The following is a 144,179-nucleotide window of genomic DNA, read 5'->3' on the forward strand; positions in this document are numbered from 1 at the left end:
AATGCCGGAGACGGAATATTCTTTTTTCTCAGTTGTTTAGCCATACCGTTCCACTTTGACACCAGTGTAATAAAAGACTCGGACGCTTCTCTCTGTCCTGTGTCCTTTATTTGGGTTCGATCTCTTTTCCTCACGGTACTCCCCTATAAACTCTCCACTCTGCAGCCCCAGGCTGCTGTCGCTCACGTAGCCCCCACTCTGCAGCCCCAGGCTGCTGTCGCTCACGTAGCCCAAACTTCCTCCTAGCAGCCCCGCCGCTGTCACGTCGTGCAGACCCCTGCTGCCGACTCCTCCCTTGCAGACCCACTGCTCTCTGCAGCCTCCTCGCTGCTCCTCCTGCCCCGGGGTCGGTCACCGTTGGCCGACGGTGCCGATCCTCGTGGCTCGGGTGTGTGGCGACCTCGCCACTCTCTCTCACCCTTTGCCCTGCGTGGCCTCTCACCTTTCCCAGTCCCCGATCACTCCCGACCGCTTCCGGTTACCCCCCTTATAGACCCTTACCCTCTCCCCCACGTGACGTAACTCCTCCCCCCATGACGTCACTTCCGGGAGGTCGTTTACACCCACATTACACCTTTATTAAATTAATATTAAGAATTATTCTGCCAACATATATATTTTTTTTTAATAGACACGGGGCAACTTGGGAACAAACAGAGACGAGCGGAAAACCCGTTCCCCCACTTCCACAGATGCGTGCACACCTCGATTCAAAGGCCAGAAGGCAGGAGAGAGATAGCCATCAAATGTCATAAATTCCACACAAAAGAAAAGGGGAGGGGGGAGTCGCAAGAAGGTGTTAAAGTAACACCCACGCTTCAGAAAGCCCCCCTCACGACACAGCGACAGGCGCCACGGAGAAATATATAATTATATTCTTACTAAAAAAATTGCATTGACAACAAGAAAGCACAGACGGGGTTTGAACCATGTTAGTTAAACAAAGTTATCAACTTAGCCATGAAGATTAAGCAAACATTATCTATCCTCGCTCCAATTGGAAACCAGAGTACAGTCTGCACCAGGGTCGCGATTCATCATTTGTTAATTAAATACTGACATTATTTACCTTTAATAATTTCTACGCGGCATGACCGAAGCATCAAAGAATAATTATGGCAGTCAGGGTCGCTCCTAAGCCAAACACAAACAAATTCCCTAGCCGGGATATCAGATAAAATAATAACCAGCTAAGTCAAATAATAAGTACGAAATTAGAGTGGATCTCCTAGGAGAATTAAGGGCTGAGAAATCTATCATAATTAACCAACAGGCAACACTCCAGGGAAAGCGAGCATCTCACAGCCGTCTTTGTCTTCCCGAGAGGAGCGGCCACGGAGCACACACACAAAGCCAGGAAATGACCCTCATAAAAGTTCGGGGCGAGCGAGCGACGGCTCGAGAAAGGGAATTAACAGTGCCTCTAAAAATAAATAAATAATCTCACGCGCAGGGTGCTCCAATGACGGAGCACAGCCGTCTTTGTCTCCCCGCAGCACGGACAGCAAGATTTGCGCATGCGAGCAAATAACATTTCCCCATAGGGAGATCAAACCACGATGAAATACCGTGAACACGGCTACGACATGCATTGAGTCACTTACCATCAAATCACAATACTACTAAACAGCAAAAGTTAGTCATTTTAACTTCCAAACCAAACGAAGTAATAAGAGACAAAGGATAAACGCCCAGAGCGAGGGAAAGGATTATAAGACTGGCTTAACGTGTAGGCTTTCGCGACCAATATTATTCATAATAACAAAAAAAACGTGATTATGATTTTTGTAACCTCGGTACGAACGCGAAGCGTCGGTCTGGTTTATTTTGATGACTCATGTGACGCCGGTTCGCGAGGAAGCCCCCACCTCTCCTTCCAGAATTATTGAGTGCAGCTGTGGCTTTTGAAAAACCTTTCCTCCAATAAAACACAATAAAACACACACACACACGGACGAAACGCACACGAACAAAGGGAAAAGTTATATGACCCGGCCTTTGAACAACTCGGAAAAACTGAGTGGATTTTCTCAATATAAGCTGAGGCAAAATCCATTCAACACAGATCTCCAGGGCTCCGGCCCCCACCTCACCAGGGCTCCGGCCCCCACCACAGATCACCAGGGCTCAGGGCCCCCATCTCGTCTCCGGGGCTCCGGCCCCCAACTCGTCTCGACGCCGACTACGAAGTAGCTCTTCCGGCATCCAGAATGACGATGTTCGCGGGGTAGCGACGTGCATCGACAAGCCGAGGTCTGCACCACCTAAGAAGAATCGCCACACTGAGTCGCCGAGCTGCGAGTGAAGCTGACGGAGATTCCAGCTATCACTCTCGAGCCAACAAAGACACCCAACGTCCACCCAGCAACGAACGAAGCATCGTTCATCGCCAGAGTGACGACCAGCGAACAACCTGTAGGAAGGGCGGAGATCGCCAAGCGTCGACCAAGCGAGCAAAGCAGAGAGCACGAAGCAGTGGAGAAAGCCTGATCGAACGGCTGCGAGGAAGAGGACAGCGCCAACGCATGCGCCGTGTGTTCAATACGCACACACAGATCAACCAGCACCAACGAGAACCGACTCGTCATCCCGCAGTGGAGAAAGAGAGTCAACGCCTTCCGAACGAGCGCCGCCGTCAGAGCTGCAGAGAACGTGCCACCGCGCCGTCAGCTACCGAGAGCGCGCCACCGCGCCGTCAGCTACCGAGGGCCGCCAAGCGCCGCCAAGCGCCGCCGCTCACCTCCCTGCGGAGAAAGTCGCGGCTGCAACCCGCATGGGCGAGAGGAAATCTGCGAACCAGGGTCGTATCACCTCCCCCACTCACAGACTCAAGGAAGCACATACACACACACACACCTACTTCCCGCGAGGCATGCAAGAATTTATCCCAGAGACAATCCACCCCTCTCACAATGGGACCAACCCTAGACAATCATCAGAAGACTAATTATAAAGTTTGAACACCAGCTGGCCATAAGGAATCGTGGCCCTCTGAGTAATTAAGAATCCGTCGGGTATAAGAGTGTGAATTTTTTCTTGCCTTTATATTTTCGTTTCTCTTATCGCATAAACGACCAATAGATTCATCGATGCAAAATAAAACTCTCGAAATCTTCATTGCGAATCGATACGTTACAGAGAGTGAATATCGTGTCAAACCTGTTTCTTTGCCATAGAGTCTCGCCGAATAATTAATTAAAACAGAGCCAGATTCGCTCTCCCACCAACACACGCCCTCACCCACCATTGTCTCAAACATTCCGTTAAAAGATATAATCTTTCCAACAAATCTTATGACTTATGCTTCGCCTTCGGGGTACAATAAGTGATTTTATTGCCGTCATATGAATATCGTCGCATGCTTGTTTTAAAACTCGGCCAGTCGCCGATTGTGCTCGATACATGAGGGAACTAATGAGATGTCTGGTGGAAAAGTAGAGGTTACGGTTGTTAGAAGAGTGTCAGCCTTCAGTTTAGTTAATTGCATAATCTCGCCAATGAATCTATGGACGTATGCTTTTGCCTGTGCATGTTAGAATATCACAGGTTTGTTTAGAATAAAATTGTTAACACAGAAGTATCTCGAGTGTTTCTTTACAAATCCATGCAAAACTGTCTTATTCATAAGAACTGTATCCTGCGATGAGATATGAAATTGGAGACCTAACATAACATAAACACACTAAGATAATCAGTAAATGTTTAATCAATGATAATCGTGTTATCCTGATTGATACAACTCTGGATAAACGAAACTAAGCTTAATTATCATAACTGCACACATTAACATAATCGCAAGCATTCGCATAAATTACTACGATTATCTCCGTGATTATCATAATTTAAGCATATAATTACACACATTATCATAATTTATGCGATTTGTGCATTTTTCGAAATTTCATTAATTTTATTATTTTTTATCAAAATTTCATAATACAACATATACAACACTGCCCGACTTGTTTGAGAGTCATACTCATGTTAAACAGCAGTGTCATGGTTGTAGAGGGAGAGTCGTGCCAGACAGTGCAGGTATAGAATCCAAATAATCGCTTGTTCTTGCATGGTGGTCTTCCAAGGCATGTGTTCAGGTAACTGTCAGTATTGTAATAAACTTGGTTAAATTGAGCAAATTGTGTGGTCTCGGTGGGTGAATATGTGTTTGACCCATGTAGGTAGATTAAGGGCACCGCGTCGGTGGTCGGCGAGTTTAGTGTAAGCAGCCACATTAGGGGAGTAAAACTCTGGGGCGAAGTATGGGTTAAGGTTAGCGGCGTGCACTGAGTTGACTTCATGGCACGAGCTCCCTTACGTCATGCCGCAGTGTATTTAGTGAACCTCATTGTAGCAGCCCTTCCGAGCCGCTCCCCCCAATGTAACGGTGTGGGTGAGCGCTGTGGTGCCGGGGTAAGCCGAGGTGACTGAGGTTACATGAGGGGGGTGAGTGGTTATGGGGGAGAATCCCCCCAAAACCCCCACATTCGGGATGCAACGGCGCCACTCAGTGTGGCCTAATTTAGGGGGGGGGGGGGACACAAATTGGTCAGGACAGATCAGGTGGCGTGGGGTGAGGGGGCAGTCGACGGGTCTATGCGTGATTGGTGGCAGGTTTCGGCAACGCAAAATCTAGTTTAATATAATATAATAATATGAGGATGCCGCACGTGCCAAGTTGATTGAAAAAAGTTGACAGGCGAAAGACAAATGTCTGCCATTCAGCAACAGGCAGTGAATTGGCTGCTAGGGAGGGAGTGAGAACGAAGCTATGAGGGCGGGACTAAATTTATGGATTTAAGTGAGCGTTGCGCGTGTGCGAGCAGTGGTGTGATCGGTGTTTATCGGGGGTGGTTGGTCAGAGGTTGTGGTCGGCGTACATCCGGGGGCGCGGTGTGTTTGGCATTGGCTGGGGCAGTCCGCGTTCACCCAGGGAAGGACGGATGATCGATGCTCGCTACGACCAGGGGGACTCTTGAAGAGTACCTGCTGCTACTACAGGGCTGGTGGTGCAGTGACCAAGTCTGCAGCTGCGTTATGTTGGTCGGGGCACTGGTGAAGATGTCACCCAACTCCCAAGACTATCGCCGTGTGGAGTCACTGCGTTGAGTTGTTCAACGTGCGGTTGGAGGCACCAGCTAAGTCCCGAAACTGTCGCCACGTGGAGCCTCTTAAGAGCACTATCAAGAACACGAGCTCCGAGACCAAGACTGCAGCCATGTTGAGTTGTCCAAAGCGCTCTTGATAGCGCCAACCAAGTCCCGAGACTGCAACTGCGTTGAGTTGCTCAGGGTGCTGTTGAAAACACCAGGCAAGTCGTCAGACTGCAGTTATGTACTCTATGCCTCTGCTGCGTAGTTTCGTCACCCAAGAGTGAATCATGCGGACGGGTTGGTATGAACAGTCGTCGCATGCTTTCTGTATGTTGTGTTACCACAGTGCTCTGTTTTTGTCAACACACGGGGGTGCTGGGTAGCTGTATGTTGTTTAACTTTAGAGAAGTTTCGAGGAGTCCGTGGTGCTCGGTGTTCCGTATTTGTTGAGAGGGGGCGCTGTGCAGATGTGTGCTGTGAATGTTGCCGAGCATTTTGAGAGGTGTTTGTTCTCCGTGGTTTATCTTTGTCGATGCGCGGGGGCACTATGCAGATGTGTATAATTTTAAAGAGTTGGTCCTACTTGGTTGTTGAGAAATTATTATACACCACATTTGGTTCCTGTCCTTGTGCATAGAGCGTCAATAGTTCATAACGAACCAAGGCATAGCTAATACTTTCCAAATCTTGTTATGATTATCTGTATTCCGGATTTAGTTATTTGTCCATCTTTCTGTCACCGTTGAAGCACGTTTAAAGTTCCACATTGGTGCACTTTGATAGTGAGGAAATTGCACGGGAGAAGAAAATGGAGCTAAACTTGTCTCTCTTCCATTTGAAAAAAAAAAACAACCCTCACACCCACTCCTCATTCCGCCCCTCCCTCGGCTGGGGGCTGTATGTTGGGGGAGGTGTTTCATGAGCAGAACGGGGAGATGGACAGGGGTGGAGAAGCCCAACTGAGAGTGACAAAAGGGAGGAGGAGCCGAGAATAGGGAAAGAGACACGGGCGCATGGAGTAGGATTGCTAGGCAGCGCGGGTGGACGCGCAAGGTCGCCTCATTTAATGTTGAGAGGGTGGAACGTGAGGCACATGTCCTCTGCCCTCTCAACCCGTCCTGCTGGTGCCTCGGGGCGACACGGTGCGCTCGGACGACGCTGAGCTGCGGGAGGGCAACAGAGGTACGCACAGGACATGCCGCCTGACGCAACATGGTAGCCCGACCTCGCCGCGACAAAGCGCGGTAGAAAACCTCTTCTGCTGTGTTGCAGGGAGAAATATCCCGGATCTACACAAGTCTGCTGAGCCCGGAGTTGGCGATAAGTGATGGTCGCGAGTATAGTAATGATAGTTTTAGATAGAAGGGAATAACGTGGTCAAATATTTTGGAGTCGGAGAAAAAAAGAGACAAGGTTTAAAGTATCTTTATTATACAGGTGGGCACACATGAGCCATATTTCGGGCCATAGTCATTAGGTTTACAAATATTTTCGAGTTTAGGGCCGAGATATATTACTTTAACGATATTTCAGCCTTCAGGTAAATTGGTTAACTGATCAGGGTGTTTTCTAAATTTCAACAAGTGTGCCTCAGTAAAGTGCATAATACAGGTTTTTTGGGTTAGTAAGGGCTGTCACGTAAATAAAACATGTCAATTCGTTACTAGTACAGCACACCGATGTGTTGGAGGGCAAAGCCACAATATTTTCAATCTGATTACGATGTTTCACCAGCAATTACAACGAGCTGCCAAAAGGAGTAAGGGGGAGAGACAACAAGAAGGGTGAGGTGGGATAGGCGAGTACAATGATGGATGTCCGGTGAGGATGAAAAAAAGGAGGAAGAGTAGAGTAATACGGAGGGGGGATGGTGAGGAGGGGGTGGGCAGGGCAGGGGAGAGGAACATATCATACAGTCAATGGGAACGGTGGCGTCGTGGAATATATAAAAAAGGGAGTGTGTAATTGCGGAGAATTTAGGGGTCGCGATTAACAATCTGCTGCAAGGAGGGTGGGGAGTGGTCATCACACCATCCCCCCCCTCCCCCCCAGGATTGAGCCCATAGAACATTTTTTAGTTGTGTTACGTGGGTTGTCCTTTCCCTGATTTTCCCCTATGCAGCAACAAATTATCACCACGTGTACCTCCATCTCGCCTGGTCTGCACTCAATAATAAGTATAACCAGTAAAAACAAAGTTTTTCACTATAATCCTTTATATGCGTGGCAGCTAGAGTCCTCTCGTCCTCTAGCTTGAGATGGCTGCCACCTATGGGTCAGATGATTGCATTGCACCATTAAGCAATTGGTAATTAAATATAATATTTTTGTCCTAAAAAGTGTAAAATTTTGGAAACAAATTTTCACAAACATTAATTGTCACGCACAACGAGTCTGTGTGGAATATGTCAGCTCGATTGGATCACGGGAAGTGGGTTAAAAACGACCGAAAGATTTGCACGGTCCTAAGCAAGTGTAGTGAGTTCCAGGGAGACTGACGACGGAGTTGAGGCACACTCTTTTATTAACTCAAGGACAGACACAATAGTTGAAGGGGTAACGGCCCCTTCACCCGTACTAACCACCCCTAGTACTAAGTCCCCTGTCCTGTTCCCAGTCCTCCTCTAATAGGCTACGGGAGGCTGTCTGATCTGGCCCTGGTTAAGCACAGATCCCGGCACCCAGCTAAGCCGGCGTTGCCCTTACAAGAGCAGAGGTCCGGAAGCTCTTGGGCCGCGCCGCTGGCTTACCCAGCTCGGCCCTGACAAGGGCAGCGAGGCAGGGGAGTCCCAGGGCCTACTCTGCCGGTCTTCAGACTTCACTGGTAAGCTTCTTCTTGTAACTCGCCTCGAGCTCTCTGGCTCCCCGCCTTTTATAGGGATCCCCTCGGAGGGGCGTGGCTATGGGGGATCACAGAGTCCCCATCGCCCCCCAGTGGTTAACGTATGCGGACGTCGGTGCAGACACCCGTGTGTGGGTGCGGACACCCCTGTGTTTCCCGTCCGCCTTTTCTCCCATAATAACCCCTACATCACCCCCCCCCCTGTACAGCTCGCAGCCGTCCCGGCTGCAACAATCCCTCAAAACCCAAGAATAAAGATTTAACACAGTCAACACGCGTGTGCCTCGTAACAACAATAACAAGAACAAGTGTAACAACAACCGACGGTCCCCTATAAATAACCACCACCCCCGAATGAAACATATGTACAGACCGTGGTTCCCCATCCCCACACACAAAAATTTTTTAAAAAAAGGTGAGCGAGCCCTCCAGCAGCGGAACACGTGCGGAAAGCAACTCACAACAACCGGCGCGTCTTGGCGTGTGTCCGTGCAGCGGGCCCGTCACAAAGGCCCGACCCGGTAGGGTCAGCGGCAGGTGTTAAATTTGCAGGTGCACGACCCTCCGGCTTCCTGGACGAGCCAGTGCCGACCCCCTCGGGGGAGGCTGGCGGCCGAGAGGGCGTCAGTCCTTGGGCCCCTGAAGATGGAACAGTTGGCAGCGGATCAGAGGCTGGCGGTGACCCCGCCCTCCAGGAGTCGGTGGACCCCCCACATGTTTGGCCATAGTCATGAGAGGAAGCATGTGGAGCAAAGAACAGCTTCAACCATGAAGGGTGCACGAACCACCGACGCTTCCCCCATTTAATGCGAACACATTGAGGCCGCATAACCTGCACAATTTCCACGGGGCCCCTCCACGGTCGCAACAATTTAGACGAGGTGGCCAATGGCACCTGGGGGCAGTGCAGCCACGCTCTGTCGCCCGGGTGCCATTCGTGCGTGTGTGACCGGCGCGATCGCAACCTTTGATTCTGCTTCTGGTGAGAGTCAGAGTTTTGCATGGCCGCCTCCCGTGCCTCAGCCAACCGGAGGATGTTAAACTTAACATGGTCCGCCAACTTGGTGGTGTGGCAATTGTCAGCTGAGTCGCGACAGGCGGGTCGACTTTGCGGCCATACATTAAAAAAAACGGCGAGAATCCGGTCGCCGCGTGAGGAGCCATCCTGTATGCTGCCAGGACTCCCGGGATCTGAAGGTCCCAATCGGTTTGGGACTCAGATACGTGGTGGGACAGCATGGACGTAAGAGTCCTATGCAGGCGTTCTACCATCCGTTTGTGGGTGGTAAGGCAAAGTACGAATTTTCTTCGTACCCAGCAGCTCACACACCTCGTGTAAAAGGGCACTAGTGAAATTCTTTCCTTGATCGGTCAACAACCGTTCCGGAGCGCCCTTGTCGAGGACATAGCCCTGGACAAAAGCCTCCGTAACGGCTGCTGCTGAGTGGTTGGCGAGGGGCCAAGCCATAGGCCATCGCGTGAAATATTCCACGCCAACCAGCAGGTACTTATTACCCCTCGGCATGGAAGGAAACGGCCCCAAAATATCAAGAGCGACAAGCTCATTAACCCGGGTGACCGAAATAGACTGGAGCGGTGGGCTGGCTCCCCTCGCTGGTGGCTTCCGCTGAGCACACTGGGTACAAGACTGCAACAGATCGTCCACATCCCTTGCCATGCCCAGCCAAAAGAAATTAAGCTGGAGCATGGCAAGGATTTTGGGGGTGCCCAGGTGCAGGAGCCGCTCATGAGCGGCCCATACAGCCCTACCCCTCAATGCGGAAGGCACCACCAGCCTGTGGCGGCGGATCGTTCCATCCCAATGCATGAGGAGGCCCTGGCACAACCCCCAGGAATAAACGCCCAACTTTCCCAGACCGGATCCTTCCGCGCGACGCCGTAGCGCCAGGAGGGAAGTATCCTCCATTTGGAGGCGCCCCCACTCCGCACCTGGCAAGCCCAGTAGGGAATCCTTCCCTCCCATAGCAATAGGGTCAACGTTCGAAGGAGCCTCAACGGCGGCCGCAAGGACCCGATCCTGGCCGTCGCTCGCCGATTTGCAACGCCCCGAGCCCAAGAAACAAGTGCAATCAGAAGCGACCGGCAGGCATGACAGGGCATCGGCAGTGGTGTGGCGAATCCCCTTCCGATACGTTGTTTCGAAATCGAAATCCTGAATGATCTCCAGCCATCGGGACAACTGCCCCGATGGCTGGTGAATACGCAGGGCATACTGCAATGCCGCATGATCTGTACGGTCGGTGAAACGCCGGCCGTACAGATATGGCCGGTACTGTTGAATAAAGAAAACAATAGCCAACAGTTCACGGCAGGTGACGCAGTATCGCTGCTCGGCAGGAGACAATACTCTACTACCATAAGCCACAACGCGCTCCACGCCACCCACAACTTGGGAAAGCACGCCCCCAATCCCCGTCTTGCTCGCGTCCGTGTCGAGCACTAAAGGTAGAGAAAAATCGGGGTAACTCAACGGCGGGGCCCCCACCAGGGCATCCCGAAGAGAGTTAAAGGCGGCCTCCTCCTCCTGCCCCCAATGAAATTTCACCCCCTTGGCCGTTAAGGCATGTAACGGCTTAGCGATGGAAGCGAACTCCGCGACAAACCGGCGGTAATATGAAGCAAAACCGATGAAGCTTCTAACCTCCCCCACCGAGGTGGGAGTCAGCCAGGAGCTGACACAACGCGTTTTGGCGGGATCGGTTGAGATACCTGGCCGGCCGACGATGTGACCCAAATATCTTACAGATTCGCGTAGCAAATGGCACTTTTGTGGTTTGAATTTCAAATTAGCTGCGCGCATTTTGAGAAAGACGGCCCGAAGCCTATCAAGATGTTCCTCGAACGTCTTACTGAATACGATAACGTCGTCTAGGTAAATCAAACACACCTCCCATTGCAAGCCAGCGAGAACCAATTCCATCAGGCGCTGGAACGTTGCGGGAGCGGAGTGGAGCCCCATACGTAACCGATTGAATTGGAAGAGGCCGTGCGGCGTTCGAAAAGCCGTTTTGGGCTTCGATTCGTCGTCCAAGGGAAGTTGCCAAAACCCTGAGAGCCAATCCAAGGTGGAGAAGAATCGTGATCCCGCTAGGGCATCCAGAGATTCGTCCATTCGAGGAAGCGGGTAAGCATCGGCCACCGAGATCTTATTTAACCGCCGGAAATCAATGCAGAACCTTAGGGACCCATCGTGCTTTTTAACCAATACTATGGGTGCACCCCAAGGGCTGGTCGAGGGAGAAATAATGTCAGAAGCCAACATGTCATCTACAGCCGATTTGACATGATCATTTTCGGCGGGACTTAACCGAAAGGGATTTTGGCGGATAGGAGCGTTGTCACCGGTGTCAATATGGTGGCGCAGCAAATTGGTACATCCGATATCGTATTGGTGCTTACTAAAGACGTCGGAAAATTCTCGCAAAAGGGTGCGCAATTTAGCACGTTGTGAGTCGGACAGGTCAGGTGACTCAGCACAAAGCACCTCCAGCCAACCCTCGTCAATGTCTGAGTGCAGTCGCGGCTGAGAATCGGTGGCCACCTGGCCAATGATCAGCGTTTCCGCAGGTACAGGAATCGCATGTGCGAACACGGTTCCCTGTGAAACCACTGCCGTCCATGTCCCGACATTGAGGACCGCGATAAACGGGTCCTCATCCCCTTTAACAATAGTCTGGGCCGTCACCAAATCTGGCCCATTCACCCCGGCCCTGGACGGCCCCAGCATAATGCCCTGGTCTGAGACCCCTTTAGCGAACGGTCAACGCAACCGCAGGGGCATAAGCATCTGCGCCCCCGGGGGTACGTGCACCGTTCGAGCAACGAGCACCTGTACCGTTGCACAGGCAGTACGCAAGGCAGGGGTGGAAGGCAGGAACGTTATACGTCGGCCCGATGGAAGCTCGATGCATCCTTGGTCAATCAAAATTTTGACAGGCAATTTGGCCAAAAAGTCTGTCCCCAACAGGCACTGAATTGCCAGTGAGGAGGAGACCAACACCGGGCCAGATAGTTTAATGTCCCCGATAGAAATTTGCGCTCGAATTTGGCCAATGATACCTAACGAGCCCCCGTTTGCAGCGTAACATGGTATGTCGACGGGGAGCAACGGGCGACTCTGAACGGGCAGGATATTATAAATCAAATCTGAAATGATAGCTCCCGTGTCAATCAGTACCCGTACCTCCACCCCATCAATGTGCCCCGTGACAACGGACGACCCCGCCGACGCAGCCACAACCCGGTGAGCCAACTCGGACCATTGGCCCGGTTGGAGCGCCCTCCCCATCAAGCCGCGACCCGACGCACCAGCACCCGAACCCCGAGAATCGTGTGTCGGGCCATGTGAGAGGGAAGTGGGTGTGCGTGCAGGCCGAACATGTGGGGTGCCATGACTTGCCGGAGGATGTTGTGGAGGCTTTTGAAGAGGCCCGTCCTCAGCCGCAGTTCTTGCTCTGCGCTGTCGAGGAGCCTGGCATCCCGAAGCCACGTGGCCCCGGAGGCCACAGTTGTAGCACACGACGAGCGCTCCAGAAGACTTGGGCTGCTCTCGGTGGCTCAGTACGTCCCGAGCCGGTCGCCCGCCAGACCGCCATCCCGCAGAACGGCCCGCAGCGAAGCCCCCCTCAGATTCGGAGGTGGTCGCCGCCACGGTGTGTCCCGCAGCTGCCTTGTTAGCCTTCCTCTGCTGGGAAATCAGATTTGCATGAATGTGCCTTGCAGCCCGTAATGACGACATGTCCACATCATCCTGTGCCAGGATGACGAAGTTCAAGTCGTCAGCCAGCAGCAAAATTTTCTTGGCCACCATCGCGTCGATCCTTTCCTCGCCCATGCGCGGGAAGGCCGCCTTCGCCAACGACAGCAGGGCCGTGAGGTACGCGAGTGGTGACTCCTTGTCGCCCTTCTGCCGCTCGTAGAAAAGCTGGCGACAATCGGAAGGCGGCCCATAAACCGTGGCCAGCACCTGCAGCGCCGACTGAAGCATGGAGCGTGCCAACTTGGGTGCAGCGGTGAGGGTGCTGAGGGCATCGCCGTCCAGCATCGCCGGAAGAGCACACAGTGCCTCGTTGTCCGTCCACCCAGCCATTTCTTGGTGGGCGAGGAAACGGCGCTGGAACCCACCCCAATCGCCGCCGCTTGATACGAACACCTGCAGGGCCGGCAGGCGTTGCTGAAATGTCAGCTCCGTCTCCGATAATCTCCCAGCACTCGTACCGTGTCCATGGACAGTATGGGAAGCAATGGCGGACCCTAGTGGAGGTCGCGCCGTTGGTGACGCGCTGGTTCCAGCTTGGTCGGTGCTGTCGTCCGCTGGTGATGACCTGGCGACCGCTGATAGGCAGCCACTGCGACCCGCCCCCGCCGATGACGTGGCGCTCGCTGGTTGGGCCCCGCCGCCCGCGTGACGAGTTGGGGCCCCTCCCTCGGCTCCTACTGTACTTGTGGCGGGAAGTTCAAGCCTCCGGCCCATCGCAAAGGCGGGAGTTTCTGGCGGGCGCTGGCCGTCTTCCCGCTGCGCCGCTCCCCCCGGCCCCAGGCGAGTTATCTGCTCCAGCATGGCGGCCGCTGCATATAGGAGCTCCGCCAGTCGGGAGTGGGCTAACGCCAACTCATCAGCCGACGTCCCGACCCTCTCCGACTGTCCCGCAGGTGTTGGAGCCGGCAGCGGTTGGCCAGGTACGTCGGCGGCGATGTCTTGCACCGCCTCTCCCTCATCGTCGTCCTCTCCGGGGTCTTGGGCACGAGTCGTCCGTCTCGTATCCATGCTTTGGACCACTCCTGACGCCAGATGTACTGAGTTCCAGGGAGACTGACGACGGAGTTCAGGCACACTCTTTTATTAACTCAAGGACAGACACAATAGTTGAAGGGGTAACGGCCCCTTCACCCGTACTAACCACCCCTAGTACTAAGTCCCCTGTCCTGTTCCCAGTCCTCCTCTAATAGGCTACGGGAGGCTGTCTGATCTGGCCCTGGTTAAGCACAGATCCCGGCACCCAGCTAAGCCGGCGTTGCCCTTACAAGAGCAGAGGTCCGGAAGCTCTTGGGCCGCGCCGCTGGCTTACCCAGCTCGGCCCTGACAAGGGCAGCGAGGCAGGGGAGTCCCAGGGCCTACTCTGCCGGTCTTCAGACTTCACTGGTAAGCTTCTTCTTGTAACTCGCCTCGAGCTCTCTGGCTCCCCACCTTTTATAGGGATCCCCTCGGAGGGGCGGGGCTATGGGGGATCACAGAGTCCCCATGGCCCCCCAGTGGTTAACGGATGCGGACGTCGGTGCAGACACCCGTGTGTGTGGGTGCGGACACCCCTGTGTTTCCCGTCCGCCTTTTCTCCCGTAATAACCCCTACACAAGCAAGCGAACTTAATATAAAGGATTTAAAAATGGCTGATGCCATGGGCCCAGTACCCCTCTCCCACCCTTGGACAACCATGACTGCTTCCTAGTCGGTGGTCAACTTAAACAATCTCCCTCAATGTTAACGGCCTACATCACCCCATTAAGAGGCAATGCACCCTTTCCTTCCTGAACAAACATAGGGCAGATATCGCTCTCCTACAAAAAACGCACCTCTCACAATCAGAAGCCTCAAAACTTTAAAGGAACTGGGTTGGACATGTTTTTGCATGCTGCATATACTTCTGGTAGTAGAGGCATAGCGATTTTAATTTTGTTTTTGTTAATAACGATGTATCACCAGCAATTACAACGAGCTTCATCAGGTGACTGCCAGATTTGTGAAGAAATCCTCCTTTTCGTTCCTGAAATAGAGTAGAAGATTGATAACATCGCTTCTGAGCCCTTCTTGAGTGAAGTGGGGGGGAGATTAATGAATGCTTATAAATTGAAATGGGAATCCATTGCCGGTTGGGTTATTTATATGGTAATTAATGTACATTATTGATGCGCATTATGCAAGCCCATTGTTCTTGTACCTTCTGTCGATTGTGTGCACGAAAATTGTGTGCACGAAAATAGCAGTTCAACGTTAAACCCCATTAATCCAGCAGTTCTACTGCTGGATTATTTTTTTCTTGCCCGAAGACTTTACCGAAAGAACCAAAGAGTATGGATTCCTGCAGTCACGAAAGCTTCAAATCAAGTTTGCAATGGCATACATTTAAACAATGTATTTTATGATTCGCTTCCAAGGCTATCCAAATGGTTACAATTATTTAAATTTCTCTCAATTTCGATAGATTCTCTAATTAGTCTTGGCCAGTGGTAACTAGTTTTGCACAGAACTTCAACATCAAAATCTATTGCGTGTCCTTGTTGGCACGCGTGTTCTGCCACTGCCGACAGTTGTATTTGGAGTATTTAATATATATTTTTTGTTCTTTTAGTATCGTACTGATTAGTCGTCCTGTTTGCCCAATGCAACATTTGCCACAAGCACAATTAATCAGGTACACATCCTCTGCTGATAGCTTCGGTAATACATATGTAATGAGCAACTTCCACGACACGTCGTGTAGAGGGTACATCTTCTTTATTACTGATACTGGGCACAACATAGGCCAACACTTGTTCTTCCTCATACTGAGTATAACTCTAGGTATTAACACCTCTACTGGCTACACACACAGCCGATTACTCCACTTGGTCCCATCGCCCTCACTCAGCTATGCCACTGGCTTGATCTTTTGTTTTGATTTAGTGGTGCTGATCTTTAAAGGTGCATTTGAAATTTTTTTATACTCCTACTGATGCTCCTGCTGTTGTGGAGTGAATCATGCAGCCAGCTATGGCTACAGGGTTTGGTGGTACATGTTGTTTATGTTGTTTATTGTAAAATTTCGGTCAAAGTTTTTATGATCACTGTTACATTGCTTATGGCTTTATTTTGGTGATTTAGAAAAAGTTTTTTGGTTTGGCCATGTTTGTTGTAATGCGGAGTTAGAATGATGGCTTTGGTCTAAGTTGTCCTTGTGGTTGTTGTTGTTTTTGTTTGACTTGCATCCCATTGGGATTTTTGCACAGCTTTGGTGTACGGTGCTTTTTTTCTGGAAGACTTTGCATTTTTTTTCCTGGATTTTTCTGTTTGCGCATAGACACTTTAAGATGTTTTCTTGTTCACGTTTTTTGTTTTTTGTTTGTTGCGGTTGCACCCGATTCAAGATCCGAATGGCTCACAGGGCTATACCAAATAAATGAAAAACTGAAACTGGCTGGCAGTGTGACGATGACGGCGATGGAAACCATGCAGGAGATATTCCACGTGGTCGGACGATGGAGAGAGATGTCGGCAAGCAGTGATGCAGCCAGGACCCCACACACGAGCCCCGGGTCTGCTCCCCCTTATATTCCCCCAGGCATGGCTAGGCCCCACCTCCGGCCATGCCCTCTTATGGAACCTTAAAGCAGGTTCCCGGAGTATCTCAGCTAACCCCACCTGTTACCTTTGCCCCAGATACACCTCCTTCTCTGATTGGTTGGTGCTTAACCATGCCCTTATTTGTGATTCCCTTTCCGGCCAGCAGGTGTCACCCTGTCATTACACATATTTTATACCAGATATAAATTTCAGTATTTTATGTACCGTGACAAATCTGACTGGATGTTTTCTTTTTCCAAACATCTGGCTAGTTTATCAGTTACTCTCAAAATATACGGTATTTTTATAGTTTTAATTACTTGCTCAGTTTCAACACTCATTATTTGATTTGGTTTTGGCATTAATGGCCCTGTTGATTTGTGCATCATTGTGTAGAGGATATTTGGGACATCCTCGCACACAAACACCACACAACCACGGGTTAAGGGTCACGGGGACACTGCTGTGTACGCCACACAATCCGACTATTGAGTGGAGGACACTGATCGGGTTAGCCCCCAGGAGGATTAGCAGTAGAGGGGTAAGCTCGAGAAGAGAATGACTGTTAAAAAGGGCAGGAGACAGGCTATTTCAGGGAGACGATTTGGAGGGTTCAGGGTTGGTTTTCGATGATGAGTGTAAGTATGGTGTGAGTTGCCTTGAGAATAAAGATCCTGCTTAAACCATCTCAAGTCTCCTCTTCACTTGGTGGCAGTGGTGGGATGTCTCTACTCAGTCGACGCAAACTCCCAGGAGGAGAGACTCAAGCCGAGGAACCTCTCGGCGCCCAGGATGAGTGCTGCCTCGAGGCACTGAAAGTGACTGTGGGGCACGCACAGCCGACAGAAGTTCAGGAAGGAGAAGTGGTGGTGGCCTTGCAACAACCTACGAGGATGCCCGAGGAGGCTGAGAAACAAGGCCAACAATTTGGAGGGTTCGGGGTTGGTTTTTATGAGTGGAAGTACGGTGTGAATTGCCTTGAGAATAATAATCCTGCTTAAACCATCTCAAGTCTCTTCTTCAATTGTAACCGTTCAATTGCAGCGCTACTTTAACATGTTTAATTTTAATTCTCAGACTATCACCATCTGACACTTTTTAGCCCGATGTATGAGCGTCTTGATGGGAGAGGATATCTGTGTGGGATGATGGTGTTACACTGCATTGATAAAGGCGTCGGTGTGCATTTTCTTTTGGTAAATGATGTGTGTTATTTGACCATTTCGACCGCGCCCGAGCAGAATATCCAGAAATATAGTTCTGTCAACTTCCACTTCCATGGTGAACTGGATGGATGGGTTTTGCGAGTTAAGATGATTTTGAAATTCGTTAAGTGTATATTTGCCATGTGGCCAGACCACCAAATGTTTCATCCACTTACCTAACACCCAGCAGAGGGTTTTAGTGGAGCCAACCATGATAATTAGAGGTTCGAGGGAAGGCCGACAAACTAAACAAAAATAGTTCTAAAGAAATGAGTATTCAGCCTAGATTTAAAAGTGCATAGCTCCAGTGGCTTCTGAAAATCGCATTCCAGACGGCCGCAGAAGCGCATCTAAAAGCGTGATGCAGTGACCATCTTTGTTAAATGGTTTACCAAAACCCACACGAGGATGACCGGAGTTTGCGTGATCGTGTATGCTCCTTGACGAAATCAGCAAGGTATTGTGGTGTATTTGTTGCAAGCGCTTTGTGGGTTGACACAAGCAGTGTGTAATTGTTCTTGATGCTGTCTTTCGATGTGTGGTGTGTCGCCACTGACACAGATGGTTCTGTTGAATAACTTAAAATAAACAATAAAATGCGAGCTCTCTATAACATGCCGAAAAATTCCGGTAATGAGGTGCAGAAAATCGACAGTAATCCATTACAGTGCTACGAATTGCACGAAAGGGGAAGGGAAGAAGGGTAATAGGGCACGCTGCCCCATCCAAATGGGGACCTCGCGTTATGGGTAAGATGTAAATGGGGAGGGAAAACGGAGGAGGGAGGGGGGTGGGGGAGGAATAACCAGCATGCAGTATGCTAAGGAAACGCCAGGGATGGGAGGGGAGGGGAAGAATGGGAGAAGGGGGGGCCAAAGAAAACCCTAAGAAACAAATAAACATACAGGCGGCTAGCGAACTTAATATCCGGCCTTCCACCACTCCTAATTCTGCTTCCGCTTGACCACCGAGTGGCTTAGCCCTATTTTCTCCCATCCCTATCTCGCAACATCCTCGTTGGCCTGCTAATTTTAGACTGTAGGAAAGAAGACCGCACAGCTTTCAACTCCCATTCCTCTCCTTTACGCTTGTGGCTTAAGTGCTTCATGCCTGCCTGTGCGAGGAGCATATTATGCCACTTTCCATGAAGGGGGTTCGTTGTCCTTCCAATTGACCATCATAGTCCCTCTTCTCAGACACAGCAAAAGGCGAATTTTTTTTGTGAAAGATGCGTTCACTCTCAGCACAGCTGCAGACTGATGGGCTATACGGTACATATACATCAGGCGATGAGTCTGCGTATGATGTGCGCATGACATGTGCGGACTCAGCGCCATCAGGCGACGAGTCTGTGCATGACATGGGGCAATCGAATCGCATGATATGTGCAGACTCGGCGACAATCTACTTGGCGTCATTACCAGTCGTTAGACGGGCATAGATACGAGTTTTGGTCCTATGAGAAAGGTTGTAAACGCAAAGGGTTGCACTTCGAGCCGTTGTAAGTCGGGGATCACCTGCACACGGCGTGAAATACCTGGCCCACTCACTTCCTTCTAGATGTATTGGCCTCTAGAAGCGCAATATCTACCTTGTGCCCATTTAAAAATGAAAGAGTAGGCTGTATCTTAATAGTGTAACTCAGTGCATCCACGTTCAGAGAAATTACATTTAATTTAACCACCGACAGGGGGTCTGCTGCAGTTGTCTGAGGTCAGGAGAGAGGGATCAGACCCGTGGCATCAAATATTTTCATCAGGAGTGGCCTCAGGGTGTGGAGGGAGCATGACCCGTACAATAATTGCCGCAGGGGGAGGAAGCAGGGAAAAGACAACCAACACAATAAAGACTAGGGGGAACACAACCAAAAAATACATGTGGTATAAAGACCAAGCCAAAACACATAATCAACCATGGACTTCCAATGAGACCACAGTGCAGCAATCGAAAGCGGACCTTATTTATTTTTAACTATTGACCCGCGATATCAAGCAGAACAATATTTGTATTACAATAACGAATATATCCACTTAATGCAACAAACAATTGTTTTGTAACAACCTATTCACAAACAACATAAGGATAATGGGAAAAGAGGGATGGAGTTGACAGAAGAGGATGGGGAGGGCGAAGAGAGGTTAAAGGAGAGGGGAAGAGTAAAGAGAGAAAAGAGGGCAGGAGGAGGAGAGAGCGGGGGCGGTCAAACAAATGCAAGTGCCACACAGACTCATTCACTCCCAATCCGATTCCGTGTCCGACGATGGGGGAAGCTGGCAAAATTCCTTGTGCCCCATTCTACCCTTGTAGGATGCGCGGAGGCATGGGTGGGAGGAGATATTCCACGTTCAAGGGTCTTGCATAGTAGAGCAAATGGGCTCCGCCACTCCGCGACTCTGCACCTGCACAGGTTGTCGGAAGGGGGCATGCGCGGAGCAACTGCCCTCGCGCCAGCACATGAGTGTCTCCCAATCTAAAGACTCTGAACGGCTGATTTTCGAGTGGTCTTGAGACCACGCCGTGTCCGTGTATTCTCCAGCAAAGCGCAGTCAGTGCTCTGGAAGGTCGGAGGAAGGCGGGGTATGTGTAGGAGAAGGGAGGCAGCGTGTAGGAAGGAGGCGTGAGGTCCCGGGTGGATGGGTAATGGGGAGCCTTCTCCTGGGGCAAGGGCCCCCAATAGGAGCACTCGGTGCCTTGAAGCGGGTTCTGCCAAAGGAGTAAGGGGGAGAGAAAACAAGAAAGTGAGGTGGGATAGGCGAGTACAAAATGATGGATGTCCGGTGAGGATGAAAAAAAGGATGAAGAGGAGAGTAATACGGAGGGGGGATGGTGAGGAGGGGGTGGGCAGGGCAAGGGAGGGGAACATATCATACAGTCAATGGGAACGGTGGCGTCGTGGAATATATAAAAAAGGGAGTGTGTAATTGTGGAGAATTTAGGGGTCGCGATTAACAATCTGCTGCAAGGAGGGTGGGGAGTGGTCATCACACCATCCCCCCTCCCCCCCAGGATTGAGCCCATGGAACATGTTTTAGTTATGTTACGTGGGTTGTCCTTTCCCTGATTTCCCCCTATGCAGCAACAAATTATCATCACGTGTACCTCCCTCTCGCCTGGTCTGCACTCAATAAAAATTGCTGATGCCATGGGCCCAGTACCCCTCTCCCACCCTTGGACAACCACGACTGCTTCCTAGTCGGTGGTCAACTTAAACAATCTCCCTCAATGTTAACGGCCTACATCACCCCATTAAGAGGCAATGCACCCTTTCATTCCTGAGCAAACATAGGGCAGATATCGCTCTCCTACAAAAAACGCACCTCTCACGATCAGAAGCCTCAAAACTTTAAAGGAACTGGGTTGGACATGTTTTTCATGCTGCATATACTTCTGGTAGTAGAGGCATAGCGATTTTATTTAGTTTTTATTAATAACGCCCCAGACACTTTCGACCCCCAAAGTAAATACTTTCTTTTCTCGTAGGAAAACGCCAAGGTAGTGAGATCGCACTGTTGAGTGTGTACAATCCACCCCTATTAATTTGAAACAATTCTCCGCTATTGCATCCCTGATCAAGAAAATGATTGAGGAGATCATTGTGGGAGGGGACTAGAATATGTTCCAATACTCCACTGGTGACATATCACATGCGTCCACCTCGAACCAGAATGCCACACAGAGACTCCATTTATCCGAAATAAAGTCACTATACCAGTTGATCATTCCCTGGAGGACCCTAAATCCACCCTTTCTCCTCTGCTCAAATAATTTGGCACATAAAGCATATATCAGGGGCACGCTGATAAAAAAAAGAGAGCCCATAGGCACAGAAATTTTCGGGAAAAGCAACCGCAACTGGAGGAGAGCCTTGTCAGTTTCCATGAGAGTCATGAATAAACTTAGTGCCCGCAGACCCTGAAGAAAATAGACGGCATGAAAGTGGAGCTGGGAAGGTTGTTAAATGACCAAACATGCTTACTCTTCAGAAGAACGAGACTGCCTTTCCACAACCCCTCCTTAACCATTGCCAGACTATTAGCAAGGATGGTCAAATACCGGTGACACCACTCTTACATTGCATCTATCCGAAGTGGGAATGATCCGCCAACAACCAGGTGTGGACAGATAAATACACGTTTTAGGAAATGCTATGAAATCCTGTATACCTCTGAATCCCCATCAGAAGAGGATATTTATACTTTTTTTGCCAAAATGTCCCTTATCAATCTGTTCCCAGACTTAGGCGCAGAGCTGAGTAGGCCAATCACCATCTAGGAATTCCAGGAAGCCATGGCAGTGTCCCCAACTGGAAAGGCGGCAGGTTCTGATGGGATAGAAGGAATAATGGCCAATGGACAAGACAAGAGACGAAAATGCACCGAAGATGACAAATCACCACAAAGATGGTGATATGAGTTACAGTGCCGAGAAAAAGTTTGTGAACCCCAATGAAAGCCTTCTTGAATCAAAACCGGTCTTTTCTTAAATATGCAATGGGGTTTATATGAACCAATCCCATGTCTTTTGAAACAAAACGATGTAAGAATTAAATAAACAATGAGTAAATTTCGATTTAAAGCTTTCGTGACTGCAGGGATTCATCTTCTTGGTTCTTTCGGTAAAGTCACGTAGAAGGGAAGTAATAAAATAAAAAAATTAAATATAATAAAATAATTCTCACGACGTTTCGGCCACAACGCAAGCAGCCGTCCTCAGGTGAAGAATGAAACACCACCAAGCTTGGTGCGTATATTTAAGCTGGGTTGGAGGGGTGGAAGAAGAGCGCCTTGACAAAATAATTTGCATATCAAGCGGAATTTTGCATATTTATGGGAAATGCATAAGAGGAGTTTCAAAGTCATATTATGCCCGTGCATTATACAGGATTAGCAGCATCAAAGGGAGGGGATGGGGGTAGCATTAACAAAGGGAAGGAATGCTAATAGTATGTATCTGCAGTTACTAAAACAACCACGTGTGAAAATCAAAAGCGGGTCACAAACTTTTTCTCGGGACTATAAGTTAATCTGTTTGAGTCAGGTGACATGTGCACGGGATCACACGACCGTGAGTTGTCAGGCATGGGATGGCCGTCATCCAGCAGTAGATAGACAATGTATGATGATGAGCATGAAGAATGACTGACTGGATGACAGACATATATAAATTTGTTAAACAGTTTATATATATCTATATGTTGCTACTAAAATAACAAAGGCAGGTCCGAACATGTTTGTTATAAAATAGCCGTCGCGTTTTAAGGAAGTATTTTCCCAATTCTTGAATATAATCCCACAGCAATTAAAGCTCACCAACCATTGCCTTGTTACTAGCAATTACAGACACGTGTTGCGCGTATTCAGCTGACTTATTAAAAGCCATCAGTTGTATTGTCACGCAACATTGTGTTGTGTTATGTTGCCCTGGTAACGGGTTTCTTGTAAACGTATATAAACAATGGGAATGAATTCGCAGACTGAAAGCAAGAACAGCGAGCGTTACGCCCAGGTACAGTCACTCACAACATGTTTTCCACATTATCTACGCCTTGTTGACTAAGTCCTAAAGTTGTACGTTTTCAGTGGAATGTTACTAGAACTAGAGACCAACTTAGATTACTGCATGTAAATGTATTATAATGTTTCTCATAGGGCACTAAAATATATGCTATATTTACATCATTAAATCCTGTCAAACTGACCGGAAATTTCGTGAATTAGCCGTGTTGAGAGTTGCTATGGCATCAAGAAAATGCGCATATCCATCCTGCAGCCCCATGAATGATCATATCCACAAAATATTTTCTCATTTACTGAAAATATTTATGTTGTGCTATCAGTAATACAATGTTATGATAAATTATATATTCCACTAGAAGCCACTTCGGACATGTCAGCAAATAAGTCTCATGTCATTTATTTTGTTCCAGTGAGAACCCTTGCAGGATAGCACAAACTATAGCCATGATAAGGCTTGACAGAGAAAGCATCACTATAGTCTTGTCTAGATGAAATACATGCATGGGATATTTACTCGGCATCGTGAATTACATAAATTGTCTAATATTGATAATATTTCTTCGATGATAGAAATACACGTTTGTAATATTTGTTCTGTGTGCCTCATAACTTAAAGCAGAGTCAAAGATAACACCCATATTTCTCACTTCAGATATTTTTATTCGAATTAAAGTTACTCAAATCTATATTTTACACATTAAGTTGGTGCTGAGAACCTACTAACAAAACTTAAATATTATCGGAGTTGAATAGCAGGTAATTTTGGGACATCCAGATTTTGTTGTCAATAATGTTTAAAGAAAAGAATATTGGACCAAGAATCGGACTTTGAGGAACACTACAGGTAATATTTGCTAAACCTGACACTGACTCCTACAGCGAAAAAATAAAATCGTCCGTTTCAAAGGTAAGATATAAAATAAATTCATACATTACCAGCCAAACTATCTCATCGTGTCGAGAAGGTCAATTAAAACGAGTGATCTACTATAGCAAAAGCTGCACTATGTTCCAGCAGAACCAAAATGGATAAAGCATTTGAGTGTGCCCTCTGCAATTAAGCATTGGTTAATTTTGCCAGGACAGTTTTTATGCAGTCATTGAAATGAAATTATGATTGATGCTTTTCTAAGATTTAATTAGTATTCAGGAGCCCGATGAGTTTGTTCCACACTGCTTTTTCAAAGACCTTAGCTTGAAAATAAAGATTTGAAATGGGTCCAACGTTACTCAGAACTGAACATTTATATAGACAACTAAAGGCATTCCGCAGAAACCTCGATGGAATGGAATCTATACTAGTTGCAGAATTCATCTGCATTGCAATCATATTTTGATCCTGTGCAGTAATTCAAAAAATTATTAAATCACTGCTTCCCCCAGCCTGTCTAAAATACTCAAATCCAAAACACACACTATAATTAGTTACCTAATAGTAAATGAGATATCTTTCACACTACTTAGGGCAAGCTGCTTCAAGTTTACTAATTGTAGAAAATAAAACATTAACTAATTTATCTATGTATAATTTTAACAAAAAACCCTGAAGTAATTTTTATTTACCTCAATGAGATGTAAGAATTAAGCACGTCTTGCTGATCTAATATCTCACAGCTACATTGTACCTCAAAATCATAGCAGCTATGTGATTTTGTAGTCCTCTTTATATTATACCCTTTGAGAATCTCTTTTTACTTGCCAGATGGTATTGCTAATTCAATTAATATTGTAGACATACGTGTCTCCGATCGCCGCACACGTCTCTGTGATCGCTGATATCATCTCATCGCATGGCATGAAGTTCCATAAATATGCTGACACAATTTTACGCCACAGTGAAGTCAAAGGTAGATATGGATAGCGTCGGTAACCTCGAATATTGCATGCAAACGGTGTACGTGTGGTTTGTACGAAACGAAATTATGCTTAATTCACGAAAATCGCAGGTTCTGCTGTTTGGCAGTCGGACTTTTGTGAGAAGATCAGGCGTGGCAGTCGCAGACTCCAGGATTCAATTTCTATTCATCTAAAGAGTCTCGGCACCATACTGGATCAGAATATGTTGTTTGATCACCACGTTAAAATTTTATTAAGGTCCTGACATTTTCAAATCAGGGCTCGATGACACATTCGACCAATACTGAGTCGCCACATAGCCAATATAGTGACGCGTAGCATAGTATCGACAAGGCTCGATTATTGCAACTCACTAATTTAGGGGACGTCTGGAAAAAAAAACACATTTCCAGGCTGCAGTGTGTACAATATTATTTGGCACGAGTCATTTTGCACAAAAACAACACGTGTTTCTAATCTTAAGCTGAGGTTCAGGAACCGAAGGAGCAGTCAAAACTTTGGTTACCCTTCTTACAGATATTCACTCCTGTTTTTAACTTGGGGGAGAATGAGAGGGAGTAGTCTTGTGTTTCAGTCTCTCAATGGTGACTGAGGGGTATAAGTTCTTGCATCTAGACTGGAAACCGAGGCGTTAGGAACGCTCTCCAACGCAATTGACTTAAAAATACACACCTCACTGATCAAGAGTTAATAAACTATCCTCAAGGAATTGCCAATATTTATCATTGTTCCTTAAAATCGCTACGTTCTCTTCTGCAAAATATATTTTAACCATGAGTTCCTTGATAAAGTAAAAAGTTTCACTTGTAAAGTAAATTGAAAATTCGATGTAGCTAACCACAGTGAATATATTACACGTACTTTTTAGAATGGCTATTGTAGTATTATTATAATCTGGTGATGAATAACAATAGAAATAAAAAATGAAATGAATCAGCAATGTGTATTAACCACAAATAATAGAGGTGAGCAGTGATAGTAGAAGTTGCTGGTCGTCGTTGCTGGTTTTATTGATGTAGTTGTAATCGTAGTTGTTGGTCTTGTTGTTATCGTAGTTGTATAGGTTAACATCATAATTGTATTTTGATTTAAAGCTTTCGTGACTGCAGGAATTCATCTTCTTGGTTCTTTCGGTAAAGTCACGTAGAAGGGAAGTAATAAAATAATAAAAATAAATTTATTTTTATTATGTTTTATTTTTATTTTTATTATGTTTTATTTTTATTATTTTATTACTTCCCTTCTACGTGACTTTACCGAAAGAACCAAGAAGATCATAATTGTAGTAGTAGTAGTAATTGTAGATGAGCCACAATGCCACCATAGTTCTCCCAAGCAGCCATAAATGGGAGCACATCACCATAATTCTTGAATCTCTCCACTGGCTCACAATCTAATCTCAGATTGACTACAAGATCACCAGAACCATCTCTGAGATCCTTCAGGGATCCATCCAATCTTACTTCTCATTATACATGTTTTTTTAATCTTACTTCCCACTTCTCATCTTGCTCTACTGCCCTTGAAATGCAAAGTCCAATCATCCTTTGCAATGGTCTAGAATTCCTCCTATACCCCCCACTATTCTCTGCCGAAGTCCAGGCTTAAAACGTTCATCTTATCCTCTATCTACATTTTATTTTTTATAAGAAATCGAATGCATATGCTCCTTCTTTTGTTCAATGTGTAGTGTCATGAGATGAAGTGGATTTTCAATTATACATGCATATAAATCATATTGTCTTATCAATATGCGTTCTATTAAACTGTACCTGTAGATGACAATATTCTGCTTATATCAATTTGTTAATATATATGCACATATTGTAATATATTAATACATTGATAGAATACATATATATACATATTGTAATAAACAGAATACCGATCTAACTCCACCTCGGAGGTACACAATCCAGAAGATATCTTAGTCAGTTCCAAGCCTGGATAAAATTTACCCGTAAAAACAAGGTTTTTCACTATAAATCCTTTATATGCGTGTTAAATGGGCCACAACATAGCCCACATTGGTCTTTGAAACAGGCGGCTAGAGTCCTCTCGTCCTCTGGCTTGAGATGGCTGCCACCTATGGGTCAGATGATTGCCTGCCACCATTAAGCAATTGGTAATTAAATATAAAAAAAAAATTCTTAAAAAGTGTAAAATTTTGGAAAAAAAATTTCCACGAAAATACATTGTCACGCACAACGAGTCTGTGTGCAAAATGTCAGCTCGATTGGATCACGGGAAGTGTGTTAAAAAACGACTGAAAGATTTGCACGGTCGTAAGCGCGAAAGCAAGCAAGTTAACTTAATATAAAGGATTTAAAAAAGGAGGAGCGTCGGGCGAAAGAGTGCTGATACTTTCGCCGTGAGCAAAAAATAATCAAGTAATCCAATGCACATAACGACCACAGAAGAAGAATACTGGCTCGGATGTCGCCCCGGTCAACAAGGTCCACGTCCCCAATCGAGTAACCGGGATTGAGTCGGAAAATTAGGTACTGAAAAGCAGCAGCAGCTTCGACACTATCAGGAAATAAAGCAGTGAAATGTGGAAACAACAAGATGCTGAGAATAGCGAATGAGGAGATCACAGTCGGGACATGGAATGTGAGAACACTATGGGCAACAGGACTCTTAGTGCTGCTTAGAAAGTAAATGGGATTATACAAGTACGAAATCCTAGGACTTGCAGAAGTTAGATAGACAGGAAAGGGGGTAATAAATGGGTGTGAATTGATCTGGTCAGGAGAACATAAAGTGCACACCAGAGGAGTAGGGTCCTTGTTAAGTGCTGAAGCCAAAGCATCATCATTATTGGGATACAGAGTGGATAGTCCAAGGGTAATTGTAGCGATATTTAATGGGAAACCCCTAAATATGCACCAACATCAGATAGCGCAGAAGAGGATATTGAAGAATTATTTCAAATGCTGGAAATTACGTTAAAGGAACTGCCTAGGAAAAATATTAAGATAATTATAAAAGAGTTGAATGAAAATGTATGGATATGTAGCAAGAAATTAACGAGGTGAGAAACTGGAAAAAATTGCTTCAAACCATGACATGGTCATATGTAATACTAAGTTCAAACAAATAGACCACAGAAAATGAACATGGAGGGCATCGAATGGACAATGTACGAATACGATACATCTGGTAATGACCAACAGACGCTGGAAAACATCAGTTCGACTATGCAAAACATTCCAAGGAGCCAATGTCTCAACAGATCACAGCTTGGTACTATGCAATCTATGACTAAAACTAAAACATATCCAGAACGCAATATGAGGAACATAGAAACACTCAAGAACAAAGAGATGAGGAAATATGAAGAGGAAATATCGAGTAGAATCAGGGGAGCAAAAATAGATCACCTTAGCATAGACAGCAAGGGATGAGCACTGAAGAAGATATTGCAGGAAGCAGTAGAAGCAACAATACCCTTAGTAGTGAAACCCAAAAGAAAATGTATAACTGATAAAACCTTGAAACTAGCACAGGAAAAGAGACAAATCATGCTAAAGATAAAGTAATATGTGACTGCAGGAATTACTCTTTGGTTCTTTCGGTGAAGTCACGTATAAAGATAAAATAATACATTAAATACTAGCATACGACGTTTCGATTGCAACACAAGCAATCATCATCAGGTATAAATGAAATAGAAACACAAATCTAGTATACTTAGAAATGTAATGTAATACAACAGAGAGTCGGATAACATAACAGTCAACACCCTACCTGGTTGATTACGTTCTTCCTGAGAATGATATCTGTCTGCTTATATGTCTGTCTATATGTCTCTGGTTCTGTGTTTTATCTCTCTCTCAAATTTATCATTCTCAGGAAGAACGTAATCAACCAGGTAGGGTGTTGACTGTTATGTTGTCCGACTCTCTATTGTATTACATTACATTTCTAAGTATACTAGATTTGTGTTTCTATTTCATTTATACCTGATGATGATTGCTTGTGGCAATCGAAACGTCGTATGCTTGTATTTAATTTATTATTTTATCTTTATACGTGACTTTACCGAAAGAACCAAAGAATAAAGTAATATAACGAGATGGAAAATAAGTATAAAAAGCTATGCAATGAGGTAAGGACATCGGTAAGAAAGGATAAACCGCGATGGATGGAAAAACAATGAAGCAACATTGAATACTATGCTGGAGAATGCCAGTCAAGAAGACAAATAGAAAGTGGCTACCAAGGGAAACAGTTATAAAAGGCAAGGACGGTAAAATCTTGATGTACAAAGAAGAAACAATGTTGCAGCTATTTGCATAGGGATACGGATCAAGAGAATAAATAGATGCTGGTTGAACTAGAAAATATATTCTGACCACCGAGGGATGATGAAAATTATTACATTTTGTATGAGGAAGCAGAAAAGGCAATTAAACATCTTAAGAAAAACAAAGTCCAGGAGTGGACGGTATAAGTGAAAGATTGATTAAAGCTGGCGGGAAGGAACTTATCTAAGACATCCATCAGCTATGCAAGCAAGTATAGAGAGAAGGAAATACCAGAAGATGTGGAAAAGGTCCATACTTGTGTAATAAACGACTGGACCACGATGTCTGGCTCAGTGTCCTTTATTCGGTTCGTGCTGTACACCCACACGGCTGTCTTTACTCTGTAGCTTCTCCACGGTGCTGACTCCAATGTCGGCCCGATCCACAACAGCAGCTCCGCTGCTGTTTCTCTCACACAGCCCCCCTTGGCTGTACTCGCTGCAACTCCTCTCCCTCCGCAGCTCTGACAGCCTCTTGCTGTCTCTCTCTCTCTCCGCAGCTCCTCCTGGCAGCCACACCGCTGCCTCTAACATGCAGCCCTCTCTCTCTCTCTCTCCGCAGCTCCTCCTGGCAGCCACACCGCTGCCTCTAACACGCAGCCCTTCTGGCTGTCTCCTCTGCAGCTGCACACCACTCCGCAGCTTCCTCTTATCTTTGGGGTTGGCTCCCGATGGCCGTCGGCGCCCCCCCCCTCCACACTCGCCCGCGTGGCCTCACTCTTTTCCGCTCACACCCCGACTGCCTTCCCCTTCCGGTTTACCCGCTTAAGGACCCGAACCTTCCCCCCACGTCACATGACTCCACCCCCCGTGACGTCACATCCGGAAGGTCGCTTACGCCCGCATTACACCACCCTCCCCCGTAGAAAAATCCCAGCCGACCTCGGCTGACCAATAGCAAATCGTAATGCGGCGAACCGAGCTTCCCCCCCTAAAGGACACTAAGCATACAATGTAACAGCAAGAACAACAACAACAACGCAATTAACATCAACGAACGTACAAAAAGCATGCAATAAATACAACTGTAAGAAAAAAATAACAAGACAGCAACAATCAACGAAACGTAAGCGATTTGGAACGTGTGCGGGTCGCCGGCCCGTCCCGGACGGTCGGCGGCCCACTCGCAGAACGGGAACGCGATGAAAGTCGAGGAATGACAGGGGGTAATCCCCCTGTCGCAGCTGGAAGTCCACCGCCGTCCCGTGTCTCTAAAGAGTTAGTCTTGGGCTTGTCCTGTGACCGTGCCCGCAGCTGGGTCGGAAGGGCTGCAGGGCTCGAAGGTCCCGCAGACCTGGCAGGCGTCCTCCGAGCAGGGCCCCTCGTCCCCCGCAATGTCACGGCCGGCCTGTCTGGAACAGGTACGACAGGCTCTCTAGCAAGATCAATGGACGCAGGCAGGGGAGAGTCAGCAGCAACAGACCCCGGCAAGGCAACATTGGGGGATGACGCATCATGTAAGGGAGCAACATATGGTTTCAAGCGCGACGTATGCACAACCCAGCGACGAGACCCAATCTGGACGCGTGCTGACTGTGGGTTGGGAACCGCAATGAGGCGTACGGGACCATGCCAGGGTTTGTGCAATTTCGGCGAGGTCCCCGGACGTACCTGTGGACAATGAAGCCAGGCTAGGCCCCCAACCTTCCAAGGGCACTCCCCCTCAGACCGTCGCGCATATCGCTCGTTCCGGGCCTGGGCTTTGGCCGTAGCCACGCGGGCATTCTCCCGCGCCTCCGTGACTCGGCGAACCGTGTCCTGAATGTATTCAGGAAGTGGTTTACGAGGTCCCTTCACCCCAGTTCCCAATTGCACATCCACCGGCGGCACGTTTTCCCGACCATACATAAGGTAAAACGGCGAATATCCTGTAGCCGCATGAGGCGTCATCCTGTACGCCGAAAGCACCCCGGGGATGTGCAGATCCCAATCTGATTGTTGTTCACTCACGGTATGGCAAAGCATGGCAGACAATGTCCTGTTCAGCCGTTCAACCATACCATCCGTCTGCGGATGGTATGGGGATGTCCGTACCTTCTTAGTCCCAAGGCCCGCGCACACTTCCGCCAATAATTTAGAAGAGAAATTCCTGCCCTGGTCCGTGAGGAGTCTCTCAGGCGCCCCCTTATCCATAATATACCCAAACAAAAAGGCGTCGGTAATGGCCGCGGCCGACTGATCGGGCAACGGCCAGGCCATCGGCCAACGGGAGAGGTACTCAACCCCTACCAGCAAATATTTATTACCCCTCGCCGATGGTGGAAAAGGTCCCAATATGTCCAGTGCCACCAATTCATTGACTCGAGACACCTGAATCGACTGGAGAGGCGGCACGTAAGGATGTTTCGGCGGCTTACGTCGTGCACACGCAGGGCACGCGCGCACGTGCCCTACGACATCTGTCGCCATGCCGTGCCAAAAATAATGACGTTGCAACGTCAACAAGGTCTTCTGCACCCCTAAATGTAAGAGAGTGTCACAATGGAGGGTTCTAATCAACTCGAATCGCAAGGACGTTGGTACCACCAGGCGCCAACGTTCCTGGAACCCCTCCCGCCACATAAGCAGACCATCTCGGAGAGCGGTTTGCGGCCCCACAGCCGTACTCGGACTCCCATTGTCCTTAGCAGACCGCTTCCGCAAGGACACCAATGACTCATCCATCATCTGTTCCCGGATCCAGACAGACCGCGGCAGATTCAAAACCCCGTCAGCCGGTCCCGGTTCCATCGGAGTGTCCGACTTCTCGACGGCCAACGTAAGCGGCTGAGGGGGGTTTGGAATCGGCGAACACCTATGCGTCCCCGACTCACATTTACAAGGGGCGCGCCGCGGTAATCTGGAAAGTGCGTCAGCGTTCGCATGGCGCACTCCCTTCCGATGTTGAATTTGGAAGGAAAATTCCTGTAGCGTGTCCAACCAACGTGCCAACTGTCCGGATGGCTGGTCAATTTTAAGGGCATATTGCAAGGCCGCATGATCCGTACGCACAATAAAAGAACGACCGTAGAGGTATGGTCGAAATTGCCGTAGGAAAAAAACAACCGCCAATAGTTCTCTGCGAGTGACACAGTAGCGGGTTTCCGCAGGAGACAAGACTCGGCTACCATACGCCACGACACGCTCTACACCCCCTTTAGACTGTGATAACACCGCCCCAATACCTGTGTCACTCGCGTCCGTATCAAGAATGAATGGGTGATCGAAATCGGGATAATCCAATGTTGGGGCCGTGGCCAATAGATCACGCACACTCCGAAAGGCCGCCTCCTCCGGCTGTCCCCAAACAAACTTCCGTCCTTTACCCGTAAGGAGATGCAAGGGCCTCGCAATCGTCGCAAAACCCGGCACAAATCTTCGGTAATACGAGGCAAATCCCAAAAACCGCCGAACATCCCCCACGGTGGCCGGAGTCGGCCAATCCCGGACGCACGCCGTCTTTTCCGGATCCGTGGACACTCCCTCAGCACTCACAATGTGCCCCAAATAGCGGACGGACCGTTGCAGTAGGTGACATTTCTTTGGTTTGAATTTCAATTTGGCAGAACGCATCCTCGTGAACACTGTCTCCAGCCGCATCAAATGTTCATCAAATGTGCGGCTGAAGACAATGATATCGTCCAAATATATAAGACATGTCTCCCACTGCAACCCCGTCAAAACGAGCTCCATCAATCTTTGAAATGTAGCAGGGGCCGCATTCAATCCCATCGGGAGACAGTTGAATTGAAATAACCCCTGCGGCGTACGGAATGCGGTTTTCTCCCGTGAGGACTCGTCAAGGGGAAGCTGCCAAAATCCCGAAGAGAGGTCCAGTGTGGAAAAGAACTTAGCCCCCGACAATGCGTCGAGGGAGTCATCCATACGCGGCAGGGGGTACGCATCTGCCACCGATATCTTATTCAATTTGCGGAAATCAACACAAAATCGCAATTTGCCATCCTTCTTCTTAACCAAGACGACTGGAGCGCCCCATGGGCTGTTAGATGGCGATATAATGTCCGCAGCCAACATGTCTTCCACTGCCCCCCGTACGTGTTCTCGCTCCGCAGGACTCATCCGATGCGAATTTAATCGAATAGGGGCAGCATCGCCCGTCTCAATGTGATGGTAAAGCAACGAAGTGCGGCCCAAATCCAAATCATCGGAGCTGAACACATCGGAATATGTCAACAACAATTTACGCAGCGCACCACGTTGTTCCATGGACAGGGAAGAATTTTCGTCACATAAATGAGCAACCCAACGATCATCCGAACTCCTTGGCTCGGAAACCCCAGCAACAACTCCCCGGCTATGTGGACAATCATGGGTCGCAAACGCCGTAGTGGCATGTGCCACAACCGTACCGGCCGGGACACGGACGTTTTCTCCCCCCGCATTAAGCACCTGTAAAAACGGTAATTGATCCGGCCGGACGATGGTCTGTGCCCCCACTAACGCCAACCCGGTTGTTATCGCGGCGGACGGTGACAACAAGACCCCTACTGCTCCTAGCCGATCAGGCAGGGGCTTCCGATACCGCAAGGGTATAAGCATCTGTGTACCAGGTGGGATGTCCACAGATGCGACGGACAGCGCCTGCACTTGTACGGCCGAAGCAGGTCGCCCCTAGGGCGACGGCAGAAACGAGATTTGACGGCCCCCCGGCAGTTCAATACAATTCTCATTGATTTTGATCAAAATGGGCATCTTAGCCAAAAAATCGGTGCCTAACAAACAAGGAACCGCCAAAGATCTCGATATCAACACAACACCCGAGGCCGACACATCCCCAATAGATATCTTAGCATCCACCTGACCCACGATACCCATGCTACCCCCGTTCGCAGCGACGCACGACCCATAAACCGGACGCACAGCCCCCGGCGGGATGCCCAACAGATGAAAAATGACATCCGAAATAATAGTCGCAGACGCGCCGGAGTCGACCAAAATGCGTACGTCCACCCCTTGTATAGACCCCGGTACAGTGGACGAGCCCGTAGCGGCCGCGACGACTCTCCGTGCCAACTTGCGCCATTGCGTGACCGAGCGACAAGGCCCCGTCGAAGGGCATGCTTTAACCACAATGTTAGGATGGCGCAACGACGGTGATGGGTGAGGTGTAAAGCCTTGCCGAGTGTCTGGTGCGTGCCGACATGCCTGTTTCGGAGGATCTTTAGCCGACTTGACCGGTGCCGAGGCCTCCTGCTGCGGCGGAGCCGGGAAGCGGGCCCAGCAGTCTCTGGCGTAGTGGCCCCTACGCCCGCAGCGGAAACATTCGGCCTCGTTGCGCCGAAGCGCAGGCCTCGCCTCCTGACGGCCCCGTTCTGGTAGCGCCGCGCGCGGTCTCGGCCCGCCGCGTCCCGTCCATGGAGCGGAGGCGGCCGTCAGTTGTTGAGGGCCCCGGTCATCCGGAACATAGACAGCCTGCGCAGGGTTCCACCCCAGCGCATCCCCTTCTTTGACGGGCCCCCCCGTCCACGCCGTCACTTGTTTCCAGCGACGGAGGTTGAATTGCGCATCGAGACACTTAGCAGCCGTCCGGGAAGTTAGCTTTTCATGCCCACACACAGGCATGGGGATCCCTAGATCCCGAGACAGCTCCAACATTTTCCCTAATATGAGAGGCTCGAGCAGGTCCTGTGGCGTCTCAGGATAAGCTGCCATGGCCAGCTCCAGCACCGCACCCCTGAACGCCACGGGCGACTCCTCTGGTGCTCGTTGTCGTTGAGCGAATCGCCGATGCGCATCATCTGGTGGCTCATAAGCATCGGCCATTTCTTGAAAAACACCACGTAAAGTTGCCTTCTTATCGGTCGTTATGGAACGGAAGAATCGGACAGATTCGTCGTCCAGGAGAGTCGGCAACACCTCCAAAGCCTCCGCATCGGTCCACCTTGCTGTGCGTACCGCCGCCAAGAAGCGGCAGGCGAACGCGCTCCAGTCCCCACCGACGGAAAATTCTTTAACCGTTGTAAGGTGGCGACTCCGACTCCTCTTCCCGCCGTCTTCCAATGGTGGTGGTTGTGATGGCAAATTCAAAATGGCGTCGGCCCGCGGCGTGGCCAAGATGGCGGTTTGGCGCCACGGAGCGCGCAAAATGGCGGCCTCTTGCCGCGTGGGCAATGGCGGTGGCAGGACAGGCAACGTGGCGGCCCGCGGAGCACCACTTGCATCATCCATCGTCCCTGGCGCGACGAGATGGCATAGATGCGCCAGGACGTCCTTAAGTGCCTCCAGTTGTACCGCCATCGCTTGCCATCGTTGATCCGCGTCTGATGATGTCGACGGACCCGCCACCGCGCCAACATCCTCCACTCCCGTTCCCGTGGTCGCCTCAGCCGGGCTCTCCTCCACCACCCCAACAGGATCCGTGGTTGGAGGGAGTTCGTCGTCGTCGGACGAAGAAGCCGATGCAGGCGCCGGATTAACTTTCTTCCTCACTTGTTTCGACATGCCGTTGCACTTCCGACACCAGTGTAATAAACGACTGGACCACGATGTCTGGCTCAGTGTCCTTTATTCGGTTCGTGCTGTACACCCACACGGCTGTCTTTACTCTGTAGCTTCTCCACGGTGCTGACTCCAATGTCGGCCCGATCCACAACAGCAGCTCCGCTGCTGTTTCTCTCACACAGCCCCCCTTGGCTGTACTCGCTGCAACTCCTCTCCCTCCGCAGCTCTGACAGCCTCTTGCTGTCTCTCTCTCTCTCCGCAGCTCCTCCTGGCAGCCACACCGCTGCCTCTAACATGCAGCCCTCTCTCTCTCTCTCTCCGCAGCTCCTCCTGGCAGCCACACCGCTGCCTCTAACACGCAGCCCTTCTGGCTGTCTCCTCTGCAGCTGCACACCACTCCGCAGCTTCCTCTTATCTTCGGGGTTGGCTCCCGATGGCCGTCGGCGCCCCCCCCCCTCCACACTCGCCCGCGTGGCCTCACTCTTTTCCGCTCACACCCCGACTGCCTTCCCCTTCCGGTTTACCCGCTTAAGGACCCGAACCTTCCCCCCACGTCACATGACTCCACCCCCCGTGACGTCACATCCGGAAGGTCGCTTACGCCCGCATTACACTTGTGACGATTCCCAAGAAAAGAGGTTCAACAAGTTTAACAAATTACAGAAGCACTACACTAATGAGCCACATGGGGAAGGTACTTATTATCGTCATTAAATCAATTAAAAGCGCAGACAAATGATTATTTGGAGGATGTACAGCCAGGGTTTAGGAAATATAGGAACACAATACAGCAAATATTGATGTTAAGGCAGAAAAAACAAATAGAAAGCATGGATTGATTTATATCTGTTTCATAGATTTACATAAAGCATTCGAATCCACTAAGCAAGATATAACCTGGGCAACATTAAGATCATACGGAGTACATATAAAAAAAACTCGTACAGTAAAGTTTGGACAGGAAATAGAAGAATCGTTCCCAACAACAATAGGTATGAGACAGGGAGATCCACTATCAGCAAACAACTTTATCACTTATTTGGAAATATTGATGGATGCCATTCAGGACAACGGCACATGAATATTTGTGCAAGGATAAATAATTAATATCCTGAGATTTGCGGAAGACATAGATCTGATGTAAGAAAACTGCGTAGTATTGCAGGAAAGTGCTCATGCACTGAATATGTCAGAAAAGTATGCCGGACTGAGGATTATCTTGGAAGAGCAAAATTAATACTAGAAAGCAGCAAGATTATGAATGTAATGTAATTTGTATACTTGTGAAATCTACTGACTTGGGACAATGACTGGATGAAAGACATAAGAGCGAGGATCGAAATGGCAAACGGAGAAATGGCAGGATTCAATAACATCTGGAGAAGCAAGCAAATCAACTACAAGACCAAACTGATTATTTTAAGAACATATGTGTTCAGTACAGTTTTATATACCTGCGAGACTTGGATATTAACAAGTAAACCCGTAAAAACAAAGTTTTTCACTATAAATCCTTTATATGCGTGGCGGCTAGAGTCTTCTCGTCCTCTGGCTTGAGATGGCTGCCACCTATGGGTCAGATGATTGTCTGCCAGTATTAAGCAATTGGAAATTAAATATTTAATTTGTTTTCCCTAAACAGTGTAAAATTTTGGGAATTTTTTTTCACGAACATTAATTGTCTCGCACAACGAGTCTGTGTGGAAAATGTCAGCTCGATTGGATCACGGGAAGTGGGTTAAAAAACGACCGAAAGATTTGCACGGTCGTAAGCAAGCAAGCAAGCACGCAAGCAAGCACGCACGCAAGCAAGCAAGCGAACTTAATATAAAGGATTTAAAAAGACTGGCAAAGATAAGATATTTTGTATTAGAAATGTATTGCTATAGAAGAATATTGCATCTAAGTTGGCCCCAAAGAGTGACGAACGTAAACGGAAAAATAAGTTGCACGTTGAAGAAAACTTAATGTAGGTGGTGATGAGAATAAAACTGGCACTATTTAGACACATTTGTAGGATGGACAACAGGAAAATTAAAAGTGTGTTGTTCAGGAAAAAGAAAGGAACCGGAAAGCGAGAAAGACCTAACAGAATGGTGTGATGGCATAATAGATTGGTGTCAGAAAGATGTGCACTAAGCATATTGGTACAAGACAGAGGAAAGCGCAAACAAATGACAAAATGTGCAGTGGACACCTACGGACTATCTGCTCATGGTTTGTGATGATTATGAATACAGATTTTTTTTTATCAAAGTGCGACATAATAACATTGATACACCTTTAATATTGGGCATTTCTTCATCTAAAGTAACGATGGGGTATTTTCTTTGATTAAGGAGTAGCATCTAACAATTTAATGTATGCATATGAAAGCCACGATACGTGCATCAGATCCCATTCCTACTCACGTATTCAAATACGTATATTCGTGAATTAGTACAACAGTATCCTCAATACATCTTTTAATTTGGTGCTATTCTCAATGTCTTTAAGGATGCTGTAACTAAATCACTACTTAAAAAGTAATATGGATCTTAAAGTGTTTAACAATTTAGTTATATTTCTAATCTTCCATTTTTAACAAAACATATATAGAGTGGTAGCTAGCCAATTCCATATATTTATTTAATCTGGCATCTTCCCTAACGCCTCCAAAGCTGCCATCATTCTATCCATTCTTCAAAAACAGTCACTAGATCCTTCCATCCCTGCACACTATCGCCCTATTTTCTTGCGTTCCTACTTTTCTAAACTCCTCGAACACCTAGTTCATCTGTCCTATTTGGCTCGACCTGTCTGCGGCTTTTGACACCCTTGATCACTCAATCCTCTTATCCACTCTGTCTAACCTCGATATTTCTGGAATCCCACTTCATTGGCTCTGCTCTTACCTCACTTCTCGTTCATCCACTGTCTCTTTTAACCATGGTTCTTCCTCCCCCTCCCCCGTCACGGCTGACATCCCCCAGGGTTCTTTACTTGGTCCTCCCTCTACACATCCCCCCTCGAGACCATCCTTTTTTCTTTCAATCTCTCGTATCACCTATTTTCCAACGACACTAAAATCTTCTTTTCCTTTAAAAATGTTACACCTGACCTTCCCGACCACATCTCATCCTGCCTAATGGCCATCCAAACATGGATTACACAAAATGTATTTTCCCTGAACCCTTCTAAAACCACCGTGTTCTGCTTTCCTGCCTTCTGCTCTCCTCCTCTTAACCCCACCATATATTTCCCTCTGCTCAGTCTAACTCCGATTGCTTCCGTCCACATTATTGGCGTCACCTTTTATTCCTAATTTTCCTTCACTTCCCACATTGCCAACACCACTCGCAAATGCCGCTTCCATATTTTCAATATTAGGAAAGTTAGCCCCCTCATCACCATCACTGCTGCCAAACTTCTTGTGCACTCCCTAGTCTTCACTCATCTGGATTATTGCAACTCACTCCTGGTTGGTATCTCTGCAACAAATTCAAAACTCGGCTACACACACCGTCTGTAACCTCCCCATTCACCACTCATTGTTCCCCTCTCCTTCAACAACTTCACTGGCTTCCTATCTATCACCGGTGCCTCTTTACATTACTCACCTTAGTTTGCAAAGCTTTGCATGGACACCACACCCATTACTTATCTTCTCTAATTTTCTTATATGTCCCATCATGCTCACTCTGGTCATAAGCTGCCTATCTTCTTGCTGTCCCTCCTCCACCTTGCGTCAATCTCGCTTTCGCTCCTTCTCTCTGTTTCCCCCCTTACACTGGAACAAACTCCCTCTCCACATCCGAATCTTCCCCTCACTCTCCTCTTTTCGCACTTCCCTCAGGTCCCATCTCTTTTCTCTTGCCTTTTCCCTTTCTCTTCCGCTACCCCTTCTAGCACCACCTAACGCCCTTAAGACCTCCACTGCCACAGCCTCAAACTCGCTTCCTCCACCCTTGTCACCACCCGATCTTCTTCCCTTATCTTGCCATTTTGTACTGTAGTCAGAAAGCATTGTTAAGTGCCTTGGTGAAAGGCACTTTATACATACTAAATAGAATAGAATAAATTAGTATTTTCAATCTGGATTTTGTCCTGCTCACAGCACTGAAAAAGCACTTGCTAAAGGAGGAAAATGACATTTCTTCTGATTTCGGCTTACATTCCATTCCTACATGTCAAAATCCAAATTGATCGCCTGGATAATCTAGTGGGATTTTCATGAAGTGCCCTATCTTTGTTCAGATCTCATCTCTCTAATAGGCTTCAATGAATACTAGAGGCCGACCGAAACTAAATTTCTGGTTTCGGCCGAAACCGAAAGTAAACCGAAAATTAAAAAAATTAGTTTCGGCCGAAACTGAAAGTAAATCGAAAGTTAACCTTTTGGCTTTGGCCGAAACAGAAACTATGCCGAAAGAGGCCATTTTCCAATTTTCGGCGCCGAAACCGAATTTCGGTCGGCCTCTAGACGCGTCACAGACTCGCACGCACACCCAAGCCCCCTCCTGCTGTGTGGAACCCATCTGGAGGAGGAGGTGGGGTGGGATGGGGTGGAGAGTATGGGGTGGAGGGTTGAATTGGAGCATTGGAGGGGTGGGTGGGTTGGTCTGTGTGTGGCTGGTGGGCAGATGAGTGAGTGATTGTGCGCGCGCGCGCGTATGCACACTGTTGGCATTAGCACGCTGCTATAATCTGCTCAGTATGTTGTGCGTGTGCGCGTCTGTGTGCTGTGCGTGCGCCCGTGTGTGTGGTGCGTGCCTCGAGCTGCCTGTGAGAGCCCAGCCTCTGAGCTGCTCAAACAAAAGTGCACCTGGTGGACTGCTGCTGCGAGTGCTGGCGAGGTGTGTGCTGCTTGCTGCAGCTCGCTAGTTTGGTGTTTTTGGGTGGGAAGTTATTTTTTTCTTATTCTTCTCCGTCGTCTGTCTTATCCCCCCCACCATCACCACACCCCTCTCACCCCATCCTTGCTTGAGTGTGCGTGTGTGCGCTGCTTGCGATCGCCGGAAAGAGTGAGGAGCGTCTGCCATCAACCACCGACGCTGCCGCTGCTGCCCGGAGGTGCATGCGCGCGCACGCATGTAGTTTAGATGCCGACCGAAACTGAATTTCTGGTTTCGGTCGAAAACTAAACCAGACCGAAAGTTAAAAATTTACTTTCAGCCGAAACCGAAAGTAAATAGAAAGTTAAACATGTACTTTCGGCCGAAACCAAAAGTATGCCGAAAGAGGCCATTTGCCAACTTTCGGCGCCGAAACCGAAACCGAATTTCGGTCGGCCTCTAATGGATACTGAGACATATTCTCTCCCTGCTCGAAGCTGAAAAAAAAACGAAATATGATTTGTGTGGGGTTGTTTCTCAGGCTTCCATTGTTGGTCCGATGTTTTCTTTATATATGCTATTCTTTGGCCATGTCATTTGCAGACATTAGGCACATTTTCATTGCTATGCTGATGATACTCAGTTTAACATTTTAACCAATTACAAAAATCACTTCTGTATTGGGTAGTTTTCCTTCATATTTCAGGATTAAGATGATACATTTGGGTTTCATTCTTTTTTTTATTTGAGTAGCACATAAGAAATGTAAATGAAAGTATAATGTTTCACCTCATATTTCCAAACTAATACGTATTCTTTCTCTGTTAGGTGTTGAATAACTGATACAAGCTTGTTATGAGATTTAATATTGACCATTGCAATGGTCTATGCTTAGGCACTTCTAATCGTGTTGTATCTCAGTTATATCCTGTAAATGTAGATGAGAAGAAATAAGAAATGTGAACACTTCAATTATTTCCTATCTTCTTGACATTGGCTTCTTGTGCAATTCCCTATTTACTTTAAGGTCGTTATTTTGAAATATAAAAATACCTCAAAATGCACTTTCTCCATTTTATCTCAAGGAGTTGTTAACCAGAAATGTACCTAGTTTCTCACTGGAGGTAATATGGTGCAGGTTTACTTCGTGTTTCACTGGTACAAAGACGAATACAGGTCGCAGAGCATTCAACTCAAGAGCTCTGAAGCTGTGCAATGACCTGCATCCATCTGTGAAGAAGGCACCCTCTCCTGCGGTTTATAAGGTATAGGGTAAAGCTAATGTTTTTACATAAGTTTTCGCACCATAAGAAAATGTACCGTTTTTACACTATGAGATCTCTTTTACCAGTGGCAAAATATAGTAGTAGGTTTTTACCCTTTTAAACTGGTACAAAACTGACACCTTTATTCAAGGCATATTTTTGTTTTTCTTTTTTGACTACTTGTGTTGTGGTTATTGCAAACATGATGCCTTGAATAAAGTTAACTCCTGGCGATGCCCACAGCGTTTGGTTAGCGCTTCAGAAAGTAAATGATCCACAAGCAGCCCAACCTGAAAAACAGCACCTTTATTATAAACGACTTTGAAATATTGTTGTATATATATTGAACGGTTATATTAAATTATAAACGTTTCGAAACGGATCTCCGATTAGCATGCATGGCTACGTGAGGTGCGAAATAAGTTTAACATACATTATCATGTATTTTTTTTATCATTGTTTTTGTCCAGTGCATTGTGACAATTGTATTGCGAAATGTGCGATGTAAAGATAAAAAGTGACAAATTATTAAATGATTACCGAAATCATTACAATCGTCATCAATAACAAACATGATCAATCCGCTGCCAGATAAGACTCTTCCCACGTAATCGGCATCCCGATCTATCTTTAGATGTCATCATCTATTACGCTCCTGCATATAAGATAAAACCATCACCCCTATGTCTACGGTGGTCTTCCTGTTACCTGATTTGGCTGCTATTCCATTATTACTCTTGTCCATCAGCTATAATCTCTTATGGTGACGTGTTTTGCTAAAAAAAACACTTCGATTTCTCAAGTTCAATGATGGCATGCAATTGCCTTTTTTCTCTTAACGACACGATAGCTTATGCCTCTCAGTCTAATTCCAATCACGCATATCCCCATGCGTTTTATTTGAGCTATTAAGTTACTTTTGCATATCCTTTGCGAGTGTCCATAGCAAGCAGTATTAACTGGCTGAAAATTATCCTCTCAAGGCGCATGGAAAATTTGCTTTTTATATTCAAATCCAATTACTGGTCTCGCTTTTTTGGTGATGTCCACAGTTATTCCATCTGATCTGGGGCTTTTGCTTTCTATACAGGGAACAGTGGTGGTTACTTTAGTGTAACATCTACAACTACTTCCTCTTTCTTCTGAGATCCTGATTTTATTATTCTATTACACGTGACATATTCAATACGTTTTGTGTTTTGATACCTTGAATTTTGGTTGTTATTATTTTACCATCAGTTTTGTGTGCTATTTGACTATTTATCCTTATTCATTTCGCCCCTTTATTCAAAATGTGTTTGTGGTTTCAAAAAACGTGTTCTCTATTTACCGTTCATAATTTGCACCCCAATATCACTCTTCACCCGAATGATCATGGAAATGTTAATAATTATTGTATTACTTAAAAGCTAGACATCTGTGAAAAAGAGCTTAATGGCTCATCGGATTCTTCCAGTATAAATACATATTCTGATTATGAAAACTTGCTTATCTACATAGTTTATTTTTTGTAAATTATCTAGTATCCTTTTTGTACATTGTTCATATCTGTGTTGGTTGCTAACTGATATTCCCCTTCATACTCTTTGGTTCTTTCGGTAAAGTCACGTAGGTATAAAATAAAATAAATCACGACGTTTCGATCGCAACACAAGCGGTCGTCCTCAGGCAAAAAAAATATAATCCAGCAGTGAAACTGCTGAACCAGCGAGAGAGCAGTTACAACAAGGTTATATATGTGGCGATGGGCAAGCAAGCAGGGTCTGAGCTGGAAAGGAATTTCATCCACGGACGCAAGCACGTCGGTTGCTGAACAACCTCGTATCAGTACACATTTGTCGTGCCTTGTGTTAAAGTGCGTTTGCTTCATTCATAAGTAAAAACATGTAACAGTATTATATTTCCACTTAAATACAAATATGATTAGTTCCTCGGCCTTTTCGCTTTCTCCATGAATAGTATTAAGCAGCATTTGTAAACTCTGGACCAGCATCGACCTTCTGTTTTTTTCAGCAGATGCAGCATAGTACATAATTTGTACGTCTGCCTCGGCCCATTGATGAAAATGAATGCCAATCCACACTCGTTTGTGTGGGAAAACACTTTACCTATTAGGACATGCTTTACACAATGCGGTATTGTTGTTAAATCTGGCATGTGTTTGTGTTTTCAGCGAGAATGATAACATCCAATACCACTTTGGGTGTCAACATTTCTTACGACAGCCAGCTTCTACTTCTGCCAGAAACCATGGCTGATATTTTTTCTGATATTTTAGTCATAATTACCATGGTACCATCTACATTGTTTGCATTTTTAATGACATTTACATTTTTGTGTGAAATTAAATTAAAAGAAAACTCTAAATACATATTTTTTATAAACTTGGTTATTAGTGACAGCATGTTTTTATTTATTGTTGACGTTTCTTCTATTTTGTTTATATGTGGGACCAGATTTAATGTTGGAGGCTGCTCCTTCTATATAAATTTTTATCGAGGATTATTCAATAATGGAGTCACTTGCATCTCCTTAATGGCCATAGAGAGATTTGTTGCCATATGCCACCCATTGCGTTATCACAACATCTTTAACCAAAAATCTGCTCTCAGATGCCTTGGTATGATTTGGTTTATTTCATTCTTTTTTCCTGTTGTAGAAATTATATTTGTGGTTACAACTGATAACTTGGCATTTCAACGTGTGGCTGGTGCATGTGAAGATGTCAATTATATTTTTGTAAAAGATTACGTCCTTCTTGAATACATTAGGAATTGTGTGTTTGTGTTATTTTTTTCTGTAAGTTTTGTTATCCTCGTAAGCACATATATTTTGGTTGTAAAAGCGGCTAAGCAAGCCGCTTCTCGTGAGTCTGAGGCATCGAAAGCCAAACATACTCTTAGGCTGCATGCAGTCCAGTTAATATTATATATGAGTGCTTTTCTAATCCAACCATTTAAAACTTTAATAGATCTAACTGTGAACGACTCTGACATGAATTATATGTTAAAAACATTTTTGTATTTTTTTATGTTTGTCAGCCCAAGATTTTTTAGTCCATTCATTTACGGACTGAGAGACAAGGAGATTCGCCGGTATCTAAGACGGAGGGTATGTTGTGGTCAAAATGTACTGAAGGTGAACCCTGAGCACACAATTTTCCATAAACACGCGTAATTATGCTCATATTACCAGCATTTTATTCAATTGAATTACTCAGCAAAAACTTGGAAGGATCCTCCTGAATACCATGTCTTGAGATTCCTGGGTCAACAAGATTAATAAAAGTAGCCTATGCAGACGTATGACTCTATATAACATAAGGACAATGATATGTACAGTAAGTCCTCGTTTAGCACGGTAGACGCATTGCTGAAAGTTCCGCGTTCAGAAAAAAATGTGTTCATCAAAAACAATTTCCCCATAAGTAATGTAACGACAAATTTTGGCAAGATATGATGTACGCACACATATTAAGATTGCAAGACAAATAACTGAGGGTACGCCGCCGCGTACTGTATCATATTACTCTGCTGCGCAGCTCAAGCCAGTAATTCGTTGTCGACCGCTCCGAAACTGCGTAATTACGGTGTGAATTTCTGCGTTATAATTGAACACGTTCCGTGTTGTGTGAAAAGTTTTCTTGAATGAAAGAACTGCATTATAGAGAAAACGCGTTGTGTAACTACACGTTCAGCGAGGACTTGCGTTATTGTAAAATATTGTGTTTAATTTCATGTAAATGTTGAGATATTTTTGATGCAGGTTGGAGGACTTTCTACAAAGATACTAATTCCTTTAATGTAATGTGAAAAAAATGTATAATAAAAACGCGTGATGAAATTGTTTAAATATCGGTGTTTGTGCTATTTTATTAACATGCTGCACTGACTGCTTGTTTTTTTTATATCGGTTACCTGATCCGTAATTTATGTTATCTTTTATCAATAATGTTATAAAAGACACTTGTATTTGTATGTGTATATAACTTTAAGGAATATAAAATAGATAGGTGCTGAATACAATGTTTCAACAATAAAGGCTCTTAATAATTTGAAGAACATGTGTCGGTCGTCATTACACTCATATACTCTCATGGGCTCTATTATTTAGCGCAGTAATTCCCTCCAGCCAGAACCAGCTGGAGCTGGTCTTAATGAAAACACGTGCAGATTGACTTGTCAACCAATGAGAGCACTAGCAATTTAAATATGCTTGCAAGATGCTGCCTCATGCCCAATCAGAGCCCAGCAGCATGATTCAGCAAAATAATGCTGGGAGGCTATGGTTGGCGGACTCCAAGTGGGCATAAAATGGGATACTTTAGATATGGTCTTCGCTGCTCGACAGATTCAAGAAAAGTGTCAGGAGCAGCATCAATAACTCTTCTTGGCATTCATCTACCTCACCCCCTCATCCAGGAAGCCCTTTGGAGTATCCTCCAATGCCTTGTTTGTCCTGAGAAGATTTTCACCATCCTGCAGCTCCTGCCCGATAACATGACTGCCACCGTGTTGAGTGAGGGATTTGAAACGGATGCCTTTCAAATCTGAACAGGTGTCAGACAGGGTTGTGCGATCACCACCAACAACAACAACCGCCATTCACCACGAAGTGGCAATGACGTCACCACGGCGCTTGTCCCAGGCTATGTGCACGTTAAGGCCACGTGAAGTGTTGAATGCTTGCTGGAAGGAGGTCATGGAACATACCCATGTGACATGGGTTTACTGAGTTAGATGACTGGCTGATTCACCAGCTGTGCTCCCAACTGTGCCAACTCACTGTGTTTTAGCCGCCCGGCGCTCCGCTCGTTGTGAGCATTGCTCCTTTGCCTTGTGTTGTTTCTGGAGGGCGATTGCCTCCAACTGCCCTGCCCAGTAGCGTCCTTCACGAGCCTCCTCCACAGAGTCCGATCTTGACACTGCTGGTACCAATAATCGGCAAGTCCACTTAGCTCCACATCCTCTTGTACCACATCACTCCATCTCTTCTCGAGCCCGTGCTGCGTCCATTTAGCCTCCTCTATCCAGCCGAACAAAAGCTGTTTAGGCATATGGTGGCTGGGCATGCAGGCTGCATGACCCAGTCAACGCAGCCTTGACTGCCGGAGCAGTTCTGTGATGCCGCCGCCGCGAAGCCGCTCTGCGGGCGCCCCATCTACGACCTCGCCACCACCAAGTGACGGGGCCGACACTGCTTCCCCCTCACCGCCCCCCACATAAACACACCATCACACATCTCCCCCCCCCCCCCACAGAGCTCCGAGGGGAGGTCACCTGGCCGACAGGTTTTCACCCAGAAGCCCTCTCATATGGATAATCTTCACGGTTTCCTGCGGCCAGGGAATTGGATGATCTCCCCCGATGCTAACTCGCACCGCGGCGCTGTGACTTGGGTTGAGGTTACATGGTCACGGCGGGGCTACCCAGCCACCGTGGTTAAAACGCACCCCCACACACGGATCGACAGGCAGGTAGGGGGGCGCAGCCACGAACGGCGGGAAGCCAGGGTGGGCGTCTGATTGGCAGGGCGAATGTGCTTGTGAACGGCCGCCGGCGCAGCAGTCAGCGGCGGGCCCTTTGATATGGAAACCGGGATGTGGGCGGCAATGACGGCGTCGCGTACTACGGCACAAGACGAGCTATATGATTGGCCGAGAAGGCCCTCGAATCAGCGACGGCTTGGCTTTGATGTGGGTAAAGAATAAAAGGGGGACGCAGAAAGGTAAACGGTATCTTGCTCCTAAAGTCAGCCCTCGGGACGGTCTCCAGTTCAGCCACTCGAACGTCCGTGCGACGAGTCGAGGTGTGCAGAGAGGACGAGCCCGCCGGAGCGCCGTACGCATCGAACTGTGAGTAAGAGGGAAAGAGAGTATTGGGATTTAGTCTAAAAACTGAAGCAGCTTAGTGCCCATCAAACTAGATAAATCGGGTACATACCATCGGGAAATAGTGTAGGCCTGCCTTGCCGATTCCTACTGACTCAACAGTGGCTCACAGTCGGCCAGTAATAAATCGTTAATAATTAATCACAGCCTCGTGTGGTTTCGACGAGCGGGTGGAAGCGCGTAGTGCTGTGTGTATGTGTGCTCGTAACGTGGGTGGTCGGTGTTTCCGCGGGTGCACGCTCCGTTCTGTCGCTGTGGAGACTCGTGCTGCGTGAGGGCTCACACCCACCGTAAACACCTGTTCCACGGCCCCTTTAAACGAGCGATATCACCCGCTCACGGCGGCCGTGCGTGTGCGAGCAACGCCACTGCCCTCTGACCTCCGACCCCCAGCTGCCATGCCATTTCTAGAGCGTGCACGGAGTTGAGCAGTAGCGTGCGGGTAAATATTACCAATGTTTGAGGGAAGGCACGCGGAGGGTGTTTGAATGACCAAGGTGGCCAAGGGGTCAGCCGACAGTTATGTCTCACAGAGAGGAATCGGGGGTCAGTAGCCCCCACAGCTCACCCACGGGACCTTGTCCAGATCTTTCAAGGATTTGTCAGCTCCTCATACAATCCCGCCTGGTTAAACTCAGGATGGATCATAGACAGCTCAGCTTAAATGTTTATAACCAGCAAAGGTGTTCCATTAGGGGGATCCAAGTTTCGCAAGCATAGAGAGTGGAGGGTATGACCGTGGCTGAGAAGATCCGAAGCTGCTGTGGAGCGACAAACCAGGTAACTTCCACATAGCGTTATGCAGCTGATGAAATATATAATGTCGCTCGACTGATTCAGAGTGAGACCTCTGCTGTCAAACCAGAGCTGGTCATAAGCACATTGCCCAGGTATGGAAAACTCTCCACTACTATCCCATTACCAATGGGGTGATGAGGGGGGGGGGGAGTGATTGATGCAAGGCCGTAATTATAATATATATTAGGGGGGACACATCCCCCCCAATATTCAAATATGCTAACAATGTCCCCCCCAATATAAGGTAAAAAAGAAAAAACAGAGCAATATAATACAATACACTATTAAACATTATTATAAAACATGTGTTAGTGATTTTTTTTCCCGTATATTTTAGGCAGTAAATGGCAGGAAATTCGTTTTTAAATTTAGATTTTTTTCTGGGGGTGACCCCCAGACCCCTTGGAAGATTTGGTCCCATCAATGTTGACTCTCTGGCTACGGCCTTGGTTTGATGGCACAAAATACCCAGGCAGGTGCTTAGTTTTGGTGGGGCTCATAAAGCCCCACCTCTTCATGGCACGCTCCAGGTTCAGCCATCAATTCCTACTCTGAGTGACCAGCAATCACCAGATAATAAGCATACATAATATCGTTTACCAATAGGGAGCCATCCCTTGACTGTACTCGGACATCGATCATTTTTGTCAACCAAACGACATGTCTCGGACCGCATCCGTGAACATAAAGCAGACTTGAAACACGGTAGGACAAACACCTTAGCCGTGGCAGATCACTGTTACAATTCAGTGGGCTCACTTGATATTGACTTCTCCAAGACAGAGGTTCTCTGCAAGCCATCCGGCTACCATGAGAGATTCGTCCATGAGGCGATCCACATATACAAACACAGAGACAATTTCAACCGAGAAGATGGATTCTGGCTCAGCAATCATTGGAAGGACGTAATAAACCATTTCAGATCTTACCTGATTGTGTTCACGTGTACGGTGACTTTCAGACCGCAGTCCACTCACTGACATTGACTATATATCTTGTATTCTCCGCAGGGAATGGATTCTTTGCTCCGCTACAAGCTTCCGACCACCACTCTCCCATTGACATATTTCGTTGCTTCCTCTTAGTACCTGTCATGCAACGGTCAATGGTATAGTGTATAGAATATTGTATAATAATAAATAGTATTAATGTGTAATGTTTAATACAATGTATAAGGTAATATATAGTATCGTAATTTTATAGTGAATATATAGCAGTGTGGTATACAGTTGGGTGGGTAGAATAATACATAGTGTTTATATTACAATGTATAGTCTATAAGCAAATTAGTTGCTGCGGCGCCATATTATTAACAATCCTTCCCTTTATTAATTCTAACCTTACTCCCTCCCTTTGATACTGCTAATCCTGCATAATGCATGAGCATAATGACTTTAAACCCCTCGCCAAACCTCCGATGCATTTCACAAGTAGTACTAATCACATATCTGCATTTCCCATAAATATGCTAAAATCCTCTTGATATGCAAATTATTTTGTCAAGACGCTCTTCGCCCCTCCATCCCAGCATAAATAGTCGCTCCAAGCCTGGGGCGTGCCATTCAGACTCTGCCTTCTCGACAGACCTGTTCTCCACCTGAAGACGGCTGCTTGCGTTGTGGCCGAAACGTCGTGAGAATTATTTTATTATGTTTAATTTTTATTATTTTATTATTTTCCTTCTACGTGACTTTACCGACAGAACCAAGAAGATGAATCCCTGCAGTCACAAAAGCTTTAAATCGAAACACACAGAAGCTTTTGGGGGGAAAGGGGGGTCGTCCACCTCCCCTACGCAACTCTGCTTCACAGGGTACCCCTCCTCCAGGGGTTTCCCCTCTCCTATGCAACTCTGCTTCGCAGAGTACCCCTCTTCCAGGGTTTCCACCTCCCCTATGCTACTCTGCTTCACAGAGTTCTCGTCCTCAGACAGTGGGAGATGTCCGTGGGCAGCACAAGCAGCCACCCCGGTAACCCGATGGCAACCGACTTCACTCTTGGCTAGTGCCAGGCTGCAGCTCGCTTGCTTCCCTGCTCCTGCCGCTCCTGGCATGCTTTTGTGGTTCCAGACCTCCCACCGGCCCTGTTTCACTCCCCAGGTCGGCCGCTGGAAACAAATAACAATAACAATACTGTAACCTAATGTTTCGCTGTAAGATATCTATTCTGTAGAGTTGGAGACCGCCTTCAACTCCTACTTACAGGAACGATCCCCTGTTCCTCACTCGTGTCACTCCTTGAGGGTGGGAGCTTGCCCAGCCATTCCTACTGACACTGCCGCCACCACCGCTGCTGATGCAGCTTCTGAGTTGCGCCCACACTGCCGATTCGGGCACTCCTTTTATAGGGCTGTACAGCCTGTTGTTCGGTCCCTGTGTAGGACCTGAAATATCACGCGCCACGCGTTCTGTTGCTAGGCAAGCGAGCAGAGTACAGTGGAAGCATCTGAGGACACGGTTGTTGTCGTGGCATTGAGGGGGGTCGTTAAGAGACGCGACAGGTGTTAGGGGTGACTGAGGACGCAGGCCGGTGATTGGTCAGGAGGGTGAGTGGCTAATGACTGGCGCCGGCCAGGCGGCAATAACATGGTCACGTGAGGCTGGGGGCCTGGGGGCGAGTAGCAAAGCAGGGGATGAGATAATTGATTGGGACTGATTGGTGCGGGTATAAAGGCACAGCGTAATGGAGAGACAGAGAATCTTGTGGTCTTGGAGTCTTGGTTGGTGTTGGAGTCGGAGTTGGAGTGGTTGGTGCCCGGGACAGAGACGGAGCAGCAGGGAGCAGGAATAGATACGATAAGGGTAGACAGAGAGAACACAGTTTACAGTAGCAGTAGACAGAGAGAACACAGTGTACGGTAGCAATGGATAGAGAGAACACAGTGTACGGTAGCAGTGGATAGAGAGAATACAGAGTATGGTAGCAGTGGATGGAGTGAGTACCGAGTAGGGTAGCAGCGGAGTAACGGACCTTGGGAGAGAGGGAGAGAGAGCGAGCGAAGTCGCGGAGCGGATCGAGCGAACGGGGAGACATGGAGTATTGTTGATGGCGGGTTGTGCATCGGAGCGAACGGAGAGACACGGAGCGATGATGAGGAGGGTGAACTCTACGCGTGAATAAACGAGACGAGAAAGACAACGAGAGTACGAGTCCTACACCTGGGCCAATCCCATGAGAGGTCTGTCTATAAATAGTTTACATTTCCCTAGACCTGGTTAGCGTATTCTCCACCAAAACCTGTTCCCAAACCGGTCTGACCACACTCTCTCCAGCTCATGGGGTTGGCTTCACGCACTACGCCATAGCGCCAATTGGCAAAAGAGCAGCCGAAGGGTTCACGTACTGCTGCACATGAGTGGGCGCCAGGGGACAGAGCTTGGTTGCACCGTCCACAGGTACTGGTGGGTACGTCGCCCATATTGTTTAAACCCTGGAGGGGGCCGGTTGATGTGATTCGGGTCGTTCGACCACAGTGCGTCCAGATCCACGTGGGGCGGCGGAGTTGGTTTGTACATCCCTCACACCTCAAGCCTTTCATCGCTCTGCATGAATTCGATCCATCTCCACACCGCAGGGGCCGAGTGTCAGATGTGTCCGGCGAGCTGAGGTGTGTTCCCGCTGAGGTTGGTCCTCAGCTGAGTCGTGTGATCCCGTCCTCAGGTGCCGTGCGCCTAATGTCCCCTGAGCCGCCGCCTGCGCCATCGCCTCCGGATTTGGGAGAGGAGAACCTGTCGACTGCTCTTCGTGAGGAGCTGGTTTCGATGGGACATTTGCATATTCCCCCCTGAACCTCCAGGGAGAGCGAGCCCACCTCCCCTGGGGGCCCGTCCACACGGACTCGATCAAAGACTCTTCGGTTTTCATAATCCCTATACACACACGTTCCCACACCATCAGTTGGTTGTCGCACTCGGCAAGCCGTATCGGTTATTGGCTGAATGTAGCCTTTACTGTGCTTGCGGTTGTTGTTACATGGTGAGGGTGAGAGAGGTTGGTGATGGAGGGGGTTCTGAGCGTCCGCGTTTACGGCATTTTTTTCTCCTGTGTTGATGTTCTGCACTCCACCCTTTTTCCTGGTTGTTACTGTACATTTGTAATTCGTGTCTGACGAGGCACACACTGGGGTAGGAGGCACCACACTTTATTCACTTAACAGTAACAGCTACAACAAGGTTATTCTACACCCCAACGAAAGAGAGGGAGGATTCTTCATGCCCGGAGCCTCAACATTTTCGGCTCCCGCTTCCACCGGCGTGACCATGCACCATCCGAGCCCCACACTCACTGACCCACACTGTCCCAAGGCCCCGCCTCTTCCCTTTCCCTGAGCGTGGCCCCACCCTGCCTCTTGCCACGTCACTTCCCCCGACTCTTCCAATGGCACCCGAGCCAACGTGACAGGCCCCTCGAGTCCCCATCGGCAGGCAAGTGCAGGTAAGGGAGCGCATCTCCTCACAATAGTCACACCCCAGGGACGCCATTTATGTCCCTACATCACCCCCCCCCCCTTTATGAAACTCAGCCATCTCAGCTGACCAACCTACATATACAATGCTACACGTGGGCCTCCAACATCAACGCAACAACAATAACAATAATAACAATTAACCCGAACTAAGCGAAATACTTATTTAAACAATATACAGAACACGGCGAACAAGAGAGCATACCGGGGTCAATTGCCCCCCCCCCCCGCCCCAAGGTTATAACTATTTACAAGGCCGACCCATCACCCAGACAACACCCCCCCGCACATGTGGCGCCGCGCCCGAACACACGATGAGCCCGGATCAGCCATTGACCCATGTGGCCGTGGTTGGCACCCATGACTGCCGAGTGCCGGTGCTCCTGGACTTTAAATGATGGTCATTTAAACCACGCAGTCTTTGCCCGAGTCCTCGACGCTAATCCGTCAAGCGAGGGTCCCACAGGTCCCGTGGAGGATCCAGGAATGGCCGGAGGATGACCCGAAGCCCCTGGCATCTCCCGAGGTGGGAACGTGTCAAGCAGCGGGTCAGGTGATGGTGTCCTCGGACTTCCCCGTTCTCCGTGGACCGGAACCTCCTGCGACATCGAGGGCTCTAGGTACGTGGGCCTTGTGGGCGGAATCACACAACTGTCCTGAGGCGAGACATCAGCCGACGCGCGCTCCAGCTCGTCAGGCCGACCCGACACCTGGCCCTCGGAAAGTGGAGATGACGAGTCCACATCAGGTGAAAAAAAAGTTTCAGCCGCGACGGGTACACAAACCAACGGCTACGACCCAATTGAACCCGCAAGCATTGAGGACTTCTGACTTCCACCACTTCCACAGGCCCCTGCCATGGCCTGTGCAATTTGGGGGAGGTGCCCGCTGGGGCCTGGGGGCAGTGGAGCCACGCTTTGTCTCCCGGTGCCCATATTGTCGAGGACAGGCTTGGTTTGAAAAGCCATTCGTTGGCCGCCTGCCTCAGGGCTGAGTTGCCCTTAGCCGCCTCCCGAGCCTCTGCCAACCATTGCAGGGCAAGCCGTATGTGGTCAGCCATTTTAGCACATTGTTGTGTCGGTCTAAGCTGCGCGTCAATTGGTGGGTTGCGCTCCCGCCCATTCAAAAACGGGGAAAACCCGGTAGAGGCGTGCGGAGCGGACCCCTACGCGGGGAGCACCCCTGGAATGTGCAAGTCCCAGTTGGACTGGGATTCGTTGACACATTGACATAACATTGAAGTCAAGGTCCTATGTAACCTCTCCACCATACCAGTTCATTCACCCGTGACACAACATGGACTTCAGAGGCGGGCGATCTGTCCTCGAGGGAAATTTCCAGTGAGCACATTCGGTGCACCCCTGCAAAACGTTATGCACATCATCGGCCATACCTGGCCAAAAAAAATGTTACTTCAGGGTAGCCAACGTCTTACGAACCCCAAGCTGCATCAACCGTTTGTGCTGCAGCCGTATAACCTTCCCCCGTAGGACGTGTGGAACTACCAGTGCATAGCGTTGAAGGTCAACGTCCCATTTCATGAGCACTCCTTCGTCCAGAACCGGTGAACCTCCTTATCTGGCACCCCGACCCTCTACTTTACCGACACGGCTCCGCAGTCTGAGTAGGGAGGCATCCTCCATCTGAAGTTTCCCCCATTCATCATGAGTAAGACCGAGCGTCCAATCCCGCATTTGGACTGTATCAGCCGACAAAACGTCCGCCGATGCCACCATGGCCCGAGCCAACTCGTCTGACAGACTCCTACACCGCTCGAAACCCGTGAGGCATGCGCATGAGGCGCGAGGCGGTAACCTTGAAAGAGCGTCCGCGTTATTATGGCGAACCCCTTTCCTGTATAAGACCGTAAAGGTATAGTCCTGCAGGACTTTCAACCACCTCGATAGTTGCCCGGACGTCACGCAATATCGTTGTTCAGCTGGTGATAACACACGACTCCCATATGCCACCAATCTTTCGATACCATCAACGACCTGGGATAGCACAGCGCAAATCCCGGTGTCGCTCGCGTCCGTGTCGAGGAGAAAGGGTCGTGAGAAATCGGGATAGTGGAGAGGGGGCGCTTTGACCAACCCCTACTGCAAAGCTACAAATGCCGCCTCTTCTTCGACTCCCCAACGAAATTTTTGGCCCTTGGCAGTGAGGACATGGAGCGGTTTGGCTATAGTGGCAAAGCCAGGCACAAATCTGCGGTAATAGGAGGCGAACCCCACAAAACTGCGCACCTCACCCACTGTTTTGGGGGTTGGCCACCTACTCACGCACGCTGTTTTGTCGGGGTCCGTCGCTATTCCCGATTCACTGACCACGTGACCAAGGTATCGCACCGACTTTTGCAGGAAATTGCATTTCTGTGGCTTGAACTTCAAGTCGGCCGCCCTAATTTTAAGAAAAAACGCTCGCAGCCGCTGCAGGTGCTCCTCGAAAGTTCATGCAAAAACAATAACATCATCAAGATAGATGAGACACGAATCCCACTGGAGCCCTGCTAAAACTAATTCCATTAGCTGTTGGAACGTGGCTGGACTGGAATGTAGCCCCATGGGGAGGCGGTTGAACTCAAACAAGCCCTGGGGGGTAGGAAACGCCGTTATTGGCTTGGAACTATCGTCTAACGGCAACTACCAAAAGCCAGAAAGTAAGTCGAGGGTGGAACAGAATCGGGCCCCCGACAAGGCATCCAGGGAGTCATCCATACGTGGTAACGGGTATGCGTCAGCAACCGAGACTTTGTTCAACTTCCTAAAGTCCACGCAGAACCTCAAGGTGCCATCCTGCTTTTTGACAAGGACAATAGGGGCCCCCCACGGACTAGTAGAAGGGGCGATGATGTCTGCAGCTAGCATTTCCTCGACCGCGGTGCGAACGTGCTCCTTCTCAGCAAGGCTTAACCTGTAGGGGTTCTGGCGAATGGGGGCCACATTTCCCGTGTCAATGTGGTGGTGGACCAATGACGTGCGGCCAATGTCGTATTTGTGTTTGCTAAATACGTCCGCAAACTCTAGAAGAAGCGCCCGCAACGCAGACCTTTGCACAGCTGACAAGTCAGGGCTTTCCTCACAGAGCGCATCCAGCCATGCCCCGTCATTATCACCCCCTGTCTCGGCAGCCGCGATAACCCGCGGGGGCTCCGTCCCCCCGACATCGGTTTCCGCGGGCGATGCATGGGCCAGTACTATGCCCGCCTGTATGACAGTGGACTCCAGACCAGTATTTAGAATCTGAATGAATGGCTGCTGGTCATGTCTGAAAATGGTTTGAGCTCCCACTAACGCAAGTCCCCAGCACGCTTTATTGGATGGACTCAACAGGACACCTCCCTTGGTGGCCTCTCTATCGAGGTCCCGCTTGAGACACAAGGGCACAAGCATTTGGGCTCCAGGAGGAATCCGAACCGTATCCTGCACGAGCGCCGGAACCACCGCGTTTACTCTTCCCAGTCGAGTGGGGGAGAGTAAAAAGGTCGACGAGGATTTTTAGGGGAATTTTGTTCAGGAAATCTGTGCCGAGCAAGCAGGGAACGGCCAATGATTTAGAGACCAGCACAGGCCTGGTTAATTGAATATTGCCAATGGCCACGGTAGCCAACACTTGGCCCACAATACCCAAGGAACCGCCATTTGCCGCAAAACACGTGACATCAACTGGACGGAGGTTAGCCGATTTAGCGGGCAAGTATTCAAAAATGGTTTCAGATATAATGGTAGCGGATGCACCCGTGTCAACCAGCATCCACACCTCCATCCCTTGCAATGAGACGAAGCCGCGGCTGCCGCCACAATACATTGGCCCAACTCCGACCACTGAGCAGGTCGTAATGGCCACCCGTCCACCGCCGATTCTCAATGTACGTGCCCCACTGTGCGAGCCGACGGCCCTTCCCCCTGCGAGTGGCGATCAATGTCCGTCATAGATGCGTGATGTGAATGCGAGGGCCGAGTGTGAGGTGCAGCCCGACTCACCTGTGAGCCCTGCGGCCCGGAGGAGGGACACCCCGAAGACGCCGGCGCCCAGGATGTACGCCACAGGTTTGTGCGGCACCCCTTGGAGATGTGGCCCGGATTGCCGCACTTGAAACACACGATGGGGGACGATGCAGGCTTGGATGAGACCCTCGTTCGTTGATCATGATCGTCCCTCCGTCCCGGACGGGGTCTTCCTCCAGCCGCCCTCGTTGAGCGACGCGAAGGCCTGAGAAGGCTCCCCCTCATCGTCCGATTCCTCCTTAGCCGGACCTGCACACGCCACTACCTTCGACCTGCGCTTACGAATGAGGTGGGTCTGAATAGGCCTTGCGACCCGCAGTGACGTCAAGTCATCATCATCATCGGTGGTTGGAAGTGCGACGTCGAGCTCCTCGGCCAACCCTAGCATGCGGTCCAAAACTAAGGCATCCAACCCCTCCTTGTCCATTCTAGGGTAAGCTGCCTGCGCAAGCGTAATAAGAGCGGTGCGGAAAACAAGAGGCATCTCGGAATCTTCACGTCGCCGGGCCGCAAACTTGTGACGCATGCTAGATGGTGGATCGAAAACCCCCGCCATCTGCCGAAGAGCTTGAGCTAACGTCCGACGATCCTCAGCTGGGATGGATTTAAAGGCACCTAGGGCAGTATCAACCAACACTGTAGGAAGTGCCCATAGCGTTTCAGCCTTTGTCCACCCCACCAGCTCGGACGTAGCCTTGAAGCGGCGACTAAAGGCAACCCAATCACCACCGTTCGAGACAAATTCCTTAATGAAGGGAAGGCAACACTTCGGTTCGGGATCCTCCCCGAGAATTTCTTGCGGGACGCGAGAAATGGCTTGAGCGGGCTGCGTCTCCCGCCGTTGGGACGCAGCAACGACTGGGTCCTCACCTCGTGGCCCGACCTCTCCAGCCCGGTCGGCCAGCTCGTCCAGGTCCATCTCTGCCACCAACACTGCAGACAGCAGATCAGCCAAGCGCTGGCCGCGCGCTTGTCTATCTCTCCCCGCCGCCGGCAGAGTGGTGAGGTCTCGAGCGAGGTCCTGCACTATAGGGACCATCCCCTCACGGTCCATCGCTGGGCTCGCCTCTCCCAGAGGTGGCAGGGCAGCGCCTGCCTCTTCATCACCATCAACTGAAGACGATTTTGCAGGCTGTTTGCTTCGTGTATACATCGTAGCCTATGTAGCACCTAGCAAAATATGTTTTACTTCTGACACCAGATGTAATACGTGTCTGACGAGGCACACACTGGGATATGAGACACCACACTTTATTCACTTAACAGTAACAGCTACAACAAGGCTATTCTACACTCCAACGAGAGAGAGGGAGGATTCTTCATACCCGGAGCCTCAACACTCTCGGCTCCCGCTTCCACCGGCGTGACCATGCACCATCCGAGCCCCACACTCACTGACCCACACTGTCCCAAGGCTCCGCCTCTTCCCTTTCCCTTCTCCGAGCGTGGCCCCACCCTGCCTCTTGCCACGTCACTTCCCCTGACTCTCCCGATGGCACCCGAGCCAACGTGACACGCCCCTCGAGTCCCCATCGGCAGGCAAGTGCAGGTAAGGGAGCGCGTCTCCTCACAATAGTCACACCCCAGGGACGCCATTTACGTCCCTACACATTTGTAGATAGTGTATATATTGTATAGTTGAGCTTGGGTATTTATTGGTTAATTGTTATTGTTGAGGCACACATAGGATATGTACTCACTATTTTACTCACTTTTTACTCGCTTTATCGCTTTGTTACTGTGTTCGTTTTTAAGGGGGAGTTGACAGCTGGAACGGCTGAGTGCTACGAAGGAGGGGGTGATATAGTGACATCGCGGATGTCACTGTGTAATGCCGGCTGTAGAGAAGCACGGCGTGCGATGTATTGCCATCGCGGGCACCACGTACGTGTGGGTGCAGTACCGGCCCTAGCAGGATAGGGTGTGAGAGTGACGGCCATGGAAATGGGGTTACTAAGGGCCATGGCACTCTGGTTGACCCCAAAGGACACGTGACCAGTAAAGTCTACACAGGGGCCCCGAGGTGGGGGCAAGGGGTGGTCACGTGTCAGGGTCAAGAACCGGTTAGAGGATTTTAGAAGGTGGTCGTGGCTAAGGGCGGAGCCAGCCCCGCCACAGAGGATATAAGCCATGTCCCCGAGCGGGACCGTTTGCTGTTGTTCATCCTGAAGAAGCTACGTTCTATGTTCTACTGTATGTCCTACTAGAGTTAACAACACGTGAACCGGGACCCAGGCCATGGTCCGGTCCATCGTACCTAACTACAGTGTAATTAGAGCAGTTAGCCTGGTGGTCCACTACCATAGGTTGTTAATGTGTTAAGGGGTAGTACCCCATGTGTTGGTATTAATAAATGCGTTGCCTCCAATAAGTGAGTCTGCGACTCAGTTGAACCAACTACACATGTGTAGTGGTGTTGTTGACGTGCGCCGACTGTGACAGTGATGGATCACGGGGCGGCGCAGGGTGCGGGGTTGGGCACGCGTTGTGGGCGTGGTGTGGACGCGCGCGCCGGGAGTGACGGATGACGGGGCGGCGCGGCGTGGGTGGTGAGGCACGCTGAGATGTGGGAAAACAGGATCGTAGCCAGCGCCCAGTGATTGGTCGAATAGGTGGGTGCTCGCAGCGACGTCCGCAGGTGGGGTATAAAGGGGGACGCGCGAGAGCACTCGGGGAGAGTTACCCAGTTGAAGACCAGAAGACGGAGTTGAAGACCTAGTGCCCCGAGACCCCTAGTCCCGCCGTCCTTGTAGGGACCGGGGCCCTGTGTGGCTCGGAGGCGAGACTGTGGGACCCAGGGTCCGACGCCCACGTGGGTCGGGCTGGGGACCCACAGTCAAGACGGACACCCCGGGCAGGGAGTGTCCCGAGTAGCTCAGTGGGCGTTAGTCGCCGAGTAGCTAAGTGGGTGTTGGTCACCCGAGTAGCTCAGTGGGCGTTAGTCGCCGAGTAGCTAAGTGGGTGTTGGTCACCCGAGTAGCTCAGTGGGCGTTAGTCGCCAGGGTAGCTAAGTGGGTGTTGGTAACCCGAGTAGCTCAGTGGGCGTTAGTCGCCAGGGTAGCTAAGTGGGTGTTTGTCACCCGAGATACTAAGTGGGTGTTTGTCACCCGAGATACTAAGTGGGTGTTTGTCACCCGAGATACTAAGTGGGTGTTTGTCACCCGAGATACTAAGTGGGTGTTTGTCACCCGAGATACTAAGTGGGTGTTAGTCACCTGTGAACGAGTTTGGAAAAATAAAGAGTGTGCTACCCGTGAAGTCGTCTCCCGCCGAGTTACTACATTACAACTGGCGTCAGAAGTAAACCTGTCTTCAAGAAGAATGGACACGAGGAAGACTACCCGTACCCACGAGCGAGGTCGGGACGATGACGGCGTACCGGGGACACCAACCTCGGGAGGAGAGGACGAGGAGTTGCCGCCGATGCAGCACTTCGCGGTGATGGCCGACGCTCCGCTCGCCTCCGACACCAGCCTCCAAGACGCACACTCCCGGTTGGCGGAGTTGCTACTCGCCGCCGCCGCTGTCTTGGCGGACATCTCCATTCCGGCGAGCGAAAAAACGGCTGTGGGGTTGCTGGAGAAAGCGACGTTGGAAGGATCCCGCCAAAAGGCGCTTCGCGCCAAAAGTCTGGAAGTTGCCGCCGTTTTTGAGGGGCCGCCATCGATTGGCGGGAAGCACGGACACCACGTGGCCGGAGACCTCCGCTCAGCGCAGCCCACGTCATCAGCGCGCGCCGGTGCTCTCCATTTTGCGCCTGACGACCGAGCCGACATTTTACACAACTACAGCGGAGCGCGGGAAAATCTCTCCGACGTCGACGACGATCGGGTCCTCCAGCAAAGATTGCCCGCGCTGTCGGCGTTCAAGGCGGATGGGGGCGACTGGGGAGCCTTCCAACGAAGGTTCCTCGCTCATCAGGATATGTCGGGGTGGTCCGACACCACTGCCCTGCGTGCGTTGCCAGCGATGCTCGACGACGACGCGCTTGCAGCCTTCACATCTGCTGCAAGGTCGTCCCGCTCTACGCTCCAGGCCGCACTACACCTGATGGCGAAGGTGTTCGGACCGCCCTCCACCTGTCGCCACCAGTTCTACGATCGGCGGAAGGTGGCTGGAGAAACGACGCTCGCCTATCGCACGGCACTGCTCGCCTTGGCGGACGCAGCTTTTCCCCGCATGGACAAGGAGGGGAAGGACGCCATGGTGACGGAGCAGCTGCTGGCGTTGGCCCACAAGTTGGGGGTCCCCATCAATGTGGCGGACGAAATGGATATCTGCTCCCTGGCGATCGCCACGAGCATTCACGCGTACGAGGTCCTCAAACGCAAGCCGGGGGTCGTCTGCAAATGGGCGGGGAACGGGGCACTGGCCGCCACGATCGCCGAACCTCAGCCAGCTGCGGATCAGGAGCAGGCCTTCGCTGCATCGCGTCCGGGGGAGTGGAGAACGGGAGGTCGTTCGCCCACACGTTCATCCCGCAAGCTGGAGCAACCGAAACCTACGACGTCCCTCGTCGTCTGCTACAACTGCGGCCTTCGGGGTCACGTCGCAGCCGGGTGCCGGGCCCCGCGTCAGCGCGCCACAGGACCACGTCGGGACGACGACCAGGCCCACAAGTCATCCCAACAAAACCCGGCAAGTCGCGGCACCTCACACGCTCGGTCCACAAACACGGCACATTCGGGTCGCCGCTTGGCGGTGGGGGGTTCGCGGCTGGGTGCCGGGGGTTCACTTCGGCGAGGGGGGTCCGCACACGGCCTGCAAGCAGTCGAGTGGTCCGAATTGGCCCACAGGATAGTGGCTGCGTCGGCCGGGTCGTCCGTGGTAACGGGGTTTATTGACGGGGTTGAGGTCCGGGTGCTTGTGGACACGGGTGCGTCGGCCACTATCATCTCGGACCTTATTTATAACATTCTTCCCGTCCAAAGTAGACCCCTTCTGCCAGTGGACGTGCCATTTTATGCGGCGAATGGGGGATCCCTGGGGATCATCGGCCAGATTCGGGCGACTATTTGCATTGGTGACATCAAATTGGCGGGCCCTATTTTTGTATCATCATCGCTGGCCGTTCCCTGTTTGCTAGGTACGGACTTTTTGTCCAAAATGCCCATCAAAATTCTCATAGATCAGGCCTGCATTGAGCTTCCGTCGGGTCGGCGGGTTGTGTTCTTGACGAGCCCTACCAAAATACGCACGGTTTGTGCGACGGTGCAGGCGCTGGCAACTCAGACTGTACGGGTGCCCCCGGGATCGCAAATGTTGGTACCCCTTCGGTTGAGGAAACCACTCGAGGTGGGTGCGGAGGCACAGGGGGTGCTGTTGGGGCCGTCTAACAGGGCCAGAAGGGGCCTCGACTTAGCGGTTGCTCAGACCATGGTGAGAGGGGACAGTGAGCCGTTCGTAATGGTCCTGAATACGGGGTCGCGGCCGGCCGTAATTGCGCAGGGAACGGTGCTGGCTCACGCCGCGCCGCTACCCGTTGAGGAACGGCTCGTGGCTCAAGCAGATTTCACTGTCGAGTCGCATCCTCCAAGTGATGAGGGGACAGAGTGGTTGGACTCGTTGTGTGCCGGTTCTGCTAACTTGTCCAAAGTGCAATTGGGAGCATTGAGGGGTTTTCTACTCGAGTTTGCTGACGTGTTCAGCAAACATAAGTACGATATCGGCTGCACGGACCTGTTGCGCCACCACATAGCTACAGGGGACGCGGCCCCTATTCGTCAGAATCCCTTCCGGCTCAGCCCAGCCGAGAAGGAGCATGTGCAATCGGCGGTTAATGATATGTTGGCGGCCGATATCATTTCGCCCTCTTCTAGTCCGTGGGGTGCTCCTATTGTCCTAGTTAAAAAACAGGACGGGTCCTTGCGGTTTTGTGTCGATTTCCGCCGCTTAAACAAAATCTCGATGGCGGATGCGTATCCGCTCCCCAGGATGGATGAGTCGCTGGATGCCTTGGCGGGAGCACAGTTTTTTTCCACACTCGATCTGCTTTCCGGATTTTGGCAATTGCCACTCGATAACGAGTCTAAACCTAAAACCGCTTTCCGGACACCTGGTGGCCTATTTGAATTCAACCGTTTGCCCATGGGCTTACATTCCGCTCCCGCCACGTTCCAGAGACTCATGGAATTGGTTTTGTCGGGCCTCCAATGGGATACCTGTTTGATTTATCTCGACGATATCATCGTCTTCAGTCGGACTTTTGAGGAGCACCTCCAGCGACTGAGAGCGGTGTTCCTCAGGATGCGTTCCGCTAAGCTTAAATTTAAACCGGCTAAATGTTTTCTGCTTCGGGAATCGGTCAGGTATTTGGGCCATATCGTGAGTCGTTCAGGGATCTCGACGGACCCTGCTAAGACGCACTGCGTCAGCTCATGGCCAACGCCAACCTCGGTCACGGAGGTTCGCAGTTTTATTGGTTTCGCCTCCTATTACCGTCGTTTTGTCAAGCAGTTTGCCACCATAGCCAGGCCCCTGCACGCTTTGACGGCTAAGGGTGTGTGGTTTCACTGGGGGGCGGAAGAGGAGGCTGCGTTCTGCTCCCTTCGTGATGCCTTGGTGCAGGCTCCCCCCTTGTGTTACCCCGATTTCACACAACCGTTTTTGCTTGACACAGATGCCAGCAACACGGGTATCGGGGGGGTGCTCTCACAGGTGGTCGGGGGGGTTGAACGGGTGGTCGCCTACGGTAGTAGAGTTCTTTCCCCCGCCGAACAACGCTATTGCGTGACTCGTCGTGAATTGTTAGCGATTGTGTTTTTTACACAGCAATTCAGGCCGTATCTTTACGGCCGTCATTTTACGGTCCGTACGGACCATGCGGCTCTACAATACGCTATGCGCGTGGCACAGCCATCGGGCCAATTGTCCCGATGGTTGGAGGTCCTTCAGGACTACCAATTCACGACGATTTACCGCAAGGGATTGCGACACTCAAATGCGGACGCCTTGTCACGGTTGCCACCGTGCACGGACTGCACATGTTTGTTGGGATCGGCGCGGTGCAAACCCCCGGTCGCCGACACCCCGGGAGTTGCGCTCGCCGCCACTGACACCCCGGGAGTCGACGCCCCCACGGGGAGGGATTCGCTGTTGTCGTTGCCCCTCATTGAGTGGGGCCGTCTCCAAATGTCCGACAGCTCCCTACTTACGCTACGTCGAAAAGTTGGCGCTCCCGAGGTAGGGGATGCGCGGGTCGGTTCCTGGGTGTGCAAACAGGGCCTTTTGATGAAGTGGGACAACATGTCCCGGCGTCACGTGCTCGTTGTGCCTGTTGCTATGCGGGGTAGGGTCGTTCTGGCAGCTCATGAACGGCTCATGCATCTGGGTTTTCACAAAACGCTCGCCCTAATCCAGCGAGACTATTATTGGCCGGGGATGGGTAACGACGTGGCGAATATTCTTAAGGGATGCGTAGGGTGCGCCAAAAGAAAACCGCCACCATTGGCAGCTAATCCACCGCTGCAATCCATTCAAGTTTCGCGCATAAACGAATTGGTTGCGTTGGACATCTTGGGGCCCTTTCCTGCTACACCAAGGGGAAATAGGTTCCTGATGGTTGGCGTAGAATACTTCACCCGATGGCCCATGGCATGGCCACTCGCCAACTAGTCGGCTGCAGCGGTGGCGGACGCCTTCGTCCAGGGTTATGTTTTGGACAAGGGCGCCCCCGAACGCTTGCTGACGGATCAAGGAAAGAATTTTTCGAGCGTTTTGTTGCGCGAGGTGTGCGACCTGTTGGGTACAAAGAAAGTGCGTACTTCCCCCTACCACCCGCAGACTGACGGGATGGTTGAGCGTCTGAACAGGACGATTACGTCTATGTTGTGCCAACAGGTCTGCGACAATCAGGTTGATTGGGACTTACAGGTGCCGGGGGTACTCGCGGCCTATCGAATGGCCCCTCATGCGGCGACGGGGTTTTCCCCATTTTTTCTTATGTATGTGCGGGAGGCCGATCCGGCCATGGACGTCCAACTGGGGATTTCCCAGCCACGTGCAAAATCAAAATTGGCAGACCACATCAAATTTAATATCGCCAAATTGACTGAAGCGCGGGAGGCGGCGAGGTTGAATTCGCGGTCTCGGCAAATCGCGAACGAGAGATTGCATGGGCGGAGGGTGCATACGCATGATTGGAAACCAGGCGATAAGGCCTGGCTGCATTGTCCACATGCACCGTTGGCTACGTCCCCCAAGTTGTTGAGACCTTGGAGGGGACCGGTGGAAATTGTGCGGGTTGCACGACCCCAGAGTATACAGATTAAATGGGAAAAACGCCGTTGGTACGTGCACCCCTCCCGACTGAAGCCCTATGCGGCACCGTGTGACCCCGTTCTGTGCCGTAACGACCGGGCGTGTGATGTGACCGTCGACTCGGGGAGGGAGGTGTCGCAGGCTGATTCTCACGTGTCTCCACCTGACCCACCCCCAGGTGCCTCGGGCTTGACGGCTGCTGACCGTCGGGAACCTGAACCCCGCGGCACGCACGGGTCCTCGATGCCTGGCCAATGTCTTCCTGAACTGCCGGCACCACCGGACGTTCAACCGCGTCTGGTGCCGTACGACGGACCGGCAAGGCGGACTCGGGCTAGGGCACAACAATTTTCATGAAGACATTTTTTTTCGACACCGAGCTCGCCCGGTGTTCCCCTCTGCCGGGGTAATGTCCCGTTGTATGAACGCTCGGAAAGAATGGGACGCTGCACGAGTCGAAAAAAAAAAAAAAAATTCCATTTATTTTTCTTTCTGCATACACATTGCTATTGTCACTCGCCGGATTGTATATATTGTTCTATTGTCGCGGTGGCATTGGTTGATGGTTGCGGATGGTAGTGTTCGCGTTGTGTTGTGTTGTTACGTTAGTTGTTGTTCTTGTTGTTGTGTTGTGTTACGGGGTACACAGGGGGGTTTGTATATTTTTATAGCAGCCGGGTCGGCTGCGAGCTATGTGGTAGGGGGTGATGTAGTGGTGTTGTTGACGTGCGCCGACTGTGACAGTGATGGATCACGGGGCGGCGCGGGGTGCGGGGTTGGGCACGCGTTGTGGGCGTGGTGTGGACGCGCGCGCCGGGAGTGACGGATGACGGGGCGGCGCGGCGTGGGTGGTGAGGCACGCTGAGATGTGGGAAAACAGGATCGTAGCCAGCGCCCAGTGATTGGTCGAATAGGTGGGTGCTCGCAGCGACGTCCGCAGGTGGGGTATAAAGGGGGACGCGCGAGAGCACTCGGGGAGAGTTACCCAGTTGAAGACCAGAAGACGGAGTTGAAGACCTAGTGCCCCGAGACCCCTAGTCCCGCCGTCCTTGTAGGGACCGGGGCCCTGTGTGGCTCGGAGGCGAGACTGTGGGACCCGGGGTCCGACGCCCACGTGGGTCGGGCTGGGGACCCACAGTCAAGACGGACACCCCGGGCAGGGAGTGTCCCGAGTAGCTCAGTGGGCGTTAGTCGCCGAGTAGCTAAGTGGGTGTTGGTCACCCGAGTAGCTCAGTGGGCGTTAGTCGCCGAGTAGCTAAGTGGGTGTTGGTCACCCGAGTAGCTCAGTGGGCGTTAGTCGCCAGGGTAGCTAAGTGGGTGTTGGTAACCCGAGTAGCTCAGTGGGCGTTAGTCGCCAGGGTAGCTAAGTGGGTGTTTGTCACCCGAGATACTAAGTGGGTGTTTGTCACCCGAGATACTAAGTGGGTGTTTGTCACCCGAGATACTAAGTGGGTGTTTGTCACCCGAGATACTAAGTGGGTGTTTGTCACCCGAGATACTAAGTGGGTGTTTGTCACCCGAGATACTAAGTGGGTGTTAGTCACCTGTGAACGAGTTTGGTAAAATAAAGAGTGTGCTACCCGTGAAGTCGTCTCCCGCCGAGTTACTACATTACACATGCATCAGTTAGCAGCCGTTTCCCAAACTAAAACAATGGCCAAGTAATGTGCTACAGCCCTTAGATAAAAAAAAAAGGTATAGAGAGGCACGAATTGAGAACCAACTATTCTCTAGGGATATCCCCATGTGGAAAGTGTGAGCATGAAGACAGACTGCCATTATACTTAGCTTTAGGCATGTGGCGTCACGCGACATTGTCAGGGAAATGTTGCATGTAGATGGTCTTAAAATTTTCATAATTTAATTGATTCTCGCAAGATCGTGTCGAAGGGTTTTATTACATCAATTATAAGATCTTCTTTAAAAGGGTCACCAGTTTCATAGATCCGTCCAACAGTACAGCCCTTTGTCAAGCAATACGACGCATGAAACAAAAAGAAACCACTCAGTACACTACAAAACTTAGTATGTAATAGATCAAAGCATCAACTGTTGTCATAATCACGTCAATTCTGCATCGTTATTCTTCTACAGTATACATGAAAACACGTGACCGACCAACGCAACAGTACGAACCAATATATGATAAAGAAAAATATGAATGTCTTGGTGTATAATCAACTTATGTATGAGCCCGCTAAAGTGTACTCCTACTTTTTAGTGATGTGATTAATTGTTATAATTGCTAGAGATCTATTACAAGAAAACCGTCAGATGCTCACTCCATGAGCGAGCACCAATACCTCATTCTCACAGGTGAGGTTAAGGCAGCAGACAATCTGCAGCTGGCCACGCCTCTGCATGCACTGTCCCAAGGCTGCCAGCGAAGATGCTGTTCGCTCCTCAGTGTATGCTGAATTAGAGCACCAATCGCTGATGAGGCTCGCAGTCGACCACTGGTCGTGCCCGCGCTGGCGGAGGGCAGTTGCCTGTCACTCCGGCCGGCAAAGCCCTTTGCGTTCTCTCCAGTGTCAGGCGCGAAAGTTTTTAATTCATGAGTCAATGTACATTGTGCACGCGCATTATGTGAGCCCATTGATTTTATCCTTCCTGTCTATTGTGTGTACTAAAATAGCCGTACCAATGGTAATCCCAATTAAAGTATGGTGGCCTGTATAGTGTACGTTGACACATTATTCCCCCCCCCCCACTTTGCGCAAGAAGAGCACACAAGTGTGGTCACCACATCTACGCCTCTATATAAAGAACAATACAGGTGGACTTCACACATCTGGCTGTCGCCTGATGAAGCTAATTGTAATTACTGGCGAAACGTCGTACTCATTGTAAATGTTGTGGCTTGGCTCTCCGACACACCGGTGTGCTGTACTAGTGATTACGTGACAACCCTTACTAGTTGGTTGTGTCGGGTGGTGGCGGGTTTAATGACACATTTACATATTTACTGCGATCTAACTAAATGATATTAGTCTAAGGTATAGGGTAGTGTATAGTACCGCAGTGTATAATTCAATGGTGGGTTTGTCTATGGCAGTGTATAGTACGGGGTATATCCGTGTGATGTAAGAAAAAAAAGTTTAGCTGGAGGCATATTATAATTTTTTTGCGACATAGAAGTGTAATGTATGACTTACTGTTAGTAGCTCAGCTTATTAGAGAGTATATTGAGTATATTGAGTATATTGATTACATTGATGTATTTTATATTTTAGTTTTTTATCGGTTCACTATATGGTAGTCATTATAAAATTAATGTTAATAGCTCAGCTTATTGGAGAGTATATTATGCACATTGATTATGTTGATGTAGTTTATATTTAGTTTTTCACATCGGTTTATTATATGGTAGTTGGGTTGTTGCAGTTCTTTAGCGTCAATATGCTAAATTCCTCTGTTAATATTTAAACTCAGCTTATTGGATAATATATTGAGTATATTCATGATATTGATGTAGTTTATATTTTAGTTTTATATCGGTTCACTATATGGTAGTCATTATATAGTCTAGCTTATACCCAGTTACTTAATGTTAATAGCTCAGCTTATTGGAGAGTATATTGAGCACATTGATTATATTAATGTAGTTTATATTTAGTTTTTTCACATAGGTGTATTATATGGTAGTAGGGTATTTGCAGTTCTTTAGAAACTCCTCCTTTTTTGTTGCTCACATAATGCACGAGCTTGATACGCGGTGGTTTGTCTGCTGCAGCTCCTTACGATTAAAATTTCCCTCCCTTTATTACTGCTAATCCTACTTCCTCCCTTTATCACTGCTAATCCTACATAATACACTAGCATAATATGACTTTGAGACCCCCCCACCACCTCCACATTCCACAAGCAGTGACTAATCCCATATCTGCATTTTCCATCAATAAGCTTAATTCCGCTGTTGATATGTAAACTCCTTTGTCAAGGCGCTCTCCTCCCCCAACCCAGCTTAAATATACGCTGCCAAGCTTGGCAGTGTTCATTGGGACGCTGTCTTTCTGACAGCTCGGTTTCTTCACCTGAGGACGGCTGCTTGTGTTGTGGCCGAAACGTCGTGAGAATTTTTATTTTATATGTTTTATTTTTATTATTTCATTATTTCCCTTCTAGGTGGCTTTACCGAAAGAACCAAGAAGATAAAATCATTCTGAAGTAATTGCATTGAAGATAACTATCCTCAGCAACCAACATCGTTTTGTGCTGCTTCCAGCCACCAAAAAGCCATTGTTCAGAGTCGAAGCTATTCCTGCAGAATTCCATTAATGCTTTACCTGAAGGAGAGATGATTATAGATTATTATGATTATTATCAATGGTGACTTGAACTGGAAATGGGTAAATTCTCTAAATAAAGCTCTTGCCTTCACAGAGCAATTCTCCGTATCTCAGATCAATATATATCTGAAATAAACCACTATGACGACGATCTGGGCTTGTGTCTTCGTCTTTATTATTTCTTTCCACAGCTGGACAGCGCCGCTCTCCCTCTCTCTGACACGGCTGCACTCCGTTCCGCACGGCTGGGTGGTTACTCGCGCCTGCTCCCTCTCAACCTCTCCCGCTCTCGCGCGCCGCTGACAGGCGGTGCGCTGGGAGGAAGCCTCTCGCCCGCCACGTGGCCGCTGGAGTCCCGGAGGCGAGCGACGTGGTCCCGCTCTCTGACTCCACACACTGACCCCAAGCTCTCTTCCGCTTCCCCTTATATCCCCTGGCCTACGTCACCAATCCCCGCCTAGAGCCATGCCCCCTCACGAACCTTCGAGATGGTTACTTCCCCCGAGCCTTTTGAGCTTTGCCCCTAACCTCGGCCCATCCCTCTGATTGGGTGATGGCCCAAGCGGCGGAGCCTATCCACTGATCGGCGCTCGTCGGTGAACTCTCGTATTACATATCAAAAAAAACATTTGTGGCGGGGTTTGTGTGTGGTCACGCGCTTGGCTCTCCAACGGTGGGGTTTTCTGCAAAAAAAAAAAGCCCCGCGGTGAGCAAGCGCTATTTCTTTTTCACATTCATCAACTATTAATTAGTTTAATTAGCGATTTTGTGCGCTTCCATTTGATTTATTTATTTATGACGCCTGCACGACCATACTAACTCACGCACCTTTTGGGAGTGAGGGGGTTATTTTCTTTCGCGTAAAAAATGCTATGAAAATGCACTAAACGCTGACGTAAATTATTCACTGTGTGATGTCCCCCCCACCCCGATGTGTGCAGTTACTCATATATACAGTCACTAGATGCTAGCACTATAGGCAGTATACATTTTATTTATTTATCACGCTCACACAACCATACCAACTCACGCGCCTTTGGTGGGGAGGGCGGCCCATTCCAAGTCGCACGCCTTCGGTGAGAGTGAGGGGGACATTTTTTTTCGCGTTGAAAATGCTATAAACATACACTGAACGCTCAGGTAAATTCTTCACTGTGTGATGCCCCCCCACCCACCCCAATGCGTGCAGTTATTACTACTATACAGTCGCTAGATGCTACCACTATAGGCCGTAGATATTACTGCAGAGCAGCCGGGGAAATCGTGGCTGCGGGGGGAGGGGGGTAGCAGCCTAGCCCCAGCCTGCCAAGGTGCCACCTCAGCCGGCTGGACAATCTAGGCGAGGCCGGAGGCTCTGCATGGGACTAGGCCTCACCACGCCACTCTGTCAGGTGAGTACTTTGTGCTATACAGTCTATAAATACTGCTATAGAGTCAGCATGTACTAGTGTAGTAATAGCAGGTACCACCACAGTCGGTACGCACTGCTGTAATCATAGCAGGTACCACCACAGTCGGTATGCACTGATGTAATCATAGCAGGTTACACCACAGTATGCACTGCTGTATTCATAGCAGGTACCACTACAGTATGCACTGCTGCAGTGAAAGCAGGTACCACCACAGTATGCACTGCTGTAATCATAGCAGGTACCACCACAGTATGCACTGATTTAATCATATCAGGTACTTCCACAGTCAGTACGCACTGCTGTTAGATTTTTAAGAGTAGTTTGAAATATTTTTAAGACCCAGGCAATGCCGGGTACTTCCCGCTAGTTATATATAAATCCTGATCATTCATCATTCCTTGATGTCTTCATGTCAAATTCTCTAAAAAGGTTTGTAAAATGGGGTGTCATGGGAAATCAACTTGGTGGACACTCAATGATATTTGGCACTAGATATACGGAACTGCTTAATTTCCAAGTAACATTTAAATGCTCTTTAAAACTTCTTGGCAATCAGGCCCTCATCCTTGAAATCAGTCATTTGAACCTACCTTTTTTCTGCAAGATTCCAATATGGACATCACTTGGCCTTTCTTCCGAAAGGCCCTTTCTCTATTTGCCAAAAATGATCCCCATTTATAAAAGTTGAGTCAGGGTAAATAAAGCCCCCTGTTTCAACCCAAAAATTGTCGAGTTCATCCACTGCAGAAACTCAAATTGGTTTGGACTTAAACTGGTCTAACTGCAGAGTGTTAAGGAATTGCTACACTAAATTCATAATCAGAATATTTATACTTGAGGAATCCGATGAGCTATAAAGCTATTTTTCACACATTTCCAGTCGGGACAGGATAGAACGTTACAACAACAAATTAGTCCAACAGACTAAATATTGTCACTTTCAGGATACCCTCTTGGTTTCAAAAGATGACCCCAGACTTTTCTGGAAAGCCATAAATACCATTGAAGGTAACATTTTTGAATATGCAATCCTACCAAGGCTTTTGCTCAATGAAAAGTTGTCTTTCTGATCAAACTGCAATTATACACGGGATTAACTCACTCTTTGCACCATGTAACACGACTATTCACCCATCTCTTGACCTGCCCTCCTTAATCCCTCCTAATCAGCAATTTTATTTCATACAAATCTTTGAATTTTAAGTCTTAACTTTGCTCTCCATGCCACAAACGTATTATGTCGATGGTGCAGACAGCCTGCATGCATTTGCCTTTCAACCTGCGACAAACTTAATTGCAAACCCGATAGCTCACATATTCAACCTTTTCATTCCTCTTATCTTTGATAAGATCCTAGAATCACAAATCACACATTTCATCTTTGAATACACCCTATTCCATCCAAAGCAATATGACTTTAAAGGAAAAAAACATAGTGCAGTCTTTGTGGTTCTCAATACTCTCGACTTCATCTTTAACAATTGAGAATCTCATGGTCACTGTGCCATCCTATTCCTAAACTTGTCTTTTCAATACAATCCGTCATTGTTCATCCTCAATAAATCCAATTAAGCTATTTTTTACAGATGTCCAGTAGGGGCGGGTCATAAAGTTACAATGTCACGGGGTGAATGAACACTGTCCGACAGCCGGGTTTATCAAACTTAACACAACTCTAACCATTTCGGGTTCTATAGCTAGGTGTGGCTATACTGTTCACTATGTGCTTGCTAGCTACTGTAGCGAATGGGCCAGTCAGCACACACGCTGTCTGACCCACGAAATCGAGCTACAACTTAACCGACGACCGAGGAGCCAAGAGCGAAGAGACTAAGAGATGGGGAACCCCAGGCTGATCCCCACAACGAACCCCGATCCCTTTCGGGGCTCCCCCTTTATTTCCCTGGCCACAGCCTTGCTACGCCCTCTGCTACGCCCCTTGCTGTATCAAATCAGGAGCTCCCGGCTCCCTGTCACGTGTCCCTCCAGTTCCCAGCGCGCACCAGCACTTCTGAAATTGTGGCTGATGCTAACAATACAGTGACAGTATTTCATGTTACTACACTATCCCCCCCCCCTTCATAAAATCCAGCCGACCCGGCTGCTAAACCCCCGAGAGAGAGGAGAACGTTTTAAAAACTCAACATTTCGCACAGCCATCCCGGCTAAAACATGCCAAGCTGTGAAGGGGGTGGTGGGGGCTGTAAAACCTGGCACTCTACAAGCTGGAAACGTTAGAAGCAAGATTAAGGGTTTGACCAGAACCTGTCCAAAAATTACAATGAGTCGGTCATGGCACAGCAAACCTGCCGAGAATGCACCAAAAATAATTGAGGACTTGGTCCAACATGGATTGAATTTTGATGTACCTGCGCTGGTTAGGCATTGCCTCCACAACACCTATTTTACCTGGAATGGCACCTTCTACAAACAGAATGAGGGTACCCCTATGGGCTCCCCCTTGTCACCAGTGATAGCCAACATGTTCATGGAAAAGTTTGAATCAGACGCCATCCAGACATCCACCCTGCGTCCTTCCCTGTGGAAGAGGTATGTGGATGACACTTTCGTCATTTGGCCACATGGCCTCCCAGCATTGAACCACTTCTTGGACCACATCAATTCCAGACACCCATCCATCAGATTCACCATGGAAGTGGAGAAAGATGGTAAACTACCATTCTTAGATATTCTGTTTGAGAGGAGACCTGACAGATCCTTGGGACATTCGGTCTACAGGAAAGCCACCCACACAGATTCCTACTTGAAACCGGATTCCCACCACCACCCATCTCAAAATAATTATCTCATCAAAACGCTATACCACAGAGCTCATGGCATTTCTGATCAACACCACCTGGCCGGTGAATTAAGACACGTACATCGGGCCCTCAGGATGAACGGATACTCTGACCGCACCATTTGCCAAGCTGTTTCTCCCACCATACAGAAACAGCCACATGAAACTCTGACCAAAACTATCACGTTACCATACATAGCAGGCGTGACCAAAAAGATCTCCAAAATTCTGATTCCAAAGAACACAGGATGAGATGTTACTATCCTTTGTGCAAGCATTTCCAAGAGTTCATGAACAGTGAGCCTGGTGAAATTTGGGGAGCACATCGTCAGTAGTGAACCTTTGGTTCCTAGCGTGTTTCGGCCTTTCATACTATACACCCTCCCCAAAGGCGGCCAGCGACAGGGTGATCAATCCTACGCTTGCGTCCCATTCCCAATTAGTCATAGAAGTTGCCTTGTTGTTGATAGCCAACATCCCATGGGACTATGCATGGCAGGGGTGTCCTCCTCCCTGAGTCAAGCATTGTTGACTGCATACCTCCTGGCCCTCTCACTTTGGAGCCCAGCTGGGGTCTTTCCTCTTCATCCAGAGCCACTGACTGCTGCCTTCTACCGCCTCTGATACAGCTCTGATTGCCGAACGCTGGTTCTGGCCCTTAATTCCCAGGTCTCTAAGCAGTCTGGTTGTAGATGTTGCCACAAAACCTCTGCAGCCCACCTCCACTGGTCGGACTTCTGTGTTCCAGCCATGATGCCGTGCTTCCGCAGCTAGATCGGCATAGCGCAGATGTTTTCGCTCATAAGCCTCATCTACTGAGTCCTCCCAGGGTACTGTGAGCTCAATGATGAAGACCTTCTTGAGCGAACGGGACCAGAACACCATGTCAGGTCTTAGGGTGGTGGTTGCGATCTCCGGAGGAAACACAAGTTGCCGGCCAATGTCAACTAGCATTTTCCAGTCGCGGGCCAAGCGCAGCTGGTCTCGCTCTATTGGTGTAGAGCCGCTCTTCGGTGGTTTAGCCCCTTCGCGGACAAAGGTCGTCCGTAAGGGGTGTGATGCTGCTGGGGGTGGTGGGGAGTTGGTGGCAGCTCGCTTGTCCTCCAGGGCAGACGCAAGGTTTTTAAGGACTTGGTTGTGACGCCAAGTGTAGCGTCCTTGGGTGAGGCTTGTTTTACACCCTGTGAGAATGTGCCTGTGGTTGGCTGGCATGGAACAGAGGGCACAGTCCGGATCTTCACCATACCATTGGTGAAGATTAACTTGTTTTGGAAGGACGTCATATGTTGCTCTGATGGAAAAGCTCAACCGCCTCGCTTCCATGGCCCACAGATCCTTCCAGCTGATCTTCCTCTTCTCCACACTGTCCCATCGAGTCCACTGTCCCTGTTTGGCAAGAGAGACTGCCTTGGCCCACCTTGCAACCTCCTCCTGATGGCGTACTTCCTGCACTACCATCTTCTGCCGCTCTGGTGCAGTGGCCTTACTCCAAGCAGCACGGCTAGTTAGCCCAAGGCCTCCTCTCCCTTGCTGAACATGACCCACAATGTCAGCATGTCTGAGGGCTGCTGTTGCCTCCTGGACTGCTTTTTCTGGCCTCCATTTGCGCCCAGTTGCCAAGGTCGGCGCGTTGTTGCTCACCACTGGTTCTCGAGATTCATTCAGTGTCATCTGGAGCCTGGTTTTTGCACACTTGAATTCCTCGGTTAGACTGGTGAGGGGCAGCTTGAGGACACCATCTCCATAGAGGCCTATGGTGGTAAGGCATCGTGGAACTCCGAGCCACTTCTTTAAGTAGCTCGTGACTCCTCTTTCCATCTTCTCCACTGTTGAGATTGGAACCTCATACACTGCTAGGGGCCACAACACCCGGGGTAGGAGACCAAACTGCAGACACCAGGCCTTTAACTTTCCAGGTAGCTGGGTGTTGTCGATGGACTGTAGGCTACTACTGATGTCTTTGCGCAGCTGTTGCACCTGGTCTTTGTCCTTCAGGCTTGCATCATACCACCTTCCAAGGCTTTTTACCGGCTGCTCAGACACTGTTGGGATTTGGTCATCTCCGATGAAGAATTTCAGGTCACAGAGTACTCCCTTCACAATCGAGATGCTGCGTGACTTGGATGGTTTAATCTTCATACGGGCCCAGCTGATGTTCTCTTCGAGTTTTCTGAGCAGTCTCCTGGTGCATGGGACAGTGGTGGTCAATGTTGTAATGTCGTCCATGTAGGCTCTGAGAGGAGGGAGGCAAAAACCAGAGTCGACTCGCTGTCCACCAGCAACCCATTTTGAGGATCTGATGATAACCTCCATTGCCATTATGAATGCCAATGGAGAAATGGTACATCCCGCCATTATACCTACATTCAGGCATTGCCATGAGGTGGTGAACTCTGAGGTGGTGAAGCAGAACTGCAGATCCTGAAAGTACGACTTCACCAGGGTTGTGATGGTGTCCGGTATGTGGAAAAATCTGAAGGCAGACCACAGGAGTTCATGGGGCACAGAGCCAAATGCATTGGCGAGGTTGAGGAAGACTACATGGAGGTCCCTTTTCTCCACCTTGGCCATTTGGATCTGGTGCCAGATCATGCTGGAATGTTCCAAGCAGCCAGAGAACCCTGATATCCCTGCCTTCTGTACAGATGTATCGACGTACGCATTCCTTTGCAGGTACTCGGCCATCCTCTGGGCAATGACCCTAAATAATATTTTACCCTCGACATTCAGTAAGGAGATTGGGCGGAATTGGCTGATGTTCACTGCATCCTTCTCCTTAGGGATCAGGACCCCGCCTGCCCTACGCCACACTTTGGGTATTATCTTCTTTTGCCAAGCTGTTCTCATGAGCCTCCAGAGGAACCTCAGGACGTCTGGTGCGTTCTTATACACTTTGTACGGGACTCCATTTGGCCCCGGGGCTGATGCTGTTTTTGCCCTTCGAACTGTGTTTTCCACCTCTTTCCATGTCGGAGGGCTGGTCTCAATATGATGTTCCGGGGGTTCAATGGGTGGGATATCTGATGGGATGGCCAGATGTTCATGTCGCTTTGAGTCAAAGTTTGTTGTTCTCAGGTGCTCTTCTAGGTCTTTCTTTGTTGTTTTTAGAACTCCACTTTTTTCCTTCGTGAAGAGACTTTTAAGGAACTTGAAGGGATCTTTATAGAATCGAGTTCTAGTTTGTTCTTTCTTCCTTCTGCACTTCCGTAGGTTCTCTGCTCTACGGAGGGATGCCAACCGGGTTTTGATGTCAGCCTGAAGTGCCTCTATGCCCTCTTTTTCCACTTCCGAGGCTTTCTTCCACTGTTTCTTAAGCTGTCTCCTTTCTTGAACGAGGCGCTTGATTTCTTGTTGCCTCATGGAAACTGGTGGGGTTGGAACCTTTCTCCCGCCTTTTGCCTCTTGCACTCCAAAGCTTTCTGCCCCGTACTCATAGATGATGTCCCCCATCCTCTCCAACTTCTTCTCCACTGTGCCTCGAAGTTTCTCGAGGGTCAAGGTAAGGTCAGTATTCACTGTTTCCCACAACTTCTTGTCACTGGCGCCAGGCCACTTCACATAGGTCTGTGCCCTGGTAGTCTCCTCTCGACTGCAGGTTTGGAAGGCTGGGTGAGTTCCACTCCTGTTGTTGCTTCCACCTCAGTTGTTACTCCGGTGCTTGAGTTTACGTCCTCCATGACAGTGGTACTGATGCACTGCAAACTATGGTTTGCGTCCAGTTGTTGTGCTTCATTCGACTGATTTGATCGCTTTCGCAGAAAAGTAATCAATGCGAGGCCTCTGTCTCTCTTTACCCAAACACCCCTTCTTCCCCTGGTGGATCCTCAACCCATGGTGTGATGTAACTTTCCTCCAACCACAGACACATACCTGCATCTGTTTGTGGCCTGCTGTTGCAGCGGAACTTGTGACAGTTGCTGTGGTGTTCTCTTGTGCTATGCTCTCATTACTCGTAGTCGTTTCCGGTCCAGTCGTTACCATGTTGTCAGTCGATGAGTCATCTTCCGCCCCCGCTCTCGCAGACTCTAGGGGTATTCTCGTATGTTGACTTTCTGTAGCTAAAGATCCAAGTCCGATTCAGTACAGTGCATAAAATCCGTGATCTGATTCCATCTGTGAAGAATGTCGTTCCTGACTTACAGTATCCTGGAGTCTACAAACTGAGTTGCAGTTGTGGTGATTGCTACATTGGAGAAACGAAACGTCATGTCTCTGATCGTGTCCGCGAGCACAAGTCAGATCTGAAACACGGCAGAATTGATTCTTCGGCCGTTGCCGATCATTGCTACAACTCTGTGGGCTCTCATGAAATTGTCTTTTCCGATACCAAGGTGCTCTGCAAACCTCCTGGCTACCATCAAAGGTTTGTACATGAAGCCATACAAATATACAAACACAGACATAATGTCAACCGTGATGATGGTTACAAACTGAGTAATCATTGGAAAGATGTGATTAACCATGCAAAAAAGATTTAACTACACTTATTTGGAGCATCTTATTTGACAGACAACTATTCTTGAGTTACTGTACAGGTTACTGATAGACAACCAGTTTTGTTTTACCAGGTTTAGCTTCCTTTTTTCACTCACTGGTTTCCTGCTATAAGTGTTACCCACCAAACAACATAGCAGGAGGCTGTTTCTTCCTGACCTGCTTTTGTGCTTTTACCATCTACATGGCAGAGGCTCAGTCTCATTTGCAGCATTTTGTTACGTAGGCTAGACGTAGTCACAAACCGCACCTCTCCATAATAAAGGCTCAGTCATTTGTTATGTAATCTAGCCGTAGTCTCAAGCCGCACCTTACCATGATAATAAAAAAGTGGACCGTTCCTAGCCCCCCCCCCTCAACCATTATATATACGGAGTGGTATCTCTTGAAATCTCTCATTTACTTGATACAGCTGTCGTGCTGTGACGGTTCCACCTGAAGACAGAAGCTTGTGTTGCCTCCGAAACGTCGTGATTTTTATTTTTATTTTATTTATTTTACTTTTATTAATTTTAATTTTTACCTACGTGACTTTACCGACAAAACCTAATAATATGAATCCTTGCAGTCACGAAAGCTTCAAATCTAGAATCAGCACAAGGATATTGAGCGGTATCTTTCCCAGAAAATCTGTCCCTAGCAGGCAGGGTACGACTATGGATTTGGAAACAAGAATTGGGCCCGTCAATCGCCAATACATATTGTAGCCGCTAACTGGCCAATAATTACAAAGGACTGCCCATTAGTGACAAAGCACGGGATGAAAACGGGTGAAATTGCGCGCGATTTTGGTGGCAAGCAATCAAAAATCCTTTCCGAAATGATTGTAGCCGACGCACCCGTATCAACAAGAATGCGCACCTCCACCCCCTTGATGGTCCCAATAATTGCCAACGATTTCGCGGCCGCAGCGAAAATGTGGCATGCCAGGGCCGTAAATTTCATGGGACGCCGCGGCCAACCGTCCCGCAGGACCCTATCGGCACACGACAGACCCCGACAAAAATCCGATGCGTGAGGTGCAACAAAGAGCTATGTGTGAGGTGCGCCGCGACTCGCCTGAGGACCCAGCGGAGTGAAGGAGCGACGATCCGCAGATGGCGTCGACGTGAAGGGTCCTCTCCGATGAGCGCGGCACCCCATGGATACGTGTCTTGGCAGCCCGCACTTGAAACACACGATCAGGCTGTCCCACTGGTGAGGGAAAGCCCCCCTCGGCCATTCTCGCCCACCCTGGTGGTCTTCCTCGGCCCTCCTCCACTTTGCAGCGGGACGGGCAACACCGGCTTGCAGGTCATGTTCGCCCACGGGTGCTCCCTCCTCCATGGATGGTCCAGTGCTCGCCACCATGCCGGCATGCCGACGAATGTTAAAATGGGCCTCGAGGCAACGCGCGACCTTGAAGGATGTCAGGTCATCGTCCTCCGTGGCTGGCAAGACAACTTGGAGCTCCTGGGCCAGCAGCAGCATTTTATCCAGTATAAAAGAATCCCGCCCCACCTGGTCCATCCCAGGGAACGCCGACTTTGCCAGCACCAGAAGTGCGATGCCATAGGCGAGGGGCGTCTCGGCCTCCCCCCGCCTATTCGTGGCAAACTTGTGGTGTTTTGGAGTAAAGAAGCTCGCAAGAATGCAGCAGCAACAGCCGGGGTCCAGGTTCCCTGAGAAGTGCAATGTGGTGATCATTAGGGGGAAAGTGAAGGTGATCGTCTTTGGTGGACGTGACCGTGCAGAGACCAGGGCGAGGCTTCAGGCCGGTGAACACCATTGCTGCGATGTACTGGGTGACGTGATGGCAGCCAAGCATTGGTGTCCACCACAGTCCAGTGGGGCTGCAGCCAGGTGGAACCGGAAGCTAGTTTGCGGGTCCAGTTTGTGCTGCCCGAACGAGTCTGCCGATACTGTATGTGTGAGCTGGTGGAACTGGACTGGAAGCACGGATGAGCCCAGTTGCGTTCATCAGCCAGTCACGGTGTGGTGATGTAAACATGCGGAGTGCTACCACCTGGTATGCCACACTGGGTGGTGGAGTTGGTTCGTGCAGGAAGATTACTGAGGGCGCATCGCGTCGGGTCTAAGGACCTAACGACTATTGAAGGGGTTCGACTCTTCACGTCGGTGAATCATCGCTCCGGGATATACTGCATGTGCCGTTTTGGGTTGCTACTACAAGGTGGAGTCCTGGAGTTGGAAGGGCTCCATCGGGTGTACATCCAAGGCGTGGACTTAAAAGCACACTCATTGTGCAGGGCGCGAGAGGAGAGGTCTGCGTGCTAAGTCACACAGGGTGTGACGGGTCGTGCCAGCACTCTGCCTAAATGTGAGTAAAACCATTTGAATTGCGTTCAAGTAAAAGTGATCTCCAAACCCTGAACTCGTGTGGGCTAGTAATCTTCAAGTGTGCTTGTACTCTCACACCACCAGTACGCACTTTTATAGTGGCAAACAACCACAAACAAATTAAAAATAATTGGAGTGCAAAGTAATAGGAGAGGAAAAGCAAATCGCCTAAAATAAATAAACGGAAACAAAACATGGTTTTACAAGGTTAAACCCACTGAGCTCTTAGATTTTCTCCAGGACCAGCCTGGCAAAAATTATGTATAGCAGCCACATAATCTAATGCTAATTTTGCAAAGGCTTAAATGATTTTTTTTGTACAATCGACTGAAATTTACAACGCTCTATAACCTTTTTTTAGATTGTCCATCTGACTAGACCCCCATTTACTGATGGAGTTCTTAATGGTTCCTTTGCTTGGCTGAATCCTGTGTTTTTTCTACGTCCGCAACCATCGGCATCTCATCCGCACTGACAACCTTTTTTGCTGATAACACCACTCTGGCCTCCTGCTATTCCATGGAGTTCAAACTGCATCTCCAACCAGACTGATAACATGCAACGGCAACTTGGTGTCTTTTAAAACTGGTCTAACATACCAACGATATGTAATTTATCTGGCTACCTCAAACCTGTCTAGCCATCTATGCATATTGGGGATCGGTTTTTTTTTAGCAGGTAAACTTTTAAATATCTAGGCGTTATTCTGGACTCAACAGTTTCTCCAAGATCCACATTCATAATATAGCCAGAAATATGAAAATCAGGTTTGGATTATTATTCAAAAACAAATGCTGCATTTGACCTGCCTCCTATATAGTTAATGCTACCATCTTGCCCCCATTTGTTTGACACCATGGTCATTTGAGCGTGCGTGTGAGGCGCTCGTGTATTGCAACTTATATGGCCGCCTTCGTTTGCGCGTGTTTACGCGTGCATGTGTGTGTGTGGAAAACTCACACTTGCTGCGCCGCATGAGTGATTGCAGCGGGGGCGGGGTGTGATACACGCGTTCGCTCGTGCTTGCGCTCGCGTTAACACAGCCTGTTTACAATGTAAAAATAGAATTAACGGTGAGGCGTGCGCATGTATTAAAGCATCAACAGCCGCTGACACTCGCGCGTGTTTACACACGCAGTTGGGTTAAATTGATCACCGCAGGGGTGCACGCATGCGGAAAGGTGTGCACACATAGTCCTACCACCGCCGTTCCTTTTCCGCTAGCATTTGTATGCAAGCAGATTAGGGCTTAGCCACGGAGAGGGGCGCGTGCATATTCATACAGCCGTTTAGCATTAGCCTTTGTGTGCATGCGGATTAGAGCTTAACCACCCGGGTGGGACACGTGCATGTTGATACCGCCGCCGTGCCCATTGTATTAGCGCTGGCCTTTGGTTGAAGGAGGTGCGAGTAAGGGCGCGTATGTGTTGGGAAATACGTGCCTGCAAGGGCATGCGTGCACTCCACCGCGTTTGTTTTTGTGGTGGTGTACGTGGGTGTGTGCAGAATAATCCCGGGCGGTGGTGAGCCAACCAATTAGCGATGTCCCTCAGAGAGGGCACTGGCGCAGGGGGCCGATCACCTGATCGGTGGGTGCCCGGTGAGGGGCGACCGATGAGGAGGGGGGATTGGAGGGGGTGGACGTCGCACCCAGACCGCTCACAGGGAGCGGGGAGGCAGGCGTCAGCCCCCACAGTGCTTTTCCGTTATCCTATGGATGTAAGGCTGGAGAAGAACTGACCAGATCTGCAGCACAACCATGTCCGAGGCATAGCAACAAATGACAAACACGGTCGGGTATGGGTCACACAGTGAGTGTGGTTTGAACCGGAAAGTTTACCCATCAAACTGATAATGATGGTACTGCTGTTCCTGAAAGTGACACACTGGATACCGATGATAAAGCTGTTGATTTGTTACGACGGCCGCCCGGGGTGGCGGTGTGCGCGGGGTCCCAGGGCCTGCGGGTGTTGCCACACCTCGGGAGGAAGACGCCCTCGCGGCCCTGGTGGTGGCCGATCGTCGCGAGGGTGCCACCGGAGGTCACCGGCCGGAGCAGCAGTGGCGAGTGAGGCCTCCTCGCTCGCAAGGCTCCGCGCCCACAACCTGCTTCGGATGCAGTCAGCAGGGCTACATTGTGCTGGGCTACCGCAACCCTCCCCGGGACCTTCACCAAGGCCTCTTCTTTGTCTTCCGGCTCCATGTCATCATCGGCTTCTGGGCCTCAGGCGAGTCGCGACGCATCCATCACTCGGCCGCTCCCCTCACTCGACTCATCTAGCGGGGTTGAGGTCAATCACCACGGGGTGATCACGGGAGGGTCCGGTTCGCACCCTGCTCACTCGTTGCGGTCCGCCGGGTGGCCTAGGCGGCTTCGCCAATAGAATGCGCTCGCGCATCGGGTTGTGGCGGCCGCGGCCGGGTCCTCGGCGGTGGCTGGTTATGTGCAGGGGGTTGAGGTCCGGGTTTTGGTCGACACGGGGGCGTCTGCCACTATTATATCAGAGTGTATTTTTGGGCTGTTGCCACACAACGTTGGTCCATTATGGCCAGTTCAAGGGGCTTGTGTCACTGCAAATGGCGGCAGTTTGGGCATTTTAGGCCACATTGTTGCATCGGTCAAAATCGGCAAAATCGAACTGGAAGGGCCCATTTTAGTTTCCAAGGCTTTGGCAGTACCATGCCTCTTGGGCACCGATTTCTTGGCCAGGATGCCCATTCGGATTCTCGTGGACCAGGGTTGTGTGGAAATGCCATCGGGCCGCAGGTTGCACTTTTTGCAGTCTCCCACCGTTTTGTCTCCCCTTGCCGCCAGTGTGCGGGCCTTGAATAAGGAGTCCGTGACCATTCCGCCAGGGTCAAAAATTCTGCTACCCCTTAGGCTGCGAAGGCCCTTGAGATTGCACTCCCTGGAAACGGGCATCCTGTTGTCTCCCTCAAACTACTTTTTGAGGTCGTCCGGCTTGGTTGGCGCCTTGACGGCCGTGTCGGACGGCCGGGACCCCTTTTTGCAGGTCCTCAATTCAGGGACTTCGCACATCATGCTTCCGTCCGGCGCCGTCTTGGCACACGCGACCCCAGCTCCTCCACCCGATAACGCCAGGCAGGCTGGAGGGGTTGTGGTAGGCGTGCTGCACGGTGGGGGGACCGGCGCATCTTAGGTCGATGCACTGTGCAACGAGAATGTCTCGTTGTCCCCCGGGGAGCACCAGCGGCTCTGTACGCTCATTGAGAGGTTCACCAATGTGTTCAGTCGGAGTAAATTTGATATCGGTCATACAACTCTTTTGGAACATCACATTAACACAGGCAATTCGGCCCCTATTCGGTTAAATTCTCACCACTTCAGCCCAGCGAAAAAGGATCATGTCCGCTTGGCCATCAACGAGATGTTGGCAGCGGACATTATCTCCCCATCCACTAGCCCTTGTGGTGCCCCCATTGTGCTGGTCAAGAAACGGGATGGGAGCCTCCGGTTCTGCGTCGATTTCCATAAATTGAACAAGATCTCCGTGGCTGATGCATATCCATTGCCTTGCATGGATGATTCCCTTGACGCCCTCTCAGGTGCGCGGTTCTTTTCCACCTTGGACTTGCTCTCGGGCTTCTGGCAATTGCCATTGGACGAGGCCTCGAAGCCCAAGACAGCGTTCCGCACACCACAGGGGCTGTACAAATTCAACCGGCTCCCTATGGGCCTACATTCGGCCCCAGCCACCTTCCAGCATCTCATGGAGATGGTCTTGGTGGGGTTGCAGTGGGAATCTTGTTTGATTTATCTGGACGACGTGATTGTTTTCGGCCGTACGTTTGACGAGCACTTGCAACGCCTTGAGTCAGTGTTCGTCAAAGTGCGTGCTGCGGGGTTGAAATTTAAACCACAAAAATGCCATTTATTACAACCATCGGTGAGGTATTTAGGACACATTGTTAGTGCGTCAGGTGTTGCCACGGATCCGGAAAAGACAGCTTGTGTCCGGACGTGGCCGACTCCCACATCTGTCACTGAGGTGCGTAGCTTTGTCGGCTTCGCTTCGTATTATCCTCGTTTTGTGCGCGATTTTGCGATGATAGCGAAGCCACTGCACACAGTCTCTGCCAAAGGCCAAAAGTTCCACTGGGGCATACAGGAGGAAGCTGCTTTTGCTGCGCTTTGCGCATTCTTGGCGAATGTGCCGCCTTTGAGGTACCCAGACTTCTCAAAGCCTTTCCTCCTCGACACCGACGCCAGCGACATGGGCATTGGGGCGGTCCTGGCCCAGGTGGTCGACGGGGTGGAAAGGGTCATGGCGTATGGCAGCCGCGTTTTATCCCCCGCTGAACAGCGCTATTGTGTTACATGGTGGGAGCTGCTTGCCATCGTGTTCTTTGTCCAGCTCTATAGGCCCTATTTGTATGGCAGGCGGTTCACCGTCCGGACTAACCATGCGGCCCTGCAATATTCATTGCGGATCAATCAGCCCTCGGGTCAGCTTTCCCGCTGGCTCGAGGTGCTGCAAGAGTATCCTTTCAACGTCATCCACAGGAAGGGGGCACAGTATGGTAATGCGGATGGGCTCTCCAGGATGCCTACGGAGCTCGGGTGCGCGTGTACCCTGGGTTTGAGTCGCTGAAAGACCCCAGCGGACACCACGGCCCAGTTGGTTGCAACGGCCAACGCAGACCCCCCTCCGGGTGTGGCGTTGATTGTTGATTTTGGCATGGGACTACCCCAAGAGGTATGGTCCAAATTGCAGATGGAGGATTCCTCTCTGCTGAGGCTACAACGACGTGTTGGGCTAAACTCCCGGAGCTCAGCTCCATCAGCTATCCCAGCGGTCGCAGTACATGATAGCCTCCTCATGCGTTGGAATGTCCAATTGGAGCATTACTGTATCGTTGTACCCACTGCCCTGCGAGGTAAATTGACCCGGACCATTCACGAGAAACTTATGCACCTTGTGTACAATAAGACCTTGCTGACCCTTAAACGGGACTACTACTGGCCGGGTGTGGAGGGTGATGTGGCACTGATTTTGAAAGGTTGCCACGATTGTGCACAGAGGAAAGCCCCAGTTGGCCAGGATCGGGCCCCGCTTCAGTCCATCCGGGTTTCTCGTGTCAACGAGCTTGTGGCACTCGACATCTTGGGCCCATTCCCAGCATCCCGGGGCCACAGGTACCTCTTGGTGGGAGTAGAGTACCTCACACGTTGGCCTATGGCGTGGCCTCTGGTAGACCAATTGGCCTCGTCCATCACCGAGACGTTCGTACAAGGGTACGTTCTGGATAATAGTGCACCAGAACAACTATTAGCAGACCAGGGCCGGAATTTTTCTTTTTGGTTGCGACCTCCTTGGCACCAAGAAAATTCGCACCTTGCCCTACCACCCTCAGTCCGATGGCATGGTAGAGCGATTGAACCGCACCCTCACGTCTATGCTGTGTCACCATGTAAGTACGTCCCAAATGGACTGGGACCTGTTCGTCCCGGGGGTTCTGGCCGTGTACAGGTTGGCATCTCATGCCTCAACAGGGTTCTCGTCCTTTAATTCAATGTATGTGTAATGTGAGGATATACCCGGGTTGCTGATGGATCACACCTCGTTACAATGATTGGCTCTGCCGGTCCTGGCCCATAGCCAATGGGGAGAAGCCTAGGGGCGTGGCCCTGACGTAATGGGAAGGTGACATCTGTAAGTAGAGGATTGGTTCTGCTGGCTTTAGCCACAGCCAATAGGAGGACGAGTCAGGGGCGTGGTCCTGGGAGCGTACGATGGAGTCTAGAAGATTCCATAGAGGTTAACCAGGATTTGTGGAAAGGTACCACGTGACCCAGGTATTAAAAGGGGTGGAGACGGACAACATGTGGTCAGATCTGGAATGAACAGAGGGTGAGGCCACGCTGGAGCGGGGACCAGGCTGCCACGTGGCTGCGCGTGTCTCTCTCTCTCTATCCCTCTCACGCTGTCTGTCAGCAGCGTGAAGGAGTATTGTAAAAGAAAGACAAATACAGACCGGATTCCAGAAATCACTTCCACGACCTTTATTACATATGGAAGGGAACCGGAACCCCCGATGCACGTGCAAATGGACCTGGGGACATCAAAAAAGGGATCGACGGTGCCCACCCCGATGAAAGTCATGCTCGACCGGCTGCGCGAGGCACGGCAGGCAGCTGTGGAAAATTCGGCCAGCCGGCAGACAGCTAACGAGCGCCTGCCCAAGCACCAAGCTGCCGGCCTTCCATGGAAAAAGGGCCAGAAAGCATGGCTACACTGCCCCCAAGTACCGGTTGGCACATAATAGCCCAAATTGCATCGCCCTTGGCAGGGCCCTGTTGAGGTCGTGGAGGTCCGTCGGCCGCAATGTGTTCATATTCGGTTCGATCGCCGGCACTGAATTGTACACCCATCTCGGCTCAAAAGAATCAACGAGGCACCTAGCCTCGATGATTCATCCCCACTTCCTGAGCGACTGGGGGGTGATGCGTCCAACGTGCCGGGCCTGTGTGTGCACCTGCAGAGCCATCACCAGTAGCACCTGCAACGACGCCTCGTCCTGCGGATGCCCCGGCGACGGGCCTGTCGCCAGCGGGCGTGTCGCCTATCACCACAACCGAAGCCGCATTGGGGAACGGGCCTGCAGCGCACACACGCTCGCGGGGCATGCGGTTCCGGTGACGGCCAGTGGGGCCATTGTCGTCGGCCTCCAGCCATCGTCGCCAGTTGCCGCAGTGCTCCGTGTGATGAAGGCCTCAAAACTATTTTTTTATTGTGCCGTGCTGCCCAAAAGTTTTTTCATGTTCTTGCAGACGGTCCCACCTTTACACAGTCCCATGGTTGCCAACAGTGTTCTGTCAATGTCTTCCTCTCCGGGTTGCCATACTCCACTTTTGTATTGTTCACAGCCGGATCGGCTGTTTTTCTTTTTTTTCACGGGGGGGGGTGGGGGGTAATGTAGAAGAGTAGTACGGGACTTGACGTCATGCGCACCCTTCCGGTGCGATGATGTCACGGGACGTCACGGGACGGCACGTCATGCGCGCCATCCGGTGTGATGACGTTATGGGAAGTGACATCATGTGCGCCTTCCGGTGGGATGACGTCATGCCTCCTCTAGCTACTTAGAGGGGACCCCGTGACGAAAGCGGGGTCACTGTGGAAGCGGAGAGTGGTGAACAATTGAAGAGGGAACCAGGGGTAGAGCTGAGGGAAGTCTAGAGAAAGCCCTGGAGCTAGCCGGGCTGGGAACAATCAGTATAGGGTCACTGTGGAAGGACCCAGTACAGTACCCTACCCCTGGGAAAGTGTCTACACCCTTAATAAACCTTAATAAACCTTCGGCGCAAGCTCTTACCCGAAGACTGCCTCCGTGTCGTCTTTCACTCTACAAAAATAACTAAGGCATTATAAAAAATGACGTAGAATCATCATCCACCATTGTCTATCCACTGCTATAACATTTACCCCTATAGTTAAGGAACGAAACAGGTGAATTTCTCCACAAATCTGGCCGTCGCCTGATGAAGCTAGTTGTAATTACTGGCGAAATGTCGTACTCAGATTGTAAATGTTGTGGCTCTCCAACACAGTGGTGTGCTGTACTAGTAACGAATTGGCATGCTCTATTTATGCGACACACCTTACTAAATTGGCTGTCTTCTTGGTTCTTTCGGTAAAGTCACGTATAAGGGAAATAATAAAAATAAAACAAAATAATTCTCACGACGTTTCGGCCACAACGCAAGCAGCCGTCCTCAGGTGAAGAACAGGTCTCAGGTGAAGAACAGGTCTCCTCACCTGAGGACAGCTGCTTGCGTTGTGGCCGAAACGTCGTGAGAATTATTTTATTATGTTTTATTTTTATTATTTTATTATTTCCCTTTTACGTGACTTTACCGACAGAACCAAGAAGATGAATCCCTGCAGTCACGAAAGCTTTAAATCGAAATTTAAATTGGCTGTGTTGGGTGGTGGTGGGTTTAACGACACATTTAAATATTTACACGATCTAACCCAAAAAACCTGTATTATGAAGGGTTGTTTTTTGGGGTTCCTAGTCTAGTAGTTTTCCAACCACATGAAGGAAAACTTCTCAATACAGGTCCCGTCTGAAAAAACGTCTCCACTCAGTGAAGTTTTCTTGGGAATATTGTGATGCATTGTTTGCATTTGAACCCATTTAACTCCATAATGATAGTCAATTTAATATGGTGGTATATTATACAAATTTACGGAAATTTCCAGCGAACTGTATCTCTAAAAATTGTGAGCTCATCGGATGACATCGCCTTTTTACACACTTTTATTGAACTTGCCGTGTGTCAGGTGCGGCCGTTCCTAGGCTATTCGTGTTTTTTTACCTAATTTAAATAAATAATCATCCAAATTTTTACTTCCTTTTTAAAATCTAGAATAGTCGCGCCCAGCTACGAGGGCAAATGTTTCGTCCACATATGTTAACTAGTACCCGAAGAGACGATTTTAAATATACAGTAATCCCTCGCCACTTCGCGGTTCAAGTTTCGTGGCCTCAGTGCATCGCGGATTTTTCGAACTGATTTAAAGGCCTCATTACACCTGTGCAGTAACACCATCATCATCATTCATCATCACATTCATCGAACTGCACATGTCTGTCATCGTTGTCATTGTCATCGTCATTGTCATCGTCGTCGTCGTCATTACTGGAGTCAAGTCTCTGAGTGTAAAACACCATAATACGGATCGTATGAGAGAGAGTGAATGTATAATATTAAGGTTTTATAATTAAATAGATTTAAGTAAAATATATATATAAAGTATAAATATACATATTTTAAACATTCTGGTACCCACACACACACATATACGGAAATTCCTAGGGGGCCAATCCTACTTCGCGGATTTTCACCTATCGCGAGGGTTTCCGGTCCCCAATAACTGCGATAAACGAGAGATCACTGTAGGCCTAAAAGTATAAATTAGCTCAACTGATATAATGTTTCTTCTATACAAGTAGCCAAATATGAATGTAATAAAAAGAGCCGTCAGTATACAGGTACGTCATTGTTGCTGACGTTTCCTTTTCTGGGAAATGAAGTGATACTGCTGACGTCATTTCGCAAACATCGTCCGTCAGAACCCTTTTGGGGAAATGCATTATGCGCACCTGCATGACTAAATTTGCATAAACACGTCACTCGCTCCTGCTTTACTCCCTTATAAAGCCCATTGCAGGAGACCACAGCAAAACGCCTGGAGGGAGCATCCATCGTTCGGAACTCATTTCGGAACTGTGAGTCTTATGATGCTTATTAAAAGCTCTAGTACAAACACGTAAAGTATATATTTTTATATTTTTTTATTAGATATTTTCTGCGAATAAGAACAAATGCCCGCTGAAAAACGTTGGGCGACAAAAAAACCCGCGCACTTATGTCCGCCAGGCCTATGTGCCCGACGTGTCCTGGTTGATGAGGGGAGGGGAGTATTGTCTAATTTATATGGGAAAATCGTGTCGGTAGAATATTCTTTTTTGTTTGTAATATAGGGGGGGGGGGTGTATGTGAGAAAGTAAAATGGTAAGAGGGGGGCAGGGAATGTGTTTTAATAATGGGTGGGGAGTCTCCGGCTTGTATGGCAGAGGAAGTGAAGGGTGGAGGGTAAGCCGGGGTTTGCTCCAAAATCAACAAAATATAAGTGCGGCTGGTGCTTGACGACGTTTCCCCGCCAATAGGCTGAGTATCACTCCCGTTAGAACCCTTAAGGGTGTGTTATCCGCTTCCAGCGGTCCCCATCCCTTCCGGTTCGCTTATTGCAGGCCCTGCATCAGGGAATATCCATTTTTATATATAGGTTCTGGTGGTCAACTTCTCGGGCGTTCCCTCTTTTGGTTGGTACTCCACGGGTATGTAGCGATTGTTATTATTTGGATTGATTACTAAGAGAAGCATCACTGAGTCTCAAGACTCTTGTTGAGGAGGGTCCTGCCAAGTTTTGGCAGTAGGGGTGATGCTACGATTCGAGTAATTTTCAGGTAAGTTTACAGCATTGCGTGTTTTGACCAATACAATTTAAATTGAATGTTTTTTTTGTTGCAATCAGACCATGTCGTGTGTATGAGCTAGTTGCAGTGCGAGACCATGACGGAGAGCGGCCATTTGGGAGGACTTCACCCAGTGGTGAATAGATCAGAGTTGATTATGATGATGGAATGTGGTCAGGAAACTAGACACGGTAAACTTTTTAACATGAAAATGTGTCTGCCGATACGGCGATATATTTCTAGTTTGATTTCTATCGATGTTTAACATTTGTATTCTACGTAAAAACGAGCAAACTGACATGTCCATTACCTGCATACACAATCATCATCAGCAACCTTGCTCAATTCAGTGCTGGATAATGACCTCACAAAGCCATTGAGATCTCTCCTTTCGGCTCTGCCCATTTCCCCAAATACGGGTTTGGGATTTTTTTCAAAGGTAGCCTGTAATATTTGTAAATTTTGGGCTAAAGCAAGAAACTTTGAGTGAGAGAGTGTGAGTGAGTAGTGGTGCTCTTGCGGAAGTAGGGGGAGTGCGCACGCATCAGCAGTAGTGGGAGGGGACAGCAGTCAGGAGTGGGGCGGCTTTATGACCACAACACCAATTCCTCTTAGAGCAGCAATGCCATATAACAACCGCAACTTTCCACGAAGTGGCGGCGAAGTCACCATGGCGCTTGTGCCAAGCTATGTACACTTTAAGGCCACGTGAAGTGTCGAACGCCTGCTGCTAAAAGGTCATGGGACACACCCAAGTGCCATGGGTTGACCGAGATTGACAGATGCACCACCTGTGCCCCCTACTGTGTATCATATATATGCCTGAGTCACACACACATTCACTGACATTTAAATAAGCCAAATGCATGCACCTTATGCCCTTTAAACGCTCACCCACAGGAGACCATAGTGAGACGCCAAGAGGATCGACTCACTGCAACCCTCCTGCAAGGGCGTTTGATTCCAGTACGTCTGTCCCATATTTAATATTTTATGCTTCTCACTTCACAAATGTGTTAAATTACATTTTAGAAGAGGTAGATATGTTGACACATTCTCTGCAGGCGCGGTTCGTCCATTAGGGGCGTTGAGACGCCAACCCATCAAGCAGCTGGAGATGATAAATTATTTTTTATAATAAAAATACTTTTCTATAAAAAATGTGTGTTTTAACAAAAAATAAAAAAAAATGATTCTTTCAACACAAATTGCCTAATGAAGATAACAATTTAACTTGTTCATATTAGAAACCGCTTGCAGCACAGTCTGATTTGTGCCTCAGTGAAGTCTCGGGGCGGCTCCGAATGCATCCGAGTGAGAGATATCCCTTCATTCATTGCCATTAGCTTAGCATTTTAGCCACGCCGTTTGAGACCCATTCAGGGTGGTGAAAAGGTGCCCATGGGTTTAATGGCTATGTCACAATGCTAGGTTGCACTGCGCAAATATAGCAGGTCATGGCTTTTTGCAGTGTCAAAGGGGTTGTGTAGTGTGGACTTTGGGGGTCATGGGGACAGAATTTGAGTGCTTTGTTGTTTTGTTTCGTATTGTTTAAAAATGCCTAGCGTTGGTAGATAATACAGTTTAATCACTTTCACGGGAAGGCCAATAACATGACGAGGTTTTTCTTAATTAGAACACCATATTTTCAGAGGTCACTCAAAACAGCCCTACCTAGTCGAAATGTCACAAGCCGCCACTGATTCTCAGCTTTTCTTTTAAAGGTAGAATAATACCATCAGCAGGTAAGGTGGGCCAAACAATTTGGCATCACATACCAGGTCACTGGTATGGTATGTAAGATGGCTCTGCAATTGCTATTGGTAATCAATTATTTGCTGGACAAACTAAATATAACAAAATTTTATCATTTAAATATGAATTCAATAAAACGATGTATCAACCATTAACATAATGCTAAAATATGTATATTAATAAAAAATATATATAAAGGTAAATCAAATGCAATTTAATATAAGAAAATATTTTATATTTTATATGATGTATTATATATTAAGTTGTTTTGTTTACTTTCGTTAGTTATCCAAGAGTGATTGCAAGGAAATGAATTACTTGCATCATTATTATCTCCATTGTAAACTTCAGGAAAATTGCTTCTTGGAAGAGCAAATGCAAGTCTCCGAAATATCCAACGTTGCTTGTAGCTTCCACGTCTTCACATCGCAAAGACCCTATTCCACTGAAAGAAAAAAGTGGTTTGTTTACAGATTTCCTTGCGGAAATTATAACGGTTTTTATATTGGTGAAACAGGTCGTGTACCGGAATTAAAGAGCTTACTTTCAATATTTAAACCAGTGTCGGTGGCAGAGGTGTCGATATTCATCACACAACTGCCAAATAAGACATCGCCGCTCGACTAAATCCACATTTAAATCCTCAAATGATGTTCGGACGTGCTTGTGCCACTGATTGTCCACCTGGCAAATATTTAATTCAGCGAGGGCTGTTTCCCCGACCAGTTAAAAATGGTGCAGGTAACATTACTCCTGAAAAAAAAAATATTGAGCAATAGTAACCGCAAAATCTATCGCCCGATCCCAAACCTGAGTAAGCATTTAAAGGTCATAGAGCACATGTGTCTAGCGGTTTCTTCCCCACATCGCTTTGACGGGCAGATTAAACCCTTTGCAGTCGGCGTACCAGAAGTACCACAGTATTGAGAAAGTTCTAAAAGATAACTGACGACCTCTACTTGATCATGAATGACGGTGCACCGTAGCATTCATTGACCTGGATCTCTCAGCCGCTTTCGACACCATCGGCAATGATGGCTAAGGTCCAGATTCGGTGTATTGGGTATGGTACTGGGGTGGATTAAGTCATAGCTAGATGGTCGATCACAGTTTGTCAAGCTGGGATAAAATCAGTCATTGCCTATGGCACGCCTAGATGGCGTACCACAGGGGTCCTTCCTTAGGCCCTTCCTATTTGCACATACGTCTTTTCAATCGCCAACGTCATTTCATTGCATGACATAAAGTTCCATCAATATGCTGATGATAGACAATTGAACACCGCAGTGAAGTCAAGAATAGATATGGAGATCCTTGGTAACCTCGGATATTACACGTCAGCAATGCACGTGTGATTTGCACGAAAAAAAGCGGCTTAATCCAGAAAAATCGGAGGTTCTGCTGGTTGGCACTCAGGCTCGGGTGAAAACATTTGTGGGAAGATCAGGCGTGGTGGCCGCGGACTCCAGGATTCAGTTTCTACTCTTCTAAAAAGTCTCAGCACCATACTCGACGAGAATATGTAATTTGATCACCATGTGCAAAATGTAGTCACGTCCTATAATTTTCATATCCGGGCTCTATGATACATTCGACCAGTCGTGACATAACCAATACGGTGGCGTGTAGCATAGTATCGACAAGGTTAAGATATTGAAACTCACTACTCTTTGGGACATCTACCAAAAACATTACCAAGCTGCAGCGTATACAAAATCCTCTGGTACTTGTCATATTTCAAGATCCAACCATGTCCGCCCAGTGTTCTCCAAGCTGCATTGGTTTCCAGTTGTCGAACGAATTCATTATAAGGTCGCACTCATTATACACAGTGCTTGCCACAATTGAACTCAATACCTTGATGATCTTGTCAAGAAGCATAAACCATCACGCGAACTCCGGTCATGTGACTTTTGGCTAGCCGTCGAACAAAGATGGTTACTGCATTACGCTCTTTCAGATGCGCTTCTGTGTCCATCTGGAATGCTTTTTCCATATTACAAAGTCACTTGAGTTATCCACTTTTTAATCTACATTGAAGACGAATTTCTTCAGAACTGCTTTGTGTTTAGTTTGTTGTCCTTCTGCTGCACCTCCTGATTCTCAGGGTTGGCTACTTATGGTGCGATAAAAGTTCACCATACATACATTGCTTACATTACATACATTCGTTCATGGAGCCATCCAGATATGTAAACACAGACACATTTCAACCGAGAAGATGGGTACAAACTGAGCAATCATTGGAATAACGTTATTAACCAGTTTAAGTGGCTGTGATGTTTCCATCCTACCTGCCGTTGTTAGTAGTTATTTTTGACTCTCTGGTGTAACATTAACAGGTTCAATGTCTTTACATTAACAGGTTAAATGTCTCAATAAGACAGCCACCGTTGCTCGTTTTCCTCGATGTGGCGGTGGTTCTACTATCTTAAATTGACACGCTAATCGCTCACAATACAATGGCCACCTCCGCAGCTTCTTCGTCATGGAGGTAGCTCTCCGATCTTACAATTACATGCAAATTTAATCACTAGCCCCGCCCACTTCGCTTATGATCCTTGGGCTACATCCATCTCAAACCTGTATAAGATCCTGCCTCAGAAGCTCGCCCGCTATTTTTTCACCTGATGACGATTGCTTGTGTTGCGATCGAAACGTCGTGATATTTTTTTTAATTATTTTTCCTATCTACGTGGCTTTACCGAAAGACCCAAAGAATATGAATTCCTGCAGTTACGAAAGCTTTAAGTTAACGAATAGTAGCTAAATCTTAACTATTACCGCAACAATTAAAAGCTGGTCATTTAAAAATATAATTCCCATCATGCCCAATGCTGTCAAGTGCAGTATCCAACTCTTATCCACTTCATATCTCTGGTCTCTCTATGTGCTAAAAAGAAAGGCCATTGCATGCAACGTTGTCTGTTATGGATTTTTACTTTTAAGCTATTGTTATTAATGTATATTGTTTTTTTTTAATTGTTGCTGTGTATCTCTGCCAATCTAATCTCGAAATAATTTGCTTCAACAAAACTATGCCTCAGGAAACATTAAAAATATTAGGTTAATTGTTACACTGTAAATATTCATGCTCGTAAAGAGATACGTACGTTTACAGATACATATGATTCTTTTATTTTTTATGCATTTGTAATCGTTTTTTTTTACAGGGGATGTTGTTTTCAATAGTTGAATTTGCCGATACTCTCGAGCTTGAGATCGTGCCAACAAACTGGTTAACTGATCAAGAAAGAAAATGTTTTTGGCCACCAGTAAGGTCTGCAGTCAGTCTAGTAAAGAGAAGAAATTCTCCTGAACGTGACTGGAAATGTATTCCGGTAAATATTATCTACAAATCTCGTAAGTAGTGCAATTTTAAGTGTTAACACATTTTGATTTGTTTTAAATGTTATCAAATTGTTTGAGTATTAATTTGCATTGATTCTAATACACGCATCACACGAATGCACATACACCATTCGGTGTATGTGCATTCGTGTGTATGTGCATGTGTATATGTTTATGTGTGGAGGGATGCAGGCAAAGCCGATAAGTCAGACGCTTTCTATGACCTCCTGTCACATGTGCTGGCTAAAGTGGCCACTTGGGACAGAGTCATCTTGTTGGGTGACTTCAATGCCCGAGTTGGTCATGATGCTGGTGTAGGGGTGTTAGAGAGAGAGCCGTTATGCATGGCAGCTTATGGGAAACAAACACAGTGGGTGGGGCTACGTGAGTGCACGGGGGGGGGTGCTCTCAACGACGTCCACACCAGGCAGCCCGGGGCCCCACCCCTCAGCGGGGGTTGAGTATAAAGGGGGATGTGTCAGAGGGCTCGGGGCAGAATGTTAAAGCTAAACCAGTGAAGACCGAAGATCGTCTAGCTAGAGCCCTGGACTCCCCTGGGACGCCGCCCTTGTCAGGGCCGCGCAGGACCGAGCCAGCGGCGTGGTCCCGAGATCCAGAGCTAGTGCTCTGGGACTCCGGATACTGTAGCCCGACTTACCAGTGTCGGGCCAGACAGCCTCCCCTAGCCCGTTAGTGGAGGACTAGGAGGTAGGTCAGAGATAGCTAGCAGTGTATTCCCAGCTAGCCGGGTGAGGGGGCCGATACCCCCTCCAGTATTGTATGTCCGCGGTTGTGACAACTGTTGCGGAATAAATACGTGTGCCTCAACCCCGGGTGTCCAAGAGTCCTCAACGGTATTACATCTGGTGTCAGAAGTAAAAATCTATGAACATGGACACGCGCCGGTCAGCTCGGGTCAGGATACCGGGGGCGGAGGACACCGCTGCAGTCGGAGAGCCCGGGACGGGTGAAGAGAGCACGGAGCAGTCGGGGCCAGATACGGCTACGCCGCAGCAACAGGAGGGTGGAGAGGTGTCGGCAGAGGGGCTGAGGCAGGCGCACGCCAAGCTGATGGAGCTGCTGCACGCCGCTGCCAGCATGCTGGACCACATCACTCAGCTGGGGGCTGCGGGACCGCCACGGGGCGACGAAAGCTGACGACTACAGCGCCTTCCCGCCATTTCGGCGGAACACCAATTTGAAAATCCCGCCATCACCGCAGCTGCAGTTGAGGGCGTGGCCGGCCTGAGCATCGCGTCCAACGGCGGGCATACAGTACCTGCCGCGTCATCGCCAACGGACGGGACGTCACCATGGGTGCGACCGGCGATGCCATCGGTCGTGCGCGCCGAAGCAGAGCTGGGTGAGGGGGACGAGGAAGGGCGACCTTCTGCGGCAGCCGCTGCGCTACATCAGCGACTGCCTCCACTCAAAGAATTTGTGGGCGAGAAAGGTGACTGGGGTGGCTTCCAGTGGCGCTTCCTCGCTCACCAGGAGATGGCGAAGTGGACAGACGCCGAGGCTCTCCGCGCGCTGCCAGCACTCCTCGACAACGACGCCCTCGCCACTTTAACATCGGCAACGAAGGAGAGGCGCTCTACGCTGCAGATGGAGATGCAGGTGCTGGCTGCAGTTTACGGTCCGCCGTCAGACTGTCGCCAACTCTTCTACGATCGCCAGCGGGGGGCAAAGGAGTCGCCTCTGGCGTACCGCACAAGCCTCCTGGCACTGGCAAAGGCGGCCTTTCCACGGATGGACAACGAAGGTGTCGATGCCATGGTTACAGAGAAGATACTCCTGCTGGCGGACGACTTGGAGATCGTCATCGTCGCACAGGACGACGCGGAGATGTGCTCCCTCCAAGCAGCACGACTCCTCCACGCAAACCTGCTCGCGCAACGACGCAAGGCCAGCAAGGCGGCGAGCGGGCGTACCGTGGCCGCAGCCACCCTCCCGGTGGAGGAGATCTGCGCCATCGACCATCAACGGCGGCAGGGAGCGGGAGTACGGGCGGACCGGGGCGGCTCGAGCCATCCCGATCATCCGTCGTCGTCACCAGCGCTCCCGCGCTGCTACAACTGCGGCATCCGGGGACATGTCGCCTCGGGGTGCCGCTCTCCTCGGCAGCGCGGGACGACACCTCGACGGGACGCCGGCCCTCTTCCCAAGCTCCATCATCATAACCCGGCGAGTCGCGGCACCTCACATGTTTGGCCCACGCACACACCCGCCACACACTCATACACTGCACCGATTGGGGGGCCAATATCGCGCACCATCGCACCAACACGCACCGCTCTGGGTACTCAGATTGAACCCAGCCAGTGGTCCGTGTTGGCCCATCGTGTTGTAGCCGCGTCGTCGGGGTCGTCGGCCATTGTGGGACACATCGACGGGGTCGAGGTGCGCATCCTGGTCGATACGGGAGCATCGGCGACCATTATTTCGGAGTTAATTTACAATATTCTCCCTGCCCAGAGCCGTCCTTTGATACCTGTTAACGTGCCATTCTTTGCTGCTAACGGGGGCTCACTTGGCATCATCGGACAGATTCGAGCCCTAATTTGTATCGGGGATATTATATTGTCTGGGCCGATTTTTGTTTCCTCCTCGCTGGCGGTTCCATGCCTGCTGGGGACGGACTTCCTGGCCAAAATGCCGATTAGGATATTAATCGACCAGGGATGCATTGAGCTCCCGTCGGGCCGACGCATGGCGTTTCTGCCATCCCCCGGTACGAGTCGGACGGCGTTCGCAACGGTGCCGGCGTTTGTAGATATAACGGTGCGCGTTCCTCTGGGTGCACAAATGTTGGTTCCTTTGAAACTTCAGCGGCCCTTCGCTAAGGGCATTGGGGCCCAAGGGGTTCTGCTGGGGCCATCTAGGGCCGGGGTTAGTGGACCTCATTTACTTCCGGCCCAGACCATAGTAAGAGGGGACGGAGACCCCTTCATCGCGGTCCTCAATGTGGGCTCGCAGACGGTGGTGGTCCCGCAGGGGACCATGCTTGCTCACGCGACGCCGGTGCCCTGTGAGGAACCCGTCGCGAATCACGTGAGTGCTGTCCCTGCGCCGCGACCACATTCGGACAGCGATGAAGGGTGGCTCGAGGCGCTTTGTGCGGGATCGACGGACCTGTCAAATTCAGAGCGTCAACAGCTTAAAACGCTACTGCGGGAATTTTCCGACGTTTTTAGTCGGGACAAATACGATTTGGGTTGCACTCATCTGCTGCGTCACAATATTGATATGGGTGACAGCGCGCCAATACGCCAGAATCTGTTTCGGTTAAGTCCCGCCGAAAAGGACCATGTCAAATCGGCTATTGATGACATGTTAGCCGCCGACATCATTTCTCCTTCCACCAGCCCTTGGGGAGCGCCGATCGTCCTGGTTAAAAAGCAGGACGGCTCGTTGCGGTTTTGCGTTGATTTTCGGCGCCTTAACAAAATTTCGGTTGCCGACGCATACCCGCTCCCACGGATGGACGAATCGCTGGACGCCTTGGCGGGAGCGCGATTCTTCTCCACATTGGATTTACTTTCGGGATTCTGGCAGCTTCCTCTGGACGATGATTCAAAGCCTAAAACTGCTTTCCGTACACCGCACGGCCTGTTCCAATTCAACCGGTTGCCGATGGGACTCCACTTAGCGCCGGCAACTTTCCAGCGTTTGATGGAATTGGTTTTGGCTGGATTGCAATGGGATTCGTGCCTGATTTATTTGGATGACGTTATCGTCTTTAGTAAAACTTTTGACGAACATCTCCAGATGTTGCGGGCGGTTTTCCTAAAGATGCGGGCTGCTAATTTGAAATTCAAACCCCCAAAATGTCATCTGTTATGCGATTCGGTGCGTTATTTGGGACACATCGTGGGGTGCTCAGGTATTGCTACCGATCCCGCCAAAACGCAGTGCGTCAGCTCCTGGCCGACTCCCACCTCGGTGGGAGAGGTCAGGAGTTTCATTGGCTTCGCGTCGTATTACCGATGTTTCGTTGCAGATTTTGCGACGATTGCGAAACCCCTACACGCTTTAACATCAAAAGGGGTTCGGTTCCACTGGGGTCAGGAGGAGGAGGCTGCTTTCTGCTCCCTTCGGGACGCCCTGGTAAAAGCTCCTCCCTTGAGTTACCCCGATTTTTCTAAGCCTTTTTTGCTCGACACCGATGCGAGCAACACAGGTATTGGGGGCGTGCTTTCCCAGGTGGTTGACGGCGTGGAACGGGTGGTTGCGTACGGCAGTCGGGTGTTGTCTCCGGCGGAGCAAAGATATTGTGTCACCCGTCGGGAACTGTTGACAATTGTCTATTTCATCCAACAGTATCGCCCATATCTGTACAGTCGGCATTTCACCGTCCGCACAGATCATGCGGCACTGCAGTACACCCTGCGAGTTCAACAGCCATCGGGACAATTGTCCCGATGGTTGGAGATCCTCCAGGATTTTGATTTTGAAACCACCTACCGTAAGGGCGTTCGCCACACAAATGCTGACGCTCTGTCGCGCATGCCAACCACCTCCGAATGTGCATGCCTCCTGGGGTCGGGACGTTGCAGGCCAGCAGGGGACATACCGGTTCCGGTCCTGGCGGCCGCCGGCCACGACGAAACATTGGTTCCAAATTTAATCGCACAACAGGGAAAAGATTCCCTGTTGGGGATGCCCGTCAATGAATGGGGGCGCCTCCAGATGGAGAATACCTCTCTCCTCGGGTTGCGTCGTCGCGTCGGCTGTGCTGGGCAGGGCAGGGGTGATGCCGACGCATGGGAATTGGTGCATGGTCTGCTGATGCACTGGGACGGAAAATCCCATCGACATCGGCTGGTGGTCCCTTCGGGGTTGCGGGGCAAGGCGGTGTGGGCCGCACATGAGCGCCTCCTACACCTGGGGACCCAAAAGACCCTCGCCTTACTCCAACTCGATTATTTTTGGCCAGGCATGATGAAGGATGTCGGGGATTTACTGGGGTCATGCCCTCGGTGCGCGCAACGAAAACCGCCAGCACGTGTGTCTAACCCACCCTTGCAGTCAATCAAAGTGTCCAGAGTCAACGAACTTGTCGCGCTGGATATTTTGGGCCCATTCCCCGCCACACCCAGGGGCAATAGATATTTGTTAACTGGTGTGGAGTATTTTACACGCTGGCCTATGGCCTGGCCCCTTGCCAACCAGTCGGCAGCAGCCATCGTGGAGGCCTTTGTTCAGGGTTATGTCCTGGACAAAGGTGCTCCGGAGCGGCTGCTGACCGACCAGGGCAAAATTTTTTCTGGTAAATTGCTCAAAGAAGTCTGTGAGCTCCTGGGCACGAAGAAAATTCGTACCTCCCCGTATCACCCACAGACTGACGGGATGGTCGAGCGTCTGCATCGGACCATCGCGTCAATGTTGTCACAGCAGGTGTCGGACTCACAGACCGATTGGGACTTGCAAATTCAAGGGGTATTGGCGGCGTACCGGATGGCCCCCCACGCAGCTACGGGATTTTCACCCTTCTACCTCATGTACGGCCGCGAACCTGACCCGCCTGTTCGTGCCCAGCTGCAGATCCCTGCGCCTCAGGGAAAAACTAAATTGGCTGACCATGTAAAATTTAATTTGGCCAAATTGACAGAGGCACGGGATGCTGCCATGCAAAACTCTGACCTCCGTCAGAAAGCGAATGAGCGGCTCAGACTGGGTCGGGCGCACATGCTGCAGTGGAAGCCGGGGGACAAGGCATGGCTGCACTGTCCCCAGGTGCCACTCGCAACCTCCTCTAAGCTGGTGTGGCCGTGGCGGGGCCCTGTGGAGGTGGTCGAGGTTTTGCGACCGCAGTGCGTGCGCATCAAATGGGGGAAGCGGCGGTGGTTCGTCCACCCCTCTAGATTAAAACCCTTCGTTGCGGTACACATCCCCACTTCACACACGCGTGGCCAAACATGTGGGGGGTCGACCGACTCACTGGGTCCGTCTCCGTTGCACTCACCTAATGCCTTGCCGGCTGTGCCACCTCCAGGTGCATCAGGAATGACGGGCTCACGCCCGATCACCCCTCCTGGGGATGCCAAGGGTCACGCGGCGTCGGATGAGGACTCACTCCGAGACGGACAGTTGCCACCTGACGGTCCACCACCCGGGGTTACCCCGTGTGAGGGGCCCGCTGCACGGACACGCGCTAAAATGCGCAGACTGTTGTGAGGCCGGAAGATGTGTACATAGGTTGTGTTCATTGCGTGTTGTGTGTGTGGTGGGTTCCCTGCAAATTGTGTATAGACTGTTTTTACAGAATTCGTATTTAATCGGGGGGGGGTGCGTCGGGTTGTTTTCTCTTCTTGCTGTTGCGTTCTTGTTGTGTTGTTCTTGTTATTGTTGAAAAATAGTGAGGCACACACGCGGTCAGGGGGTAAATGCGCTTTTATTGTCGTTTTTTTTGTATGTTGGCAGCCGGGACGGCTGCAAGCTATGCGGGGGGGGGGGGGGGGGGGGTGATGTAGAGGTGTTAGAGAGAGAGCCGTTATGCATGGCAGCTTATGGGAAACAAACACAGTGGGCGGGGCTACGTGAGTGCATGGGGGAGGTGCTCTCAACGACGTCCACACCAGGCAGCCCGGGGCCCCACCCCTCAGCGGGGGTTGAGTATAAAGGGGGATGTGTCAGAGGGCTCGGGGCAGAATGTTAAAGATAAACCAGTGAAGACCGAAGATCGTCTAGCTAGAGCCCTGGACTCCCCTGGGACGCGGCCCTTGTCAGGGCCGCGCAGGACCGAGCCAGCGGCGTGGTCCCGAGATCCAGAGCTAGTGCTCTGGGACTCCGGGTACCGTAGCCCGACTTACCAGTGTCGGGCCAGACAGCCTCCCTTAGCCCATTAGTGGAGGACTAGGAGGTAGGTCAGAGATAGCTAGCAGTGTATTCCCAGCTAGCCGGGTGAGGGGGCCGATACCCCCTCCAGTATTGTATGTCCGCGGTTGTGACAACTGTTGCGGAATAAATACGTGTGCCTCAACCCCGGGTGTCCAAGAGTCCTCAACGGTATTACACTGGCACCTGGTCTGGAGTGATTGGAAGGCATGGGCCAGATCAGCTCAATAATAACGGTAGGAGGCTGCTAGATTTTTGTGCAGCCCATGGGCTTGTAATTACCAACACGCTCTTCCGGCATCGGCGCATCCACACAACATCATGGATACATGCCGGGTCCAAGCAAGAACATCTGCTGGACTACATAGTGACGGACCAGCGGATGCGAGCCCATGTCCTTGACACCAGGACCTACCGTGGAGCTGATCTGCCCTCTGACCATCGACTAGTCATCTGTAAGATGCGCCTGCCATTCTTCCACTCCGGTGGTGGGTGTACACCCAGGATCCCATTCCAACCAAAAGTGGCCTGGTCTCAGTTAGCTGATGAAAGTTGCAAGCGAGAATTTCATCATCGCTTGCAGCTGGGGTTGGCATCGTCCCCCACTCCACCTGATGTCGAGGGTAAATGGGCGAGGTTTAAGACTGTGACTCATGCAGCTGCAATGGCTGCTTTGGGTACGCGGTCCAGACCTCTCCAGAAACCCTGGCTGACAGAGGAGGTGTTCAGGTTAATTGAGAAAAAGCAACAGGCCCACTCTCATCGCCTACAGCATCCCACGTCAGAGAATGAGGAGGTTTACCGCAGCCTTCGCTCGGAGGTTCGGAGAGCCGTAAGGCGCTGTAAGGATGGGTGGTGGTCGCGGGTTGCTGAGGAGATGGAGTCTGCCTCAGTGGCACGCGATCACAAATCACTATTTAACTCCATCAAAAAAGTAACCTGCAGCGCCACACCTATTACCATCATTAGAGGAAAAAACGGTGATCCAATCTCCAACCCCCAGGAACAGGTTTGCAGATTTGCTGAACATTTCTGTGAAGTCCTGGGGGAGGGAAAATCTCTCAGCCAGGAAAACATCATGGCACAAAGTGGGGATAACCCTGCTGAGGCTGCGGTGCCTCAAATATTGGAAGAGGTCACCCCCTGTGAGTGGCTGGCTGAGGTGCCAGCTGTTGAGGAAGTACTGAGGGCGATCCGGAGTCTGAGACCAGGGAAGGCACCGGGCAGAGATGATCTCCCAAGCGAAATGCTGAGGGAGGGTGGCGTTTGTGCACAGACTGCCCTATATGACATCATAACAACAGTCTGGACCACTGGACGGGTTCCGCAGGACTGGAAGGATGCCCTGGTGGTCCCCCTCTTTAAGAAGGGGGACCGTACCGACTGTAACAACTACAGGGGCATCTCACTCCTCAGTGTGCCGGGTAAGGTCCTGGCAAGGATTATTCAACATCGCCTTGCTAGGCACGCTGAGGAGAGGCTTGCGGAGCCCCAATGCGGTTTCAGGAAAGGGCGGTCCTGCACAGATGCCATATTTTCTGTCCGTCTGCTACAGCAGAGGTGTAGGGAATTCCAAAAAGACCTACATCTCTGCTTTATTGACCTGGTCAAGGCCTATGATACCATCAGTAGGACTGGGCTCTGGGTTGTTCTTCGTGCTTTCGGAGTCCCTGACCCTCTGCTCACGATCATTAAGGACCTTCATGATGGTGAGCGGGTCCGGGAAAAACTACGTGGCCGGGAGTCGGAGCCTTTCCCTGTACACCTTGGGGTGCGACAGGGATGTCCTCTGGCTCCCACATTATTTAACATCTATTTCGACTGCGTAGTTCGTGAAGCCTTCAATAGCTGTACCGGGGGAATTTCCATTTGGTACAGATATAATGGGAGGCTAATCGACGCCCGGGTGCGATCAAGGGATGGTTCCCTATTGGTCAACCACGTTATGTATGCCGATGATTTGGTAATAGCTGCTCATTCAGAAGAGGAGTTGGAGACGCTGCTGCTGAGACTGGAGCGTGCCACTAAGAGGTGGGGCCTTACCATCAGCCCCACCAAAACTAAGCACCTGCCTGGGTATTTTGTACCATCGGACACTCCACCCCCACAACTCCCAATTGGTGATGGGGCAGTTGTGGAGAGAGTGGAGAGTTTCCCATACCTGGGCAGTGTGCCTATGACCGGCTCCAGTTTATCAGCAGAGGTCTCACTCCGAATCAGTCGAGCGGCAATATCTTTTCATCGGTTACGTAACGCTGTGTGGAAGCTACCTGGTCTGTCGCTCCGCACGAAGCTTCAGGTCTTCTCGGCCACGGTCATTCCCTCCCTTCTCTACGCTTGCGAAACGTGGACCCCCCTAGTGGAGCATCTTCGCCGGTTGGAAACATTTAGGCTGGCTTGCCTACGATCCATCCTGGGTTTAACCAGGCTGGATTGTGTGAGGAGCTCACAAGTCCTTGAAAGATCTGGGCAAAGTCCCATCAGTGAGCTCCTCCGGCAGGCAAGGCTGCGTTGGCTGGGTCATGTAGCCCGCATGCCCAGCCACCGCATGCCTAAACAGCTTTTGTTCGGCCGGATCGAGGGGGCTAAACGGGCGCGGCACGGGCTAGAGAAGAGATGGAGTGATGTGGTACAGGAGGACGTGGAGCTGAGTGGACTTGCCGATGACTGGTACCAGCGGTGTCAAGATCGGCCTCAGTGGAGGAGGCTCGTGAAGGACGCTACTGGGCAGTTGGAGGCAGTCGCCCTCCAACAACAACGGGGGGCGGAGGAGCGACGCTCACAACAACGAGCGGAGCGCCGGTTGGCTAAAGCACAGCAAGTTGGTACAGTAGGGGGCACAGGTGGTGCATCAGCCAGTCATCTCGGTCATCTCGGTCAGTCGACCCGTGGCACCTGGGTCTGCCCCGTGACCTCCTGCCAGCGGGCGTTCGACACTTCACGTGGCCTCAAGGTGCACATGGTCTGGCACAAGCGTCGTGGTGACGTCACCGCCACTTAGTGGCGAATGGCGGTTGTTGTTGTTGTTGTTTATGTGTATACTTACTAACAGACATCACAACAGAGTCTTGTTATGGAAATATTTGTTTTGTGCATGTGTAATGCGGGCGAAAGCGACCTTCCGGATGTGACGTCACGAGGAGGCGGAGCCAGGTGATGTGGGTGAAAGGTAGGGGGTCCTTAAGCGGGTAAACCGGAAGGAGAAGGCAGTCGGGGTGTGAGCGGAAAAGAGTGAGGCCACGCGGGCGAGTGTGGAGAGGGGGGGGCGCCGACGGCCATCGGGAGCCAACCCCGAAGATAAGAGGAAGCTGCGGAGTGGTGTGCAGCTGCAGAGGAGACAGCCAGAAGGGCTGCGTGTTAGAGGCAGCGGTGTGGCTGCCAGGAGGAGCTGCGGAGAGAGAGAGAGACAGCACGAGGCTGTCAGAGCTGCGGAGGGAGAGAGGGAGACAGCACGAGGCTGTCAGAGCTGTGGAGAGAGAGGAGTTGCAGCGAGTACAGCCAAGGGGGGCTGTGTGAGAGAAACAGCAGCGGGGCTGCTGTTGTGGATCGGGCCGACATTGGAGTCAGCACCGTGGAGAAGCTACAGAGTAAAGACAGCCGTGTGGGTGTACAGCACGAACCGAATAAAGGACACTGAGCCAGACATCGTGGTCCAGTCGTTTATTACACTGGTGTCGGAAGTGCAACGGCATGTCGAAACAAGTGAGGAAGAAAGTTAATCCGGCGCCTGCATCGGCTTCTTCGTCCGACGACGACGAACTCCCTCCAACCACGGATCCTGTTGGGGTGGTGGAGGAGAGCCCGGCTGAGGCGACCACGGGAACGGGAGTGGAGGATGTTGGCGCGGTGGCGGGTCCGTCGACATCATCAGACGCGGATCAACGATGGCAAGCGATGGCGGTACAACTGGAGGCACTTAAGGACGTCCTGGCGCATCTATGCCATCTCGTCGCGCCAGGGACCATGGATGATGCAAGTGGTGCTCCGCGGGCCGCCACGTTGCCTGTCCTGCCGCCGCCATTGCCCACGCGGCAAGAGGCCGCCATTTTGCGCGCTCCGTGGCGCCAAACCGCCATCTTGGCCACTCCGCGGGCCGACGCCATTTTGAATTTGCCATCACAACCACCACCATTGGAAGACGGCGGGAAGAGGAGTCGGAGTCGCCACCTTACAACGGTTAAAGAATTTTCCGTCGGTGGGGACTGGAGCGCGTTCGCCTGCCGCTTCTTGGCGGCGGTACGCACAGCAAGATGGACCGATGCGGAGGCTTTGGAGGTGTTGCCAACTCTCCTGGACGACGAATCTGTCCGATTCTTCCGTTCCATAACGACCGATAAGAAGGCAACTTTATGTGGTGTTTTTCAAGAAATGGCCGATGCTTATGAGCCACCAGATGATGCGCATCGGCGATTCGCTCAACGACAACGAGCACCAGAGGAGTCGCCCGTGGCGTTCAGGGGTGCGGTGCTGGAGCTGGCCATGGCAGCTTATCCTGAGACGCCACAGGACCTGCTCGAACCTCTCATATTAGGGAAAATGTTGGAGCTGTCTCGGGATCTAGGGATCCCCATGCCTGTGTGTGGGCATGAGAAGCTAACTTCCCGGACGGCTGCTAAGTGTCTCGATGCGCAATTCAACCTCCGTCGCTGGAAACAAGTGACGGCGTGGACGGGGGGGCCCGTCAAAGAAGGGGATGCGCTGGGGTGGAACCCTGCGCAGGCTGTCTATGTTCCGGATGACCGGGGCCCTCAACAACTGACGGCCGCCTCCGCTCCATGGACGGGACGCGGCGGGCCGAGACCGCGCGCGGCGCTACCAGAACGGGGCCGTCAGGAGGCGAGGCCTGCGCTTCGGCGCAACGAGGCCGAATGTTTCCGCTGCGGGCGTAGGGGCCACTACGCCAGAGACTGCTGGGCCCGCTTCCCGGCTCCGCCGCAGCAGGAGGCCTCGGCACCGGTCAAGTCGGCTAAAGATCCTCCGAAACAGGCATGTCGGCACGCACCAGACACCCGGCAAGGCTTTACACCTCACCCATCACCGTCGTTGCGCCATCCTAACGTTGTGGTTAAAGCATGCCCTTCGACGGGGCCTTGTCGCTCGGTCACGCAATGGCGCAAGTTGGCACGGAGAGTCGTCGCGGCCGCTACGGGCTCGTCCACTGTACCGGGGTCTATACAAGGGGTGGACGTACGCATTTTGGTCGACTCCGGCGCGTCTGCGACTATAGCATGGGTATCGTGGGTCAGGTGGATGCTAAGATATCTATTGGGGATGTGTCGGCCTCGGGTGTTGTGTTGATATCGAGATCTTTGGCGGTTCCTTGTTTGTTAGGCACCGATTTTTTGGCTGAGATGCCCATTTTGATCAAAATCAATGAGAATTGTATTGAACTGCCGGGGGGCCGTCAAATCTCGTTTCTGCCGTCGCCCTGGGGGCGACCTGCTTCGGCCGTACAAGTGCAGGCGCTGTCCGTCGCATCTGTGGACATCCCACCTGGTACACAGATGCTTATACCCTTGCGGTATCGGAAGCCCCTGCCTGATCGGCTAGGAGCAGTAGGGGTCTTGTTGTCACCGTCCGCCGCGATAACAACCGGGTTGGCGTTAGTGGGGGCACAGACCATCGTCCGGCCGGATCAATTACCCTTTTTACAGGTGCTTAATGCGGGGGGAGAAAACGTCCGTGTCCCGGCCGGTACGGTTGTGGCACATGCCACTATGGCGTTTGCGACCCATGATTGTCCACATAGCCGGGGAGTTGTTGCTGGGGTTTCCGAGCCAAGGAGTTCGGATGATCGTTGGGTTGCTCATTTATGTGACGAAAATTCTTCCCTGTCCATGGAGCAACGTGGTGCGCTGCGTAAATTGTTGTTGACATATTCCGATGTGTTCAGCTCCGATGATTTGGATTTGGGCCGCACTTCGTTGCTTTACCATCACATTGAGACGGGCGATGCTGCCCCTATTCGATTAAATTCGCATCGGATGAGTCCTGCGGAGCGAGAACACGTACGGGGGGCAGTGGAAGACATGTTGGCTGCGGACATTATATCGCCATCTAACAGCCCATGGGGCGCTCCAGTCGTCTTGGTTAAGAAGAAGGATGGCAAATTGCGATTTTGTGTTGATTTCCGCAAATTGAATAAGATATCGGTGGCAGATGCGTACCCCCTGCCGCGTATGGATGACTCCCTCGACGCATTGTCGGGGGCTAAGTTCTTTTCCACACTGGACCTCTCTTCGGGATTTTGGCAGCTTCCCCTTGACGAGTCCTCACGGGAGAAAACCGCATTCCGTACGCCGCAGGGGTTATTTCAATTCAACTGTCTCCCGATGGGATTGAATGCGGCCCCTGCTACATTTCAAAGATTGATGGAGCTCGTTTTGACGGGGTTGCAGTGGGAGACATGTCTTATATATTTGGACGATATCATTGTCTTCAGCCGCACATTTGATGAACATTTGACGCGGCTGGAGACAGTGTTCACGAGGATGCGTTCTGCCAAATTGAAATTCAAACCAAAGAAATGTCACCTACTGCAACGGTCCGTCCGCTATTTGGGGCACATTGTGAGTGCTGAGGGAGTGTCCACGGATCCGGAAAAGACGGCGTGCGTCCGGGATTGGCCGACTCCGGCCACCGTGGGGGATGTTCGGCGGTTTTTGGGATTTGCCTCGTATTACCGAAGATTTGTGCCGGGTTTTGCGACGATTGCGAGGCCCTTGCATCTCCTTACGGGTAAAGGACGGAAGTTTGTTTGGGGACAGCCGGAGGAGGCGGCCTTTCGGAGTCTGCGTGATCTATTGGCCACGGCCCCAACATTGGATTATCCCGATTTCGATCACCCATTCATTCTTGATACGGACGCGAGTGACACAGGTATTGGGGCGGTGTTATCACAGTCTAAAGGGGGTGTAGAGCGTGTCGTGGCGTATGGTAGCCGAGTCTTGTCTCCTGCGGAAACCCGCTACTGTGTCACTCGCAGAGAACTATTGGCGGTTGTTTTTTTCCTACGGCAATTTCGACCATACCTCTACGGTCGTTCTTTTATTGTGCGTACGGATCATGCGGCCTTGCAATATGCCCTTAAAATTGACCAGCCATCCGGACAGTTGGCACGTTGGTTGGACACGCTACAGGAATTTTCCTTCCAAATTCAACATCGGAAGGGAGTGCGCCATGCGAACGCTGACGCACTTTCCAGATTACCGCGGCGCGCCCCTTGTAAATGTGAGTCGGGGACGCATAGGTGTTCGCCGATTCCAAACCCCCCTCAGCCGCTTACGTTGGCCGTCGAGAAGTCGGACACTCCGATGGAACCGGGACCGGCTGACGGGGTTTTGAATCTGCCGCGGTCTGTCTGGATCCGGGAACAGATGATGGATGAGTCATTGGTGTCCTTGCGGAAGCGGTCTGCTAAGGACAATGGGAGTCCGAGTACGGCTGTGGGGCCGCAAACCGCTCTCCGAGATGGTCTGCTTATGTGGCGGGAGGGGTTCCAGGAACGTTGGCGCCTGGTGGTACCAACGTCCTTGCGATTCGAGTTGATTAGAACCCTCCATTGTGACACTCTGTTACATTTAGGGGTGCAGAAGACCTTGTTGACGTTGCAACGTCATTATTTTTGGCACGGCATGGCGACAGATGTCGTAGGGCACGTGCGCGCGTGCCCTGCGTGTGCACGACGTAAGCCGCCGAAACATCCTTACGTGCCGCCTCTCCAGTCGATTCAGGTGTCTCGAGTCAATGAATTGGTGGCACTGGACATATTGGGACCTTTTCCACCATCGGCGAGGGGTAATAAATATTTGCTGGTAGGGGTTGAGTACCTCTCCCGTTGGCCGATGGCCTGGCCGTTGCCCGATCAGTCGGCCGCGGCCATTACCGACGCCTTTTTGTTTGGGTATATTATGGATAAGGGGGCGCCTGAGAGACTCCTCACGGACCAGGGCAGGAATTTCTCTTCTAAATTATTGGCGGAAGTGTGCGCGGGCCTTGGGACTAAGAAAGTACGGACATCCCCATACCATCCGCAGACGGATGGTATGGTTGAACGGCTGAACAGGACATTGTCTGCCATGCTTTGCCATACCGTGAGTGAACAGCAATCGGATTGGGATCTGCACATCCCCGGAGTGCTTTCGGCGTACAGGATGACGCCCCATGCGGCTACAGGGTATTCGCCGTTTTACCTTATGTATGGTCGGGAAAACGTGCCTCCGGTGGATGTGCAATTGGGTACTGGGGTGAAGGGACCTCGTAAACCACTCCCTGAATACATTCAGGACACGGTTCGCCGGGTTACGGAGGCGCGGGAAAACGCCCGCGTGGCTACGGCCAAAGCCCAGGCCCGGAACGAGCGGTATGCTCGGCGGTCTGAGGGGGAGTGCCCCTGGAAGGTGGGAGACCTGGCCTGGCTCCATTGCCCGCAGGTGCGGCCGGGGACCTCTCCTAAATTGTACAAACCTTGGCATGGTCCTGTGCGCCTCATTGAGGTTCCCAATCCACAGTCGGCGCGCGTTCAGTTTGGTTCTCGCCGTTGGTTTGTTCATACGTCGCGGTTGAAACCATATGTTGCTCCCCTACGTGATGCGTCATCTCCCAATGTTGCCTTGCCGGGGTCTGTTGCTGCTGACTCTGACTCTTCCCCGCCTGCGTCCATTGATCTTGCTGGAGCGCCTGTCGTACCTGTTCCAGACAGGCCGACCGTGACACCACGGGGGAGGAGTGGGCCTGTTCGGAGGGCGCCTGCCAAGGCTGCGGGACCTTCTAGCCCGGCGACCCTTCCGACCCCGCTGCAGGCGCATTCGCGGAATATGACCAAGACTGATTCGTCAGGGACACGAGATGTCGGTGGACTTCCAATCGCAGCAGGGGAATTACCCCCTGTCATTTCTCGTGTTCCATCGCGTCCCCGTTCTACAAGCGGGCCGCCGACCGTCCGGGACGGGCCAGCGACCCGCACTCGTTCAAAATCGCTTACGTTTCGTTGATTGTATGTTGTTATTGTTCTTGTTCTTGCCGTCGTATTTATCGCATGCTTCCGTACGTTCGTCGATGTTACTTGTGTGTTGTTCTTGTTGTTATATTGCATGCTTAGTGTCCTTTAAGGGGGAAGGTCGGTTCACCGCATTACGCTTTGGTGTTGTTCAGCCGAGGTCGGCTGGGTTTTTTCTATGGGGGAGGGTGGTGTAATGCGGGCGAAAGCGACCTTCCGGATGTGACGTCACGAGGAGGCGGAGCCAGGTGACGTGGGTGAAAGGTAGGGGGTCCTTAAGCGGGTAAACCGGAAGGAGAAGGCAGTCGGGGTGTGAGCGGAAAAGAGTGAGGCCACGCGGGCGAGTGTGGAGAGGGGGGGGCGCCGACGGCCATCGGGAGCCAACCCCGAAGATAAGAGGAAGCTGCGGAGTGGTGTGCAGCTGCAGAGGAGACAGCCAGAAGGGCTGCGTGTTAGAGGCAGCGGTGTGGCTGCCAGGAGGAGCTGCGGAGAGAGAGAGAGACAGCACGAGGCTGTCAGAGCTGCGGAGGGAGAGAGGGAGACAGCACGAGGCTGTCAGAGCTGTGGAGAGAGAGGAGTTGCAGCGAGTACAGCCAAGGGGGGCTGTGTGAGAGAAACAGCAGCGGGGCTGCTGTTGTGGATCGGGCCGACATTGGAGTCAGCACCGTGGAGAAGCTACAGAGTAAAGACAGCCGTGTGGGTGTACAGCACGAACCGAATAAAGGACACTGAGCCAGACATCGTGGTCCAGTCGTTTATTACACATGTGTAGTGAGTCCAACTGAGTCGCAGACGTTATCTTAGGAGCAACACTGCTTCTTCACAACCTACGCTCGGGTCTCGAATGCATATCTAACCACGCTACGGCAGAACTAGACACGGTTCACTATCCCGGTTCGGATCACAAGCTGGGTCCCGGTCCGTATGGCTAGAGGCTTCTTCTTCCCGACGTGGATCTTCGAACACCAACACTTGAAGATCCCCGAGCTCCTCACGGAGCTCTCGTTATATGCTCCCGGGCTGGGGCTGGCCCCGCCCACCATACAGGCTCCTCGAATGTTCCCGAGAGCTCTCTGGGACCACGTGACCGCCCCTTGGCTCCCGTCCACGGGTGGCTCTCCTCCAGTATTGTCCGGTCACGTGACAACAGGTCAGCCAGAATATCATGTCCCAGAATAACCCTGGCTGGCTGACGCTCACTCCCTCACTGGGAGCCGGCACAGCACACTGCTCCCGGGGCCTCCGAGTTAACCAGTGATCACCCAACCACTGCTAGTGTTGGTACTGCAGCCCGCAACCCGGGCTGCCCACAATGACATTACCGGCCGTGACTTCGCAAGTCCTGGCACCACAGTGACAAGTACAGTCACTACATATGTATGTGCATTCATGTGCGTGTATGATGGTTGTGTATGATGATATTCATGGAATTGGGAATTTCAAAACAGTCATAGATTTCTTGAGAGTTGAGGGTTTGCAGGTTTTTGGCATAATTTCATTGAAGGACACTTATTTGGACTTCGTCTTCAGACCCCAAACCTTTCCTCTTGATACACCGCTTCATTTCTGTTTAGGCCTAGCCCGTTCCTCATTAGGCCCCGCACTGTCCCTTATAGGCCCACCCCTTCTTGTATGGCCCCGCCCCTCCACTGTAGGCCACACCATTTCCTTTAGATCCTGCCTTTTCTTGCTTAGGCCCTGTAACTTCCTTTTTAGGTCCCACATAGTACTCTTTAAGCCCAGCTCTCTTTTTTAGGCCCCACCCTTTCCTGCTTAAACCTGCCTCTTTCCTGTCTAAGCCTCACACCTTCTGCTTTTGGCCTCACGACATTCTCTTTAAGCAATACCCCCTTGATATTCAGGCCTCACTTCTTCCTGCCTATATTCCACTCGCCTGGTATACAGGAGGCTGTGGGTTCGATCCTGATGCCTGTATATTTGGAGTTTGCATGTTCTCCCTGTGGATATTTTTTTGGGTCCTGCGGTTTTTCCCTCCACATTTAGAAATATGCATTGAGTATTTGGCTGCTTCACATTTCCACATGATAAGCAACTTTATTGGTCTATCATTTGTAGCCAATTCGATTAAAAAAAATAGCTATATAGTTCAGTGGGCCCTGCCAGGAAAAAAAACAACAACTTTAGTTTATATAGTTTAACAATGCAAAGTTGAGGAATTATACTCACAACAATGAACATACCTTCTGGTGATTGAATCACATCAATGTGATAGTAGATGGTGCACCTGATGCATCTGCCAGTGATCTCAGTCGGTTAACATGGCTTCTGCATCATTATCTCCGACCAGAGCAGCTTCAGAATTTACGTGGCCTTAAAGTACACTTATATTGGCACAAATGCCACGGTGACATTACCACCACTAAGTTACCAATGGCAGTTTTGTTATCTCAGAGTAAGAAAAAATTGCATAAAATACTAAAGTTTTCTAAAGTATGGTGCAGAGTATCTAAATTGGCATCCGTCTCACACGCACGTGTAATGACATGATATTTTTTTTATCTTCATTGTGACAGACGGAGGTATATATCAATAATGGCATTGAGTAACATAGCATGAACAGATACAATACAAGTTTTATGTATTCCAATACAAATATCTTTATTGAGTAACTTCCCATTACAATGGACACTTGCTGAACTATTAAAAATAATATAAAAAACAGTTCCAAGGAACCTACTGCCAAATACTCTCTCTAACACATGAGCAGAAATTGTGGTTGAGAACCCTCCTATGAGCCATCTATACAAGCTCACCCCCAATTGGTCAACTATTTACAACTTTCCCAAACAACCCCTCCCTGTTTTCATGCTGCTTGAGTTACACTTCCAGCCAGTCTGGTCACTCACTAATTTATCATAAAAATACCCATCACCTTCCTCAATACTGATCTCTGCCATGGATGACATAAGGGACTCACAATTGACTACACATATACCAGAGGTTCATCATACATATTTGGATTAGGCCATGTAATAATCTGGACAAATGTGGCATTAAGAACCTCCACCACAGCCAAACAAATACAGTACAATTGTAACTTGTACAATAATTTAACGTGCTAATTATTATTGTTCAGCCCATGAAGACCAGAGGTTTTTGGGTTAGATCGCATAAAATATATAAATGTGCCGTTAAAACCCACCACCACCCGACACAGCCAACTAGTAAAGGTTGTCACGTAAACAGAACATGCCAATTCGTCACTAGTACAGCACACCAGTGTGTTGGAGAGCCAAGCCACAACATTTACAAACTGAGTACGACGTTTTGCCAGTAATTACAACTAGCTTCATCAGGTGACAGCCAGATTCGTGGAGAAGTCTTACTGTTTCGTTCCTTATATAGAGGTGTAGATGTGTTGACCACCATTCTGCGCTCTTGCACAATGATGGGAGGGGGATTACTGAGGCAACGTACATTATGCATGTGCATTATGCGAGCCCTTCGAACTTGTCCTTCCTGTCTATTGTGTTTATTGAAATAGCCCTACCAACGGTAATCCCTATTGAAGTACGCTGCCCTTTGTAGGCATGCATTTAAATAATGTATTATTTGATGATTCGCTTCCACGCAGCACTAAGACGGTAGCTATCCGAACGGTTAAAGTTATTTTTATTTCTTTCCATTTCGATAGATTCTTTAATTAGTCTTGGCCAGTAGCAGCTAGTTTTGCACAAAACGTCAACATTACCAAAATCAATTGAGTGTTCTTGTTGGCACACGTGTTCTGCTACTTCTGACCGTTGCATTTGGGAGAATTTAACATTTTTCTGATGTTCTTTTAGCCTCGTGCTGATCATTCGTCCTGTTTGCCCAACATAACATTTACCACACGTGCAGTTAATCCTGTACATACCTTCTGTTGTTAGCTTCGGTCATACATCTTTGTATCATATATTAAATTCTCTATTTTACGTACCGTGCCAAATCCGACTCGGATGTTTTGTTTTTCCAAACATCTGGCTAGTTTATCAGTTACTCCCGCAATGTACGGTATTTTGATCGTTTGAATTCCTTGGGCAGTTTCAATGCTCTTGTTATTTTATTTGGTTTGGTATTTAATGCCATGTTGATTTGTACATCATTGTAACTCATAAAAGAGCGAGTAAAAAGTGATAAAACGCTGTGTGTGCCTCAACAATAACAAGAACAATTACCAATTAGATACCCAAACCCACCTATACAATAATTACACTATAAAAATGTAAATAATCAATGGGGAAAAAGGGCGTAAGCCCGGAACAACAACACGCAAAAAAACCGAAAACACGCGAACACTCGGAATCCCCTCCATCACCAACACCTCCCACATGTAACAACGCCCGCGAGCACAATGAAGGCTAGGTGCAGCCAATAGCCGATATGACCTAACAAGCGTGACAACCAACTGACAGTGTGGGAGAGTGTGTGCATGGGGATCACGAAAACCGAGTCTTTGATCGAGTCCGTATGGCTGGGCCCCCAGGGGAGGTGGGCACGCTCACCCTGGAGGTCCCAGGGGGGTATGTGCAAATGTCTCATCGAACCCGGCTCGTCACGAAGAGCAGTAGCCCGGGTCGACGGGTCCTCCTCTCCCGAAAGCAGCGGAGATGGTGCCGGCAGCTGCTTGTAAGACGTCAGGCGCGCGGCACCTGAGGATCAACCTCAGTGGGCACACACCTCGGCTCGTCAGACACACCTGACACTCGGCCTCTGCGGTGTGGAGATGGTACGAAATCATATGGAGAGATGAATGGCTTAAGACGAGAGGATGTACAAACCAACACCGCTGCCCCAAGCGCATCTGGACACACTGTGGCCGAACGACCCGAATCACATCAACCGGCCCTCTCCAGGGTTTGAACAATTTTGGTGATGTACCCACTGGTACCTGTGGACAGTGCAACCAGGCCCTGTCCCCAGGCACCCACTTATGTGTAGAAGCTTGGAACCCCCTGAGCTGCTCATTGGCCAATTGGCGTGATTTGGAATTTATCCTGGTGATAGGGCGTCAGCGTTCATGTGATGGGAGCCCTTGCGATAAGTAACTTTAAAGGAGTAGTCCTGGATGACCTCCAACCAGCGTGAAAGTTGGCCTGACGGTTGGTCAACACGCAGCGCATGCTGTAGCGCTGTATGGTCAGAGCGCACCTCAAAGTGTCTACCGTACAAGTAGGGGCGATACTGTTGCACAAAAACCACAAGAGCCAACAGTTTCCGGCGCGTGAAACAATACCGCTGATCGGCCGGAGCCAGCACCCTGCCACCCTGCTGCCGTATGCGACAACACTCTCGACGCCGTTGACAACCTGGGACAAAACAGCTCCGATTCCGGTGTTACTAGCGTCCGTATCAAGGATAAATGGCAAAGGAAAGTCGGAGTAGCACAGGGGAGGGGCGATTACAAAGCTATCCCAGATAGCACTAAATGCGGCCTCCTCCTCCCCCCAATGTAACTTATGACCTTTAGTTTACAAGGCATGGAGATGTTCAGCGATGGACGCGAACCCGGCGACAAAGCGGCAATAATAAGAAGCAAATCCGATGAAACTGCGTACCTCCCCCACTAACGTGGGGGTCGGCCAAGTTCGAACCAACGCGGTTTTGTCTGGGTCGGTGGCAATTCCCAATTTGCTAGCTATGTGGCTAAGATACCGAACCAATTTCTGGAGGAAGTGACATTTCTGTGGCTTAAATTTCAGGTGAGCCACACGCATTTTGAGAAAGACAGCGCACATACGTTCTAGACGATAACATCATCGAGATATATTAAATCACGAGTTCCACTGGAGACCAGCTAGGACCAGTTCCATTAATTGCTGCAACGTGGCTGGTGTGGAATGAAGACCCATGGGAAGCCGAATGAATTCAAACAAGCCCTGTGGTGTATGAAAGGCAGTCTTAGGTTCCGAGGTTTCGTCAATTGGCAACTGCCAGAACCTGGATAGGAGATCAAGGGTCGAACAGAACCGTGTTCCCGCCAAAGCGCCGAGTGAGTTATCCATCCGAGGTAAAGGATACGCATCCGCGACAGAGACCTTATTAAGCTTGTGAAAGTCAAAGAAATGCAAGCTACCATCGTGCTTTTTAACAAGTAAAATTGGGGCTCCCCACGGGCTGGTGGATGGTGAAATAATGTCCGCGACTAACATTTCGTTAACCGCCAGCCGAACGTGTTCTTTTTTCATGGGACTCAGCCGGTAGAGATTCTGTTCCTTTGATAAAAACATCCTAAAAATTGCGCAAAAGCGCTCGCAGCTTTCCCTTCTGGGCCTCGGACAAATCCACACTCTTGGCACAAAGCTTATCCATCCACCCCTCGTCAGTACTCCGGTGGGGTTGTGTATGAGACGCGACACCCACATTTCCAATGACGCTCCCCTCAGGAAGTGCCAGCAACGCATGGGCTAGCACAGTACTCTCCTGGATGACTGACGTGTCTAACCCTGCGTTAAGAACTTGAATGAAGAATTCCTGATCGTTGGATACAACGTCTGAGCTCCTACTAATGTCAGTCCACGACTGGCCTTATTAGAAGGCCCCAAAAAGGATTCCACCTGCCATCGCTCCCTGGTCAAGCAGCTTCCGCAATCGGAGTGTAATTTTGACCGCCCGACGTGCAAATGCTTGCACGGTAGCGTTGGCCATGCGTAAGTGGGTGAGAGAAGGCAAAAATGCCATTTGACGGCCGGATGGTAGTTCCAGGCATCCCTGGTCAATCTGAATTTTCAGGGGCATCCTGCCCAGGAAATTGTTCGAGCAAGCAAGGAATGGCAAGGGACGTGGAAACAAGAAACTCTCCCATCAGTTTAACATCAGCGATGCACACCTCGGCAGTTATCCATCCAATAATGCCCAACGAGCCGCCATTAGCGGCAAACACGGAGCTTCAACAGGGCATAAGACCCGACATTTAGGGGGCAAAATATAATAAATCAATTCAGAAATGATGGTCGCTGACGCACCAGTGTCAACGCGCATCCTAATTTCCACCCCTTCTATAAAACCAACTATGGTGGATGAATCCGCAGCCGCGGCCACCACTCGGTGGGCCAGCTCCGACCACTGACCAGGTCAGAGCGGTCGGTCGTCACGCTTCCAACCAGGAACCCCCCGCACTGATGCACGACCGGAACGCGATTTGAACGCACTAGATGGGTGATGTGAATTCAGGGGCCGAGTGTAAAGTGTGTTGCGACTCGCCTTAGGGTGCAGTGAAACGGATAATGACAATGATCCAGGGAGGCGTCGCTGTGGTACGAGGCAACCCGACGAGACATGCCCCGGCAGGCCACAGCTGTAGCACACGACGCGACTGCCTCCGGGACGAGGCGATGCTATTGGCCATCGCTGGTCGTCTTGTCCATCACGCCATGCAATTCCCTCGCCCGCCTCCGCCCTGGGTTGATGCGCAGGCTGGTACAGGCTCCACGTCTTCAGGTACAACCGGCCCCTCACAGGACGCGGGACACGCCACAAACCCCTTGTGTCATTGTAAGAGCTGCTGAGCCCAAATGCATTTAGCCACCTTGAGAAACGAGAGATTGTCGTCTACGGCCGGCATAACGATGTTGAGGTCCTTGGTCAGGGCCAGCAGTCTCTCGAGGACCAACGCGTCGATTCCATCATAAGTCCATTTTCGGAAAGGCAGCCTTCGCCAATGCAAAAAATGCGCTATGGAAGGTGAGGGGCATCTCGGTTCTTCTTTCTTTTGCTTAGCAAACTTGTGGCACACATTCGATGGTGGCTCGTAAATTGCCACCATCTGGTCGAAGGCCTGAGTCAGCGTGGATCTCTGCGACGGCGGGATGATAAGAAATGCCGCCAGGGCATCGTCATCAAGGGCGGCGGGCAGCGCTCTCAGCACCTCTGCCTCCGTCTACCCAGCTAAGTCGGCGTTCGTCAGGAACCGCTGCTTGAAGGCCACCCAGTCGCCTCTGGCGGCCGCAAAGTCTTTAACGAAGGGAAGCCATCGCCGGAGAGGTGGAATGTCCACCGGCGATGTCGACGCAGCTTCGAATTTGGTGGGCTGCGTGCTCCACCACTGCGAGAAAATAGCGGCAAGGAGCGCGGGCTGCACCACAGAGGTTTCCGCCTGGCATGAAATGGCAGTGGAGTCGTCATCCCCGAGTGGCTCCGCTGCTCCCTCTACCACCGCCGACTCTGCTGGTTGGAGCTCCACAAGGATGGATGCCGCGGCTTGGAGGAGCTCTGCAAGGTGGCCATGTGCAGCCCGAAGCTCTGTTCCCACCAAGCGGTGAACTGTCGCGAGCCCGGACAGTGCTCTGCTCGACGGGCATCACCTCTCCTCCATCCTCCGGGGCTGTTTGCGGGATGAGATCTTCCTCCTCGTCATCCGATGTCCTGGTACATATTCTGCGATGCATAGACATGTTCTATGGCTAGCTAAGTAAAATAGCATATTGGCCACTAACCGACACCAGTTGTAGTGGACGCAGACGTACTTCTTAGAAGCAACACATTTAAAGTACCAACACATAACACACAAAGGGGGAGCTGCCCCTTTACCAGATAACAGCCTAGGGTGGTGGACCACCCAGCTAAACTACACTAACACACTGGGAGTTAGCTACAATGGACCAGACCCTGGCTCGGGTCCATGTGTTGGTGACTTTTCGTGGATGTAGAACGTAGATCTTCAAATGACGGTAGCAAGGCTGAACCCCGGTCCCTGTGGGGACCCGGTTTATATGCTCCCGGCTCTAACTCTCTCTTGACTCTTCCCGTAGGATCTCTCCCCTGACACGTGACCACCCCTAGCCCCCACCTGGGGGACCCATGTAGACTTTACTGGTTGCGTGCCTTCGAGGTCAACCAGAGTGCCATGGCCCAGGGTAACCTCATCCCATGGCTGACACTCACACTCCCTCTGGTAGGAGACAGCACTGCACGCCACGCGTGGTGCCACTGCGTGATCCCAGCGCTCACCAAGCCCTCACTAGGGCTGGTACTACAACCACCTACGGGGTTTCAGCGATGACAATTCATTGCACGCCGTGCCTTGCTAGAGCCGGCATTGCTTGGTGACATTCACGATGTTTCTACATACGTGATGTCCGCGATGTGAGTACATCGCACGACGTGCCCCTATAGGGCCGGCAGCATACAGTGACATCCGCAATGACATTTTCAGCACCACATCAGTTAGGCAATGCGACGTGTTAATTACAATGAAACATAATAAAATATAAACTCAAGTATATAATACGACAATTAAAATTATCCTATGCCTCAAGTCTCCAGGCTGCCTGCTGGCTATGCACCTCTCCACCCTAACAATAACTATCATTACTGGCTGCCAGCCCTTGCTATAAAAACTTTCTAGGTAACTGGATAAGCAAATTTTTCTGTGTAACAAATAAATATTTAATTGATATGGCAGAAGAGTTCGGAATATATTTAAGTGACACCGAAGTGGTGGGAGTAATGAATGCACGGTTAATTTAAAATCGCTCTAACTTTTCGATTTGTGTTCATATTACCGTACTTTTTATGCAAGAATATTCTTTAAAAATCCTAGAGAGAAAAAAAATCACAGTACATATGTAGTGTTCTTCTTCCTCCCGGCGTGTGTGTGGTGTACAGCGCACACTTAGTCGGAGATGAGGTAGTTGCAGGAGGCTCCAGCCTCCTCTTTCTCGACCACGCATCCATACTGGCCGGCCTAGACACAACCCTGTCCGCGTTGCACTGTTGGCGTCGACCGAGACAGCCAACTACTGTCCGGCCATGCAATTATTGGGCGAAGGCGGCAGCGACAAAGGCGGCGAAGATGACAGCCACGACGAGACAAATCCGCTCCCAGAACCGGCAGCCCGGAGCTCTCAATCTCCGCTGCTTATATTTTACTTGGTACGGCCTGGCTCTGCCCTAGCCATGCCTCCCTTCTCGAACCCACCAGAGGGTTCCAGGGGCCTCCCTATGAGGTCTTCCGTGACCCTTGCTCCAGTTCCTCCGCCCTGCCGGCACAGCCATGTATATGCTCAACGGGGTGTGCGCTAACTGTACAACACAGTTGCCGTTGCTGGACAGCAGTCGGCGCTGTGTCACGACACATTTTAACATTTCATTGCTTAAAAAGCAAAATACATTGAGTTTTCCGAGTACTGTAAATGATTGTCAGCAGAGTATGAAAATGGCATCCGTCTCCTGCAGAGCAACGGGTTCTCTGCTGGTTATATTCAACACAATGCTGCCGTGGTGGTAAAACGTACATGAAACTTATCTGGTTTGTTGTTTCTAAATTACTTCTTGTTATTCATACAATTTTGTTCATGATTATTCCAGACTCATATGATGATGCAAAATTACAGCTTATTAAACGTGGATGTGCATCTGATGAAAACCCAGAAATGAATGCCGGAAAAGCAGTGATGCAAGCAGGGAAAAGGTGGTAATTTACAACGAGACGTTCCATGAGGAAACATTTTCTCTGAAAGGTCATATTTTTTAGGGTAGATTTTGTTTTCACTGACAAAGACAGCTCAAGCCTTTGATTAACATGTGTTTCATACACGTAAAAAACTATTGTGGCTTGGCGAGTTTTACGCAATAAAGCAATGAATAAATAGAATGAAGAAGCAACCTTAAGTATGATGTAGACCATCAGCACAGGGGGCATCTGGACCAAACTTTTCCAGCAATATTAATTTCAAAAGACAACTATAGACCGGTTTCACCTTCTAAGTCTCATCAACAAGGTGTTGCCTATTTAAACCTAATCATCCACAAACTCTATGATGCCTCTTGATCGCAGCACAGCAATACTGTACTATTATATTATTGTTTTCTGCCTCAGTGGATTGTTGATAATACGGGAATTATAAGAGAAAGGATAGTACAATTTTATTCTTAAATAAATAAAACACGAACATATTGTATTTCATATAAGTAAAATAGCATGTACTACTCTAAAAATACTTATGTTCAGAATTATTTTCATAAATGCACTATACGGTGAATAGCTTGGGATACACCAACATATTGGTCTCATTAGGACTCGTCAGTGAGGAATGAACTGTGAAGGAGAACGCAGAGTATCGCATGAGCGAGGATAAAGTGGGGCCCACAAAGGCGGCAGTGGCAATGGTAATAAGTCAAATTACTTGAAGTCATTCTGTAACCAAAGTTAGTACAATTTCAGAAAGAAAAAAAAATGCTAAATAGATTTCCATTTTACTGAGGAATGCCTTTTTGCCAACGCTGAAAACAGCTTTCTGGTTTGGTTAGCTTGAAAAATATTTAATTCGGTCTCAAACGGAATTGAGGCAATTTGCATAAGTAAAAATAGTATCACATCATACATTTACTGACGTTCAAATTGCTAAGAATAACAATTTCATAACGCATTATTATTACAATAGCTTGACATGTTACGACACTATAAAAGTCATTATCACAATTATTTAATTTCAGGCTGAGATTTGAAGATTTCGAAATATCAGATGATAATTCTGACAAAGATATGCCATCATGTTCAATTAACAAGAACTCAGTGAGTCCACTTTTGCAATCGAGAGCAGGTATAATAGACCAGAGAACAGGTAAGTGCCCAATACAACCTTTATATATGTATGTATTTACATGGGACTATAACTCTTGACTTTTTAAAAAATATACAATGTTAAGTATTCTTTCTTAGGCTGATCGTAAAAATACATTGACATGCAATTATTCCTGAATTATTCTTATATAAAAAATTTATACAAAGCTGATTTCAAGAACTCGACCCATTAGCCTTTATGTAACACTATATAAGCTCGAACAATTTCCTACAGAACTGATTAATGGTTCATTCATTTCGAGACCACAGTTGTGGAGTGATGAGATTTGCTCATGCAGAGGAGCAAGGTAGGGTGTGGCATTGCTGGACTCTGGAGGGATAACGCCGACTTCTGGAGGCCTTCATGCAATAGTGGATAATGCCCGATGGCGATGATTATTGGCAGAAGTCTTGTGACTTTAGCTAACACAGCTCTTAGCTCTATAGTATATTAAGTATTACTCAAAGTGTTAAATGGCAAAGGTTCACAAGACAGTACCAAAATCATATACATGTCGATTATGACGGTCATCGTTTAATGTACATACTTGAATGTTTTAACATGTACATTTATTTTTATTAAACATACAAAAATAACTGTGTCCATCGTCCTTCCAGAGTGCCTGCATGTTAATATAGGGTTTAGAGGACTACACTATGTATAGCATTAAAAACCTACAGCTGCTTGTCAATCCACTGTTGGATATATGCACCCTTTAAAAGTATCAATCAATTAATGCTTTGACCAAAATTCAACGCACTGATAAGTGTCAGCTGATTAAGAGGAGGGGATGGGTGCAGTACCAGTTCAGAGTCATCCGTCACTGTGTGAATGTATGCATGACCTCCTAATAAGTGTCTTTAAATATTTCAGCCTTCGAGGAGAAAGTATTAAAAAGTTTGAGTGATATTGAGCTCCAAGTGAAACACAATACCCAGTTGCTGGATGAATTGCATCTTTCTCAAACAATGGCACGTGAAAAACTCGATATAGAAGAGTTTCACCTCCCGCTGTCGTCTATTGAGGCTGTCGACATTCTTGAAGCCAAATTGCGCGATGATGCCATTGGCAAAAAATTGGTAAATTTTAATTACGTCATAATAAAATTTATTTTATTTTTCTACCTACGTGACTTTACCGAAATAACCAAAGAGTATGGATTCCTGCAGTCACAAAGCTTCAAATCAAGATAATAACATTGTTGAATTATTTTATTACCTAGCGAAACTTCAATGAGTCTTTAATACTTGTAGGAAATTCATCCCTGGAATGGTAGGAGAGAAGATTTCTCTTAAGGCAATACTTAGATTTTGCATAGGCTCTTACCTGGCTTTAAACAAAGAACATTGATTTGTCCATCAAATTTAGAATCTTACATACCTCATACCTGTATGTACATATGTAGTAAATGTGTTTGCATATTTTTTTTTCCTGGAAACTGTAAATAGACATGTTGTTTTTATTTTCAGGTTTCTAAATTGTCCGGATATGGGCGTGCTGATTTAAAGACCACTGTAAGAAATATGATGAGTGCTGTTATGACAAAGGATCTTGCAGTTAAATTTAACTGGCAAGGGAGAGGAGAACAAAAAATCGCTTTCGAGGGTCTTCTTCTGCGGACTATTATTTTCAGTAAGCAAAACAATCTATTACACATACTTTATGGAATATGCCCTTAAAACGTCTTGGTTACTTTTGAGCGATGCTCGTGCCAATAATTCGATGATGTCTGAGTCAAGCCTGGTCGTGATTGCCTACTGGTATGCTCAGCGGCAATCGAAGCACTGCAGCCAACAGTTTTCTCGAGTGTGCCATCACTGGAAATACCACTGCCAGTTCAGCGATGCTCCCTCCATAGTAGATGAGGGGAGGCAGACAGCAGTGCAAGCACGAGTTGGACGCTTCCCTTTGGAGTTCGATGTGTCTGTGGGGAACTCGTCTGATATCTACAGTGCTACGTATTTGCAATCTGTACCTGCAGAGCACAACTTCCTCATAGTTCATTGCGAGCGCGATTTTAAACACGTGCAGAGGAGGGAATAAAAGTAGGCGTGTGAATTTTCCAAGGATGTATTCTCTCATTGGCTCTCCCCTTACATTACCCTGGACAAGCTCACTCAAGGAAAAATGCCATGAATAACATCGAAAAGTAATTACTCTCAAAAAAGAGTTCCATGAATATAGATAATTTTAGTTGAAGAAGCTCGGGAAAAACAGTAATAAATGCTACTTATTATACTAAAAACAATGGCAAAATTAAGCAGATAATTACGACATCTGAATGCACGCTAAAGCTTTATGAGAATTGTGGGGGTTTGTTGTCATTTTTTATGAAGGTGAAATAATGACGCAGTGGTTAGCATACTGCACGATGAACTTAATGATTTGAGGTCTATATCGGAAATGGCCAAAATCAGTGGTGAGTGATACCAACTGCGCACAGATTAGTGTGTTGAACTATATAGTTTAACAACCCCCGTGATCAACACAAGTATGGATGGTCTTCACTTCATCCAGCAGTGGTTGAAAAAAGGGGTCTAAAATAATTTGATTTATTATGTACTAGCAGGAAGTACCCGGCGTTGCCCGGGTCTTAAAAATATTTCAAAACTACTCTTAAAAATGTAACAGCAGTGCGTACTGACTGTGGTGGCACCTGCTATGATGACAGCAGTGCATACTGTGGTGGTACTTGCTATGATTACAGCAATGCATACTGTGGTGGTACCTGCTATGATTACAGCAGTGCATACTGTGGTGGCACCTGCTATGATTACAGCAGTGCATACCGACTGTGGTGATACCTGCTATCACTAAAGTAGCTCACGCTGACGCTATAGCAGTATTTATCGACTCTATAGCACAAAGTACTCACCTGACAGAGTAGCATGGCGAGGCCTAGTCCCGTGTGGTGGTACCTGCTATGATTACAGCATTACATACTGTGATGATTACAGTAGGATTTTTAACGCGACCCTCATGCCCACGGAAGGCGTGTGACTTTGAATGGGTCATCCTCCCCACCAAAGGCGCGTGAGTTGGTATGGTCGTGCATGCGTCATGCGCACAAAAATCGCAGTAAATCGTTAAACTAATTTAAAGTTGACGGATGTGAAAAAGTAATAGCGCTTGCTGACCGCGGGGCTTTCGGCGTGGTGCCTGGCTATTATCTTTTTTTACATAAACCCCACCGTTGGAGAGCCAAGTGCGCGACCACACACAAACCCACAATTTTGAATTTTTATATAGAAAAGATGATATCCATTCAGGCAACATAGCTTAGAAAAAAAAACCAGTGTTGACTTTGACACGTGATTTCTCCTAATGTGTCATACAATGCACTTTTGCTGGTAACTTCATTCTCCAAGCATCGTGTCGTTGTTTGAAATTATAAAGATCCTAACCACATCCGAAAAATCTTGACTTAAAGCTTTCGTGACTGAGGTTCAAAGAAAATAACAGAAAACTACGTTTCGATCGCAACACAAGCGGCCGTCTTCAGGTCGTCATCATCTGATGACGACCTAATGTGTCATATGTGATGACGACCGCTTGTGTTGCGATTGAAATGTCGTAGTTTCTTGTTATTTTCTTTGAATCTATCTACGTGACTTTACTGAAAGACCCAAATAATACACATCTGAAAAGTGAACATATATAAGGATATTAAGTAAACATTTAATGATAATATAAACAGTTGGTCCTGAGATTAACGAAATTTGTCGAGTTCATAACGAACATTTGAAAAAGCTATAATCATTGGATTGATGTGTGAACTAAAGCGGGTAAGATTTGTCATGTTTAAGCGGTGTTTTTTTAACCCTAAAGCATCACGAGCTTTGGAAGACTACAGCAATATTGGAGCTGAGTGTGCAATTGAAAATTTAACTGTACATATACGTGGGAAGTCGGCTAAGAAAGGTCTGTTTTTCACATTTCCAGGAGCCGTGAAGAAGCACACGTTTACAAAGTCTACCAATGCCACCGATTTTAAAAATCAGGTCATGAATTGGTTCAGGATCGCCAGCGACAGACAAGGAAAAGAGAAAAGGCTCGCTGAGACCTGTGCTTCCCAATACATGTCTGATTATCACAATTGATGTTAATTTTACTACTTGCGACATGCCTGTTGTCTGACAAGAATCTCATTCCTCTATAACATGCTAAAATCAGTGGCTTCAATAATGAATGATTGCATGGGAAATTGCCACTTGCAGAAAATATAAATGGTATAATAAATAGATGAGGTATAATTTTTTATGTTGTGGTAATACAAATTCAAGTAAAATAATGGATTGTATTGTATAACTTTGCATGCAGTAAAGTTAGGTGATTAATATTAGATATATATTTTCTTTGCATAAGGCCAAATAGTGTTGAATGACGTACCTTTTCGGGATTGTATTGCGGTTGTCTGAGCAGACAATTCTTCCTGCTCAACTCCCCCCCATCCCCCCTTCTACCAGTACGGTCTGTGCCTGCACAGCACAGCCTGCTCGTACAGTGGGGCACGTCCTCGAGGTGTTGTTCCCCTGCCTCCCACTTGTGCATGGCTCGACGTAGTTCTCCACTGTGCGCCGCTGAAAGTGGCGTCTAGACGCTGACCTGGTGGGTCCGTCTCACCTTGCCGATGCATCTCACCAGGATCCCTTTGGGATTTGCTGCCCCCGAGTTACTTTTGCTTTGGATCAACCATTGATGTGGCTACTAGAAAGTCAATGCTGACTCTAGAACAGTGGTTCTTAACCTTGTTGGAGGTACTGAACCCCACGAGTTTCATATGCGCATTCACCGAACCCTTCTTAATTGGCAAAATAAAATGTGATTTTTTCAAATTCAAAATATAGGTATATGTTTTACTGGTGCACAAAATGAACCGTGCATCAACATCACTGTGTTCAAAGAAGAGAACCAGCAAAACATGATTTTCACACAAAAACAAAAACATAATAATGAATACTTACTGCAAATCAGTGTGACTTCTGCTGTTGCCTTTCAGAGACCAGTTCAGAAATGCGCGGCTTCACCTTGGCAAGTGCCACTCTCATGTCATTTTCGCAACAAAGTCTGTTTCTTTTCTTCGTTTTTATGTCCAGCATCCTCGAAAATGATTGCTCGCAAAGATATGTTGTAACAAACGGTATGAAAATCTCCAGGGCTTTCTTAGCAATAACAGGGTACGTTACAATTTGTTGACACCAAAACGTTGAGAGCGTTGTTGTTCTGAAGAGTTGCTGTTGAACCTGGCTCTGCTGAATTTCAATGATTTCGTCGAGGTATTCATCATTGACATCTGCTGTCTCAACACTAAGCGTGAACGGCTGTCTCACCCATGCTGGATATGACTCTCTTGTAGGGAAGTATCCGTCCAGAGACTTTGCAAGCTCATCTAAGTGCGTGGCAATTGCTTGCTTCAGTTCCGCGGGTACAGAAATGTCTCCGATTCCAGATACATCTTCAATCTTACTTACTTAGTCGTCCAGCAGGGGAAAGTTTGCGAAGTTATCGTTCTCTGTTCGTCGTTTCCATAACGGTAGCTTTTTTTGAAAAGCATTCAGGTTTTCTTCCGCTTCAATGATGTTGACTCCACCGCCCTGCATCTGCGAAGATATCAGCCATGTACGCTTAAATGAGAATGAACTTAGAATTTTTGAAGCAATCTGCATGCCAATGTTGGTGCTCTTGCAAAAACAGGGCTAATTCCACACGCATGACAAAAACACGATTCAGCACCTGTCCCCGGGATAACCAACGAACGTTATAATGGCACAGAAGTACCTCGAATTCAGGGCCCATTTCTTTACACAGCTCACTGAAGATGCGGTGCCTCACACCACTAATTCGCACATAGTTCACGCATTCCACTACAATTTTTAATACTTCTGTCAGTTTTGGAGGCAAGGTTTTTGTTGCCAACGCATGCCTGTGCAGAATACAATGCGTAACAATGATGTGTGGTGCATCGGCTTTCACTAGCGCACCAAAACCAGACTTTCTTCCCAGCATGACTGGAGCTCCGTCCGAACAAACTACGGAAATTATATCCCACGAAAGAGTGTTGTCTTTGAAGAAGTCATCCACAAGTTTTTTCACATCGGCTGCCTTAGTTGTTGTTGTAAGAGGCTTACAAAATAAAACATCTTCCTTTATCACGTCGTCTTTCACATAGCGCACGAATACAGCAAGCTGGCTTAGATTGGAAACGTCTGTGGTCTCGTCGAGTTGGAGGCTGAATTTTGCCGGGCTTGAAATCAGATCTGCAACTACTTGAGCCAAGATGTCTTTGCTCATGTCCTCTATTCTGTCGCTGATGGTGTCATTTGAAAGAGGAATTTGGGATAACTTAACTTCAGCCGCTTTTCCCAGCATGATTTTCGCCATCTTCAACACAGCTGGTTTTATGAGTGTTTCACCAATGGTGTGTGGTTTGCCCTGCTTTGCGATCAGGTAAGCAACTTCGTACGATGCTGTGAGGATCGGTTTGTTAATGGGTACAAAGCCGAGAACAGGCAGAGTAGCCTTTTCATCGAATCTGGCTCTCTTCACCAAGAATTCAGCGAGCGTTGTGTTCTTGTATTCCCCATCTCCATGCAGCTTAAGAAAGTGTTCCCTTAGTTTTGCCGGTGCTAGACTAGAATTGCTCAACTTGGCATTGCAAATCATGCAGTTATGACGCTGACTCCCATCACGTTCCGTTATACATGTGAATCCATATTGTACATATTCGTCCGACCACTTTCTTTTTTTGCTCGACACAGTATGAAGGGATTAAAATATTAAGAAAGAAATCACACGACGTACCATCACGACAGTCACAAGTTGACTACCGAGCTTACCAAATTCCCTGCAGCACAGATAGGCCAAGCGATGTAGCGTGATCACTTGCAGCCAATGATGGCCAAGCCGGACGTGTCATCACGAATCATATGAGTCGGGTGTGTGTCTTAACCTCCGCCGAACCCCTGAGACTGACTCACCGAACCCCTGGGGTTCGATCGAACCCAGGTTAAGAACCACTGCTCTAGAAGATCATCTATATGGGGGCCTACAGCATTTCGCACCGGGCTGCTCAATCGCATTGTGGCCAGGTCTATTAGCTGCGCTGACTGGCCGAACAGGCAGTGGCGGCTCGTGACAGTTCCACTAGGTGGGGACTATTGTGAGTGACCTCTGAAAATATGGTGTTCTAATTAAGAAAAACCTCGTAGTGTTATTGGCCTTCCAGTGAAAGTGATATAACTGTCGTATATACCAACGGTATGCATTTATAAAGAATACGAAACAAAACAACAAAGCACTCAAATGCTGTCCACATGACACCCAAGTCCACACTACACAACCGCTTTGACACTGCCAAAAGCCGAGACCCGCTATATTTGCACAGTGCAACCTAGCGTTGTGACTTAGCCATTACAGCGCCTTTTTCACCGCCCTGAATGGTTCTCAAATGGCATGGCTAAAATGCGAAGTCAATCGCAAAAATGAAGCCATGTTGCAGGCGCGGGTGGGTTGATTCTAGGAACTTGAATTATGAGAAGAAACAAGACGTTGGGAAATGAGTGACAAACGGTTACTCACCAGTGACTCACGGTCTACCCGTACCCGGCCGCACCAGGGTCGCAAACGGGCACCCGTACCCGGCCGGGTATGGGTAGCCGGGTATCGGGTAGGGTACGGGTACGGCCGGGTACGGGTACCCGTTTGTGACCCTGGTGCGGCCGGGTACGGGTACGGGTAAGGAATCAAAACCCGTTTGCGACCTCTGATCGCAATGAATGAAGGGATATCTCTCACTCGGATGCCTTCACAGCCGCCCCGAGACCTCCCCGAGGCACAACATCACACTGTTGCAGCAGTTTCTCATACGAACAACTTCAAATGTTATCTTCATTAGGCAATTCACGTTTAAATAATGATTACGTTTAACAAAAATAAACAAAACAATGATACAAAAGTGTTTTGATTACAAAATTATTTCTCATCTCCAGCTGCTTGGTGGGGCGGCGCCCCTGCTAACAGGCTTAACAGCATGCGGTGCTGCTGCTGCTGTTTTAGCCAGAATAAGACTAACTTAAAGAAGCAGCAAAACCCTACACCTGCCCAACCTATATCCAAGGCTATTAAACGATCACTTTTAAATATTAGGTCCATAAATAACAAAAACACTCTTCATGAATTATATTCTTCATGAGAGAATTACTGATATTCTCTGCTTCATGGAGCATTGCCATTCTTCATCAGACTAGATTCGAAGCTTTCGCGACTGCAGGAATTACTCTTTGGTTCTTTCGGTAAAGTCACGTAGAAATAAATTAAATCATAATAGAATACGACGTTTGGATTGCAACACAAGCACCCATCATCAGGTACAAATGAATAAGAAAAAAAACATAGTAAACTTGGAAATATAATGCAATACACCACAGAGAGTCGGCCAACACAACAGTCAACACCCCACCTGGTTGATTTCGTTCTTCCAAAGATTGCTAAATTTGATAGAGACAAAACATAGACACGGAGACACAGACACACACAATTAGAGAGAGAGAGACTCACACAAAGGGAGACACACACATAGGCACACAGAAAAACGACGTCTCTATGTCGAGGCCTTAAAGAGGGAGGGGGGGGGGGGCAGAGGGGGAGTTGTGTAGAATTACTGCCCATAGCGGACGGAAGAGCTGGACACTGGACTTCTAAACAAACAAGCACGGAGCGTTGTGTGAAATTCCTGCCCATAGCGGCCGGAGGAGAGAATGGACTTATAAATAAGCACGTAACAAGCACGGTAGAAAACTAATTTAGCAAAATTAGGAAGTGTAATGCAATGCAACACAGAGTCGTTTAGCAGACAGTTAACGCATAGACCTGGTTGACTACGTTCTTCCAAAGATTGCTAAATTAGAAGTTAAGTGTGATACAAACAAGCATGGCAAACCCTCCCTGTAGAGGTGGTTCAAACTAGATTCGAAGCTTTCGTGACTGCAGGAATTACCCTTTGGTTCTTTCGGTAAAGTCACGTAGAAAGAAATACAAATATTATTTTATTTTTACAAAATAAAAAAATCTAGAATTATTTTATTTTATTTCCTTCTACGTGACTTTGTTTTCTCATTCATTTGTACCTGATGAATAATTTTAAATTTCTACCGTGCTTGTTTTGTACATGTTCATTAGTCCATTCTTTCCTCTGGCCGCTATGGGCAGAAATTCCACGCAACTCCCCCTCTACCCCACCCCCCCTCTCTCTCTCTATTTAAGGCCTCGACACAGAGACGTTGTCTTTCTCTGTGCCTATGTCCGTGTCTATGTTTTGTCTCTCTCTCAAATTTAGCAATCTTTGGAAGAACGTAATCAACCAGGTGGGGTGTTGACTGTTGTTTTAGCCGTACTGTGTTGTATTGCATTATATTTCCAAGTTTACTATGTTTGTTCTCATTCATTTGTACCTGATGATGGTTGCTTGTGTAGCAATCGAAACGTCGTATTCTACTATTATTGAATTTAATTTATTTCTACTCGACTTTACCGAAAGAACCAAAAGAAGAATTCTTCATCAGATGAAAATTGCCAAGTTAATTCCTCCTGGTTGACACATTTGAATGTACTCATCCCAGGAGTCGGGATGGCAGTGCTGCAGTCATTGCCAAATCTGGCTTTAAATTGAGTAGGATTAACTGTTCCAATTCCTCCATGTTCAACCACCTTCCACTTAAACTACCCTTTCTCTCTCAGCTTAAATTACCTGTCATTTACAAACCACCAAAGAATAATTATAACTTCTTGTCGGATTTTCTGACGATGTTTCTGATCTTAACGTATATTCGACTTCCGTGATCATAAGATATTTTAACATCCTATTGCTACTCTTTGGTTCTTTCAGTAAAGTCACGTAGGTAGAAATAATAAAATAAAACAATAAAATATATCACGACGTTTCGATTGCAACACAAAATAATCCAACTGTGGAACTGCTGAACCAGCGAGAGAGCTGTTACAACAAGAGGTTCTTTATGTGGCGATGGGCAAGCAAGCGGGGTCTGAGATGGAAAGGAATTCCATCCCCGGACGCAAGCACGTCAGTTGTGTTAATGGGGGAGATTATGGAGAGAGAGATTAGGGAGAAAGATTAGCATGAAATGAGCCTCCATTGCCGCATAAGAGTATCGCTCCCGCATATGCGCACAACAGCAGTGTTAATGGGAAATTAGCACTATGTTGATGGGAGAGATTAGGCAGGGAGATTAGGGGGATTAGCAAGTTAATGTCATGTCTATGTGCAACACACGCTGAGGTGCTGCCAACTGCGCAGTGAGGCAAGTGTGTCCACACAAGAGAACTACTACAACGGTGGTCGCGCCAGTGAGACGCAAAGCCCATCACACAGCCAGAAAAATCGATGCAACGAGGCTAAGGGAGCAGAGGTGGCCATGTTAGTGAGACCCCAGCCCGTTAATGCAGAGGCACCTAACAGGGCAAAGCAACTCAAAGAGTCGGCGATAACAGCCAAACGGCAGGGAAGAATGGAAGCACCACAGCAAGTTACGACTTTGCTTGGTTAATAGCGTCCTTCCAATGATTACTCAGCTTATACCCATCTTCTCGTTGAAATTGTCTGTTTATATATCTGGACGGCTTCATGGACACATCTTTGATGGTAGCCCGAAGGTTTGCAGAGTACCTTGGTCTCAGAAAAAACAATATCGTGCGAGCCCACTGCGTTATAACAATGATCAGCCACTGCAGAGGTATTGGTTCTGCCGTGTTTCAAATCTGCTTTGTGTTCGTGCACACGGTCCGAGACATGTCGTTTCGATTTAAAGCTTTCGCGACTGTAGGGATTCATATTCTTGATACTTTCGGTAAAGTCACGTAGAAGGGAAAACAATAACATAATATAAATAAAATTCTCACGACGTTTCGATTGCAACACAAGCAATAAATTATCATCAGGTGTGAAAACCACAGCAAGAAATTTTGAAAAAAGTGGCAGTTTTTTAACGTTAGCACCACGGACAGCAACTGGCGGTGGACGAGTCCATCTATGCTCGGAACGGAGGAGGGGAGAGCGGAAGATGATGGAATGCAGTCTCAAAGTCACCATTAGCGTGAACACAATGAATTAAGACCCGAAATGGTGTATCAAATCCTTTCAATGATTGCTAAGCCAAAATCTATCTTCTCGGTTGAAATTGTCTCTGTGTTTGTATATGTGGATAGCCTCATGAACGAATCTCTCATGGTAGCCAGATGGCTTGCAGAGAACCTCTGTCTTGGAAAAGTCAATGTCATGTGAGCCCACTGAATTATAACAGTGGTCTGCCACGGCCGAGGTGTTGGTCCTACCGTGTTTTAGGTCTGCTTTGTGTTCACGGATGCGGTCCGAGACATGTCGTTTGGTTTTTCCAATGTAACTGCTACCACAGAGGCAACTTAGTTTGTAAACGTATGTCGGGAATCACATCTTTTACAGACGGGACCAGATCACGGATTTTATGTACTGTGTTGAATCGGACCTGGATCTTGTGTTTATTCAAGATTTTGGAGATATTTTTTGTGATCCCCGCAATGTAGGATAAAGTGATGGTTTTGAACAATGATCAGCAATGGCGGAGGAATTAGTTCTGCCGTGTTTCAGATCTGACTTGTGCTCGCGGATACGGTCAGAGACATGACGTTTCGTATCGCCAATGTAACATTCACCACAGATGCAACTTAGTCAGAGCACAAGTCAGATCTGAAACACGGCAGAACTAATTCCTCCGCCGTTGCTGATCATTGTTATAACGCTGTGGGTTCTCATGATATTGTTTTTTTCCGATACCAAGGTGCTCTGCAAACCGTCTGGCTACTATCAAAGGTTCGTTCATGAAGCCATTCAAATATACAAACATAGACATAACTTCAACCGAGAAGATGGATACAAAATTGAGCAATCATTGGAAGGATGTTATTAACCAAGTTAAACCTTAGCTGCTTTATAGTTTGCTTTCATATCCGCATCTCCAGTTTATTACTCCCAACCCTGCTCACTCCTATCACTTGGAAATTTGCCATGCATTGTTTCGAGCCTGCAGCTTTCCACTCCCCTCTGACCCACCCTCTCATTATTTGGATCATGTTGTTTGCCACTCTCCTCTGACTCACACCCCGCCCCCACACTCCCCTTGGTTCCTCCCCTCCATCTATATAATCCCTTGTTACAATCAGCTCTTTTGCCTACTTCAGCAATTGTTTCTTGCTGTGGTTGTCCCCACCTGATGACGGACGCTTGTGTTGCGCCCGAAACGTCGTGATTTTATTTTTATTTATTTTTATTTTTCACCTACATGACTTTACCGAAATAAATAATATAATAAAAATAATAGAAATAATAATAGAAATAAAATATTAAATCACGACGTTTCGGAGACAACACAAGTCTCCGTCATCAGGTGGGACCGTCACAGCTGAATTTACTGTATTAAGTGAGGAAAAAATCCAAGAGGCAAGCCCTTAAATACAAGTTAAGGGGAGGAGGGGAGGGGGAGGGGCTTGTCTGAATGGGGTAGCCAGGGGTATGGCCTTATGGTGGTCCTCGGGAGCGGGGCTAAAAGAGAACAATGGTGCACATCGGCTCATGGTTGTGGCCGGTGTAAGCTGATAATAAGCATAAAAGTAAGCAATACTGGTAAACGCTGGGGATGTCAACACTCGGTAAAGTAGAATAGTACCTGTCAGATAAGATGGTACAAATGAAGTACCGTTGATGACTCTTGGACACCGTTGGTGAGGCACACGTATTTATTCCGTACAAGTAGTCACAACTGTGGACATATGAAGTACCGTTGATGACTCTTGGACACCGTTGGTGAGGCACACATATTTATTCCGTACAAGTAGTCACAACTGTGGACATACAATACTAGAGGGGGTATCGGCCCCCTCACCCGGCTAGCTGGGAATACACTGCTAGCTATCTCTGACCTACCTCCTAGTCCTCCACTAACGGGCTAGGGGAGGCTGTCTGGCCCGACACTGGTAAGTCGGGCTACGGTACCCGGAGTCCCAGAGCACTAGCTCTGGTTCTCGGGACCACGCCGCTGGCTCGGTCCTGCGCGGCCCTGACAAGGGCGGCGTCCCAGGGGAGTCCAGGGCTCTAGCTAGACGATCTTCGGTCTTCACTGGTTTAGCTTTAACATTCTGCCCCGAGCCCTCTGACACATCCCCCTTTATACTCCACCCCCGCTGAGGGGTGGGGCCCCGGGCTGCCTGGTGCGGACGTCGTTGAGAGCACCCCCCCCGTGCACTCACGTAGCCCCGCCCACTGTGTTTGTTTCCCATAAGCTGCCATGCATAACGGCTCTCTCTCTAACACCCCTACATCACCCCCCCCCCCCCCCCCCCCGCATAGCTTGCAGCCGTCCCGGCTGCCAACATACAAAAAAAACGACAATTAAAGCGCATTTACCCCCTGACCGCGCGTGTGCCTCACTATTTTTCAACATAACGCGAAGAGAACAACAACAACAACCAGAAAACCCCGAAGGGAAAACAACCCGACGCACCCCCCCCCCCTCCCGAATAAATACGAATTCCGTAAAAGCAACGTATATACAAATCGCAAGGAACCCCCAACACACAACACAACACAATGTGCCAGGAGCACACCACCGACGCAGCGCACAGTAACCATACACGTGAAAATAAAAAATAAAATAAAAATTCTTCTTTTTGTGCATCACAAGAGTCTGCGCATTCTTGCGCGCGTCCTTGCCGCAGGCCCGTCACACGGGGCAACCCCGGATGGCGGACCATCCGGTGGCAGCTGTCCATTTCGAAGTGAGTCTGCGCTTGATGTCGCGAGACCCTCGGCATCCCCCGTAGGGGTTGTTGGGCGGGAGCCCGTCATTCCTGGTGCACCTGGGGGCGGGACAGCCGGCAACACGTCAGGCGAGAGCAGCAGAGACGGACCCTTTGAGTCGGCCGACCCCCCACATGTTTGGCCACGCGTGTGTGGAGTGGGGCCTCGCACCGCAACGAAGGGTTTCAGCCTAGAGGGGTGCACAAACCACCGGCGCTTCCCCCATTTGATGCGAATGCACTGAGGCCGCAAAACCTCGACCACCTCGACGGGGCCCCGCCACGGCCGCACCAGTTTTGAGGAGGTCGCGAGTGGTACCTGGGGGACAGTGCAGCCATGCCCTGTCCCCCGGCTTCCACTGTAGCACGTGCGCGCGACCCAGTCTGAGGCGCTCATTCGCTTTCTGACGCCTGTCGGAATTCAGCATGGCAGCATCCCGTGCCTCAGTCAATTTCGCAAGGTTAAATTTAACATGGTCAGCCAATTTAGTTTTTCCCAGCGGCGCGGGGATCTGCAGCTGTGCCCGAACAGGTGGGTCGGGTTCGCGGCCATACATGAGGAAGAAGGGTGAAAATCCCGTCGCAGCATGGGGGGCCAATCTGTATGCTGTCAGGACCCCTTGAATTTGCAAGTCCCAATCGGTCTGTGAGTCCGAAACCTGCTGCGACAACATAGACGTGATGGTTCGATGCAGACGCTCGACCATCCCGTCAGTTTGCGGGTGATAGGGAGAGGTACAATTTTTTTTCGTTCCCAGGAGCTCACAGACCTGTTGGAGGAGTTTGCCGGAAAATTTTTTTCCCTGGTCGGTCAGCAGCCGCTCCGGAGCACCATTGTCCATGATGTAACCTTGGACAAAGGCCTCCACGATGGCTGCTGCCGACTGGTTGGCCAGGGGCCAGGCCATAGGCCAGCGCGTAAAGTATTCCACCCCGGTCAACAAATATCTATTGCCCCTAGGGGTGGCGGGAAATGGCCCCAGAATATCCAGCACGACAAGTTCGTTCACTCTGGAGACTCTGATAGACTACAAAGGCAGGTTTGACTCCCGTGCTGGTGGTTTTCGCTGCGCACACTGAGGGCATGATGCCAACAGATCTGCGACATCCCTCGTCATGCCTGGCCAAAAAAAATCAAGCTGGAGCAAGGCGAGGGTCTTTTGGGTACCCAGGTGGAGGAGGCGCTCATGAGCAGCCCACACCACCCTACCCCGTAACCCAGAAGGGACCACCAGCCGGTGTCGATGGGATTTCCCGTCCCAATGCATCAGCAACCCCGCGTCCATTTCCCATGCGTCGGCATCACCCGTCCCCCGCCCCGCCTCCCCGGCGCGACGACGCGACGCGAGGAGGGAGGTATCCTCCATCTGGAGGCGCCCCCATTCATTAACAGGCAAACCCAGCAGGGAATCTTTTCCCTGTTGTGCGATAGAATTTGGAAGCAATGTTTCGTCGTCAGCGGCGGCCGCCAGGACCGGAACCGGCATGTCCCCTGCTGGCTTGCAACGTCCCGACCCCAGGAGGCATGCACATTCGGAGGTGGTTGGCATGCGCGACAGAGCGTCCGCGTTGGTGTGGCGAACGCCCTTACAGTAGGTGGTTTCGAAATCAAAATCCTGGAGGATCTCCAACCATCGGGACAATTGTCCCGATGGCTGTTGAACTCGCAGGGCGTACTGCAGTGCCGCATGATCTGTGCGGACGGTGAAATGCCGACCGTACAGATATGGGCGATACTGTTGGATGAAATAGACAATTGCCAACAGTTCCCTACGGGTGACACAATATCTTTGCTCCGCTGGAGACAACACCCGACTGCCGTACGCAACCACCCGTTCCACGCCGTCAACCACCTGGGAAAGCACGCCTCCAATACCCGTGTTGCTCGCATCGGTGTCGCGCAAAAATGATTCCGAAAAATCGGGGTAAATTAAGGGAGGAGCTTTTACCAGGGCGTCCCGAAGGGAGCAGAAAGCAGCCTCCTCCTCCTGACCCCAGTGGAACTGAACCCCTTTTGATGTTAAAGCGTGTAGGGGTTTGGCAATCGTCGCAAAATCAGCGACGAACCGTCGGTAATACGACGCGAAGCCAATGAAACTCCTGACCTTTCCCACCGAGGTGGGAGTCGGCCAGGAGCTGACACACTGCGTTTTGGCGGGATCGGTAGCAATACCTGAGCGTCCCACGATGTGCCCCAAATAACGCACCGAATCGCGTAACAAATGACATTTTTGGGGTTTGAATTTCAAATTAGCAGCCCGCATCTTTAGGAAAACCACCCGCAACCTCTGGAGATGTTCGTCAAAAGTTTTACTAAAGACGATAACGTCATCCAAATAAATCAGGCACGACTCCCATTGCAATCCAGCCAAAACCAATTCCATCAAACGCTGGAAAGTTGCCGGCGCTGAGTGTAAGCCCATCGGCAACCGGTTGAATTGGAACAGGCCGTGCGGTGTACGGAAAGCAGTTTTAGGCTTTGAATCATCGTCCAGAGGAAGCTGCCAGAATCCCGAAAGTAAATCCAGTGTGTAGAAGAATCGCGCTCCCGCCAAGGCGTCCAGCGATTCGTCCATCCGTGGGAGCGGGTATGCGTCGGCAACCGAAATTTTGTTAAGGCGCCGAAAATCAACGCAAAACCGCAACGAGCCGTCCTGCTTTTTAACCAGGACGATCGGCGCTCCCCAAGGGCTGGTGGAAGGAGAAATGATGTCGGCGGCTAACATGTCATCAATAGCCGATTTGACATGGTCCTTTTCGGCGGGACTTAACCGAAACGGATTCTGGCGTATTGGCGCGCTGTCACCCGTGTCAATATGGTGACGCAGCAGATGAGTGCAACCCAAATCGTATTTGTCCCGACTGAAAACGTCGGAAAATTCCCGCAGTAGCGTTCATAGCTGTTGGCGCTCTGAATTTGACAGGTCCGTCGATCCCGCACAATGCGCATCGAGCCACCCTCCATCGCTGTCCGAATGTGGGTGCGGCCGGGGAGCAGTGCCGACGTGATTCGCAACAGGTTCCTCGCAGGGCACCGGCGTCGCGTGAGCAAGCACCGTCCCTTGAGGAACTACCACTGTCTGCGACCCCACATTGAGGACCGTGATGAAAGGGTCCCCGTCCCCTCTTACGACGGTCTGGGCCGGAATCAAATGAGGTCCACTAACCCCGGCCCTAGATGGTCCCAGCAGAATTCCCTGGTCCCCAATGCCCTCAGCGAAGGGCCGACGAAGTTTTAGAGGCACCAACATTTGAGCTCCCGGCGGCACACGAACTGTTTTAACGACGAACGCTGGTACTGTTACGAACGCCGTCCGAGCCGCAGTAGGGGAAAGCAGGAACGCCATGCGTCGTCCCGACAGGAGCTCAATGCATCCCTGGTCTATTAAAATACGAATGGGCATTTTGCCCAAGAAGTCCGTCCCCAGCAGGCACGGAACCGCCAGCGAGGAGGAAACAAAAATTGGGCCCGACAATTTGATATCCCCGATACAAATTTGCGCTCGAATCTGTCCAATGATGCCAAGAGAGCCCCCGTTAGCAGCATAGAATGGGACGTTAACCGGCAGTAAAGGACGGCTCTGGACAGGTAGAATATTGTAAATGAGTTCGGAAATGATGGTCGCCGATGCCCCCGTATCGACCAGGATGCGTACCTCCACCCCGTCAATGTGTCCCACCACGGCCGACGACCCCGACGACGCGGCCACAACGCGATGGGCCAACATGGACCACTGCCTGGGTTCGATTTGAGTCCCCATAGTGGTGCGTGTTGGCCCGTCGCAGCGCAATGTCGGCCCCCCGTTCGTTGCGGTGTGCGAGTGTGTGACGAGTGTGTGCTTGGGCCAAACATGAGGGGTGCCGCGACTCGCCGGATTATGTTGATGGAGCTTGGGAGGAGGAGGGCCGGCGTCCTGTCGAGGCGTCGTCCCGCGCTGCCGAGGAGAGCGGCACCCCGAGGCGACATGGCCCCGGACGCCGCAGTTGAAGCAACGCGGGAGCGCCGGCGGCGATGACGGACGGTCGAAGCGGCTCGACCCATCCCGGCCCGACCGTGCTCCCGTCCCCTGCTGCCGTCGACGGTCGACGGCGTAAACCTCCTCCGCCGGGAGGGTGGCTGCAGCCACCGCACGCCCGGCCGCTGCCCTGCTGGCTTTCCGACGCTGTGACAGCAGGTTGGCGTGGAGGAGCCGCGCAGCCTGGAGGGAACTCATCTCCGTGTCCTCCTGTGCAACGACGGCAATGTCCAGGTCGTCTGCCAGCAGGAGGATTTTTTCTGTGACCATGGCGTCCACGCCGTCGTCGTCCATTCGAGGGAAGGCCGTCTTCGCCAGTGCCAGGAGACTCATCCTGTACGCCAGGGGCGACTCCTTTGCACCCCGCTGGCGATCGTAAAACTGCTGCCTGCATTCCGCTGAAGGTCCGTAGACCCCGGCCAGCAACTGCAGCGCCATCTGTAGCATGGAGCGCTTCTCCCTCGGCGCCGATGTAAGAGCGGCGAGTGCGTCGCTGTCGAGGAGCGCCGGCAGCACGCAGAGAGCCTCAGCATCCGACCACCATGCCATTTCTTGGTGGGCGAGGAAGCGTCGCTGGAAGCCGCCCCAGTCGCCCTCCGCGCCAACAAACTCTTTGAGCGGAGGCAGCCGTTGGTGCAGTGCAGCGGTCGCCATGGAAGCTCGCAGGCTGCTGTCCCCGTAACTCGGCTGTGCTTCGGCGCGAACGGCAGATGGTATCGCCTGTCGCAGCCATGATGACGCTCCCTCCGCTGGCGGTGACGCGGCAGCCCCAGCAAGAGCGATGTTGGACCCGAGGTTCAGGCCGGCCACGCCCTCAGCAGCTGCTGCGGCGATGGCGGGAGATTCAAAGTTTGAATCCGTTGAGATGGCGGGAAGGCGCATCGGACGTCGGTTCTCCTCGCCCCGTGGTGGTCCACCAGCCCCCAGCCGCGTGATGTGTTCGAGTGTGGCGGCAGCGGCGTAAAGCAGCTCCGCCAGCCTCGCGTGAGCCAGCCTCAGCCCTTCTGATGGCGGCTCCTCTTCATCCTGATGCCCCGGTAAGAATGCGTCTGGCCCCGGCTGCACGATGTCTTGTTGAGCCGTCTCGGGCTCGACAATTTCAGCGGTGTCCTCCACCTGCGGTACTCCGGCTCGAGCTGTCCGGCGCGTGTCCATGTTCGTAGTTGTTCTGACACCAGATGAAGTACCGTTGATGACTCTTGGACACCGTTGGTGAGGCACACGTATTTATTCCGTACAAGTAGTCACAACTGTGGACATACAATACTAGAGGGGGTATCGGCCCCCTCACCCGGCTAGCTGGGAATACACTGCTAGCTATCTCTGACCTACCTCCTAGTCCTCCACTAATGGGCTAGGGGAGGCTGTCTGGCCCGACACTGGTAAGTCGGGCTACGGTACCCGGAGTCCCAGAGCACTAGCTCTGGTTCTCGGGACCACGCCGCTGGCTCGGTCCTGCGCGGCCCTGACAAGGGCGGCGTCCCAGGGGAGTCCAGGGCTCTAGCTAGACGATCTTCGGTCTTCACTGGTTTAGCTTTAACATTCTGCCCCGAGCCCTCTGACACATCCCCCTTTATACTCCACCCCCGCTGAGGGGTGGGGCCCCGGGCTGCCTGGTGTGGACGTCGTTGAGAGCACCCCCCCCCGTGCACTCACGTAGCCCCGCCCACTGTGTTTGTTTCCCATAAGCTGCCATGCATAACGGCTCTCTCTCTAACACCCCTACACAAATATGTGTAGTTAAATCTTTTTTACATGGTCAATGACATCTTTCCAATTATTACTCAGTTTGTACCCATTATCACGGTTGAAGTTATGTCTGTGTTTGTATATCTGGATGGCTTCGTGCACAAATCTTTGATGGTAGCCAGAAGGTTTGCAGAGCACCTTGGTCTCGGAAAAGACCATCTCATGAGAACCCACAGCGTTGTAGCAATGCTCGGCAACAGCGGAAGACTCAATTTTGCCGTGTTTCAGATCTGACTTGTACTCGCGGACATGATCAGAGATATGACGTTTCGTTTCCCCAATGTGGAATTGATGTGGTCCAGGAGTGGTTCAATGCTGGGAGGCCATGTGGCCAAATGACGAAAGTGTCCTCCACATACCTCTTCCACAGGAAGGACGCAGGGTGGACGTCTGGATGGCGTCTGATTCAAACTTTTCTATGAACACATTGGCTATCACTGGTGTCACCATTGACTTTGCCGAAAAAACCTAAGAGTATGAATCCTTGCAGTCACGAAAGCTTCAAATCTAGAATCCTCAAAAACGTTAAGAAACCCATTAGTAATATCAGCAGAAACGAGCACTCTGAACTCGCTCAATTGAAAAAAATAAATGACATTGTCATCCATTCGGCCGGCATGGGCAATGCCGCGGTCATCATGGATAAAACCACATACAACAAAATCCACGACCTTCTTAATGATTGCAGTTATACTAAACTCAAAGATCCTACCGCCTGGCTACAAAAACCAACAATATCTTCACTAATTCGACTTCTCTAATCGAATCGGCAAAGCAGCTCTCTAAAACTTTTGCCTGCTAGACCACCCAGATTTTATGGTCTTCCAAAAATCCATAAAGAAGTCACTCAACTCCGTCTTATCGTTTCTACCATCAACTCACCTACCTACAAACTGGCCCGATTTCTGTCTGAGACCCTGCTTGCTTTCATCGGCAAGACCACCTCAGCAGTACTTAATTCAGCTCACTTGGTTTCTCTAATCAAGGACATTTCACTGTCTCCAGATGATTTCTTGTCAGCTTCGATGTAGTCTCTCTGTTCACCAAGGTGCCTGTACCCGACACCATACCAATCATTGAAGACTTTGTCCAACAGGGACTGAATCCTAATGTACCAACTTTGGTGAGGTATTGCCAGACCAACACTTACTTCATCTGGAATGGTACATTCTACAAACAGAATGAAGGTACCCCCTATGGGTTCTCCCTTATCACCAGTGGTAGCGAATGTTTTCATTGAGAAATTTTAAACAGATGCCATCCTGACATCCACCCTACATCCTTCCTTGTGGAAGAGATACGTAGATGACACTTTCGTCATCTGGCCAGATGGCCAGCCAGCACGGAACCAGTTTTACAGGTATGAACAACAGGTTCCACACTGCCCACCAGGGATTATTTGTCTGTCGTGCATATGGGGAGGGGAGGGTGGGGGTGGGAGGGGTGGGGCTGGGTGGAGAAGGGAGGGTGGGAGGGGCTGGGTGGGGAGGGAGGGGCTGGTCACCCCGTGGTGCACTTATAAAACTCAACGTTTAACCTACACACTACACTATACACGACACGATACACTACACTTATACAGGTAGGAACTTACAGGTTCCACACTGCCCACCAGGGAGTATTT

The sequence above is a fragment of the Lampetra fluviatilis genome, chromosome 31 (assembly GCF_964198595.1).
Source record: "Lampetra fluviatilis chromosome 31, kcLamFluv1.1, whole genome shotgun sequence".
Taxonomy (NCBI): domain Eukaryota; kingdom Metazoa; phylum Chordata; class Hyperoartia; order Petromyzontiformes; family Petromyzontidae; genus Lampetra; species Lampetra fluviatilis.